We start from the raw sequence: 144,179 nt of genomic DNA, 5'->3' as shown, positions 1-144,179 counted from the left end.
GTAGTCATGCCCTTCTTCTTGCTGGTGTGACAGTCCTTGAAGATTTCCACAGCATTTGGTTCAGGTACTTTTTGGTCCTTGCGGGCTTTCCTCTGCATTTCGAACAAGTCAATATAGATATGATAATATGGTACACCGAAAAGAGTGAAATAACAGCTAATTACAAGAGCCTCACAGTGTGCAATATAGCTACGAGATCCTGTCGTCTGTTGGAATTTCACTTTCGCACGGTTGGCCTTGTTCTTTGAACAGTTCACCTACAAGAAGATATATTTGTGTGGCACATGCGTAAATAGGACTCCAACATGTGATCTGATCACATATATATAATGTACCTGATACTTCGGATCAGACCAGTGTTTAATAAGGCCCCTCCAGTCTTCATCCGATATATTTTCCACTAGACATGTTTGGGAAAGTTCACTGTTAGCCTTGCCTTCAAAGTGAGTTTTACTCAAGTTATGCTGATATTGTCACAGAGTAGACTTGAAAACATGGGTGCAAGCTTGTCTGGTTGCATCATCTTGGCTATCCAACTTGAACCTCATCTGTTGAAAATATGGGAGTCTCATTATCAGCAGCCTAGAAAGTATGGGACAGAGCAAGACGATATTACTAGTTTCCATACATAACCATACTTACATATAAATGGTCAAGGAAGGTGTTGAATAGGGTTTCGTCTTTGTCATTCATGTACTGAATCCATGCTGGGAGCATACGTACATGACACCTAACGGCAACCGCTGCCTCTGATACTAACTTGGTTGAATCTGTAGCATCACGTGGCCTTTTTAAACCTGCCTCAAAATGGATCTCCATTCTTCCTCCTCTAGATTTAGTTAACCTATCGAGCATTATCCCTGATGTTTGTTTCCTCTTGCACCTAGGTGCTAGTCCAACAACGAACATAGGAAGTGTTAGTGTACATCAAAATGTGAGACTACATATAAAGAAGCATGCAACTGTAACTTGACTCCAGCAACTACCTTCTTGCTGTTGAAGCTCACAAGGTTCATCTGATATTGCCAACTCGTCTTGTGTCAAGAGTGCTTGGGAAGTAGTGTCAGGTGTCAAGGGAGCTTGGGAACATGCTGCTAGCTCAGTTGACGCACGAGTAACTCATGTAGCTGGTAGTACCATGGTAGGTGTTGCAAGAACTAGGGTTGTCTCTGCTTGTTTGATGGCAGCTATTTGTTTCTGTTTGGCTTTTTTTGCAGCTCGTGTAGCATGGGATGCCGTGTTTGTAGAAGTTTCCGCTGGACTTTAACCTTCTATTGCACCATCAGTACCAGCAGAATCTGCAGGATTCATCCGCTTCTCATTCTCTGTCATTCTGTGTTTCTTCCTCTTTCTCTGTGCCATGTTAAGTCAAGCCGACAAGAAAAACGAATAACAATTTCGTTCTTCAGAACAAATTGATGTGTGATGCAGACGAACTGAACTTTGATGTTAGACAACCACATGATAGGAGGATGTAATATGTATGAAAAACAGGACGGAAGAGATAACCAGAACTATGATGTGTAAACTAAGAAGAAGACATTTCACCAAATTAGAAGCAATGCAATGGAAGGTAGACACCATATGAAAGATGCTACAAATATCGCTCTGCCAAGTTAACAGTGTCTCATCATAAATGGCGTTTAAACAAATGTGAAGCAGTACAAGAAATAAATCATATGCAAGATGCAAACAACATCACACTACCATGTTAGAGGTCTCTCGTCAATAGTGCCATTGCATATTCACAACATTGCATATTCACAGCATTGCATATTCATAGCTTATGATGTGTAAACTAAGGAGAGGGCATTTCAACAAAATTAGAAGTAATGAAAGCTAGACACCATATGAAAGATGCAGTGAATATCACTCTACCAAGTTAAAACAGTCTCGTCATAAGTGCCATTTCAACAAATTAGTAGTACAAGCTAGAAAAGAATGTGAGATGTAACCTATATCACACTCTGAAGTCAAACGTGTCTTATGATAGGTGATTGTTGCAGGTTACACAACAGTAGTAATTTGATGTAAGAACATGATGTGATAGACAGACATCGTATGTTCTAGAAACAAGAACACGTGTCTTATTCAAGTATAATGTGTAAAGTAAGCAGATGGAATTCAACAAAATTAGAAGCAATACAAGCTAGACATCACACATAACATGCAACCACATATAACAGTGCCAAGTTAGAGGGAGCACCGGTGATGGTGCACTAGGGGAGACATGCTCATCATAAACACAACTTTGTTGAGTGTATATGCATGTGTTGTCTTGGAAATCATCTTGGGGGTGTGGAGGAGTAGAAACTGTAGAGGCCCTTCGTTCGGAAGGAGCACCTTTATCCGCTGCCTTGCTAACTTCCTTTCGCTTTATTGATTTTGAATTGTCAAGCAAAACCGATAAGAAAAAGCAATAAAATTCTCTCTTTAGAAAACATTCATGCATGATACTGACAATCACTACTTTGATGTAAGGCAAACACATGATACCAGGATGGAATATGTACGAAAAACAGGACGACATGGCATGTTCACAACTGTTTGTGTAAACTAAGCAGAAACCATTCCAACAAATAAGAAGCAATGCAAGCTAGACACCACATGAAAGATGCAACCAATATGACTCTGCCAAGTTAAAAGTGTCCCATCATAAACGGAATTTCAACAAATTAGAAGCAGTGCATGCTATAAATCATATGAAAGATGCAACTAATATCGCAATGCATATACTAAAGGTGTCTCGTCATATTGATTGATGCGGGATACAAAAAACAATAGTTTTATGTAAGGACATGCTTAATAGATAGATGTGCTATGTCCTAAATACAGGAAGGCATGTCACATTAACAGGTATAATGTATAAGCTAAGCAGACTAGCACATGCAGTTTAACCAGATTGGAAGAATTACAATCTAGACACCATATGCAACATGCAACCACATATCATGCTGCCAAGTTAGAGCAAGCACCCGCGATGCTAGTGTAGGGGAAATGATGTAATCAACTACAGAGCTACGTTCACTATCTTCATGTAGCATTTTTTATTTCTTGAGAATCATGTCGGGAGGCTGACGCTGCATTCTTTAAATGAGGAGTAGTCCCCTTGCATGCCCGCCTCATCATAAGTGATTGATGAGGGATACACAAGAACATTAGTTTGATGTAAGAACATGGTTAATACACAGATGTACTAGTATGTACCAAAAACAGAAAGGCATGTCATATTCAAAGGTATAATGTGGAAGCTAAGCAGATGCAATTTAACCAAATTGGAAGCAATACAAGCTAGACATCCGGCTAGAGTGGTGAGCATGATCATCTAGGACCTGAGAGCCTGGTGGGAGGCATGCTGCTTCGCCACCATCGCAACTTTTTAGTTGGCTTCCAAGTGATGCCTATCTTTGCTGGGCTTGTCACTAGCTCGACCAGTGTCCCGAGTAGCTATTTGTCTTCTGGTGCTCACAGGATGGTGGTTCATGTAAAAAAATATCTTTCCTTACTTCGGCCTTTCAAATACAAGCTAGACACCATATGGAACATGCAACCACATATGACACCGCAAAGTTAAAGCAAGCACCTGGGATGGTGGTTCATTGCGAGCGAGGTCATCAACTCCAGAGCTACGTTTACAGTCTCCATCTGCTGACACTTCACCCTTGATAGCGTTGTAACATGTCGTGCCTAACCGCGAAGAAAGCTGGGTCAACTTCTCTCTTATCTTTTTTCCTTCTTTTAAGGCAGAATCTGAAATACCCTTGCATAAAAACACAATAGTGAGAGTATGGGTGAAGTGTGAGCAGAACTAGTGCACTGTAAAAGTGGCAGATAGCAGGTGGCTGAAAAATAAATGACAGGAGACATATGATAGCTCTACAACATTGCATGGCAAACAAAATTAGATTCTACTCCGTATGATTTTGTAATATATGAGCACAGGAAATGCAGGTACTCCTCCAGCACACCACCACATGTGGTCATATCTAAGATAACAGTCGACTGAAAATAAATAGGTCAGTCGATTTTTTTAATGAACCATCCGATCTATAAGGAATGGGCAGATGGCCTTCGTCTACCTCCCGCCGGTCACTGTTGATGATCTTTCTCGAACCGCCAGCGGCCACCGGCCCAGACCCCTGCCTCCGCCGCCCCACCCTCCCCTCTACCTCACACCACCGCCGTGCTTGGCAGCGCCCCAAGGCCATCCCTTTAATCCCGACCGACCTCCAGATCAGGCTCTAGTAGCTCTAGGCCACACACGCCCCTAAGATAAACACCAAGGCGCTGCTTCCCCGGCGTAATAGGCGTACTAGCGCCTGTTACGCCTGGGAATGCTTCCGTTAATTGGGAATCAACTGACCAGATATTGAAATTCAGGGGGGCGACGGACCTCTAGCTATGGTGAAATAGTATATGAGTAGAAACCTTGTGCATCGCGAGTTACTAGGAACATCTAGTATGAGGAAGAAACGTTCAACTAGTGTCTTCTGTTGGATGAATACCGTGCAAGCAGACACGTAAGATTTGCACCAATAAGGGAAGAGGAGTACTGTTATCGGTTGCCAGTGTGGTGTCGATATGTCGCTGCGATCTTCTTGTTTTTGCTGGGGGAACCAATGTTTTGGAGAGCCGTAGATCCTTGGACAAACCCATGGCTAAATTGTTGACTATGTTGTCGTGGCCGTATATCCGCGGAGGGGAAGCAGATCCGAGGCGGCGAAGGACGGCGTAGCAGGAACATCTCTGGTGCGGTGGATGGTGGCGAAGTTGGAGCGGCAGCGGTGAGGCACAGGACGGCGTGATTGAACTGGCTCGGGTATGAACGGCTCGGCCTCGGCTTCAACTACTAGCCGTGGAGGGCGTTGCGGTTGAGGTTGTGGTGGACAACGACGTTGGGGTATCGGCTCTGGTGTGATGGAGGAGGGCGGCGGTTGATGGGTGGGATGGGGTGGCGGACGGAGGACGTCGGGGTTTCGCGGCTGGTGGAGAGGTAGTTTTGGAGCCCACGGAGTACGAATGGGGAATCAGGCGGGTGGGCGGGGGGGGGGGGGAGAACCATGTTTCGGTCTGGGATGCGCTTGTTTTTGGCTTTTTTGAACAGAAGATGGGACGCGCTTGTTTGAAATTTGGGGAAAGTACAAACTTTGCCCCCCTCTTAAATTTCGGACCTACTGCGGGTCAGGGGTAGGATGGTAATCCCAAGTGTCCCAAATAGTGGGCGGGAGCAATTTCGGCCGCGCGCATGTGTGCTTAGGCGGCCATTGTGTATGAATGTTTTTCGGAGGCGGTTGCGTGGCATCTACATGAAGCTACAAACCTACCCCGGTTTAGACCTTTGGACGTCGGGCCGGTAGGTTTCACGGGTTGGAGTTATTAGAAAAGTAATTTCCTTGTACTACCAAACATTGTACTCACGCGGTTTCGGGCGAGTAGAGGCTCTTTTGGTGCTTCATTCGAAATTTAGAAACACAAGCATTCACGTTTGGAGTACTCTTGAACTATGAGGATTGACCTAAATAGACAACGTTATATTTGACCTTGTATGTTTGAAAACCTCATTAAATTATCCGATTCTTTTTGAAATTTTGACACTTGAAAATCCTATAACTACGATTATTTTGGAATGGAGTAGCTAAATTTGAATCTATTTTGTACACGACTACATATGCTGTTATGTACAAAATCAGAGCAAAGATTGGTGCCCCCATAATTTAGGTATGATTTACAAATGCCATGATATCAAATTCAAATAATTGAATGGACTTCATGTTGAATTCGATTATTTTAAACCAACTTAAGTTGAATTCAAATGTATGCTAGTTCATAGGTAGCTATTTATAATGTTCATTGTGTAACTTTCCTATGTATAATGTGCTTTACACACACAACATGAAATATACTCACGTTTATATTCGATTGCTAAAGCGATGCATTGTTTGGAGTTCAAAATACTAACTATGTGGATCAATTGTGTCGAATAATAACATAGACATGCTCAAATTCGATAGAATCTAGATGTCTGATGGACCAATGACCGCTCCTTACGCGAATTGCAAATATCATGATCCCATCCTAATATTTGGATACAATTTATATCTTTAAGCAATGTGTACAACAGTCTTTTACGTGTAGTTTCACTCTCCATCGGTGATCTCTCACACATGCTCACACACTCTCTCCCGAGGTGTCTTTCTCGCACACATGCTCTAGATATAACCCTCCTCCCTCTTGTAACCATTTACAACTGTTTTCACTAACCTTTATCACAAGCACTCTTCCTCTCGCAAGCATACATATGCACAATCCCCATCGACCCTTTCTATATACATGGACCTGCCTACGTGTCTCATGTACACACATTATCTTTAGGCCTGTCTCTCACGCATTGTCTCACACCTCTCTTCCTAATCGATGAGTATGATTCTAGCAGAGCATTTTGTAGGATGCCCCTTAAAGTTAGGTTGGATGAATAGTAATATCAGAGATAAAGGGGTTACCTTAGTCCGAGAACCTAGGGTTACAAATCGTAGCCGGCTTTGTGAGTGGACACATAGTCCTTCACAATTATGCTATCTTTTCCTTGTACGACTAGTCATCCATGGGTCTTCCTAAATGCGTCACAGGTCGACCAATGTGGCGCAGGACGGAACCGGATGAAGGGCCTCACCTTGACCCACCGGACCTCATGCGGTGACACACCCTCTGCCCCCACATCTCATTATCTTCTTACAACCACACATACCAACACAAACACCACACACACAAAAATTTCTCCTGGTGCCTTTATTCCCTCCCCCCTTGCATATACACACTCAAGGGAATGGAATATCTCGTCGTGACGTCATATTCATCTCTCTCTCTCTAGACCAATCTCATTTCTCGTGCTATCTCTCCCACGCCCCCCCCCCGTCGGCCCCTCTATCCATGCCTCTCTCGAATATGTAATACACACATATACCTCTCTAGGCCCCGCCAAGTGCATCAACTACACATTCACACATGTTACATCACGTACCCCATTGATCTAAAAAGCCCTCTCTTCACGTTTATTTCGCATACAACATTCCTTTTGAATAAAGTGTGGCCAAAAAATTATTTTAGAGTTTCTACATATATACAACATTACAAAGTTATATGGAGGAGAACGAACGCTAATTTGCATTGCATGGTGCCCACAATGATATTTATTCCGCACTGTGAATTTGTATATTTTTATACTATATACAAAGTTAGTCATAATAAAGAGAAACAAAGAGCATCTCTCTCTCCACCGCATACCCCCCCCCCCGTACGCCCCTTTCACGTATGCACACAAAACTATCTCCAGGTCCTCTAAAAGTAAGCCCCCAGAGAATTCATGCATGTTTCATCTTTATCTCGCGATATATGCAATGACGATCATTGTATTTGAAGAGAAAGCACGATACGTACATTGGACTTCAGAATCCACTCATTACGGTCACCATTTACGTTTAGTGGTTATTATACAGTCACGGGCTCACCGTACAACTCTGTATTTGCTCATGACATGACTAGTTGACCAGTTAAACGCTCCACGTGGCACGTCTAGTGTTGCATCATATTATGTCACTGCCATCATGCCCACCTGTCGGCTTGTATCTACTCTACATCTACACTCTTATAAAATACATAAAATACACTCTTATAAAAAAATAGAGTTGGTGATGATGGTGTGCCTGCCATCCTGCAATATAGGCCGTCCGATTTATATCTGACAGATAGGAAAGAAGCTATGGCAATTTTGCAAAAAGGTACCCACACACCTCTACACATTTGCAAATAAGGCCTTCTCTCATTCATCCTTTTCTCTCACAAGATAAACTAGTCATACAAATGCATCTTGATGTTACATGCAAGGCACGGGCATCTTGCTAGTACAAATGAAAACAAACGACAAAAAAATATATGGACGGTGGTTCGAAGTCATGACCGCGGGCACAGCGGACAAGGTGGCCTTGTATTGGTATGTGATACGTCTCCAACGTATCTATAATTTATGAAGCATTCATGCTATTTTATTATCTATTTTGAATGATTACAGGCTTTATTATACACTTATATATTACTTTTGGGACTAACCTATTAACCGGAGGCCCAGGCCATATTGCTGTTTTATTGCCTATTTCAGTGTTTTGAAGAAAAGGAATATCAAACGGAGTCCAAACGGAATGAAACCTTCGGAAAAGTTATTTTTGGAACATAAGCAATCCCGGGAACTTGGAGTGCAAGCCAGGGAAGCGTCGAGGAGGCCACGAGATAGGGCGCGCGATCACCCCCTTGGGCGCGCCCTCCACCCTCGTGGGCCCCTTGAGGCTCCCCCGACCGACTTCTTCCGCCTATATATTCCCATATACCCTAAAACCATCGAAGAACAAGATAGATCGGGAGTTCCGCCGCCGCAAGCCTCTGTAGCCACCAAAAACCTCTCGGGAGCCCATTCTAGCACCCTGCCGGAGGGGGATCCCTCACTGGTGGTCATATTCATCATCCCGGCGCTCTCCATGATGAGGAGGGAGTAGTTCACCCTCGGGGCTGAGGGTATGTACCAGTAGCTATGTGTTTGATCTCTCTCTCTCTCTCTCTCTCTCGTATTCTCTCTATGGCACGATCTTGATGTATCGCGAGCTTTCTATTATAGTCGGATCTTATGATGTTTCTCCCCCTCTACTCTATTGTAATGGATTGAGCTTTCCCTTTGAAGTTTTTTTTATCGGATTGAGTTTTTAAGGATTTGAGAACACTTGATATATGTCTTGTCGTGCTTATCTGTGGTGACAATGGGATATCACGTGATCCACTTGATGTATGTTTTGGTGATCAACTTGCGGGTTCCGCCCATGAACCTATGCATAGGGGTTGGCACACGTTTTCATCTTGACTCTCCGGTAGAAACTTTGGGGCACTCTTTGAAGTACTTTGTGTTGGTTGAATAGATGAATCTGAGATTGTGTGATGCATATCGTATAATCATGCCCACGGATACTTGAGGTGACAATGGAGTATCTAGGTGACATTAGGGTTTTGGTTGATTTGTATCTTAAGGTGTTATTCTAGTATGAACTCTATGATAGATTGAACGGAAAGAATAGCTTCATGTTATTTTACTACAGACTCTTGAATAGATCGAGCAGAAAGGATAACTTTGAGGTGGTTTCGTACCCTACCATAACCTCTTCGTTTGTTCTTTGCTATTAGTGGCTTTGGAGTGACTCTTTGTTGCATGTTGAGGGATAGTTATATGATCCAGTTATGTTATTATTGTTGAGAGAACTTGCACTAGTGAAAGTATGAACCCTATGCCTTGTTTCCTACCATTGCAATACCGTTTACGCTCACCTTTATCATTAGTTACCTTGATGTTTTTATAATTTCAGATTACAAATATCCATATCTACCATCCATATTGCACTTGTATCACCATCTCTTCGCCGAACTAGTGCACCTATACAATTTACCATTGTATTGGGTGTGTTGGGGACACAAGAGACTCTTTGTTATTTGGTTGCAGGGTTGTTTGAGAGAGACCATCTTCATCCTATGCCTCCCACGGATTGATAAACCTTAGGTCATCCACTTGAGGGAAATTTGCTACTGTCCTACAAACCTCTGCACTTGGAGGCCCAACAACATCTACAATAAGAAGGTTGTGTAGTAGACATCAAGCTCTTTTCTGGCGCCGCTGCCGGGGAGGTGAGTGCTTGAAGGTATATGTTTAGATCTTGCAATCGAATCTTTTTGTTTCTTGTTGTATCACTAGTTTAGTCTATAAAAGAAAACTTCAAAAAAATTGGATTTGAGTTTGTCCCATACGCTTCATCTTTTTAATATCTTTCATGAGAATGATGGAAAGGAAAATTGTGCTCGGTGCTAGAAGAAGAATGCATTAAACTGTTTGGTACTAGATCTTTGTATGATGAGCATGATTGGAATGTTGTTAGTATGAATTCCTTGAATATCCATGATGATAATGATATGCAAAACCACAAGCTTGGGGAAGCTATGTTTGATGAAGATGATATTTTTTGTCCCCCAAGTTTTGATGAGAATATTTATTATGATGAAAGCATGCCTCCTATTTATGATGATTATATTTATGAAAGTGGATTTGGAGAGGTCATGACTTTATTTAGTGATGAATCCACTATTTTGGAAGAGGTTCCAATTGATTATGAGAACAAAGTTGCTTTATATGATGATTATTGTGATGACTTGTATGCTATTAAGAATACTGATAACCATGAAACTTGTCATCTTGATTTTAGTTTTCAATTGGATTATGCTTCACATGATAATTATTTCGTTGAGTTTGCTCCCACTACTATTCATGAGTTTATAAAAGAAAACTACAAAAAAATGGAGTTAAGTTTGTCTCATACGCTTCGTCTTTTTAATATCTTTCGTGAGTTTGATGGAAATGAAAATTGTGCTCAAGTGCTAGAGGAAGAGTGCATTAGAATGTTTGATACTAAATCTTTGAATGATGAGCATGATTGCAATGTTGTTAGTATGAATTCCTTGAATATCCATGATGCTAATGATATGCAAAGCCACACGCTTGGGGAAGATATGTTTGATGAATATGATATTTTTTGTCCCCCAAGTTATGATGAGCAAATTTATTATGATGAAGGCATGCCTCCTATTTATGATGATTATATTGATGAAAGTGGGTTTGGAAGAGTGTCAACTTTAGGAAGTAGTGATCCCACTATTTTGGAGGATGTTGAATCTTATTGTGATGAATATGAAAGTGGATTTGGAAGAGTGTCAACTTTATTTAATGATTCCACTATCTTGGGAGAGGTTTCAATCGATTATGATGAGAACGAAGTTGCTATTTATGATGATTATTGTGATGAAACTTATGCTATAAAAAGTAGTGATGATTATATTTACAAATTCTGTCATTATTATGATTACCCTTTTTCTAAACATTACTCTTTTAATGTGGAAACAATTTTTAGTGTTCAAGTTTCTTATGATACTCCCACTACTATTCATGAGAAGAAATTTGCTTATGTGGAGAGTAGTAAATTTTCTATGCATGTAGATCATGAAAAGAATGCTTTAAGTGCGGGTTATATTGTTGAATTCATTCATGATGCTACTGAAAATTATTATGAGGGAGGAATATATGCTTGTAGGAATTGCAATAATATCAAGTTTCCTCTCTATGTGCTTAAAGTTTTGAAGTTATGCTTGTTTTACCTTCCTATGCTAATTGATTATTATTCCCATAAGTTGTTTGCTCACAAAATCCCTATGCATAGGAAGTGAGTTAGACTTAAATGTGCTAGTCATATGCTTCATGATGCTCCCATTATGTTTCAATTCTTATCTTTTATGTGAGCATCATTGTCATCATCATGCCTAGCTAGAAAGGCATTAAAGAAAAGCGCTTGTTGGGAGACAACCCAATATTTACCCTTACTGTTTTTGTGTGTTCACATGATTATGCTACTGTAGTAATCATGTATAGCTTTTGTTTCAATAAAGTGCCAAGTAAGACCTTTAGGATAGCTTACGGTGATAGTTGTGTTGATCCTGCTGAAAATCAGAAACTTTTGCACCCAGTAAATAAGTTTTGATAATTCACATGAACGTGCTTCTGATCTGATTCTTTTTGCTCTGGATTGGTGCACAAATTTCTTAGGACTTCCTACTTTGGTAGGATATTTGGAGTTCCATAAGTATACGTTTGATACGGATTACTACATATTGTTCTGTTTTTGACAGATTCTGTTTTCTATGTGTTGTTTGCTTATTTTGATGAATATATGAGTAGTATCGGAGGGTATGAACCATAGATAAGTTGGAGTACAGTATATATTACACAAATATGAATTTAGAATGAGTTCGTTACAGTACCTAAGTGGTGGTTTTATTTTCTTATACTAACGGAGCTTACAAGTTTTCTGTTGAGTTTTGTGTTGTGAAGTTGTCAAGTTTTGGGTAAAGATTCGATGGACTATGGAATAAGGATTGGCAAGATCCTAAGATTGGGGATGTCCAAGTCACCCCAAGGTAATATTCAAGGACAACTAAGAGCCTAAGCTTGGGGATGCCCCAGATGGCATCCCCTCTTTCGTCTTCGTTCATCGGTAACTTTACTTGGAGCTATATTTTTATTCACCACATGATATGTGTTTTGCTTGGAGTGTCATTTTCTTTTGCTAGTATTTGCTTGCTGTTATTTAGAATAATGTTTTGCATCTTTATTTTCAATAAAAATGTCAAGGATAGCCTTTGCCATGCTTATTTTGCTAGTATACATGTTGCTGTTTGAAAACAGAAAGTTCACCGCTGTTGCAAAAAATTCCCTAGAAAAGTAAGAGAATGGTATAATGTTGAAACTTTTTGCATATTGAGATCTGATAAATCTTCTACGGCGTAGTATGTTTTTCATAATTTTTGGAGTTAGGGAAGTATGATGAATCTTGCATTCTTTACAGACTATACTGTTTTTGCAGATTGCTGTTATGGTTGCATTGTTTGCATATGTTTGCTAGTTTAATGATTCTATTTGAGGATAGGAGTATTAAATATGCAGAGACATTTACTATGCAATGTTGAATAATAATTTTAGTGATTTGTTACAGTAGAAAATGATAAGGTTTTGCATTGGTTTATACTAACCTATCTCACGAGTTCTTGTTGAGTTTGGTGTGGATGAAGCTTTTGATAAAAAGAGAAACCATGATATGAGAGGAATTAAGGAGAGAGAAAAGTTCAATCTTGGGGATGCCCAAGGCATCCCAAGATAATATTTCAAGAAGTCTCAAGCATCCAAGCTTGGGGATGCCCCGGTAGGCATCCCACCTTTCTTCTTCAAGAATTATCGGTTAGTATCGATTGAACCTAAGTTTTTGCTTCTTCACATGAGTTGTGCTATCCTTGCAATGTCATTTTATTTTGTTTTGCTTGTTGTTTGAATACAATACCAAGATCTTAAATTCTTTAATGAGAGAGAGTCTTCACATAGTTACTTAATTATTTAACTACTCATTGATCTTCACTTATATCTTTTTGGAGTAGTTTGTCATTTACTCGTGTGCTTCACTTATATCCTATGAGTAAATGGTTGAATGAGTTGAATGTCATAAATCTGAAATTATATATGTTTCATTTGCTTATCCCATGGGGAGTAATGACTTCACATCTAAGAAGTAGAGGTTGTAAATTTATTGAAGGTTAGCAAGCATTGTATTGGTCATTTGAACAATTCATGAAAGAAAATTGAAGGAAGAGAGATTTCACATATAAATACATTATCTTAGACATCTTTTATAATTGTGAGCACTCATTAAGTATGACATGCTAAAGAGTTGATGTTGGATAAGGAAGACAATGTAATGGGTTGTGTTTTCTCACATCTCAGTTAAAGTATATTGTCATGGATCATTCAAACATGTTGAGCTTGCCTTTCCCCCTCATGCTAGCCAAATTCCTTGCACCAAGTAGAGATACTACTTGTGCTTCCAAATATCCTTAAATACAGTTTTGCCATGAGAGTCCACCATACCTACCTATAATTGAGTAAGATCCTTCAAGTAAGTTGTCATCGGTGCAAGCAATAAAAATTGCTCTCTAAATATGTATGATCTATTAGTGTGAAGAAAATAAGCTTTATACGATCTTGTTATTGACGCAATAAAAGCGACGGACTACATAATAAAGGTCCATATACAAGTGACAATATAAAGTGACGTTCTTTTGCATTAAGATTTTGTGCATCCAACCATAAAAGCGCATGACAACCTTTGCTTCCCTCTGCGAAGGGCTTATCTTTTACTTTATGTCTTTTACTTTATGCATGAGTCAAGGTGATCTTCACCTTTCCCTTTTTCATTTTATCCTTTGGCAAGCACCTTGTGTTGGAAAGATCCTGATATATATATATATATATATATATATATATATATATATCCAATTGGATGTAAGTTAGCATGAACTATTATTGTTGACATCACCCAAAGGTGAATACGTTGGGAGGCAACACTATAAGCCCCTATCTTTCTCAGCGTCCGATTAAAACTCCATAACCATTAGTATTGCGTGAGTGTTAGCAATCATGGAAGACTATATGATAGTTGAGTATGTGGAGTTTGCTAAATCAAAGCTCTGGCATAGACCCTTCCTGAAAATAATATGAATTGCAATTGTTTGATGACTAAGAAAGAAGTTTGCTAGTTTTCAAGAAAGTTTATGGTCTATGCTTTAACATGTGAATAGCTTGTTACTTGATCTTGAGAAGTTTCATGAGATGAACTACTGTTATGACATATAATCATGCTAGAAAAGTTGATTGAAATTATCATTGATCAAACTTATGCACCTGCTAGCATTCACACTTCATGAATTCTTTCTTTTATCATTTACCTACTCGAGGACGAGCATACATTAAGCTTGGGGATGCTGATACGTCTCCAACGTATCTATAATTTATGAAGCATTCATGCTATTTTATTATCTGTTTTGAATGATTATGGGTTTTATTATACACTTTTATATTACTTTTGGGACTAACCTATTAACCGGAGGCCTAGCCCATATTGTTGTTTTATTGCCTATTTCAGTGTTTTGCAGAAAAGGAATATCAAACGGAGTCCAAAAGGGATGAAACCTTTGGAAAAGTTATTTTGCAACAGAAGAAATCCCAGGAACTTGGAGTGCAAGCCAGGGAAACGTTGAGGAGGCCACGAGATGGGGGGCGCACCTGTTGGAAATATGCCCTAGAGGCAATAATACATTATTTATTATTATATTTCCTTGTTCATGATAACCGTTTAATATCTATGCTATAATTGTATTGAAAGGAAACTCAGATACATGTGTGGGTACATAGACAACACCATGTCCCTAGTAAGCATCTATTGACTAGCTCGTTGATCAATAGATGGTTACGGTTTCCTAACCATGGACATTGGATGTCGTTGACAATGGGATCACATCATTAGGAGAATGATGTGATGGACAAGACCCAATCCTAAGCCTAGCACAAAGATCGTAGTTCGTATGCTAAAGCTTCTCTAAATGTCAAGTATCATTTCCTTAGACCATGAGATTGTGCAACTCCCGAATATCGTAGGAATGCTTTGGGGTGTACCAAACGTCACAATGTAACTGGGTGGCTATAAAGGTGCACTACAGGTTTCTCCAAAAGTGTCTGTTGGGTTGGCACGAATCGAGACTGGGATTTGTCACTCCGTGTAAACGGAGAGGTATCTCTGGGCCCACTCGGTAGGACATCATCATAATGTGCACAATGTGACGAAGGGGTTGATCACGAGATGATGTGTTACGGAATGAGTAAAGAGACTTGCCGGTAACGAGATTGAACAAGGTATCGGCATACCAACGATCGAATCTCAGGCAAGTACAATACCGCTAGACAAAGGAAATTGTATACGGGATTGATCGAATCCTTGACATCGTGGTTCATCCGATGAGATCATTGTGGAACATGTGGGAGCCAACATGGGTATCCAGATCCCGCTGTTGGTTATTGACCGGAGAACGTCTCGGTCATGTCTACATAGGTTCCCGAACCCATAGGGTCTACACACTTAAGGTTCGATGACACTAGGGTTATAGGGAATAGATATACGTGGTTACCGAATGTTGTTCGGAGTCCCGTATGAGATCCCGGACGTCACGAGGAGTTCCGGAATGGTCCGGAGGTAAAGATTTATATATGGGAAGTCCTGTTTTGGTCACTGGAAAAGTTTTGGGTTTTATCGGTAACGTACCGGGACCACCAGGAGGGTCCCGAGGGTCCACCAAGTGGGGCCACCGGCCCCAAGGGGCTGCATGGGCCAAGTGTGGGAGGAGACCAGCCCCAGGTGGGCTGGTGCGCCCCCCCACCAAGGCCCAAGGCACCTAGGGCTTGGGGGAAACCCTAAAGGGGGGCGCCCCCTTGCCTTGGGGGGCAAGGCAACCCCCCTGGCCGCCGCCCCCTCCTCAGATTGGATCTGAGGGGGCCGGCCCCCCTCTCCCTTTCCCCTATATATATGTGGGGGTGGGAGGGCAGCCACACCCAAGTTCTGGTGCAGCCCTTCCCCTCTCCCAAGTACTCCTCCTCTCCCGCGGTGCTTGGCGAAGCCCTGCAGGATTGCCACGCTCCTCAACCACCACCACTCCGTCGTGCTGCTGCTGGACGGAGTCTTCCCCAACCTCTCCCTCTCCCCTTGCTGGATCAAGGCGTGGGAGACGTCACCGGGCTGTACGTGTGTTGAACGCGGAGGTGCCATCCGTTCGGCACTAGGATCTCCGGTGATTTGGATCACGACGAGTACGACTCATTCAACCCCGTTCTCTTGAACGCTTCCGCTTAGCGATCTACAAGGGTATGTAGATGCACTCCCCTCTCTCCCATTGCTAGTCTCTCCATAGATAGATCTTGGTGACTCGTAGGAAAATTTTGAATTTCTGCTACCTTCCCCAACAGTGGCATCATGAGCTAGGTCTATTGCGTAGATTATATGCACAAGTAGAACACAAAGTAGTTGTGGGCGTTGATTTTGTTCAATATGCTTACCGTTACTAGTCCAATCTTGTTTCGACGGTATTGTGGGATGAAGCGGCCCGAACCAACCTTACACGTACTCTTATGTGAGACAGGTTCCACCGACTGACATGCACTTGGTGCATAAGGTGGCTAGCGGGTGCCAGTGTCTCCCACTTTAGTCGGAACGGATTCGATGAAAAGGGTCCTTATGATGGGTAAATAGCAATTGGCATATCACGTTGTGGTTTTGCGTAGGTAAGAAACGTTCTTGCTAGAAACCCATAGCAGCCACGTAAAACATGCAAACAACAATTAGAGGACGTCTAACTTGTTTTTGAAGGGTATGCTATGTGATGTGATATGGCCAAGAAGAATGTGATGAATGATATGTGATGTATGAGATTGATCATGTTCTTGTAATAGGAATCACGACTTGCATGTCGATGAGTATGAAAACCGGCAGGAGCCATAGGAGTTGTCTTAATTTATTGTATGACCTGCGTGTCATTGAACAACGCCATGTAATTACTTTACTTTATTGCTAACCGGTAGCCATAGTAGTAGAAGTAATAAGTTGGCGAGACAACTTCATGGAGATACGATGATGGAGATCATGATGATGGAGATCATGGTGTCATGCCGGTGACGATGATGATCATGGAGCCCCGAAGATGGAGATCAAAAGGAGCAAAATGATATTGGCCATATCATGTCACTATTTGATTGCATGTGATGTTTATCATGTTTATACATCTTATTTGCTTAGAACGATGGTAGTAAATAAGATGATCCCTCATTAAAATTTCAAGAAAGTGTCCCCCCTAACTGTGCACCATTGCGAAAGTTCGTCGTTTCGAAGCACCACGTGATGATCGGGTGTGATAGATTCTTACGTTCACATACAACAGGTGTAAGCCAGATTTACACATGCGAAACAATTAGGTTAACTTGACGAGCCTAGCATGTACAGACATGGCCTCGGAACACAAGAGACCGAAAGGTCGAGCATGAGTCGTATGGTGGATACGATCAACATGAAGATGTTCACCGATGATGATTAGTCCGTCTCACGTGATGATCGGACACGGCCTAGTTGACTCGGATCATGTAATCACTTGGATGACTAGAGGGATGTCTATCTGAGTGGGAGTTCATTAGATGAACATAATTATCCTGAACATAGTAAAAAAAAACCTTTGCAAATTATGTCATAGCTCGTGCTTTAGTTCTACTGTTTTAGATATGTTCCTAGAGAAACTATAGTTGAAAGTTGACAGTAGCAATAATGCGGACAGTAGAAGGCTTATGTCCTTAATGCCCCGCTCGGTGTGCTGGACCTCGAACGTGGTCTGTGGATGTTGCAAACATCTGACATACACGTTTTGATGACTACATGATAGTTCGGTAATGTTAAATGGTTTAGAATTGAGGCACCGAAGACATTTTTGAAATGTCGCGGAACATATGAGATGTTCTGAGGGCTGAAATTGGGATTTCAGGCTCGTGCCCACGTCAAGAGGTATGAGACCTCTGACGAGTTTTCTAGCCTACAAACTAAGGGAGAAGATCTCAATCGTTGAGCTTGTGCTCAGATTGTCTGGGTACAACAATCACTTGAATCGAGTGGGAGTTAATCTTCCAGATGAGATAGTGATGTTTCTCCAAAGACATTGCCACCAAGCTACCAGAGCTTCATGATGAACTATAACATAATAGGGATAGATATGATGATCCTTGAGCTATTCGCAATGTTCGACACCGTGAATGTAGTAATCAAGAAGGAGCATAAATTGTTGATGGTTAGTGAAACCACTAGTTTCAAGAAGGGCAAGGGCAAGAAGGGGTACTTCATGAAACGGCAAATCAGCTGCTGCTCCAGTGAAGAAACCCAGGGTTGAACCCAAACCCGAGACTAAGTGCTTCTGTAATGAGGGAATGGACACTGGATTAGAACCACCCTAGATACTTGGTAGATAAGAAGGCAGGCAAGGTCAACAGAAGTATATTGGATATACATTATGTTAATGTGTACTTTACTAGTACTCCTAGTAGCACCAGGGTATTAGATACCGATTCGGTTGCTAAGTGTTAGTAACTCAAAATAAAAGGCTACGGAATAAACGGAGACTAGCTAAAGGTGAGTTGACGATATGTGTTGGAAGTGTTTCCAGGGTTGATGTGATCAAGCATCGCACGCTCCCTCTACCACCGAGATTGGTGCTAAACCTGAATATTGTTATTTGGTGTTTGCGTTGAGCATAGACATGATTGGATTATGTCTATTGCAATGCGGTTATTCATTTAAGGAGAATAATGGTTACTCTATTTATTTGAATAATACCTTCAACGGTCTTACACCTAAAAGAATGGTTTATTGAATCTCGATCGTAGTGATACACATTTTCATGCCAAAAGATATAATATAGTAATGATAGTACCACTTACTTGTGGCACTGCCATGTAAGTCATATTGGTATAAAACACATGAAGAAGCTCCATGTTGATGGATCTTTGGACTCACTCGTTTTTGAAAAGTTTGAGACATGCGAACCATGTCTATTGGTGTATACGCATGAAGAAACTCCATGCAGATGGATCGTTTGGACTCACTCGATTTTGAATCACTTGAGATATGCAAATCATACCACATGGGCAAGATGACTGAAAAGCCTCGTTTTCAGTAAGATGGAACAAGATACCAACTTGTTGGAAGTAACACATTTTGATGTGTACAGTCCAATGAGTGCTGAGGCATGCAGTGAATACCGTTAGGTTCTTACTTCACAGATGATTTGAGTAGATGTTGAGTATATTTACTTGATGAAACACAAGTCTGAATTATTGAATGGTTCAAGTAATTTCAGAGTGAAGTTTAAGATCATCGTGACAAGAGGATAAAATGCCTATGATATGATCATAGAGATAAGTATGTGAGTTACGAGCTTTGGCACGCAATTAAGACATTGTGGAAATGTTTCACAATTAATACCGCCTGGAACACCATAGTGTGATGGTGTGTCCGAACATCATGGTTGCACCCTATTAGATATGGTGCGTACCATGACGTCTCTTATCGAATTACCACTATCGTTCATGGGTTAGGCATTAGAGACAACTGCACTCACTTTAATAGGGCACCACGTAATTCAGTTGAGACGACACCGTTTGAACTATGGTTTGGAGAAACCTAAGTTGTCGTTTCTTAAAAGTTTGGGGCTGCGACGCTTATGTGAAAAAGTTTCATCGTGATAAGCTCGAACCCAAAACGGATAAATACATCTTCATAGGATACCCAAAATGGTTGGGTATACCTCCTATCTCAGATCCGAAAGCTAAAGTAATTGTTTCTAGAAACGGGTCCTTTCTCGAGGAAAAGTTTCTCTCGAAAGAATTGAGTGGGAGGATGGTGGAGACTTGATGAGGTTATTGAACCGTCACTTCAACTAGTGTGTAGCAGGGCACAGGAAGTTGTTCCTGTGGCGCCTACACCAATTGAAGTAGAAGCTTATGATAGTGATCATGAAGTTTCGGATCAAGTCACTACCGTACCTCATAGGGTGACAAGGATGCGTACTACTTCAGAGTGGTACGCAATCCAGTTTTAGAGGTCATGTTGCTAGACAACAATGAACCTACGATCTACGGAGAAGCGATGGTGGGCCCGGATTCCGACGAATGGCTTGAGGCCATAAAATCCAAGAAAGGATCCATGACTTTGGAAGAAATACTTGATGGTCGTAAGGCCGTTGGGTACAGATAGATTTTAAAAGGAAAACAGACAATGATGGTAAGAATCACCATTAAGAAAGCTTGACTTGTCGTTAAGATGTTTTCCGACAAGTTTAAGGAGTTGACTACGGTGAGGCTTTCTCACTCGTAGCGATGCTAAGAGTCTGTTGGAAATGGATTAGCAATTACTACATTATTTATGAAATCTTGCAGATAGAATGTCAAAACATTGTTTCCTCGACAGTTTTCTTGAGGAAAGGTTGTATGTGATACAACCAGAAGGTTTTGACAATCCTGAAGAACGCTAACAAATATGCAAAACTCCAGCAATCCTTCTAAGGACTGGAGTAAGCATCTCAGAGTTGGAATGTACTCTTTGATGAGATGATCAAAGATTTTGGGTTTATACAAAAGTTTATGAGAAACTTGTATTTCCAAAGAAGTGAGTGGGAGCGCTATAGAATTTCTGATGAGTATATGTTGTTGACATATTGTTGATCAGAAATGATGTAGAATTTCTAGAAAGCATATGGGGTTATTTGAAAAGTGTTTTTCAATGGAAAACCTGGATTAAGCTACTTGAGCATTGAGCATCAAGATCTATGAGGATAGATCAAAAAATGCTAAATGGTACTTTCAAATGAGCACATACCTTGACATGATCTTGAAGGTGTTCAAGATGGATCAGTCAAAGAAGGAGTTCTTGCCTGAGTTGTAAGGTATGAAGTTAAGAGTTAAAGCTCGACCACGGCAGAAGAGAGAGAAAGGACGAAGGTCGTCCCCTATGCTTCAGAGGTAGGCTCTATAGTATGCTATGCTGTGTACCGCACCGGAAGTGTGCCTTGCCATGAGTCAGTCAAGGGGTACAAGAATGATCCAGGAATGGATCATTGGACAACGGTCAAAATTGTCCTTGGAGTAAATAAAGGACATGTTTCTCGATTATGGAGGTGATAAAGAGTTCAGCGTAAAGGGTTACGTCGATGCAAGCTTTAACACCTATCTGAATGACTCTGAGTAGCAAATCGGATACGTATAGTGGAGCAACCATTTGGAATGGCACCAAGTGGAGCGTGGAAGCAGCATTTACAATATGACCTAGAGATTTGCAAAGTACATACGGATCTGAATGTCGCAGACCCGTTGACTAAAACCTCTCTCACAAGCAAAACATGATGAAACCCAAGAACTCATTGAGTCTTAATCACATGGTGATGTGAACTAGTTTAGTGACACTAGTAAACTCTTTGGATGTTGGTCACATGGCGATGTGACCTATCAGTGTTAATCACATGGCAATGTGAACTAGATTATTGACTCTAGTGCAAGTGGGAGACTGTTGGAAATATGCCCTAGAGGCAATAATAAATTAGTTATTATTATATTTCCTTGTTCATGATAATCGTTTATTATCCATGCTATAATTGTATTGAAAGGAAACTCAGATACATGTGTGGGTATATAGACAATACCATGTCCCTAGTAAGCCTCTATTGACTAGCTAGTTGATCAATAGATGGTTACGGTTTCCTGATCATGGACATTGGATGTCGTTGATAACGGGATCACATCATTAGGAGAATGATGTGATGGACAAGACCCAATCCTAAGCCTAGCACAAAGATCGTAGTTCGTATGCTAAAGCTTTTCTAAAAGTCAAGTATCATTTCTTTAGACCATGAGATTGTGCAACTCCCGGATACCGTAGGAATGCTTTGGGTGTACCAAACGTCACAATGTAACTGGGTGGCTATAAAGGTGCACTACAGGTATCTCCGAAAGTGTCTGTTGGGTTGGCATGAATCGAGACTGGGATTTGTCACTCCGTGTAAACGGAGAGGTATCTCTGGGCCCACTCGGTAGGACATCCTCATAATGTGCATAATGTGACCAAGGGGTTGATCACGGGATGATGTGTTACAGAACGAGTAAAGAGACTTGCTGTTAACGAGATTGAACAAGGTATCGGCATGCCGACGATCAAATCTCGGGCAAGTACAATACCGCTAGACAAAGGTAATTGTATACGGGATTGATCGAATTCTCGACATCGTGGTTCATCCGATGAGATCATCGTGGAACATGTGGGAGCCAACATGGGTATCCAGATCCCGCTGTTGGTTATTGACCGGAGAACGTCTCGGTCATGTCTGCATAGGTTCCCGAACCCGTAGGGTCTACATACATAAGGTTCGATGACGCTAGGGTTATAGGGAATAGATATACGTGGTTACTGAATGTTATTAGGAGTCCCGGATGAGATCCCAGACGTCATGAGGAGTTCCAGAATGGTCTGAAGGTAAATATTTATATATGGGAAGTCCTGTTTTGGTCACTGGAAAAGTTTCGGGTTTTATCGGTAACGTACCGGGACCACCAGGAGGGTCCTGGGGGTCCACCAAGTGGGGCCACCGGCCCCAGGGGGCTGCATGGGCTAAGTGTGGGAGGAGACCAGCCCCAGGTGGGCTGGTGCGCCCCCCCACCAAGGCCCAAGGCGCCTAGGGCTTGGGGGAAACCCTAAAGGGGGCGCCCCCTTGCCTTGGGGGGCAAGGCAACCCCCCTGGCCGCCGCCCCCTCCTCAGATTGGATCTAAGGGGGCCGTCCCCCCTCTCCCTTTCCCCTATATATATGTGGGGGGGGGGGTGGGAGGGCAGCCGCACCCAAGTTCTGGCGCAGCCCTTCCCCTCTCCCAAGTACTCCTCCTCTCCCGCGGTGCTTGGCGAAGCCCTGCAGGATTGCCACGCTCCTCCACCACCACCATGCCGTCGTGCTGCTACTGGACGGAGTCTTCCCCAACCTCTCCCTCTCCCCTTACTGGATCAAGGCGTGGGAGACATCACCGGGCTGTACGTGTGTTGAACGCGGAGGTGCCGTCCGTTCGGCACTAGGATCTCCGGTGATTTGGATCACGACGAGTACGACTCCTTCAACCCCGTTCTCTTGAACGCTTCCGCTTAGTGATCTACAAGGGTATGTAGATGCACTCCCCTCTCTCTCATTGCTAGTCTCTCCATAGATAGATCTTGGTGACTCGTAGGAAAATTTTGAATTTCTGCTACGTTCCCCAACAGCACCCACCCCCGTGGGCGCGCCCTCCACCCTCATGGGCCCCTCGAGGCTCCCCCGACCGACTTCTTTCGCCTATATATTCCCATATACCCTAAAACCATCGAAGAACAAGATAGATTGGGAGTTCCGCCGCCGCAAGCCTCTATAGCCACCAAAAACCTCTCGGGAGCCCGTTCCAGCACCCTGCCAGAGGGGGTATCCCTCACCGGTGGCCATCTTCATCATCCCCCCGCTCTCCATGACAAGGAGGGAGTAGTTCACCCTCGGTGCTGAGGGTATGTACCAGTAGCTATGTGTTTGATCTCTCTCTCTCTCTCGTGTTCTCTCTATGGCATGATCTTGATGTATCGCGAGCTATGCTATTATAGTCGGATCTTATGATGTTTCTCCCCCCTCTACTCTCTTGTAATGGATTGAGTTTTCCCTTTGAAGTTGTTTTATCGGATTGAGTTTTTAAGGATTTGAGAAGAATTGATGTATGTCTTGCCGTGCTTATCTGTGGTGACAATGGGATATCACGTGATCCACTTGATGTATGTTTTGGTGATCAACTTGCGGGTTCCGCCCATGAACCTATGCATAGGGGTTGGCACACGTTTTCATCTTGACTCTCTGGTAGAAACTTCGGGGCACTCTTTGAAGTACTTTGTGTTGGTTGAATAGATAATCTGAGATTGTGTGATGCATATCGTATAATCATGCCCACGGATACTTGAGGTCACAATGGAGTATCTAGGTGACATTAGGGTTTTGGTTGATTTGTGTCTTAAGGTGTTATTCTAGTATGAACTCTATGATAGATTGAATGGAAAGAATAGCTTCATGTTATTTTACTACGGACTCTTGAATAGATCGAGCAGAAAGGATAACTTTGAGGTGGTTTCGTACCCTACCATAATCTCTTCGTTTGTTCTCCGCTATTAGTGGCTTTGGAGTGACTCTTTGTTGCATGTTGAGGGATAGTTATATGATCCAGTTATGTTATTATTGTTTAGAGAACTTGCACTAGTGAAAGTATGAACCCTATGCCTTGTTTCCTACCATTGCAATACCGTTTACGCTCACCTTTATCATTAGTTACCTTGCTGTTTTATAATTTCAGATTGCAAATATCCATATCTACCATCCATATTGCACTTGTATCACCATCTCTTCACTGAACTAGTGCACGTATACAATTTACAATTGTATTGGGTGTGTTGGGAACACACGAGACTCTTTGTTATTTTGTTGCAGGGTTGTTTGAGAGAGACCATCTTCATCCTACGCCTCCCATGGATTGATAAACCTTAGGTCATCCACTTGAGGGAAATTTGCTACTGTCCTACAAACCTCTGCACTTGGAGGCCCAACAACGTCTACAAGAAGAAGGTTGTGTAGTAGACATCAGTATGCTGAGCCATCTATTTTTACACACAGGAGCTGGTGTGCTGATTACATACACGCACGCATGCACACGAACTGCATGCATGCAACACTCACACAAACACATGCACCCACGCACGCACGCAACACTCACACGTACACACGCAGCCACGCACGCACGCAAAACTCACACGCACACACGCACGCATGCATGCACACACCAGTACACCACATGAACAACACACACTCTCACGCTCAAGTGCTCAACCTACACGTACATGCGCACACATCAGGCCCTGACAGACACATACACAACCAGGTGATTCCCGCACACGGGTTGGAGTCTTGTCACGCCTGCGTAAATTTGTGTTTATCTAACCTTTTCCCTATGTGAACTGATAGGTGGGACCCACAAGGAACGTGGTCAATTTAACTAGTCAACATGGCGCCACGCAGACTATTTGGCTGGTCAACAGAGTGCAATATGATGCTGAACCATGAGCAAGTGACCGTATAATCACCGCAAAACGTATATAGTGATCGTAATCAGCTTATTCTGAATTTCGATGACCGTATTACGCTTTTCTCTCTGTAGGCCCTCCAAAACTACATCTCTACATGTTCTCGCATGTTACTTCTAACAACTATGCAATACAGCACTACTACTACACTCTAACACAATAAATCATATGTGTTTTTAGCTTTACTAGATATCACATTGTTACTTAGACCTCTCCCAATGCATTGGTGCTAAAGTGGGGTGCTAAGTGCATTAAAATGCTTAGCAACTAATGTCCCCAATGCATCGGTGCTTAGGTTTTGTAGCTAAGCCTTCTCTATTTAATTGTTTAGTAATAAAACTCCTTCATGTATTGGTTGGTAGTCTTTTTGTCTAGGTTAACATGCTTAGCATTGGTTCTTGTTAGGGTCACCATAATCCTCTCTCTCTCCTCTTTAATTGCTTTGCCACATCATTTTTCTGCCTATGTAGCATCCTTAGCACCTGTACACCATGGAGCACTGGGAAAGGCCTTAATTATTCAGTTTGCATACATTAAAATTGCCGTTGAAATGTATGGCCAGTATCATCTACCGCGCGGGAAAAATCCCGCCCTTTCCTGTTTAATCGGGTTTGTATCGATGGATACTACTATACAGTACAAGTGACAGTTCACTGGGCCGTCGTGTCGTGTAATCCTCCGTCGTAAGAGTGGAGCGCTCACTTTCATAAATCTTCTAGTCCCTTTCGCCGACATGTGGGACATCAAGCTACCGGGTCCATGTGCCATACCGGAATACAGTGCAGAGCAGCCGGGGTGAAGCACCCCAGTCATGGCGCCGGTGTAGTAATGAGCAATCAGGCATCAACTCACAAAGCTGCACCTTTCCCACAGTTAAGTTGGAGGGACGAAGTAATAATGCTAAAAAAAGAAGTTGGAGGGACGAAGCAACCATCATTTCACTCTTTGCTGAATCCGCTTCTCCCTCATCTTCTTCAACTTAACCACGTGTTGCTTCTGTCGTTGTTCTGCCTCATGTGGGACGTGGATCGGCTTGGTAAAGCACTGACACATGGGACCGCATGTTAGCAAACCGCCAGGACAACGTCCTCTGAAAATAAGAAACCTCCCCCGCCATCCGCGCGACAAAATCACCTCCTTTTTACTAATCTTGATTCTATAATTTTTTAGATCAACATAATTGAGATTTGTATAGATAGCACACACGAGCAAAACCAAGTGGTACGGTTAAGGGCATCCACAATGTGTGGCCAAATGTGAAAATAGCTTTTGGCATCATGGGAACCATTGTGGACGGTGTTGCCAAAGCCAAAAAGATGGAACCGAAGCTCCCTGATTGATTGATTGAAGGAATAGAAAAATGCAACGTCTCTCCTCTTTCTCCCATGCTTGGACACATGTAGTACAGCATAGAGCACAAAGTCTACTCCCCTGTCCCTTCTATCACAAATCACAAAGCAGTGCGGCGTCAAATCACAAAAGCACGGACGAAGCAACCATCATTTCACTCTTCGCTGACTCCGCTTCTCCATCGTCTTCTTCGAGAAACCATCTCACCGCACTAAGCTGGACGGATGATGCTATTGTGTACTCCTAGTAGTACTAGTCCATTGGTTCAACGGACTTCCTGGATGCAAATAAGGCGGTTGTCTCGGCTTGCAGGCAGCACTTGCGAACGACTTACCATGGTCGTTCTTCGTCGAACGCACTTCGCCAAACCACAAAAAAAAGATATCGTCGATGTCACCGTAATGGGGAAGGAAGTCAAATATAGTTACTACCTCCATTTTTTTGTACACAAGGCCAGTAATATCAAAATTACAATTTGCAAAAGGCCACTAACACTAATCGAGGCAAAATTGATGGGGTTTGCCTCCTACTAGCAACCAAGGACATTAATATCCCCTGCATGCATGCGGAAGTGAGAAGGTTGGTTTGCATGGCGCTGCATTAATCAAGCAATGAGGAGTGAGATGGTTAGCTCTTTAGTCTTTGGAGAAAAAAATATGCATTAATTGACACGTGAAACGAGGATTTGTATCGATTAAATCCCGCGAAGAAAAACCCCGCCTTTCTTTTGAAACACTAGTACTCCTAGTACGTACGTACTTATCCTGTTTGGGTCTAGGCCTTGCATTGCCAAACTTTGCCACACATTTTTGCCAAGCTTGCCTAAAGTTTTCAAAATGAGAAGGAGGTACACTTGCGCATGGCTGTCGCGGTCGCACCGCACCCTCACACGGTTGCTCCTGCACGACGCGGTCGCAGCGCACCCTCACACAGTCGCCCTTGCACGCCGCAAACCCAACCATGGGAACACACCCTCACTGACACGTGCTGTCGCGTGTGAACAAACCAAACTCAGCCATCCTATCGCTGACACATAATTTTCGTTCTAGAGTATGTTTATCCAACCGCATGTTGGGGTGTATCCGTACGGCCCGTGCGGTGGTCTGTTGGGGAAGAAGAAGAGGTGATGAAGAAGGAAAGAACGGTTAGGAGACATAGGATATTCATCCAACCGCCTGAAATGATAGACTGACCCAAGTCAGGTGACTTGCATAACAAATATATGTTTTTACATAGCAAAAGATCCATAAAAACAACAACATAAAGAAAAACTATCACTGCTCGCGGAAAGAGATGGCCTCGTCATCTTTGGCTGCCGGCGCGAACCAGCCATAGTTGCCGATGTGTGTCTCTGCACCGTGGTTGTCCTCGGCCTCCAGCTACTCATTCATGCGGAGCGTGCAGGCGCTCTTCACGGATGAGAGCACAACCCGGTTCAAGTCGAGGACATCCGATTCCGCCTGCATGAGGGCCTCGATGGCAGTAGCATCCGCGCGCTCCGCGTCAAGTCGAGCCTCCGCCGCCTGGTTCATGTCCAGGACGTCCGGTTCCGCCTGTAGGAGGGCGTCAATGAGAGCGGCATCCGCGCGCTCTGCGTCGAGTCGAGCCTCTGCCGCTCGGTTCAAGTCCAGGACGTCCGGTTCTGCCTGCAAGAGGGCCTCGATGGCAGCGGCATCCGCATGCTCCGCCTCAAGTTGAGCCTCCGCCGCCCGGTTTACATCCACGACATCCGGTTCCGCCTGCAGGAGAGCCTCGAAGGCAGCGGCATGCGCGCGCTCCGTGTCGAGTTGAGCCTCTGCCTCCCGGTCCTCCTTTAGTATCGCCATGTTGAACCGCTGGTCCGCCTGCACCACGGGGGACTCGGACGCCGGCACGAAGTCGGCGTCCATCGTCTCATACCCATCAAGGGCCTTCTGCGACACGACCTCCACCATGAACATTGGATCGGCTTCCTCCTTCTCGTAGCTTGGCTCTAGAGAACTCGGGGATTGGCCTGCCGCAAAGCGAGCTTCGCGATTTCTGCGCGGCGCTCTGGCATCAGCATCTTGTAGTAAGTGATCTTGCGGCGCACCATGGCTTTCCGGCGAACTAGGGGACACTTGATGCGGGCTAGGGGATGGAAAGGTGGGGGAATGAGCTGGAGATTAGGTGTGGTATTAGGGTAGTGGCTGGCATAGGCTGAGCAGCAAAGGTTCTGGTGTGAATAGTGGTTCCGGTGACGACCGGTCAATCGGTTTTGACTGTACATCGCTCTTGTCATGTTCGCGTTGCTGCCCGGCACGCTAGACCCTCCACGTCACTCACCAAATAGAACGCGCTTCGTCTTGCGTTTTCGATCGCTTGTGGGACCGCAGTTGAGAGCAAACTGACGTCCCTCCCCCTGCCCCGCCCGCGTCATTTATTATACTACCACTCCCTCCGTTTTATGCGGAGTAAATAAAAACAGAGGGAGTATACTACGGATGAGGATCCCCTGGCGTGGCTGAACCCATTGAGTAACTGACATGAGGGGCCTAGCAAGCATGGGGTCCGCCAGTAAGTGACCGAAAGGGAGGGTAAGGCAGGGATACCTACGCCAGAGGATCCACTTCCACTACTACCCCCTCCTTCCATTTACTATACAGGGCCTAATGCGTTTTTCGAGGCTAACTTTGACCAAATGTTAGAGTAATAATATATGACATGCAACTTACACAAAGCATACAGTCAAATTCGTATGTGAAAGGAGTTTCCAATGATATAATTTTCACATTATGCATCTCATGTACTATTAATCTTGTCAATAGTCAAATGCGGTTTTAAAAATGCATTAGAGCATGGTTAATAATATATCTAGTCGATGGCTATGAGGGACCGCCATATCATCTATAACCATCATCTATTATATGCACTCATATGGTAGTGTGGGCTATAAGGTTGGCTATTTCCCGCAAAAAAAATATAAGTTTGGCTATTGTATTAGTACATTTTTTCATCTCCTCTCTATCTCTTTCTTCATATTTATTGTACTATTTAACTAGGAATGCGTATATAGCTAAGGCTCTTGCATGAGAGCTCACTCCCCTTACTTTTTCACATCTCTCTCCTCCACATAGGCCCTATATAAATGGAAGGAGGGAGTACATATGTTGTCAGTACTCCACGTGTACTATTGGACAGGGAGCTTAAAAAAGTTACTATTGGACTGGCTATACGTGGAGAAATCCTAGTAGGAAGAGCATGCGCGAGAACAAGCACATTCACATGGTTGAAAACAAATTGGAAACCATCTCGAGTACAAACCTAGGAGTACGTATGAATCTAACAATATTGATTGGGCGTTGTTGAATGTTGATACCTTTTTTATCAAGGTAGAGATACTTTGACTACACATAAAACTTATATGTAAACTAGAAAGGATAGGAGGGAGTATATTGTACGTTCAAAAACGAAACGAACATTGAAAACCTTTTATATATGATTTGTGGATGCTATGATCACCGGTTCAAAATTTTGAATCCGCCTTAGGTATCACGTGCCCCCACTCGTTCTCTCTCGATTTCATCTCGGGTCTAGAGATCGATTGAAAGAGGACTAGGGTGGGTACATGCAAATGATACTCGGCAGAATGTTCAAATGAGGCATGCGGGAGGATGGACTCGACCGGAGGGCGACATGATCGATGGAGAAGAGGGTTGGAAATGAATGAGAAATAAGCAAACTCCACATGATTATACTTGAACGGCTCAAATAAACAATAAGTTGTCTCGCTTGGCCTACATAGTGAAAGGCCTAATGCGCAACGCGGAGCACTGACGCTCGAATATGGCCGGGAAAACAGGGAAACCGACATGTGGGGCACATCCGTCGGGACGACGTAGCGCAAACTAGTCCAATGGAGGAGCTGGCCCACGACCTCCTCGCCACCGACTACCGTTCATGTGGGCCGTTGGGGCCAACAACGTGGCGCAGCTCCAGCACCGCCTCTGGACACGGCGACGCGGTGAGCGACACGCTCATATCATCGCTAGACACGGTCGGTTTCAGTGTGCCGAGGGTGGCGTTAGTGCTGTGGCACGACCAACAGTATGTTTGGTTTGTGCCCAAGGTTGCCCCATCAAAGCATTGGGTAGCCAAAATTTTGGTTGAGGTAATGGTTGCCCATGATTTGGCCGACATTGGCAAGAAAAATGAACTAGAGTTGGCTAGAGTTCGTTGGCATGCCAAAAAAATGGCAACCATCCAAACAAAGACCAATCTTTGGGTCATGACCAAAATTTTGGTAAGGTGCACTTTGGCCACAATCCAAACACACCCCAACACCCGGCTCGCCGAGTATGCACGGGGCGCCGCGACACGTACGCGGAGTGGTGTAGCATGGCCAACTGCATCCTCAGGACCTGAGACCATGCCGGGTTGTATTGCTTTTTCAATGACATGTGGGGATCGCATGTGAGCAAAGGGCATCTCCAATGTTGCCACGACCACAGCTGACTACCCTGGCACACCAAAACCCTCGTCCCTCATGCCGTCGCGTGGTGCGTTCCCAGCTGGCGCCAGCTGCCCGCATTCATGTCATCTGTCCGTATGTCATCGTTAAGAGCTCGGTGCCCGAGGAACCAACTCCGGCGACTTAATGACGCACTCGGACGCTTGGCCTCACCTGAATGCGCTACTTAAAGCGGAAACACCCAACTAACCTCCACACCATAGCGCATCGTCCTCCTACCTGGCACCACATCCGCCATGACCGCAAGTGCGAACGCTCCGCCCAGGAGAGCTTGTCTTCGGGGATGAAGCTCGAGGTCGCCGCCCTCGCTCAAGTCGCCTATCGCGATGCAATAACGGCGTAGCTGGACGCGGACGCGACCGCACAAGCGATGGCCACGCTGGCGGCCGATGACGGGAGCACTGTCAGCCATGCGTCCTACTTGTGGCCATCCAACGTCCGACACCGCCGAGGTCGGAGACTCCTCCGAGGATGAGTAGGGCATGGGAGGCGGTAGGGCATGGTGTGCCAACTGGCCGGTCCGTATCCCCTGTTCTACTCTTCCTCGCCGGAGACCGCACCTTCACTTCACGGGTCTTGAACCCCGCCCCCGTACATAGAGATCGCAGATGGAGGACGTCGGTCGCCGCTGTAGAATAGGTTTAACGTCGGGTTTCTTTTATTTTTCTTCCTATAAAAGTTCGAAATGTAATGAAAATCTGTCATGTTTGCATTAATCTTGGCCGGTGTATATGAACTTTCACAATAATATAGTATATTGTAGGAGTACTAGCAAGATGCCCATGCGTTGCACGGAAGATCAAGATCTTGTGGGAGAAAAGGATGAACGAGGGAAAGCCTTATCTGCAAATGTGGAGAGGAGTGCGGGTAAATTGTCATAGTTTCCTTCCTATCCGTTAGATATAGATCGGACGACCTATATTGCAGGATGACAAGCACACCATCATCACCAACTCTGCTTTTTATTGAACCGAGACATATCTAACATGCGAAGTAAAATAAACACATAGGGTCTATACATACAAGTACGTCCACTACACATTCACACATTTCACATCTTTCTACACCTACGGGAACCTACGAAAGGGTTAACATAAATTGCCTCTCTCTCTCCTCCCCTGATTTTCATGGTGGTGGGCCCCTCCCTCCCCTTAATCTACAATCAACAGCTCACACGTTTCACATTACATTAATTACGTAACTGGGATTACGTAGGTGTAGCATTACTCGTCCTAAAAAACCAACTAAGCCAACCTCCCAGCATATCACGCGGGAAAAGACCCGGCCGCGCCGTTTAGTAGGGATTACCGGATTACTACTAGTAGTATCAATGGATCGCGCGAAGCAACAATTTTTTTTGAGGGGGCGAAGCACCTAGTTTAAAAGGAAAAAAAGGTGGTACACTCACAGCACTCCTGCCACGGTCGCATTGCACCCCACACACGTTCGGTCCTGCACACGGCTCACGCAAACGGAACACGCTTCAGCTTGCCTCTTCACTAACACGTGGGACTGCACTTGGAGAAACCGACCATGCGCCAAACTCCCCCTGCCCACCGCGCGAAAATCCTCCCCCCTCCCCACCCAAAAATTCCCCCCAAATCCCATTCAACCGCCCTTCGGCCAACTTGCCAATAATATTCCCCAAACCCCCCTCCCCCCCCCATGTCCCCCTCCACTCCATTCGCTCCGCCAAAGCCTCCCTCCCCGCCGCACAGATACGTCGGCGCCGCGGTTCGTCGAGGGGACGCACGGTGATCCTCTCGCTCCCACAATACACTCTCGTAGACTACCGTCCTCTAGCCGCGCCGCCACCGCTGGCTACGTTCTTGTGGAGGCGCACAGCGGTCAGCGCCGCCACCGCTGGCGACGTTCGTGTGGAGATGCACAGCGGTCAGTTTCTCCCACGGTATGCGCATTCTAGACTGAGGCCCCGTTCATGTCGATGTAGCGCTGAATGTTAGCTGATAGACGCTGTTAATCTCACTGTTTGTCAAAGTAGTTTACAGTCAATATGATCTTCTTAAGAAGCTTCCTTGCCCTGTTCTTCACTCAATCTTCTTAGCTGAGATGGCATGCAAGGCCGATTAGTTGCTAAAATATCCTGCCATATATTTATTGTGATGTACATTGCCATGGTCTAGTAGCCAGTCTGTTAGGTGAAATAGCTCTACACCGTTTTATACTCAATCTTTGTTGCTGCGATGGCCTTCGATAGTTCGATGGCTGTGGGCTCGGCCTCATTGACTGCTGAAACAGCCTGCCATAATTTAGCACTCAAATCTGTTTGCTGAATTAGCTTTACATATATTTCATTACTTAGATCTGCTCGTCCAAATATCTTGCCATAGCTTTAGACATCGACCTAGGTAGTTATGACTTCATAAAAAAACATATATGTTTTTCCTGTAATATCTAGTAGAAGAACTAATTTGTATGTCTAACAGATGGACATGACTTGGATAATTTCTGCTTGAAGATTCTCCGCTGCATATGTCGAGGGGGTTGAAAACTTCATGAACTTTATCAGAGCTGAGTACGGTGGTCCGAAATCAGATGTGCTCTGCCCGTGTAGCAGTTGTATGAATTCAGTTACAAGACCCCAGTCAACTGTGCAAAATCATCTACACTTGTATGGGATGTCGGTCACATATACTAGGTGGGTTCATCATGGTGAAACTGTGAACGTCAATGTTATTGACTACGTGGAAGCAGCAGATCACCATCTTGATCTGCCTGATGCTCAGGTGGAAGAGGAGGAGGAGGTGGTGGTGGCGGAGCCAGTGAGTTTGACCAACATTGAAACAATGCTACGAAATGCTCGTGCATTCCGTGAACTTTCACCTGCAGAAGAAAAACGGTGGGCCCGCATGTTGGAACAATGCAACGTGGCTGTCACCCCAGGAAATAAGCTGTCAGTATTCTCAGCTATGGTCACCTTTCTTCAGGTGAAGACATCTGAGCGGATGACCAACAAATCATTCGATGCGATGTTGGCTGCTTTCCGCAAATCTTTCCCAGATGCGTCTGAGCTGCCACACACCTACAGTAAAATGAAGAATTTCCTTCGTGCAGTTGGAATTGGATATGATATGATCCATGTTTGTAAGAATAATTGTGTTCTGTTCCGGAAGGATTATGCCAACTTAAGTGAATGCCCGAAATGCAAATCATCAAGATGGAAAGATGGCGATGCTGTGAAGAGGATTCCTCATAATGTTCTGAGACATTTTCCAATTACACCAAGATTGCAGAGGTTGTTTCATGATGCTGAAACAAGAGAGGATGTACTGTGGCATTCTAGGAACCAGGAGTACAGAGATCAGAATGTAATGAGCCATCCATCTCATGGTAGTGAGTGGAAAAGCTTCAATGATAAACACAAAAAGTTTGCTGCTGACCCGAGAAACATTAGACTTGGCTTAGCTTCAGATGGATTTAACCCATTTGGCCACCAGAGCGCCACATATAGCATGTGGCCAGTGCTTGTTATCCCTTACAACATGCCTCCAAATGTCTGCACCAAAGAATCAAACTACATGATGGCCTTGCTCATCCCAGGTCCAAAAAGTCCTGGAAAGGATTTTGATTTGTTCATGGAGCCTCTTGTGGAGGAACTTCAACAGCTATGGAGGGGTGTTCTCACTCGAGACCTATATAGCAGCCCACCAGCTGATTTCTTTCTGCGTGCTGTTATAATTTGGTGCATCCATGATTATCCGGCTTTGGGCACTATGTCAGGGCGAACGACACATGGTTACAATGCATGTGTTCGCTGTGACAGGAATCCGCTGTCATACGCAATACTTAGCAAGATCTGTTACATTGGACACCGCCGTTTCCTTGCCAAGGACAAGCCGCATCCTAGAAAATACCGAAGACATGTGTTCAATGCAAAGCATGAAAACCGTGATGCGCCAAAGAGGCTCACCGCCGATGAGTTGCAAGTGGAATTAGAGAAGGTCAGGCATATTACACCAGGAAACCATCCTGGTAATGGTAGCGGGAAAAGGAAGCGTGGCAGGGCAGAAGAGAGATTATTGTTTACCCGCAGGTCCACTTTGTGGGACTTGGAGTATTGGAAAGATTTGGATCTGCGGCATAATCTTGATGTGATGCACATCGAGAAAAATATATGTGACAGCATTATCGGCACACTTCTTAATATTGAAGGCAAGACGAAAGATACCTTAAAATCTAGGATTGATTTGACACACCTGGGTATCAGAAAGGATTTGCAGGTGCAAGATGAAGGTAAACCACGGGATATGGCACCAGCTGTGTACGTCTTGGACAAGGTAAAAAGAAAAGAATTCTGCGAGGTCCTGTCACGTGTGAGATTCCCACATGGATTTGCTTCCAACCCTGAAAGGAGAGTCAGTGCAGATGGAAACAAGGTACAAGGGTTGAAAACTCATGACTGCCACGTCCTACTTCAAAGGGTTTTACCTGTTATCCTTAGAGGATTGGGCCGCCCTGACTTATACAGAGCAGTTGCAGAGTTGGGACAATTCTTCAGGGAACTCTGCAGTAGAAATATCAGGATAGATGCTTTGGAGCGTCTTAGAGACAAGATACCAACTATCCTATGCGACCTTGAGAAGATATATCCTCCAGCCTTCTTTGATGTGATGGTGCATTTGGCTGTTCATCTACCTGATGAGGCACTACTTAGAGGTCCAGTACAGTATGGCTGGATGTACCCTATTGAAAGGCGGCTAGGCACTTTCAAGGGCTATGTTAGGAACAGAGCTAGACCCGAGGGTTCCATTGCAGAGGCCTACATTGCTACAGAAGCGTTGACATTCTGCTCAAAATACATTGAAACAGCTGATCAGCTTAGCAAAGAGGTGGGTGAAGACAATCCCGGGCTCAATGTTTTCGATTATTCTGTTCGAGTTACAGGGAAGAGTCGACAAGAGGACAAACCTAAAGATTTGGACAAAATGGTTTGGTATGTGTTGAATAACTGTCCTGAGATACTACCTTATATCAAGTAAGTGCAGTACTGCAGCTTATACATCGTAATCTACTAAACTTGCAGCACATTCTTATATATTTAGATGTTTGACGCGATCACTATGTTGTGCAGCATCTACAAAAAGGAGTTACTGCCGCAAAATCCAAGAAACATTGACAAACTGGTTATGGCAGGATTTGCGAAATGGTTCAAGAGCCATGTAAGCTTTTGAATTGCACTGTCAGTTTTTTTAATATATTGAGTACATAAGATGATCAGCTTGTCTATTTTCTAACCATAGGTTAAGAAGATGCGGGAGGATGGGCAGGCAGTTGATGATGCCCTTTACTCACTAGCAATGGGTCCTGATACTCGGGTAAGACATTATGAATCTTGCGTTGTTGGAGATGTGCGCTACAACACCCTTGCACGAGACGAAGGCAGGAAGACACAAAACAGTGCCATCATGAGCACGGATACGTATGACAAAGAGACAACTGAAATGTATGCTAACATAACAGACATTGTTCAGTTGCAGTATATCTCCAGTTTCGAGGATCATCGGTGTGTGGTTCTGTTGTGCTGTCGTTGGTATAACCTGTTTTCCAGGATCGCAAAACCCAGAGCTGATGATTATTTCAAATCCATCAATGTCAAGGCGGCGTACCAGACCAACGAGCCTTTTATTTTGGCAAATCAAGCAACACAGATATTTTTCTTGGAAGACACATTTGCACGTAGCGATGACTGGAGAGTATTGCAAAGGTTTGAGCAGAGGAATTCGTTTAATGAAGTTGCACAACAAGATGATGCTTACACTGCTCCTGATGTACAAGATAACACAGATGTTCCTAATATCTTTGAGAACCATCACGTCAATGACGCCGGCGAAAAGATTGCCTGTCGTGTTGTGGACATACAAGAGTTGATCAAGAAGAAGCCAACGTTCGAGGACGTTGAGGACGAAGAAGAAGATGACACCGTGGGGAATTACGATTCAGACTGATACACATGGCGAAGATGTTGACGCTGCTGCTGCGGATGATGATTACATTGCTTTTGTCGTATTTGCCTGTCAGAAGACGTTTTTTATCTACTATGTGAAATTGTGTTTGCTATGACAACTGAAACCTGATGAACATGTTGTTTAGTATTTTGCTGTGAGAACATCACTTGTTATGTATGCTGATTTGTGTTTGGTGATTGTATGACAACTAAAACATGATGACATTGTTGTTTAGTTGTACTCATATTTGGCTGTGAAACTTGAATTTGATGACATAGTTTGCTGTTGGACTGCAATTTGCTCGACGTCTTCGAATGAGAACAAAGCTGACCCGACAGGGCCTCTGCTATTTATTTATTTATGAGCAAAAGGGGATACCCCCTGATTTCCGTTAATAGAAATCATTAGATGTTCACAACACTACGCCCAGCCTGCTACACAGGTTTCATTCATTACTAGTTTCAGCAAAGTGCTCATGTCATAGCCACTGAATACATCACGAGTGCTACATACACTGCAAATAAAGAGACAATCATCCTACAGAGCACATCGATTTTGCCCATTATCTTCACAAGCTCTTTCATCTCCTCATTGCTGTCAAGGCCGTTCAGCAGCTGTTGCTTGGCCATGATCAGAGGAACTGCATCTTTAACCTTCTGCTCTGCATCTTCCTCTTCTGTCGTTCCTTCAGTTACTTGTCCAACACCCCAACCTGCTGGTATTGGGATTCCTCGGCTAACCAAATAATCAGCGTAGTTGCATTCCCCCACATCAGCAACTTCCCAGAAATACAAATCACACGAATCTTCCCTTTTCTGCACGAATCAAATTGGAAGATCATCAACCAAACTATTAAAAAAATCAGCAACTGAAAGCAGCAGAACAACACTTAAACATATTATTACCCCATGATTCGGGCATTTGTAGAAGACTCGGCCAGGGTTGAGGATTGTGGTTGAGACGCGACGGATGACTCTGCGTGATTTGCAGCAGTGGCACCACACCAACGGCAGCGGGTTGCGATGAGCAATCGGCTGCGGTGCGCGTGCCGGCGGGGGTGTGATGAGACCCACAGGCGATGGTACGGGTGGCGACTTGGCGCATATCTGGTTGTTGCCTGCTGAAGAGCAGGTGGACGAGCAGCCAGCGGACATGGTTGCTGCGGCCAGAGCTTCTGATGCTAGGCAGAGTAAGTAGAGAAGAGGAGAAGCGAACGTTGGATATGTCAGTTTCATTACTTGCAGAGTAGCATAGCACCATATATAGTCATAGTCTAGGTTTGGATTCGAACCAGCTACAGGAGCATGTCTCTCTTTTTTCTAAAACTCGGCAACGTCTCTTTACTGGTACACTAGCTTGTTCTGTACGCCTTCCCAAGTCTTTGATTTTCTTTCCCTTTTTTGCGAGGAAGGAAGGAGGACAAAATTGAGAGTTCCTGGGACTCGAACCCAAGACCTCTCGGTTGAAAACCAAGGGTGCTAGTCACTTATGTGGCGAACGTTCCCTATGAGGAGGGCGGCAAACGAACGCATTTTCCTCGCAGTTTTAGTTGCGACACAAGATTGAACGATAGCAGTTTCGGGAATGTTATCAGGCCAACGAGCCCAGTTTTTCTTTTCTTCCTATATATAAAAAAAGTATGCTACTTGGTGTCCGCTTAGTCAACAAATGATTGTGCCAACCTTGACCATTGGATTGACATTCAACGTCTGTCGTGTTTCTTCAGTCTCTTCTTCCTCAAGCCGCCAAAGCCAAACTAGTGCCGACGGGACCGCCTGCTCCCGCCTCCCACGGCTGGCTGTGCTGCCGCGCACGCATCATGGCCACATCACACCCTAAAACTCTGCGTATCTTCCCAGGCTCCTGTTCGTTCCCGTCCGAGGCCTCACCATCGTCCTCCGCCTTGGTTCGCTCGCCGCGGCGCCGCCCTCCGGTGTTGTCAACATGGTCAACAACCGAGAGGAATAAGGAGATGACTGTACATGGTGAGGATGACAGTAGGGACCCAGCAGCGCGCGCAGTAATTTTGTTTTTTCGGGACGGAGAAGGGTATCAACTGGGTTGTGCGGGACCCGTGGCCCGTCTAGCCCAGGCTTTTATTTCATATGTTTAGCACATGACCAGCCCAGTTTGTTTTTTTCCTTTCTGAAAATGGCTAGCCAGCTATTTTGTTTTTTGCAGAATAACCAACGTAGGCCTACTTGCTTTTCTACGCCCTGCTGGGCCGGAAATCTTTCAAGACGAGGAGGGATGCATTTTGCCCAGAAAATGGGCTATAAGTAATAAGAAATGGGCTATAAGTAATAATAAATGGGCTGTAAAATGAAAAAATACAGCAAACAGGCAATTAGTTCCAAAATACTGTTTTCTTTCGGATTTTGATATTTTAAATTTCATTGTTTTTGTGCGGGTAAAATTTCATTGAATTTAAATTAAGGTATATTTAGATTTAAAATTAATTTGAATCTGGCTAGAAATTTCGGGTTGTATGCTGTTTGGGACAGATTTGGAGGCTGACTTGTGGGTCTACTAGGTTGACGTGTACTTTGGCTTTGTCAACTTAGTCCACAAACGATTCTAGCAGCAGTGACCGTTGGATGTTAATCCAACGGCCGTGCTGCTTCTTCAATATCTGATCTTCTTGCTCCAGCCGCCCAAACCAGCTCCAGTGGGACTGCCTGCTCCCGCCTCCCGTGGCCGGCTGTGCTGCCGCACAGGCCGCACCGCCCCACCCTACTTCATTGCTGGCCAGGCCATTCCTCTACTCACCCACACCTCCTGTTATTTTCCGGCGACGGCAGCCGGACCAGTAAACCCTCGTACTCCCCACCGCGTGGGCAACCATTGTCGAGTCTTCCCCGGCTCCGTGTCGTTCCCTTCCTAGGCCTCGCCGTCGTCCACCGCCATGGTGCTCTCGGCGCGGCCTGGTCAACGTGGTCAACGAACGACATCCATCGGACGTGGACTGTACGTGGAGAGGCTGACAGCTGGGTCCACGGCCGCACACAAGGAAATGCCTCCTTATTACGCGCAAAATAATGATTCCTCCACCTGACAGCTGGGACCCACCGGAAGGGCCTCTGTATTTCGCGAAAAAAACGTTCCCCCGCTGACATGTCGGACCCACCAGCTATATCTTCGCACGCAAGGAAGTGCCTCCTTATTACGCACAAAAAATGAATACCCCCTGCTAGCTGGGACCCACCATAGTGGGAGGATGACTTGTGGGCCAACTAAGTTGACGGGGACGGAGGGCTTTGTCAACTTAGTCAATATGAACGATTCTAGCTCCAGTGACCGTACGATGTCCATCCAACGGCCGTAGTGCTTCTTCAACCTCTGGTCTTCTTGCTCCAGCCGCCCAAACCAGCGCCGGTCGTGCCGCGTGCTCCTGCCTCCCGTGGCCGGCTGTGCTGCCGCGGAGGCCTCACCGCCCCCTACTACTCCCACGCTGGCCAGGCCTGCGGCGATGGCAGCCTCACACCAGCCGAACCAGTGAACCCTCGTACTCCTCTCCGCGGGGCTTCCACTGCGTCTTCCCCGGCTCCGCGTCGTCCCCTTCCTAGGCCTCGCTGTCGTCCACCGCCTGGTGCTCTCGGCACGCGTGGTCAACGTGGTCAAGGAACGACTTCCATCGGACGTGGACTGTACGTGGAGAGGCTGACAGCTGGGTCCAGGCCGCAGCAAGGAAGTGCTCCTTATTACGCGGGAAATAATGATACCTCCACCTGACAGCAGGGACCCACCGGACGGGCCACCGTATTTCGCGAAAAAAAGTTTCCCCCTGACTGCTGGGACCCACCAACTACATCTTCGCATGCAAGGAAGTGCGTCCGGGCAAAAACAAATGATTCGCCCCCCTGACTGGTGGGACCCACCAGCTACATCTTCGCACGCAAGGAAGTGCGTCCAAAAAAAATGATTCGCCCCCTGACTGGGACCCACCAGCTACTTCTTCACACGCAAGGAAGTTCCTGACAGTCGGGACCCACCGGGTCGAAGCGTACGTAGAGTTTTCATTCTGGTCGCGACCGTGTACGTACATACTGGTGGATGTAGAGGCGCGCACGTGTCGTAGTAGAGGCACGCATGTGTCGTAGTAGAGGCGCGCACGTAGCATGTACACGTACGTACATCGACCAGTGTGCAAGAAAGAAAATACGGCCACGTATGTGTACATACGGGCGGGGTTTCGAATGCCTACTGGCGCAACCGTACGGCCAGGGCTGTGTACATGGCTGGGTCAGAACGGAGAAACAACATCATCGTCGTGTTCATGGGAAGCCAACCGGCTGGGTCGGAACAGAATGTGTCGTCGTGTTCATCGGGAGGGCTTGGACGGGACATGCGATGGAAACGAGGCTTGGCATACCACAGAACGTAGGGAACAACCTTGTGTTCAACCGGCCACGTTCGAAACGGGATCCTGTTCATCGGGAGGGGTCTGGCGTACCGCAAAACAGAGGAAATAGACCTCCTACGGTCGAAACGGGGGTCCTATTGATCGGGAGGGGTGTGGCATACCGCAAAATGGATGAAACGGACTTGTGTTGGAGCACTACGGTCGAAATGGGGGTCCTGTTCATCGTGAGGGGTGTGGCATACCGCAAAACGGGACTCCACGTGATATTGTTCATCTCCACCGTCGACCTCCTCCAGCCTCCACGGGCTACCGTCGACCTCCTCCAGCCTCCACGGGCTCCTGTTCACCCAGCCTCCACTGCGCGCTACTCCACCGGCTACTGTTCAACCACCCCTCCACGAGCACCCCTCCATCGTCTACTGTTAATCCAGCCCTCCACGGGGTCGTCCTGCTCATCCAGCCCTCCACGGGGTCCTATTCATCCAGCCCCAACCAGCTCGATCGAGGCAACACCATGGGGTCCTCTTCATCCACCCACATTGCTCATTGTTCATCCCCCCCCCCCCCCCGCAACGCTCACTGTTCATCCAGAGAGGCAGCATCAATCGACTTCAGTTAGCAGCAATAGCGAAGGAATCGCTCGATCGGGTTCAGTTAACAGCCATCGATCGGTCGCTCGGGTTCAGTAACGCGTAGCCTGCAGTGCAATCGCTCGGGTTCAGTTAGAGCCCAACGCCTCTCTCGGGTTCAGTTAGAGCCAACGCCTCGCACACACGCGCGTACATGTATGAGGGAAACATGCATCACTCGGCCCCCGACCACCGACCGTAACCGGGAACTCCCCGAAATTTTCCTCGCCCTCGCTTCTACCACGGTTTTTTCCATCATGGACGGCCCTAAGAATGTCATGCAGCTGCGTCTCCGGCCCGCCCAGGACGAAAAGCCCATTTTCTGTCATGATTTTTTGTCATAGAAGTAGGAGCCCACCACATCTATGATGATACCGGGTTTTGTCACAATTATCATCATAGAAGTGTCATATGTATGATAGAAAAAACATTCGTTCGGCCCAGAATGTCACGGGTGTGTCTTCTTTTTGTAGTGGTAGTACCAACTGCAAGAAGAACAGTAGTAAGACATAATACTAGTACTACTGTACATACTAAAGAGTTCCAATAACGAGAAAGAACATAAACATAGTTCTGGTGGGGCCTCAACACAACACACCCTTTAAAATAAACTAAGCAACTAGTCTGCTTGACACGACAGTAGAACCAGCATGAGCGACGACACTGCCACCTACTCGGAGTCCGAGTCCACGTCCTCGACTTCGTCCTCGTCCCTCTTCCTCTTCCTCTTCGCCGACACTTCTTTGCTTGAACCGGACACTGGGCTCTGCTTCTTCATCTAACCTTTGTAGATATTTAAACAAAGGTAGGCATCCATTGCTGCGTACAGGATGTGATCTTCATCTAATGTCTTCGACTCCCATGCATGATGAAACTCGTGATGAGGTTTCTTCAGTTTAGCGTACAAAGGATCAATCATGGATGCTGCCAGGGTCAGCATTGAAGGCTGAGAAGAGGACACCAGGCTTGCCTTCTGGAGATCGAAGTGCTGGCCTACAATGATGCCTATCCGACGCAGGACATCCCTGTCGTTCCTAAAGTCTACAGTAACGAATTTCACTCTTTCGTCCTTGAGGAAGTTCTTAAAATCCCGGCACTCAACATCGGCATGGCATATGTGGTAGACCAAGCACACATTATGTACGCAAACCTGGATCACGGCGGGCTTCTTCCTCTTAGCCTCCTTAAGAATCTTCTCACTTTCCAGGACTGTGGTGTACTCAACATCTAGCCCAGCGACCCACTCATCCGTTGAACTGTTGAACATGCGTAGGAAGTGAGCAAGGCATGCTTACACCGTCGTGGATCCACGTGTGTAGATGACGATGAACTCATCGCCGGCGATGGCTCTAACCTGGTACTCAGCGGCGACCATGGAGATTTGGGAGGCCATGGATTTTGGAGGAGGGTTAGGAGAAGTTGAACTGGTGTACCCCGCAAAAACAAAAGTTGAACTGGTGTAATGTGAAAGGACGGGACGACTGGGAGCGAACTGTTGTAAGGTAGAAGACGAGGATGAGTAGGGCGTGCGAACAGCGTGGGGTTGCTGGCTTCCCCGGTGGATAAATGGCTGCAAGCCCCCAAAGAGTTCTCTAGAACTATGCAGGACCCACTAGATGTCATGTCTACTAGACCCATACCGTAGGCCTGACGGTATAGCTTCTGCCTATTCGCACGACATGCCGGCGCGTGGATGTAACTTCACTTAATTATTTCAACCGTCGTGCCTCCCACGACCTTCGCCTCCCTCGCGCGGTCGCACCCTTTGAGACTTTGACCGGCTATAAATGAGCAAAAAAAATTGCCTACTCCACATGCATGATACTCCCTCTGGTCCTTTTTACTTTCGTCAACCGTTTGCAAAGTGTTTGACCAAATTTATACTAAAAATATCAATATCTACAATACTAATTATAATGAGTATAAGAACTACGTTTTATAGTGAGTATTAAAATATTGATTTGACATTATGAATGTTGATACATTTTTCCATAAGTTTGGTCAAAGTAGAGGTACATTGACTTCAGACAAAACTTAAATGCACAATGCAAACTAGTTCCTCCGTCCAGGTGCGTTCCATATCCTATCTTGTCATCACAACAAGGTTAGCTATTAGAGTACTACTACCTCCCTTCTAGTTTAAAGGGCTCGATTCAAAAATTTCACCTACTCTTAGCAAGATAGAGGCGGTGTAATAGTTTTTGTAGTATGCAAAATTACTCAACTAATGCTGTCGTTCTTCACACAAAAATGTGTTTACCAATGCATGCATGAACACTAGTTACTCTAACCCCCCTCTCTTCTTTAATTCTTTGCCACATCAGCATGTTTGCTATTCCCGTGTGCATGATACCAGCTAAGATACCACCATTATGGCCAGCCTTAATCATCGCATGCAACAATTTAGTGCACCTTGAAATATGAACATGTGTGGGGCGTGTATGTTTTTAATGACTTGAGACTATACCTAGCCCGGCATGCAAGATGACTTATTATGCACCGTTCCCCATACCTGCAGGAAGGCTGTTCGTCTCCAAATCTTTTCCGCTCCATGTGTGGAAACAATATGCCTGCCAGACTCTCCTTCTCCCTCCGGCGGTCCCACCACTCCACCCCGTGTGGAAAAATCTACATGCATGACTCTCCTCCCACCACGCTCGTCCAATCCGTTGTGACCAGCAATATTTCCACCCCTTCCCTCCCTCGTAATTTACTCCAACAAATATGCCCACATAGTTGTTACATTAATCACGCAACATATCTTCCGGGATGATGCTTCGGTAATTAACTGCAGGTGCATTGGGTCACTGACATATGGGCCCAACAGGGGTCATGCCCACATGTTAGTGATGCAACTAGACCTGTAGTAAAGTCAGTGCAGCTCAGTACATATCTTATGTAGGTGTGCCATTGCTCTCTATAAATACTGCACCTCCCATGGCATTCGGAAGAACGCTCACGTTCATCACTATCTCCTCCCCCTCCCTCTCACATCGACCACCATGGCATCGCCCCTCCCAAGCCCTAGGCGCCCCTCGCTGCACCGCCCGGAAGGTCACGTGTCGCCGTTCCGTTCCTCGCCGCCACTAGTCGAGGAGGACGCGTCGGTGTTCCACTCCTCGCCGTGACGCGTCAAGGTGGACGCGTCGGTGTTCCCAATCTCACCAGCATGTGCGTTGGAGGACGCGTCAGCTCCCCGCTATGAGGAGAACACCGCGCCGCCCGCCGAGCCCCCCCCCCCATAGCCTTGAGGAGCTTTGGAAAGAAATGGATGTCGCCACGTGGGAGGCTTTGCCGCCGGCAAAGCACGCCAAAATAGAGACAGAGAAGAAGGCCGAGGAAGAGAAGCGCGCCGCGGGGCAAGCTGCCTGGCAGGTCTATGTCGCGTCCGAGAGAGTCACGCAATTGGCTCTTTGGCAGAAGGCTCGTGCAAGGGCCGTGAGGGTGGCGGAGGACGCCCGCGCCAAAGCCCTGAGTGTAGTCAGGCCCAAGCGCCTCATCTATACTTGGCGGTACGTGGACCGGGTGCACGCTTCCAGCGAGGAGGAGTACCTACTAGTGCTGGATCACCACACCGATGAGATCGCGCTCGCCCGTCGGCAAGCCGCCAATCAGCACCTCGCGAGTTGCGAGGCTGGGGAAGAGGTGTTGTGTCGGTGCACTGGGAAACAGTCATGCACCAGGGCACTCGTGGCGCACCGCAAGCGCTCCTGCGAGCGCCGTGGCTTTTAGTAGGAGTATAATTTAGTTTCGTAAGGTGATCTCATTAGTTTTGGGATGCAAATGATAAATACCGAACGTTCAGGAATTATTAGCGTCCTTAATTAAGTATGTAAGAGGGAAAGTTTGGAAACCTTGTGTATCCGTACGCATTTTGTAAGTAGGTGCATATAGCACAAACTTTACTACTATATACTATCGCACTACACGTCTCTCTCTATATATGCTTGCAGACTGTGCTACTCCCTCCGTCCAGGTGAATAAGTCATCTTTGGTTGTGCACCGTGACAAAGAAGGAGGGAAGACTTTATACACCTATACGGAGGGAGTACTACTATTACTTATGTACGTGCAAATGCACGTTTTAACATTATCATGCGGTTTTTGTAAAAGTAGAAAAATAGCACAAGTCAAGCTTGTGAAACGATTCAATGCAAAACAAATGCAAAAAATGCTCATTTGATTGTTTACTTTTAGCTTCCTTCTCCGTGATTATTTCTCTGTCGTACTTTGTATGGAGTATCTCACTGGTCGGAAAGGCATGCAAATTCCCAAACCTCTTCCTACACCCTGTATCGAATTTTTTGCCTAACAAGTTGTGCCGTGCAATTGGAATTCCAACTTGAGTACTAGTACTACTAGTAGGAGTACCAGAGGCCAGTTCGTTTAGGCTTCTAGATTAGTAGTAATTTTACTACTACTAGCTCTGTCCTGGTTTATTGGTCCCCATTGTAAGTTGTGTCAAATTTTGATCATAAATTTAACTAATGAAATTTTTGTGCATGTCACATGCACTAACATTTTATCAGTTCAATCTTTGGTCAAAATTTAACACAAATTACAATGGTGACGAATAAACCAGGATGGAGGTACTAGTAGTAGTTTAGAAGCCGAAATAAATGAGTGAGGCACCTTAATGTTACTCTCCATTGTGACTAGTCTTATGGGAAAAGCTGGGGAAGAGATGGCTTATTTTTTAAGCCGCCAAAAGAACTGGCCCTAGGAGTAGTAGCTAGGGATAATAGGAGTAGTAGCTAGGGATCGAGTGTGCGAGATGAACCGGAGAAAGTAAATGCAGAGAGATGAAATGCAAAAAAGATGGAGGGATGTGATGGTTGCTTGTCCGTTTATTTTACCAGGCCACTTATTACTGAGAGTGGTTGGGTTTTGTGATAGGGCGACTTTACTGCCGCGCCACGAGCAGGGTGAGACTCCCGTGCAGCGTCGCCCTCTACACTTGTACTACATCGGTCGTGGTTTATTTGTCCCCCATTGAATTTGACTGAAGATTTAACTGACAAAATGTTAGTGCGTGTCAACAAAAACTATATCATTGGATTCGTATTTGAACATAGTTTACAATGATATAATTTTAGGTGACATGCATCAGCATTTATCATACTATATATAATGTTAGTTCAATTTTTGGTCATACTAATCTATAGTAGTAAGGTGCCCGTGCGTTGCACGGAAGAGTGAAATGCATTGATCAGGGAGTTGTTTATTTTGACAAAGGATGTGGGGGTTATCTCATGTGTAATGGGTATCGATAGGTTTCTTCGGATATTATTTCATCTCTAGAGCTCACAAACATCCGGGTGAAATAGATAAAAAGGTATCTTTTGCAAACTAAAGCGTTCAACTGTTCAACCTGCATCCAAAACTTGTGAACAAATAACACTTATTGTGCTTTGCAAGAAATGATCTTTAATAATTAGTTTTTGAGTATCGATTGTTATACATGTTGGCTACAGATGACATGGCATTTTCTTATAGTCAACAGTTGCCTATACTATTAAGTATCAACCATGCCCTTATACACCTAGATGGAGGGATTAAATCAGGATGACCTGGAAGGGGCAGAGGAGATGTAAGAAATGGTTCATAGTAAGTCTTTCACCAGTACTGTAGTAAAAGTTCATACATGGAAGATTCTAGACTAAACCATAAACGGATACACTTTTATTCATGCGCGATACTCCAATAGAGCAAGATCATGCATGGAAGTCTCCACATGCTTAAACAACGAATTACATTGAGCGAAGACTAATGATCAACATTTAACTTGATAATGCTCATGTCCAGGTGAACCTCCTTGGAGTCCCCATGCACCGCGTTGGGGGGTAAATAAGACCATGGGTTTTCCATGTCCACATCAGCGGGAAGGTCCCAGCTTGGCAGAGTCCAAGTTAGTTTGATGTAGCCGGTGTCACCGCCCACGTAACTCGGAGGGGTAGTAACAGTGAGCACGCACCCATACATCGGCCTCGTGTCAGTGTCAGCGTCAGCAGCGTCGCCCCTGACGCACACTATTGAGATGAGGCGGCAGCCTGTGCAGGCCTCACCGATGCCCACGATCAAGAGGAAGACGTTGCCATCCTCCTCCGAGACTAGCAGGCGGCGGTGATCCTCCAGCGACTCCGGCATAGTGAACGGGTAGCACGTCTCGTACTTGATGTTCTCCGCTAAGGGCCAGTAGTGACCACTACACACATCCGTGAGGTGATGCACGATGTCCGCCAGCGAGCCCCAAAACGGCATCGGGCACTCATAGTAGTAGACGAAGGGCTCCTTGGAGGCATCAACGAGGCCGTCCATGAAACGGGAGTGGCTGTAGGGGATGTTACGCCAGTTGAATATATGAGCAAGTTAATACGAGATTTAATCCGAATAAGCACAAAATAAATCATGACGGCTATAACAGAGATGAAACTAATCATGTGGACTAGCATAGTAGTAGGATACAAAGTAGAAACATGAATTCTACCACGATTTCGAATAGGAAGGACAGAAACACATACGGTGCAACGGGAGCAGCACTGTTGGCGTTGAGGTTGTCGCCCATGTCATTGAGGAAGGGGTTGCCGAGGTTGGGGAAGAAGTCGTCGTCGGTGAAGTCATGGCTGCCAGCTGTCGCGAGAGTGTGCTCCCCAAATTTCAACAGCGCCCGCCGAATGGAGCGCAGGAGGGAGTGGCTGTAGGGGCTGTTGCGGTCGTCGAATGGAGTGCAGCAGTAGCACACGAAGTAGTAGATGGTGCTCCTCCCTAAGTCTATATCTCTACTCTTATCTCTATCTCTACTACTCTTCTTTGTTTTTATAACAAATTGAATAGTACTGCGCCATCCGCTGCACGCCCGGCTGAACACGCCTCCTCGCCTCCATCATCACCAACTGAGTCTTTTATAGGAGTAGGAGTAGAGAAAAAACTGAGTTGGTGATGATGGTGTTCCGTTCAATGCACGGGCATCTTGCTAATTTTTTTGCATATAATTCCAAACACCACGTAGACACGGTATTTGACCATTTTACAACTATGTTAGTATCATTGTTAGTGGTCAGCCAGTGCAAGTTATAGCCCCAGGTGTTTTAACCTTCTTTTAGTAATGATATATGGCGATTGTTTGGCACGAGCTCAATCCTAGTGAATCCCACGTAACCGTCAGATTTCCATCCGACGGTGGCCTGTTTTTAAGCCATAGTATTTTACAAAACCGCCACAATTACACACGTACAGTAACTGCGTCGCGGGCGTTTGCAACTGCCATGTCTCCCGGTGAACATTTGCTGGGGATTGGAGTTAGCACTGATGGCGGTTCGTAGTCGTTCCACGCTCGGGCATTGAAGTTTGTAACTATTTTAGATTAGAATATACTACTCCTTCGGTGCTAGTAGTAGAGTAGAGTCCTACTCTACTACTCTACTTAAGCAAGTTAGGGCATAGTAGTAGGTACTGTAGGGACTACCAGTACTGTGATCACTCAAGCAAGTTGTCTAGCATTGATATGACCCTACGCTGCTGGTATGTGTCTCATAAGTCAAGCGGCATGTTGTAGTCATCATCACCTGTCCACTTCCTGCAACACATATTCGCTTCTCCAACTTTGCCCGCACATAATCTCGTCCAATCTTCCATCCCTGCTAAGGCGCCTCCCCCCTCGTCCGAAACCCAAGCACTAGCAATGGCAGAACCGAGCAGCATCCCCCGAAAGAGTGGATGGAATTCGCTCCCCACAGAGGTAATCAAGCTCATTGTTTCGCGTGTGGACAATCTCAGGACCATGCCGCTCGCCGCATGCTCGTTGGGGCTGTATCGTTTACTCAAAGCCCTCAGGCCGGAGCTTTTTAAGCCAGCTCCTTGCTTGCCAATGCCGCCTGATCTTCAGAAACGGTGTGTCACGCAACATAATGATCGTAGGGTGTCGAGCATCAACCCCCTTGACTGCGATCCAATCCCCGTCACCCTCAACTACATTAATGGTATGTACTGGGTCGGCATGAACATGTCTTGGATGGTGCTCGTCGACGGTCGCGGTAGCTGGATGCTCGTGGAGGTCTACACCGAGCGATTGATCCCCCTTCCTTCGATTAACACTGCACTGCTTTGGCACCACGGCCCAGAATACTCAGAATCTTACAGTAGCCAACATGATACCAAGTTTGATTTGCTCAAGGTTGTAATCTGCCAAGTGCCCACAAGATCTGCGAATTATAAAGACTCCAGGGTAATTGCAATCTTCAACCGCAGTCTCGTCTATCTAACAGGTCACTGCGGTAAGTGGATAAATCTACACGTTCATGTAGGATCATACATCCTCCATGGTTCTCTGATGCCATTGAACACAAGGGCTTCATTTACGATGTCGACTCCTTCTATGGCTGGACGTATTGCTGGCCTACTCCAGTCATCACTACAAACGGCTGTTACATCAGTATGTTACTTTCCTATGATATCATGATGGCTTGCTTATATTACTGTCAACATTTACTGAAAATATATTCATGCTCATAATATGTTGTTCTTAAGATTGACTACATCAAGAGCCCTTTTTTATTTGACTCCAACTTGATATGATGTTGTAGGCCGCCTGGTGTCCCTACCCTTCCTAATCCCCGAACCTTTCAAAGAAAAGCGGCATGGCAGTTGCAGGTGGCTCCTGGCTCGACCAGACGATGGCGAACGATGGATGATCGTTCGCACGTACCGGACGTGTTGTTTCGCAGAATACAATCATAGTCACTGCAAGGTCTTTTAGCAGGATCCCAGCTTCTCTGGGCCTTCAGGAATTTTTGACTGGAGGCTGGTAAGTAGACTTGGTACACGCTCTCTGTTTGTCGGACTGAATTATCCGATTAACTAGGAGATAGACGGCAAGAATCATGATGGCAGCGCGGTTTCATTCATCAGGAAAAACTGTGTGTACACAGCATACCATGTGTCTCTGCATGCACCATACCCTGATATGTGCCGCCATGCTCTGCAACCCAAAGTAGGAGAGAGAGTCGCAAGTATCAGACTTTGACCTGCTGGCTGGAGTTTCCGCCATCGGGCACCCATCTGGTTCAAGCCGTCAGCCAATCTCCACAGCTTAATAAATAGGAACGTCTAACTGAGCTAGTTAGTTAGATGCGTACACTTGGTGTAGTAGGATCTTTATTTAGTTTGATGCATACACTTGTTCCTTTTTGGTACCCATTTTGTAATAATGGATGATGTTTGGTTTGGAAGAGAGAGTTGCGTCTTCACTCTTCTGGCCTGCTTACTGCTTGTGTTGCACCCCCAGCCCTGGTTGCTGCTACTGCTGTTTTCAATGTACTATCAGTAGTATATTTCGTCTGTTGGTTGAATAAATGTGTTGTTAGAATGACAAACACAATGTTTTGGAAGTCGTTTCATGGTTCGATCCTTAGTACCCTGTACCGTACGTAACGCATACTATTTTTCGTACGGAACACATTTTCCACTTGTTGATAACATGCAGCCCACTGATGAAGGCCCAATAGAGGAGCCCATAATTAACTGGAAGGGAGGATCTCACATGAATCCGGCCCAGGTACAAGCTCATGGTCCCCTAAACATAAATAAGGAAATAAATAAATAAAGATAAATGCTCATGCACCAGTTCTTTAAATTCATGATTTAACAGGAGGATATTATTTCCTATGATAGTGTCGTTACATTCAGTCGATATTATTCTTAGGCAAAGATAGCGAACAGTCTTCTTTCTCCCAGCATTTTCTTCCTGCAACCAGTAGACCCATGCAAATCATAGTCAATGTCATAAATAGTTCTAGTACATTTTTATTTTTCAATAAGAATGTCCAACCCAGCCCAGCACATTGGCGACAGCACTTTATCCTCCGCCTTAGTGCGCTCGCCGCGGCGCCGCCGTCCGGCTCTGTCAACATAGTTTTTTTTTGAAACGGTCCCTGTTAACATAGTGAATCAGGAGAGAACTGTAGTTGTGAGTATGACAGTACGGACCCACCAGGTCCACTCCCGAACACAAGCAAGCGCCTCTGTTACTACTCAAATGCACCCCTCGTTTTTTACTCTAATCCACCCTGCTGATATCTGGGACCCACATAATTTTCAACGTATAGTCAATTAACGACAGAATTGCACAGCTTTTTCTTTTGAGTAGTAATTCGGAGGAGAAGGCTATAAACTGGGTTGTGCGGTCTATGTGGCCCATCTAACAACATGACCAACCCAGCAGGTTTTTCTTTGGGAAAATAGGTAGCCCAGTATTTCTTTTTGAAGAATACCCCTTACTGGGCTGCAAATCTTTCAAGACGAGGAGGGATGCATTCCGTCCTGGCCAAAGAGTATGTTCATAGTCTATTAAAAGTAATATCAAAGGGGTTGAAAATTCCAAAAAAATATAGCAAATGGCATATTAGTTTTGTTTTTGTTTTTGTTCTTCACTGATATTTTATAGTATTTTATTGGATTTAACATGACATATTACTAATTTATTTTTAAATTTATTTTAGTATTTTGTTCCCCAGCGAAAATTTGCGAATTTTCAAAATTTCGCACATATTTAGTTAATTTTTTAACCCTGGTACTGACCAGAAAATCGGTAGCAATTCTAAAAATGGAAAACGAGCTGCAATAAATTCCATATGAATTAGAAAATGAGTAAAAATAATAAAAATAATAGCAAATGGGCTGTACATGCCACAGATTTCGAGGCTGACTTGTTTACGCAAGGCTTTGTTAGTCAACACACGATTCTAGCAGCAATTACTGTTGGATGTCCATCCAACGGCCGACGTGCTTCTTCAATCTCTGATTTTCCTGCTCCAGCCGCCTAAACTAGCGCCGGCGGGACTGCCTGCTCCCTCCTCTTGTGGCCCACTATGATGCCGCGCAGGCTTCCCCGGCCCACCCTACTCCTTCCGCTGGCATGGCCGCACGCAAACAACTGCCTCCTTATTACACGAAAAAAATGATTCCTCCCACTGACATCTAGGGCGCACCGGTTGGGAGGCTGACCTGTGGGCCTACTAAGTTGACGCGTACGCAGGGCTTGTCAACTTAGTCAACAAACGATTCTAGCAGCAGTAACCGTTGGATTTGAATCGAACAGTCTTGCTGCTTCTTCAAGTGCTTCTCTTCTTGCACCAGCCGCCCAAACCAGCGCCGGTGAGACCGCCTGCTCCTGCCTCTAGTGGCCAGATGTGCTGCCATTGAGGCCTCACTACCCCCTACTAATCCCACCGCTAGCCAGGCCATGCCGCGACAGCAGCCTCACACCGCAGCTGAACTAGTGAACCCTCATACTCCTCTCCGCATGGGCATTTACTGCCGCATTTTCCTCGGCTCCGCGTCATCCCCTTCCTAGGCCTCGCCGTCGTGCACCGCCCTGGTGCTCTCGGCATGGCGTGGTCAACATGGTCATGGAACGACTTCCGTTAGACATGGACTGTACATGGAGAGGATGATAGCTGGGTCCACGACTGCACACAAGGAAATGCCTCCTTATTACGTGCAAAATAATGATTCCTCTAGCTGACATCTGGGACCCACCGGAAGGGCCTATGTATTTCGTGAACAAAAGTTCCCCCCGCTGACAGGTCAGACCCACCAGCTATATCTTCGCACACAAGGAAGTGCCTCCTTATTACACAAAAAAATGAATACCCCCCTGTTAGCTGGGACCCACCATAGTTGGTGGCTGACTTGTGGGCCTACTAAGTTGATGGGGACGAAGGTCTTTGTCAACTTAGACAATACTCCAGTGACCGTATGATGTCCATCCAACGGACATAGTGCTTCTTCAACCTCTGGTCTTCTTGCTCCAGCCGCCCAAAGCAGCGCCAGTCGTGTCGCATGCTCCTGCCTCCCGTGGCCGGCTGTGCTACCGTGGAGGCCTCACCGCTCCCTACTATTCCCACTGCTGGCCAGGCCCTGCGTGGACGGCAGCCTCACACCGTAGCCGAACTAGTGAACCCTCGTACTCCTCTTTGCGTGGGCTTCCACTGTCGCGTCTTCCCTTGCTCCGCGTCGTCCCCTTCCTAGGCCTCGCCGTCGTCCACCGCCCTGGTGCTCTCCGTGCGGCGTGGTCAACATGGTCAAGGAACGACTTCCATTGGAAGAGTACTGTACATGGAGAGGCTGACAGCTGGGTCCACGGCGGCCGCAAGGAAGTGCCTCCTTATTATGCGGAAAATAATGATTCCTCCACCTGACAGCAGGGACCCACCGGACGGGCCACCTGTATTTCACGAAAAAACGTTTCCCCCCTGACTGCTGGGACCCACCAGCTATATCTTCGCACCAAAGGAAGTGCGTCCAGGAAAAAATAATGATTCGCATCCCTGACTGCTGGGACCCACCAGCTACATCTTCGCACCCAAGGAAGTGCCTGACAGTCGGGACCCACCTTGTCGAAGTGTACATAGTGTTGTCATTCTGGTCGCGAACATGTACGTACATACTGGTCGATGTAGAGGCACCTGTCGTAGAGGCGCGCATGTAGCATGTACACGTACATACAACGACCAGTGTGCAAGAAAGAAAATACGGCCACATACGTACATACGGGCGGGGTCTCCAACACCTACTCGCGCATACGTACGGACAGGGATCGTGTACATGGCTGGGTCAGAAACGGAGAAACTGTGTAGTCGTCGTGTTCATGGGGAGGCAACGGAATGCGTCGTGTTCATGGCGAGGCAACGGAATGCTCGTGTTCATCGGGTGGCAATGAAATGTGTCGTGTTCATCGGGAGGCAACGGAACGCGTGGGAGCCAACCGGCTTGGACGGAACACGCGATGGGAACGAGGCCTGGCGTACCGCAGAATGGAGGAAACGGCCTTGTGTTCGACCGGTCATGTTCGAAACGGGGTCCTGTTCATCGGGAGGTGTCTGGTGTACTGCAAAACAGAGGAAACAGACTTGTGTTGGACCTCTACAGTCGAAACGGGGTCCTTTTGATCGGGAGGGGTGTGGCGTACCGCAAAACGGAGGAAATGGACTTGTGTTGGAGCGCTACGGTCGAAACGGGGGGTCCTGTTCATCGGGAGTGGTGTGACGTACCGCAAAACGGGACTCCACGGGATACTGTTCATCTCCATCGTCGACCTCCTCCAGCCTCCACGGGCTACTGTTCATCCATCATTGACCTCCTCCAGCCTCCACCTGCGACTGTTCATCCACGGGCTCCTGTTCATCCAGCCTCCACCGCGCGCTACTCCACCAGCTACTGTTCAACCACCCCTCTCCACGGGCTCCTGTTCAACCACCCCTCCACGGGCTACTGCTCATCCACCCCTCAACTGTCTACTGTTCATCCAACCCTCCACGGGTTCGTCCTGTTCATCCAGCCCTCCACGGGGTCCTGTTCATCTAGCCCCAACCTGCTCGATCGATCGGTGTCCTGTTCATCCAGAGGCAACACCACGGGGTCCTGTTCATCCACACCCCCCCTCCCGCAACACTCACTGTTCATCCAGAGGCAGCATCGACCGGCTTGAGTTAGCAGCAGTACCGAAGGAATCGCTCGATCGGGTTCAGTTAACAGCCATCAATCGATCGCTCGGGTTCAGTAACGCATAGCCTGCAGTGCAATCGCTCAGGTTCAGTTACAACCCAACTCCTCGCACCCACGCGCGTACGTGTACGAGAGAAACACACATCGCTTGGCCCCCGACCACCCACCGTAACGGGGAACTCCCCGAAATTTTCCTCTCCCTCGCTTCTACCACGGTTTTTTCCGTCATGGATGGCCCAAAGAATGTCATGCAGCTGCGTCTCCGGCCTGCCCAGGATGAAAAGCCCATTTTCTGTCATGATTTTTTGTCATAGAAGTAAGAGCCCACCACATCTATGATGATACCGGGTTTTGTCACAATTATCGTCATAGAAGTGCCATAAGTATGACAGGAAAAAAAATTCGTTCGGCCCAAAATGTCAGGGATGTGTCTTTTTTTTGTAGTGGGTTTTTGTGCCGTAGGTAAGTACGGTTCATGCTAGAAGCCCGTAGCAGCCACGTAAAACTTGCAACAACAAAGTAGAGGACGTCTAACTTGTTTTTGGAGGGCATGTTGTGATGTGATATGGTCAAGGCATGATGTGATATATGTTGTTGTATGAGATGATCATGTTGGGGAACGTAGCATGCAATTTCAAAAAAATTCCTACGATCACGCAAGATCTATCTAGGAGATGCATAGCAATGAGAGGGGGAGAGTGTGTCCACGTACCATCGTAGACCAAAAGCGGAAGCATTAGGTTAATGCAATTGATGATGCTATTTAATACTCCTCTGATCTTGAGCATGATTATCATTTGTGAGTAGTTACGTTCGTTCTTGAGGTCACGGGAGAAATCATGTTGCAAGTAATCATGTGAACTTGATATGTGTTCTATATTTTGATGATATGTATGTTGCCATTCTCTTAGTGGTGTCATGTGAACGTCAACTACATGACACTTCACCATATTTGGGATTAAGGGAATGCATTGTGGAGTAGTTATTAGATGGTGGGTTGCGAGAGTGACAGAAGCTTAAACCCCAGTTTATGCGATATTCCGTAAGGGACCGATTGGATCCAAAAGTTTAATGCTATGGTTAGAATTTTTTTCTTAATACTTTTCTCATAGTTGTGGATGCTTGCGGGAGGGTTAATCATAAGTAGGAGGCTTGTTCAAGTAAGAACAGCACCTAAGCACTGGTTCACCCACATATCAGATTATCAAAGTATCGAACACGAATTAATCCAACATGATGAAAGTGACTACATGAAATTCCCGTGTACCCTCAAGAACACTTTGCTTACCATAAGAAACCATTTTGGCATGTCCTTTCCCTCAAAAGGATTGGGCTAACTTTTTGCACTTTTCTTACTACTATTGTTACTTGCTCGTTACAAATTATCTTGCTATCAAACTACTTCGCTACTTACAATTTTAGCACTTGAAGACATTACCTTTCTGAAAACCACTTGTCATTTCCTTCTGCTCCTCGTTGGGTTCGACACTCTTACTTATCGAAAAGGCTACAATTGACCCCACATACTTGTGGGTCATCATTTAACTCGAGTAGAAGAGAGATCAGAGTCCTAGGGTATAGACGAGGAATAAAAGATCCTAATGTTGGGGAACGTAGTAATTTCAAAAAATCCTACGCACACGCAAGATCATGATGATGCATAGCAACGAGAGGGGAGAGTATTGTCCATGTACCCTCGTAGACAGAAAGCGGAAGCGTTAGAACAACGCGGTTGATGTAGTCGTACGTCGTCACGGCCCGACCGATCAAGCACTGAAACTACGGCACCTCTGAGTTCTAGCACACGTTCAGCTCGATGACGTCCCTCAAACTCCTATCTAGCCGAGTGTCGAGGAAGAATTCCGTCAGCACGACGGCGTGGTGACGATCTTGATGTTCTACCGTCACAGTGTTTCGCTTAAGCACCGCTACAATATTATCAAGGAGGACTATGGTGGAGGAGGGCGTGCCAAGAGGGAGTCCTACTCCCACCAGGAGTAGGACTCCTAATTCCCTTGTTGGAGTAGGAGAGAAGGAAAGAGGGGGAGAGGAAGAAGGAAAAGGGGGCTGCACCCCTTGTCCAATTTGGACCAGAGGGGGGATGCACGCCTCCTTCCTTTTGGCCTCTCTCCTCTATTCCCGTATGGCCCAATAAGGCCCATATACTCCCCAGTGAATTCTAGTAACTCTCCGGTACTCTGAAAAATACCCGAATCACTCATAATATAATCATCATCGAACTTTAAGCGTGCGGACCCTATGGGTTCGAGAACTATGTAGACATGACCGAGATACGTCTCCGGTCAATAACCATTAGTGGAACCTGGATGCTCATATTGGCTCCTACATATTCTACAAAGATCTTTATTGGTCAAACCGCATAACAACATACGTTGTTCCTTTTGTCATCGGTATGTTACTTGCCCGAGATTCGATCGTCGGTATCTCAATACCTAGTTCAATCTCGTTACCGGCAAGTCCCTTTACTCGTTATGCAATGCATCATCCCGCAACTAACTCATTAGTCACATTGCTTGCAAGGCTTATAGTGATGTGCATTACCGAGAGGGCCCAGAGATACCTCTCCGACAATCGAAGTGACAAATCCTAATCTCAAAATACACCAACTCAACAAGTACCTTCGGAGACACCTGTAGAGCACCTTTATAATCACCCAGTTATGTTGTGATGTTTGGTATCACACAAAGTGTTCCTCCGGTAAACGGGGGTTGCATAATCTCATAGTCATAGGAACATGTATAAGTCATAAAGAAAGCAATAGCAACATACTAAACGATCAAGTGCTAAGCTAACGGAATGGGTCAAGTCAATCACATCATTCTCCTAATGATGTGATCCTGTTAATCAAATGACAACTCAAGTCTATGGCTACGAAACTTAACCATCTTTGATTCACGAGCTAGTCAAGTAGAGGCATACTAGTGACACTATGTTTGTCTATGTATTCACACATGTATTATGTTTCCGGTTAATACAATTCTAGCATGAATAATAAATATTTATCATGATATAAGGAAATAAATAATAACTTTATTATTGCCTCTAGGGCATATTTCCTTCAGTCTCCCACTTGCACTAGAGTCAATAATCTAGTTCACATCACCATGTGATTTAACACTAATATTCACATCTGCATGTGATTAACACTCATAGTTCACATCGTCATGTGATCAACACCCAAAGGGTTTACTAGAGTCAATAATCTAGTTCACGTCGTGTCGTGGAATTGTCACGTCAGATGTCCTAGTGGAAGGACTTAGTCGTGGAGCCATCGCAACTAGGAAGCTTGAAAGGGTTAATCGGGACAAGAGACATGAGAGTTTTATACTAGTTCGGCCCCTTACGATGAAGGTAAAAGCCTACGTCTAGTTGTGATTGGGATTGCTTATGTCTCGATCACCATGGAGCCAATCGCTTGACCTAGCTCTCTAGTTGTTGTTACTTGCCCTGAACCGCCACCGGGTCGTCCCTTTATATACTGAGGTCGACGCCCAGCGGCCTACAGAGTCCCGGCCGGCTTATAAACAGTATCCAGCTCGGTCTCTTGATACTTCTTGCCTTACAGTACAAGTCACATGAAATAGGCGGTTTATCACTACGGGCTTTAAGTCACCTCTGGGCCTGGGACCCTTATTAAGCCGCCGTCTTCAACCTCGACTTTTGGGCTTCAAGAATGCTTATAGGTATAACCCGGCCCCTCCTGGCGGGTCATACCTAATAGTTATATCCCCAACATTAGGCCCCAGATTGATTTGAACTGGTTCATGTCAATCATTGACACTTAAGGAAAGTATTCTGCTCCTTGCTTATAAAATTTTCTGTAACCCGCCATGACGTCATCCTTCGGATTTGCGGTAACCCGCCATGACGTCACCTGTCATAAATGCATGCTTTGTCCAATACATCTAAACGGATCTCTGTCTTAATGACCATCCAGAAATTGAGGCGCCCTTGTAGCTGGATAACTTTATTTTTCGGCATCCTTGTTTTTCGCGCCCACTTAACAGGCTTTCCTTATAAATAGACCCGACTAGGTCTCCTCTCATTCTCCGTTCGCATCTTCTTCTCTCGCCCCCATCTGCCACTGGAGCTCCGCAGTCGTCACCACTGCGCCCTTCGTCCTCGCCGAGCTTGGCCGCTGCATCAAGCTAATCTTGACCAAAGAACGGCGGCGCTCCTCCTCCGCAGATCCTCCATAGTATGTTCTCTCCCTTTCCGCGCCATAGATCTGTACTAGGGTTAGTCGAGCTCCTCTGTACGGGCACAGTTCATCCAAGTTGTTGCGCTTTTCCTTGCCATGACTTTGTTTGATCCAAAAACCCCATGGATCTGATGCGGTTTGTGTTCCGCATCCATTTTGATTATCAATGGACCTCCTTTTCTTGTAAGAAAAACTCATCAGAGCATTTGAACTTCTCTGCGCCCTGTTTTTTAGGTCTAGTAATTTTTCTTTTCTGAACCTTTGTTTGATCCAAAGTAACTGCTGCAAACTGTGAAACCTGTTTGTCCTACACTTAGGAAAAATCCATACTTTGTTAGACTTGTCAGTCATGGCGGCTCTAATTTCCAGCTTTAAGGAAGTAATGCTCAATTAATAGTCTGAACTTCCCCTGTCGGTTTAAATAGTGCTGACGTCTTATAAAACCTATGGCGGCTTAAGTAACCCAGATGTATTTATCCTTATACCATTAGGCCCTTTCATAAGTCGCCATACTGCATTTCACAGTAATACTTTTATCCTGTCCGGCATAAATTTGAACCAGCCCTATTTACTTTGTCTTTAGGCTTTCAAACATAATGGCGCCCAAGGCACCTACCTCTTGCAACTAGGTGAAATCCATTGTTACTGACAACACGTTGAATGACTTTGTGAAAACCGACTATCTGCCGAAGAAAGAAGTCATGCCTTATTGTGCTCCTAACCCGGATGAAGAAATCCCTCAACCCAAGGACGGAGAGGTTGTGGTCTTCACAGATCATATGAACCGTGGTTTTACTCCTCCTGGTTCGAAGTTTTTCAGAGATGTGCTGAAGTTTTTTTACCTTCGCCCACAAGACATTGGACCCATTCCGTGTCTAATATCTGCAATTTCCAAGTGTTTAGCGAAGTTTGTCTTGGTGAAGAGCCCAATTTACTGCTTTTCAGAGAAATGTTCTATTTGAACCGCCAGACAGAGTGTGCCAGCGGCCAGAGCTTAGAACTTGGCAGAGTTTCGATTCAGCGTCGCAAGGATGCGATTTCCCCCTATGCTAACCCGCCAAGCCATCCCAAAGACTTGAACATGACCTGGTTCTACTGCAAGGATACCTCTCCGGCTGACGAGAACCCTCTGCCCGGCTTTTGCGCCCTTCGTCTTGACACCAATCATCCTCTGCCTGACAAGATTACTGCCGCAGAGTGCAGATCCCTTGCTCCTACCCTAGCCATTATCAAGGCTCTGCTAGGGAATGAGTTGACGGGCATTGACCTAGTTCGGGTTTGGCTTGCCTGGCGAGTTATTCCATTGAGCCGTCGCACCGTCTTAATGTGCGAATATACCGGCGCCAAGAATGACCCCCTGCGCCATAGCCCTGACGACTTTCCTGCTCATGTTGTTGATGATATGACCAAATCTCTTCTCAACGAGAGTCTGGCGGATTGCGGCAAAGTGGGTCTAGCCCCTTTCTGCAAAGATAACCCGGCTCCAAAGGTAAACCGCCCATATAACATGCTTATCTTATTCTCTTAATGCTTCACCCATACTCATAATATGCTTAATCCTTGCAGGCGGGTGATAAATTTTGGAAAGTTAAATATGTTCATGAAGCGGCCAAGAGAGCCAGGAAAGAAAAGAAAGCCGCCAGGAAAGAAGTTGTGGAAAAGAAGGGCAAGAAAGCTACTGCTTCTGACTTGCTTCGGCTGGCGGACTCTTCTGAGTCGGAGGTAGCCCTTGACTCCCTTGGCTTATTTTTTAATCATCTTATTGACACTGATCATCAGCAGGAGGACACCGGGACAAGCCGTAGCAAGGCTGATGAGGTAACTATCCTTTCCTCCGTCTCCGAGCCTTTGCCAAGATGGAAAATATGCAGAGTAACCCGGAAAGTAAGATTTTCTCATCCTCTAGCTCATCACGATCCTCAATTTCTTTTGAAGCGGCAAATTCATGAGAGCCAGAGGCAGACCTGGACCAGCAAGGACGCGGAGCTCTCCTCCAGCTTACCAAATACTCCAAGGAAACACAGAAATGAGGTTACCTCTATTTTAACTAAGTTTTACCCCTTGGCGGGTCTCTTTCGTCAACCACTCAATCCATCTAACTCGGATTATCAGGATACTTCCCCTTCCTCCGGCGAGTCATTGCAGTCCAATCTGTCAACTTTTAAGACTGCAGCAGGGTATAATAAGCCGTTCACTTTGTAGTTATTGTAATCTTCTTGCTTCTGTATTAATCCTTTTATTTGAATGCAACGGTCAAGACAAGCCCAGCAAGAGGGTTAGGAAGAATAAACCAGCTGAAGAGAGAGTCGCAACTGAGCCGGCTCTTGAAACAACTATGCCGGACTTAAGCACTCATGAACCGCCACCTGAACCAGCGCAAGATGTGTCACCTCCTACTGACCTGCCCACTGACCAAGGTGCTAACGACTCAGAAAATCCCAAGCCTCCAAGCCCAACCCGGACAGATGATCCTTCCAATGTTGACGTCGAGATCACCAGAACCGGCTATGCTGAGCCGGGGAGGCCAACTATGCTGGCCAAATGCCCCGCCAAGGAAGAACTTCTGAACCAGCGCCGAGTCAAGATGGATGTCACTAATTATGCTCATATGAGCATTGGAGATGTCTTCTCTGGCTATATGAGCCAAGTGCACAGCAGCCGGAACCTCGAGATTGACATGGTGAAGCAAATGCACCATAAATTCGAGGTATAACCCGTTCTCTCTTGTTCATTATCCTTTAGTATGTTAGCCCCCAAGTCTGCTGCTTACGATGCATATGTTGTAGACTTAGAAACAAACTTAACAACATAAAGAAAGGAAAAATTTCCAGCTTACCATGTAGTCCCCAAGGGGCGGCTTAACCAATATGGTTGAGCCGGTTCTTTATAGAGAAATTCTTATGGGTCGTTGAACAACAGTATGCATTAGCCCCCAAGTGCCAAGTATTATTGCTTGCAAAATGCTTGGGACTTACTCATATAAATCACCATATGATGAACCGCCATAGAAAAGAAAAACTCTGTAAGACATTAACCCCCAAGTGCCAAGTATTATTGCTGGCAAAATGCTTTGGACTTTAATACTACATAAACAACTTACTTGATTTGAATTTTGCACTTGTATAGGCTACCACGAGTCAACTCGAGTCTGAGGTGACCAATCTTAAGAGTTGCCTTGAATCCCAAGAGTTGAAACTTGAGAAGGACAACAGCAAGTTCGAATTCAGTGTTTCTGAATAGGAGAAACTGAAGAAAGAACTTGAAACTGAAAAGAAAACCTGGGCAGATGAAAAGACCGCACTGATAAGCCGAGCTGAAAAATTAGAAATGGCTTTGGAAGAAGTCACTGGTGAATTGTCCGGGTTAAAGCGCCATATTTCTCAAATGGTCGCAACCATCTTTGGTAAGTCACCTTGCCATTCTGTACATAACTTAAGCCGTAAAATAGAGTATACGCCAGAAATTAACTCTTCTGATTATGCCTTATACAGGCCCAAGAAGCTCAAATTTAAACCACAACATGCTGATGAAACTGAAAGCCATGTACACCTTGGTGGAACAATTGTACACCGGGTCACAATGGACAATTGCTTCGGTGGCCTTGTCCAATGAAATGCCAACTCTCCTAACACGGGTCTTGAGGAAGCTTTCAGTCCTTCCACAATGGATCAATGAACTGAGACGGTCAGCTGCAAGAGCCGGAGCGATAAATGCTCTAAGACGGGCTAAGGCCTGGCTACCTGAAATAGACCCGGAGGATATCGCCATTGGTTACCCAAGCCTGAAGGAAGATGGCACATCGTTTGAGGACGTGGATTTTCTCGCCTGTGTCAAAGAGATATGCCCCATGGCGACTCTGATAGCCACTGAAGTAGATCTTACCAAATACCAGGTGTGTTACGATGAAGAGAACCGAGAATTCCAACACCGCAATATGACGTGACGAGTCTGATTCCCCCACTTTGTAAGCGTACCTTTGCTCCTGAAGTTGACCCGACCAATCTTGCTGATGATGAAGCTGAATTTGAAGCCTTAAAAAACATTGACTGGTCATCATCAACCTTCCAGGAAAAGGAGAAGAGCGCAAGCGCGGAGAGGGCTAACCCGGACGCTTTTGGCCAATCCTGAAGGTGAACCTGCCATGGCGGCTCATTACCTGGGGTGTAAAAAACAATGCAAACTATTGGGACTTAATGAGTCCTCTAATAGGATAGAGATAACTTTGTTGTGGTCGTGCCATCGTGCACGTTTTGATGTTTAATGTCATTAAGCCGCCTTGCTGTATCCATCCATATTACTTGTCATCTGCTGTCCATATGCTTGATCAGATTGAAAAACTGTCCTTCAATAGACTGCCAAGCAGGTCAAAAGGTTGTAAAAATAATCATAGATTAGCTTGTTTACAAAAAACACAACTACGATCTTTATGCTTAAAACGTTGCAACTTGCACCAACGGTTTATATGACCCGTTCAGTAAGGGTAAAAACCCAATTTTTGGATACCCGAAAAGTACGATGATGCTTATGGATCGGCGACTCATCAGTCAATATTGAACCAGGCTATAACAATCATACTTAAAGTTGTAAGCCTCAAAAAAATCTCAAGTCAAACAATGGAGTTTCCAAAGACACCTTAAATCAAAAGAGAAGTAAAAATGGCAAGGCTATTGATTCAAATACGATCAGTGAACCGTTCTAGACGGGATTAAGCTAGGATTCAAATACGATCATGTAGCCCCCAATGGCTTTGGCATTGCGCTGATCAAGAGGGTACCGACAGCTGTGTTCTCTTTGGTTCGAATACGACCTATGTTTGAACAGGAAGCCCCCTAATGACCTTGAGGTTTTTTAATGACTCTGATTCGAATACGATCAAAGTCGGTTCCCAAAGGGGTTAAGCTATGATTCGAATACGATCAAGAAGCCCCCAAGTGAGCTCGGTAGTGTGCCAATCAAAAGGGTATCGACAGCTATGTTCTCTATGGTTAGAATACAACCTATGTTTGAACAGGAAGCCCCCTAGTGATCATACTTTTTAACGGCTAGTTTCGAATACGATCGTAAGCCGGATTAGAACGGGTTAAGCTGGATCAAATGTGACCAGCCCCCGAGTGATCATGTGAGAAAATAATGACAATGATAATGACAAATTTACCTTATGTAGAGGAAAAAAGGACAGAGGTCATGCTTTATTATTTATCATAATATATACATTGGCAAAATATATACATCAGTGGAGCCTATGGCTCAAGTGTAGTAGGGCCAAAGATGAGCAATATTCCACGGCCTCCGGGTCTCTTCCTCCGACTTACGTGAGTCTTTGTGCTCTCGAACGTCAATAAGGTAATATGACCCGTTGTTCAACTTCTTGTTGACCACAAATAGCCCTTCCCAAGGTGGGGATAACTTGTGAGCATCAGTTTGATCCTGGATGAGCCGGAGCACTAAATCACCTTCCTAAAAGGATCTGGATTTAAATCGTCGGCTGTGATAACGGTGCAAGTCCTGTTGGTAAATCGCCGAACGAGCTGCTGCCAAGTCCCGTTGTTCATCTAACAGGTCAAGAGCATCCTGGCGCGCATGTTCATTGTCTGCCTCGACATAAGCCGCCACACGAGGCGAATCATGACGGATGTCACTAGGGAGAACCGCCTCAGCTCCGTAGACCATGAAGAAAGGCGTATAACCCGTAGATCTGTTAGGAGTAGTGTTGATTCTCCATAACATAGAGGGTAACTCCTCAACCCAACAACCCGGCGTCCATTGCAGGGGGACCAAAAGCCGGGGCTTGATGCCTTTCAAGATCTCCTGATTGGCTCTCTCGGCTTGACCATTGGACTGAGGCTGAGCTACTGATGAAACATCAAGCCGGATATGCTCACGTTGACAGAATTCCTCCATGGCGCCTTTAGACAGATTAGTGCCATTGTCAGTTATAATGCTGTGTGGAAAGACAAAGCGAAATATCACCTTCTTCATGAATTGAACCGTTGTGGTTGCATCACACTTACTGATCGGCTCTGCCTCAACCCACTTTGTGAACTTATCAACCGCCACCAAGAGGTGAGTCTTTTTATCTTTGGACCTTTTGAAAGGCCCAACCATGTCAAGCCCCCAGACTGCAAACGGCCAAGTAATTAGAATCATCCTCAATTCTTGAGCTGGCACATGAGCCCGTCTTGAAAACTTCTGACAACCGTCACATTTACTGACCAGATCCTCCGCATCAGCATGAGCCATCAGCCAATAAAACCCATGACGAAAAGCCTTAGCCACGAGGGATTTTGACCCGGCGTGGTGACTGCAATCTCCTTCATGAATCTCACAGAGAAATTCTTGGCCTTCTTCAGGAGAGATGCAGCGCTGAAACACCCCTGTAACACTGCAATGATGCAACTCGCTGTTGACAATCGTCGTGGACTTAGAACACCGGGTTATCTGCCTGGCCAAGGTTTCATCCTCAGGCAACTCACCCCGTGTCATATAAGCCAGGTACGGCACCGTCCAATCTAGAATCACATGAAGAGACGCCACCAACTGTGCTTCTGGGTCAGGAACAGCCAAATCTTCCTCTGTAGGTAGGTTGACAGAATGGTTATGTAAAATATCCAAGAAAGTATTAGGCGGCACCAGCTTACGCTGAGATCCCAGTCGGCTTAAGGTGTCAGCCGCCTCATTCTTTCTACGGTCAATGTGCTCCACCTGATAACCCTTGAAGTGTCCCGCAATTGCATCAACCTCACGGCGATAAGCCGCCATGAGAGGATCCTTTGAATCCCACTTGCCTGATACCTGCTGAGCCACTAGATCTGAGTCGCCGAAGCACCTTACCCGGCTTAATTTCATCTCTTTAGCCATCCGGAGAACATGGAGCAAGGCTTCATACTCAGTTGCATTGTTCGTACAAGGAAACATCAACCGGAGCACATAACAAAATTTATCACCTTGAGGGGAAGCCAAAATAACTCTAGCCCGCGAGCCCTCCAATTGCCTAGACCCGTCAAAATGAATTGTCCAATATGTATTGTCCGGCTTTTCCTCAGGCATCTGCAGCTCCGTCCAATTGTTGATGAAGTCCACTAGCGCTTGAGATTTGATAGCTGTGTGTGGCACATATTTTAAACCATGAGGACCAAGATCGATGGCCCATTTGGCGATTCGCCCTGTGGCCTCTCTGTTCTGAATGATATCCCCCAAAGGGGCAGAACTAACCACAGTGATGGGGTGGCCCAAGAAATATTGCTTAAGCTTCCGGCTTGCCATGAACACCCCATAGACGAGCTTCTGCCAATGCGGACATCGCTGCTTGGACTCAATCAGTACCTCATTGATGTAGTAAACCGGCCGTTGAACCGGGTGCTCCTTGCCAGCCTCCTTGCGTTCCACCATGATGGCCACGCTGACAGCACGCGTGTTAGCAGCCACGTACAGTAACAAGGGTTCCTTGTCAATGGGAGCAGCAAGAACCGGTGGCTCAGCCAACTGTCTCTTTAGATCTTCAAAAGCAGCATTGGCAGCGTCACTCCAAGTAAAACTATCCATCTTCTTCATCATTTGATACAGCGGTTTAGCCTTCTCCGCTAACTGGCTTATGAACCGGCTTAAAGCGGCGATACGACCTGCCAAACGCTGAACATCATTGATACACGCTGGTTTGGCCAGAGAAGTGATGGCCTTGATCTTCTCCGGGTTAACCTCGATGCCCCTGTTAGAAACCATAAAGCCCAAAAGCTTGCCTACAGGCACACCAAAAACACACTTGGCCGGTGTCGGTGTCAAAACCGGCGGATCTCGGGTAGGGGGTCCCGAACTGTGCGTCTAGGCAGATGGTAACAGGAGACAAGGGACACGATGTTTTTACCCAGGTTCGGGCCCTCTCGATGGAGGTAAAACCCTACTCCTGCTTGATTAATATTGATGATATGGGTAGTACAAGAGTTGATCTACCACGAGATCAGAGAGGCTAAACCCTAGAAGCTAGCCTATGGTATGATTGTTGTTCGTCCTACGGACTAAAACTCTCCGGTTTATATAGACACCGAAGAGGGCTAGGCTTACATAGAGTCGGTTACAATGGGAGGAGATCTTCATATCATATCGCCAAGCTTGCCTTCCACGCCATGGAAAGTCCTATCCGGACACGGGACGAAGTCTTCAATCTTGTATCTTCATAGTCCAGGAGTCTGGCCAAAGGTCATAGTCCGGCCATCCGGACACCCCCTAATCCAGGACTCCCTCAGTAGCCCCTGAACCAGGCTTCAATGACGACGAGTCCGGCACGCAAATTGTCTTCGGCATTGCAAGGCGGGTTCCTCCTCCGAATACTTCATAGAAGATGTTGAACACAAGGATAGTGTCCGTCTCTGCAAAATAAGTTCCACATACCACCGTAGAGAGAATAATATCTGAACAAATATAATCTGCTGACGTATTTCGCGGCGTGACATCACGCCACGGCCAAGCCTTTATTCGAATCATTTTACTGTTCCACCTCAGCGCGTTTAGCGAGGCGGTTTCCTTGGCACGTCTTGTCAAAGCAGAGATCGTGTCCCCTTACTCCGGGATTCTCATCAATACGGCGTGGGTAACCCAACCGCGCGATTAACTGTGGCGCTTGGGAGACAAGCGAGTTTCATTAGGCTGGTGGGGGCTTATAGTTTCGGCCGCCCATATAAGGGGATAAGGATCCACCCTTTCCATTTACGCCTTCTTCCTCCTTTGCTTATCCATCCCTGCGCACTCGAGCTCCAGCGCCCAAGTCCGCACTTCCCACCTCAACCTTCTCCAATCATGTCCGGAGCGGGAGGTACATGGATGGCCTCCTCCGTCACGGAGGGGCAAATCAAAAAGTTAAGGAAGGCTGGATACTTGTCTGATGACATCGCGCACCAGCTTCCAGATGAGGGGCAACTCATCCCCACCCCTGGGCCCCATGAGACGGTCGTATTTCTCCCCCATTTCCTCTGCGGACTGGGCTTTCCTCTTCACCCGTTCGTCCGTGGGCTCATGTTCTACTATGGCCTGGATTTCCACGATCTGGCCTCGAACTTCATCCTCAACATCTCGGCGTTTATCGTCGTGTGCGAGGCCTTCCTCCGCATCCAGCCTCACTTTGGCCTATGGCTGAAGATCTTCAGTGTCAAGCCGAAGGTCGTGAGCGGACGTCAAGCGGAGTGCGGAGGCGCCATGGTGGGCAAGATAGCCAACGTTACATGGCTTGAGGGCGCCTTCGTAGAGACCATAAAAGGGTGGCAGTCGGCGTGGTTCTATATCACCGAGCCGCGTGACCCTGAATGGGCAGCGGCCCCTGAATTCTGATCTGGCATCCCCACATGGCTCACATCTTGGAAAGAGACGGGCCTGTCATGGGGTAGTTCGGCAGAGGTGACCGGACTTCAAACCTGCGTCAAAGATCTGATAGACAGGAAGGTCAAACTCGTCACCGTAGCCCAGGTCATGCTTTTCTGCCGGATCCTCCCGTGTCAACGACGGGCCTTTAATCTGTGGGAATTCGACCCGGCTCAGCACCAAACTTTGTCCAGGCTCTTCGATACAACGCACGAAGATGCCTGGAAGGTGCTTTTCAAGAGCTCCGAGGTCCACCCTACCATCACCGAGGATCGCGGATTCTGCACGAAGCGCCAAGCCAGTGCGCTCAGCTTAATTTTCCCATTACGTGGTATTTGTTTTCCATAGTTTGACTCTACGCGGGATCTAAACTCCCATCCCTTTAACAGGACTGGCAGAAGAAGGCCGGACAGATCAACTGTCCGGCTCCTTTACCCGAAGACCCAGCGGATGCTCGTTTGACAAAGCTGCTGGTTCCGGCACCCCAGGTGGTGCCGGAGAAGAAGGCCAAGAAGAAGGCCACGGGGACTTGAAAGAGTTCCCGGTGCCTGGTGGTGTCGGATTCATCACTTGACAACCCCGAAGCACCCTCCGCCTCTGAGGACGAGGGGAAGGAAGAAGAAGAAGCCTCTCCCCCTCCAACGGGGGGAGGAAAGAAAAGGAAGGCCGCCCCAACTGGGAGGCCGGAGGGTGCAAGAAGGGGAAGACCCTTCTGCCGGACTACGCCTCCGATGCCGAAGACGGCGGGGAGGAATGGCCATCCAGGGTCAAGCCCCTGGCAAAATCGTAAGTATCCGGATACCCGAATAACTTATGGTGCTCCTCTATTATACGGTACCTTCTGATGCTGAACTCAATCATGCAGTCCGCCCAAGGCTCAGCTCGGCGATTCGTCGAGCAGCTCCCTGGAATCGTCGGATGTGAATAGTTCTTCACTTCCGACAGCCTCCTCCCCGCTCCCTGCGGACGACGCCGAGGTGGATTCCCAAAAGGGACTAAACCAGGAGGAGGTGGTCCTGGAGGCACTGCAGGGTGACCTCCCGGATTCCATGCCCAAAGGGGGTAAAGCCCCAGAGGTGTCTAAGTCCGGCCTTGGGCCGGACACTGCTCCGGAACCTTCAGTGGTTCCGGACTCCGGCAGGCGGCGCCTTCGTAAGAAGGGCAAGCCTACGACGCCGGCGACCTCCGTCCAACTGGAGGCGCCGGACAATTTGCTGGAGGTGCTTAACAGCGCCTCCATCAATGAGGAACACCGCACTGTTATGAGTGCGGTGATTCAAAAGGTTCAGTCCGCCAAGAGCGGGCTGACAGAAGCCTGTACGAGCCAGTTAACAGGCTTTGAGGTATGTATTCAAAACATATAAAAATGTTACCGCATAGACAGTAGCCCCTGATGCTCAGTGCGGTGTTCGAAAGAAAAGTCGGAGTGAGGATCTAAAAAAAAGATATACGCAGGAGTCTAACATAAATATGTCAATATGGGAATGCAGGCTGCGCTGCTGACCTCTACCGCACTGACTGCGGAGGTCGATGCATTGAAGCAGAACCTCGAGCGGTCCGAGAACGAGCTCGGTCGTGCCAAGAAGCAGCTCGAGGACAAGAATGGTATGTAATACCGTATGTAAATGTATATAGAAATAGCTGGTTGCAAATAATGACAGGACCAACGTGAATGTTGCAGGGGCCACAACTCAGGTGGCGACCCTGAAGGAAGCGGTGTCCAAGGCCGAAAACAGTGCGGCCTTGGAGCGCACCGAGCGAGAGAAGCAGGAGGCGCGGGTGGCGGAGGTGCGGCAAGAGCTCCAGGCTCTCGTGGAGAAACACGAGAGTTTGGAGCGTGACTCGAAGACTCGAGAGTCCGAGCTCGCCTTGGCTCTTGAGAGTGCCAAAACCGCTAAGGCCGAAGCCCAGAAGGCCCTCCAGGAGATCGAGGCGATAAAGAAGATAGCGGCGGGTAAGGCATTCTTTATGCAAAGCAAGCATATAAAAGTGAATTATCTGTTACTTACCCGAATCCGGAGCTCTCCAGGAGCGTTCGCCGATCTGCCCCGTAGTGTGTCTGATGCTGCCGCGTTCTACCGAGCCGAGGAGGGGAGCTCGACAGAAAACGTGTTCTGGTCTCAATATGCTGAGGCCGGACATCCGGTGCCCCTGAGCGACCAGCTGAAGCAGCTGGTCGAGCTCCACAAGGTGGCCGAACAGGCCATGAAGGGCCTCATAGTTCGGCTGTGGCCTAGAGAAGCCATGCCTGGGAGCTACTTCGGTCTGGTGCGGCGGCTGGTGGACGCTTGTCCATGGATTGAAGTCATCAAGCGCTCCGTCTGTATTGAAGGTGCCCGTCGGGCCCTTGCCCGTGCTAAAGTGCACTGGGGCAAGATGGACGCCGAGAAGCTTGTGACGGACGCGCCACCGCCGGGCAAGGAGTATCGCAAGCCCGAGATGTATTATAAGGGCGTCCTGAAGGGTGCCCGCCTTATAGCGGGTGAATGCTCCAAAGATGTAATTTTTGAGTAGACTCGCATCTGTTATCCTGTACGCTGAAAACTTTGTTCATATGCGCTAAGCAACGCTTGTTAATTTAAAATATTACCTTCTGTGCGGCCGTTTATCAAATCTGAGAGATGCAAGTCGTCGGCTTCTACCCCCATGCCACGAGTGCTGGGGTGTTCGGGATAAACCTGAGCGCTCTTGTTCCCATTCTTGGGTCCATCTAGGGAGGCGCTCAGCACAACGAACAAGGCCATCGGACTTATAATGCTTTATCACTCTCACTTAGCCATAGAATTCTATAATTTTAAATTTCGGCGAAGCCCCTAGTATTCGGAAGACCGAGTTCGGGGCGCTATCCACGCCTAGGCCAGATAAATCCGGCTCCTCGCTCTAAGCGGCATAAGTCTTTAGGGACTCGAAAAACCTCGCGAACAGCGACCGGTCTCTCGCACTATCATGACGGTCAGTTTTAGCTTTCTCTACTGAGGTGTTAACCCAGCTCAACTGGGGCACAATCGCAGTAGTTCTCCCAGCGCTACCTTAGCCAACATTGCGGAACGTAAGGTACCAAAACATGGGAGCCGGGCAAACCCAACTATTGACCCAAGACATGATTCGGAGCCGATGCATATAGTGCTATAAGTTCGGGGTGCCGCACTCATGAGAGTGTTCGGTCTTCTCACACCGTGTTATGGGGTGCTTAAGCCCCTGGTGTATTGGCCGTACCAAAGTGTACGGTTGCATAATGTCATGACTGAACATATTTGTATAAAAATAGATGAATACAATAATAGATAAGAGCTATGTATTGTTTATTAAAAAGGGCTGCTATGAAAGCAGAACGATACAAATAGTGCGATAAGCAAGAGATGGGATTATTTGACATGTCCCCCTCCAGGGGCAAGCTGCGAGACTTTAAGTAAAACAGGTATTTAGCTCGTTATAGAGACCACCTGGACATTTGACGTGGCTTGTTCTCTCCCTGGCTGTTGCATCGTGTGTTCGGCGAGTGTATTGCCGGACAGGCCTTCCGGATAGTTGGGTCCTGAAAGTATATAAAAAAGGAAACGGCAGAATAGGGAGCCCCTAGTGCGGTTGAGCCGCATTCTGGGCGTGCCGTGGTTGTGCCCCTCCCCTTATGCCCATGGTATTTCCAAAGCGTAATTATGTACGCGTGGTACCGCTATCGCCATCTGGCGAGGGCTGGGGTTGGGGCCGCACTGCTATGCTTGCTCGGAACGTGCCAGCCGGTTTTGTTGTAGGTTACTTCGGGCGCGCTTGACGTTGTCCGGACGTTTAACACCCGGATTGGAGAATTGCCTTGAGAGGCTACTTTGTACTTCCGCCGCCAGGGCCGCCGTGTGCTCCTCCGTTCGGAGAGAGCGTTCGGTGTTTCCATTTACCGTAATGACTCCGCGAGGGCCTGGCATCTTGAGCTTGAGATATGCGTAGTGCGGCACCGCATTGAATTTTGCGAATGCGGTTCGTCCGAGCAGGGCGTGATAGCCACTGCGGAATGGGACTATGTCGAAGATTAACTCTTCGCTTCGGAAATTATCCGGGGATCCGAAGACCACTTCGAGTGTAACCGAGCCTGTACAGCTGGCTTCTACACCTGGTATGACGCCTTTAAAGGTTGTCTTTGTGGGTTTAATCCTTGAGGGATCTATACCCATTTTTCGCACTGTATCCTGATAAAGCAGGTTCAGGCTGCTGCCGCCGTCCATGAGGACTCTAGTGAGGTGAAATCCGTCAATGATTGGGTCTAGGACCAATGCGGCGAATCCGCCGTGACGGATGCTAGTGGGGTGGTCCCTTCGATCAAAAGTGATCGGGCAGGAGGACCATGGGTTGAACTTTGGGGCGACTGGCTCCAACGCATAGACGTCCTTGAGAGCACGCTTCCGCTCCCTTTTGGGGATATGGGTTGCGTATATCATGTTCACCGTCCGCACTTGCGGGGGGAAGCCCTTCTGTCCTCTGTTGTTCGGCGGCCGGGGCTCCTCCTCGTCATCGCTATGCAGCCCCTTGTCTCTGGTTTCGGCACTTAACTTGCCTGCCTGCTTGAACACCCAACAATCCCTGTTGGTGTGGTTGGCTGGTTGTTCGGGGGTGCCGTGTATCTGGCACGAGCGATCGAGTATCCGGTCTAAACTGGATGGGCCCGGAGGGTTTCTTTTGAATGGCTTCTTCCGCTGACCGGGTTTAGAGCCTCTGAATCCGGCATTAACTGCCGTATCCTCAGTATTGTCGCCGTTAATGCGGCGCTTGTGCTTGTTGCGACGTGACCTGCCATTGTTGTCCTTGGTATCCGAATTGCCAGGGCTCTTGGTTATGTTATTGCTACGAGCTAGCCAGCTGTCTTCTCCCGCGCAAAAGCGGGTCATGAGTGTCGTGAGGGCTGCCATAGATTTCGGCTTTTCCTGTCCTAGGTGCCGGGCAAGCCATTCGTCTCGGATGTTGTGCCTGAAGGCTGCAAGGGCCTCGGCGTCCGGACAGTCGACTATTTGATTTTTCTTGGTTAGGAACCGTGTCCAGAATTGTCTGGCCGATTCCTCTGGCTGCTGGATTATGTGGCTTAGGTCATCGGCGTCTGGTGGTCGCACATAAGTGCCCTGGAAGTTGTCAAGGAACGCGGATTCCAGGTCCTCCCAGCAACTAATTGACTCTGCTGGCAGGCTGTTAAGCCAATGCCGAGCTGGTCCTTTAAGCTTGAGCGGGAGGTATTTGATGGCGTGTAGATCATCACCACGGGCCATGTGGATATGAAGGAGATAATCCTCGATCCATGCCGCGGGATCTGTTGTGCCATCGTATGATTCGATGTTTACGGGTTTAAAACACTCGAGGATTTGATGATCCATTACTTCGTCTGTGAAGCATAGTGGGTGTGCGGCGCCCCTGTACTGGGCTATATCGCGACGTAGCTCGGATGAGCTTTGTCTGTTGTGTTCGGCCTGGCCGTATTTATCATATCTGGTGTGAAGGTTATCGTCACGTGACGTGGGGCGCCCACACGATCCGTAGATCGATCTTGTTTTCCTTGCTTTATCCTCCAATATGTCTCGTAGGTCCGTTGCGTTTCCCTGTGCTCTGGTATTCTTGGAGCGGCGCCGGGGTGCGGCTTGGGTTGAGGGCCGAAAGGCCTCTCTATCACGGCCACGGGGTGGCCGATTGGGCGCATCGTACGCTGATGATGTACGTTTAGTTGCTTCCTCCTCTAGTTGGGGTAGCAGCCTGCGCTTTGGGTAGCTCTTGGAGGGGCGTTCGAGTTTATACTCTTTGGCCGCCAGGACTTCAGTCCATCTGTCGGCTAGCAAGTCTTGGTCAGCTCTAAGCTGCTGCTGTTTTTTCTTGAGGCTGCTTGCCGTGGCCATAAGCCTGCGTTTGAAACACTCTTGTTCGACGGGATCCTCTGGCATAACGAATTCATCATCGTCGAGGCTTGCCTCGTCTTCGGAGGGAGGCATATAATTGTCGTCCTCGACCTCCCTGTCTGCCGCTCTCTCATGAGGGCTGGCTCCTCCGTCCTCCTGCGCTGAATCCTGCTGGAGGGGGTTGTCTTCGGCACTGTCCGGGGTGTTGTTGTCTCCAGTGCCGGACTCGCCGTTTTTGCTTTGGCGGGATTTAGAGCGGCGCCGCTGACGTCGGCGCTTGGGTTGCTTCTTGGAGGGGTCGTCCTCCGTTTTTTCATCGACGTCCCCTGCTTTGGGGGTGTCCACCACGTATATGTCATATGACGAGGTGGCTTTCCAGTGCCCTATAGGTGCTGGTTCTTGGTCGTCTCCTTCATCGGCGTCCATACCGTCGATGTCTTCGGAGTCGAAGTCGAGCATGTCGGTTAGATCGTCGACAGTGGCTACAAAGTGGGTGGTGGGTGGGTTTCGAATTTCTTCGTCGTCCGCATCCCAACCATGCTGACCATAGTCCGGCCAGGGCTCTCCTGACAAAGAGAGAGACTTTAGTGAATTCAGGATATCGCCAAAGGGCGAGTGCTGAAAGACGTCCGCGGCGGTGAACTCCATGATCGGAGCCCAATCGGGTTCGATCGGAAGGGGTGCGGAAGATTCGGAGTCCGGAACGGAGTCCGGCACCTTGGAGTCACAGGCCTCGCAAAGGACTAGGCTGGTATTCGGCTCTATCGCCGTAGAGATTGCGGCTCCTGGGGCGGCGTCCAACCGTCCGTCCCCGACTGGCGCAGTCGGCTCCGAGCTAATGGTCGGAGCGGACACCTGAGCGGCGCTCTGGGCGCTGTCCGGCGGCAGAGCTAGATCATGCCCATCGTGACAGTGCGGCGCGCTCGGCCGTGGCTCGAATCCGTCGAAGATCAAGTCCCCGCGGATGTCGGCCGTGTAGTTTAAGCTTCCAAACCTGACCTGATGGCCAGGGGCGTAGCTTTCGATCTGCTCCAGATGGCCAAGCGAATTGGCCCGCAGTGCGAAGCCGCCGAATACGAAGATCTGTCCGGGGAGAAAAGTCTCACCCTGGACCGCGTCGTGGTTGATGATCGAAGAAGCCATCGGGCCTAAAGGTGACGACACAGAGGAACTCTCAATGAAAGCACCAATGTCGGTGTCAAAACCGGCGGATCTCGGGTAGGGGGTCCCGAACTGTGCGTCTAGGCGGATGGTAACAGGAGACAAGGGACACGATGTTTTTACCCAGGTTCGGGCCCTCTCGATGGAGGTAAAACCCTACTCCTGCTTGATTAATATTGATGATATGGGTAGTACAAGGGTTGATCTACCACGAGATTAGAGAGGCTAAACCCTAGAAGCTAGCCTATGGTATGATTGTTGTTCGTCCTACGGACTAAAACTCTCCGGTTTATATAGACACTGGAGAGGGCTAGGGTTACACAGGGTCGGTTACAATGGGAGGAGATCTTCATATCATATCCCCAAGCTTGCCTTCCACGCCAAGGAAAGTCCTATCCGGACACGGGACGAAGTCTTCAATCTTGTATCTTCATAGTCCGGGAGTCCGGCCAAAGGTCATAGTCCGGCCATCCGGACACCCCCTAATCCAGGACTCCCTCAGCCAGGTTAAGCATCATCTTATAAACCCGGAGATTTTCAAAGGTTTCCTTAAGATCATCAATCATGGTCTCTTTATCTCTGGATTTAACCACTATGTCATCCACATAAGCATGAATATTGCGCCCAATTTGATTATGAAGACAATTCTGCACACATCGTTGATTAGTTGCCTGGGCACTCTTGAGCCCAAAAGGCATTGAAACATAGCAGAAGGCTCGAAACAGAGTAATGAATGTTGTCTTCTCTTGGTCCTTAACCGCCATCTTGATCTGATGATAACCAGAGTAAGCATCCAAAAAACTCAAACGCTCACAACCCATCGTAGCATCAATGATTTGATCAATACGAGGGAGAGCAAAAGGATCAGTTGGACAAGCTTTGTTTAAGTCAGTGTAATCCACACACATACGCCAAGTGTTGTTTTTTAAGAACGAGCACCGGGTTAGCCAGCCACTCTGGATGAAATACTGCGATGATGAACCCAGCTGCCAAGAGCCGGGCTACTTCCTCACCAATGGCCTTCCGTCTCTCCTCATTAAACCGCCGAAGAAACTGCTTGACCGGCTTAAACGTCGGATCAATATTAAGAGTGTGCTCAGCGAGTTCTCTCGGTACACCCGGCATGTCAGATGGTTTCCATGCAAAAATGTCCCGATTCTCACGGATGAACTTGATGAGCGTGCTTTCCTATTTGGGATCCAAATTAGCACTGATACTGAACTGCTTGGATGAGTCGCCTGGAACAAAATCGACAAGCTTAGTCTCATCAGCCGACTTAAACTTCATGACCGACTCATGCTCTGTGGTTGGCTTCTTTAAGGATGTCATGTCCGCCGGGTCAACGTTGTCCTTGTAGAATTTTAATTCTTCCGTCGCACAGACCGACTCGGCATAAGCTGCATCACCCTCTTCACATTTCAGGGCCACCTTGCGGCTCCCGTGCACCGTGATGGTTCCCTTATGACCCGACATTTTGAGCTGCAAGTACACATAACACGGCCGTGCCATGAACTTGGTGTAAGCCGGCCGCCCAAATAGAGCATGATACGGGCTCTTGATCTGGACTACTTCAAATGTCAATTTCTCGGCTCTGGAGTCATATTCATCCCCAAAGGCTACCTCCAATTCGATCTTGCTGACAGGATACGCCGACTTACCAGGTACAACTCCATGGAAAACAGTGTTGGACTGCTTAAGGTTCTTATCAGTTAGCCCCATGCGATGGAAGGTCTCATAATAGAGGATATTGATGCTGCTGCCTCCATCCATGAGCACATTGGTGAATTTGTATCCACCCACTTGAGGGGCCACCACCAGGGCTAAGTGACCCGGATTGTCAACCCGAGGAGGGTGATCCTCTCTACTCCATATGATAGGCTGCTCAGACCATCTCAAATAATGTGGAATCGCCGGCTCAACCGCGTTCACGGCCCCCTTATGAAGCTTCTGGTCCCGTTTACATAAACTAGTTGTAAACACATGGTATTGCCCACTTTTTAGCTGCTTTGGATTGCTCTGGTATCCACCTTGCTGCTGCTGTTGACTGCCCTGGCCAGACTATTGGTTATACCCACCATGGTTTCCCTGGGAATTCTGAAAATTGGGATTTGACCCACCGCCCTAGCCATAAAAACCGCCACCATCTGAGCCGCCCTGGCCATTATTACCGTCAAACATGTTGGAATTTTTGAAAGCCTTCATGATCATGCAGTCCTTCCACAAATGTGTAGCCGGCTTCTCCTTAGTACCGTGTCTCGGACAAGGCTCATTCAACAATTGCTCAAGTGTGGGTCTTGACCCGCCGGATCGGGGAGGTGGACTCCCCTTGCGCCGCTGGTTATTACCCTGTGCACTGGTGTTAGCCACGAAATCCAAACTACCGTCAGCCTTATGTTTATTACCTCCTTGATTCGCCAGGTTGTGCTGAGAGCCCTTGCCGTTGCCGTTCTTCTTTCCCTTCCCTGCCTTGTCATCATCAGACTCGGGATCCTTGCTACTATCAGAATCAGCGTACTTGACCAGAGCCGCCATCAGTATGCCCATATCATTACACTCACGCTTGAGCCACCCCAGCTTTTGTTTCAAAGGCAAGAAACGGCAATTTTTCTCCAACATTAAGACTGCAGAGCCAGCGTCCATCTTATCAGATGAATGTATTATGGCTTTAACCCGGCGCACCCAATGGTTTGTATACTCGCCCTCTTCTTGCTTGCAATTTGTCATATCCATGATTGACATGGGCTGCTTGCACATGTCTTTGAAGTTCTGGATGAACCGGGCCTTTAACTCCGCCCATGAACTGATTGAATTAGGTGGCAGGCCTTTCAACCAGGTGCGGGCGGTTCCATCCAACATCATGGTGAAGTACTTAGCCATTGCATCGTTAGTAACCTCCAACAGCTCCATAGCCATCTTGTAGCTCTCAATCCATGCCCCGGGCTATAAGTCGGCTGTGTAATTCGGCACCTTCCTAGGTCCCTTAAAATCTTTGGGCAACCGCTCGTTACGTAGAGCCGGAACTAGACATGGGACTCCTCCTGTCCGAGTGGCTACACCTGCCTTGATAGAAGTCGTCGGATAAACCGGATACGGCTGGTAAGCCGTCAACTGAGCCACCTGCTCAACCACCTGTTGAGCCGCCCGTTCGGCCTCTTGCCGTTGTCTCTCTTGATCTACCAAGTTAACGGCCTCATGACGCGCCGGGTTAAGCCCACCTGGCTGGTCACGGCGTCTAACATTGCTTGACACGGCCGCTGAATCCATGTGCCTGCTATAACTCAGGCTTCGGGTTGGACGAGGGGTCGAGTGGATCATGTCTCGGCTGTATGAGTACGCCTCCTGCTGTGCTAAGGCCGTCTGAAGAAGTTCCCTGACCCAACGGGTTTCAACCACTACCAGAGAGTCGCCATCAATTGGGAGAGCCGCCAATCGTGTCGCTGCCGCTATCATGTTCTCCAATGGGTTAGAGTAGTGACCCAGGGGTGTCGGTACGTACTGAGGTGGCGCCATGTTCATGCAGGGAGGTCCCATCACCGGTGGTTAAAACGGTGCGCCGCCCCCGGGTGTCGCAACATGGTCTGTTCCCATGCGCGGAGGGAGCCACGGCGGGTTGCCTGTCTGTGGGGAAAGCCACGACGGGTTACTAGGCCCTGCTCCTGGCGTGTTAAAAAGATTCCGAGGATCATAAACCGGGGGAAGTCGAGACTGAGTCTTCTGATGCCTTCTCCTCATGACCTCATTAGCCGCGTTATGGTCTTGCGTGAGCCAGAAAGCGTGTGCCTGGATCTGCTGAGCCTGAACATCCAGAGTCGCCTGCTCTGCGGCTATCCTGACATCTTCTGCTGCCAGGTCTTCCTTAGCTTGCGCCATATCCAATTTCAACTGTGCCACCTCTGCATCATGACGGGCTTGATTCGCCGGGTTGACTACAGCGGTTAACAGGGTGGTCAGCTTGTCTATCAGATCCATTAACACCTGGGTCGGTGAATGCACAGGGCCTCCCGCCCTGGCTGCTGCTGACCGGGAAGTTACGGCTGCGGCAGTTGTGGAGTCTTGGATGGGTTGTGTGCCGGCCATGAAGATCCCGACCCTGCTCTGCGGCTCGAGACAATCCGGAATACTGCTGCCATCAGAACAACCCTCAAGCCCGCCATCCTGCAGTGGATACAACGAATCCGTCTCACCTGTGGACGACTCACCATCGGAGAAGATGGCCGTCTCACCACCAGAGATAGATCCTTCAGAGAGTCCTCCATGGATGCATCCCACGAAGGCACGTTTCACCGTCTGTGGAGCCCGGGCGGGTCTCGCACGCTGAGTCGTTTCGATGAGGTCGGTGCAGATGTCCGGCTCAGGGCCTGGCTCGCCGATCTTGCCGATGAAGACGTGGATTCTGCCGAAGGGGACCCGGTACCCGTACTCAATCGAGCCGGTGTTGGGGCCCCAGCCTGCGTTGTTGATGTCGAGCTTGTCGTGACGACTCTTGGTCATTCGGCCCACGGTGTATCCCTTGAGCCCTTCGAAGCTGCCCTTCAAGAACTGAAATCCACTGTGCACTGGCCCCACGGTGGGTGCCAACTGTCGTGGAATTGTCACGTTAGATGTCCTAGTGGAAGGACTTAGTCGTGGAGCCATCGCAACTAGGAAGCTTGAAGGGGTTAATCGGGACAAGAGACACGAGAGTTTTATACTAGTTCGGCCCCTTACGATGAAGGTAAAAGCCTACGTCTAGTTGTGATTGGGATTACTTATGTCTCGATCACCAGGGAGCCAATCGCTTGACCTAGCTCTCGAGTTGTTGTTACTTGCCTTGAACCGCTGTTGGGTCGTCCCTTTATATACTGAGGTCGATGCCCAGCGGCTCTACAGAGTCTCGGTCGGCTTATAAACAGTATCTGGCTCGGTCTCTTAATACTTCTTGCCTTACAGTACAAGTCACATGAAATAGGCGGTTTATCACTACGGGCTTTAAGTCACCTCTGGGCCTTGGGCCCTTACTAAGCCGCCATCTTCAACCTTGACTTTTGGGCTTCAAGAATGCTTATAGGTATAACCCGACCCCTCCTGGCGGGTTATACCTAATAGTTATATCCCCAACACATCGGTATGTGATTAACACCCAAAGAGTACTAATGGTGTGATCATGTTTTGCTCGTGAGAGAAGTTTAGTCAATGGGTCTGTCACATTCAGAGCCGTGTGTATTTTGCAAATATTCTATGTCTACAATGCTCTGCACAGAGCTACTTTAGCTAATTTCTCCCACTTCCAATATGTATCCAGATTGAGACTTAGAGTCATCTAGATCAACGTTAAAACTTGCATCGACGTAACCTTTTACGACGAACCTCTTTTATCACCTCCATAATCGAGAAATATTTCCTTAGTCCTCACTAAGGATATTCTTGACTGTTGTCCAGTGATCTACTCCTAGATCAAAATTGTACTCCCTTGCCAAACTCAGAGCAAGGTATACAATAGGTCTGGTACACAGCATAGTATACTTTATAGAACCTATGACTGAGTCATAGGGAATGACTTTTCATTCTCTTTCTATTTTCTGCCATGGTCGGGTTTTGAGTCTTACTCAACTTCACACCTTGCAACACAGGTAAGAACTCCTTCTTTGACTGTTCCATTTTGAACTATTTCAAAACTTGCCAAGGTATATACTCATTGAAAAATCTTATCAAGCGTCATGATCTATCTTATAGATGTTGATGCCCAATATGTAAGCAGCTTCACCGAGGTATTTCATTGAAAACTTTTATTCAACTATCCTTTTATGCTATCCGGAAATTCTATATCATTTCCAATCAACAATATGTCATCCACATATAATATCAGAAATGCTACAGAGCTGCCACTCACTTTGTTGTAAATACAGGCTTCTCCAAAAGTCTGTATAAAACCATATGCTTTGATCAACTCATCAAAGCATATATTCCAACTCCGAGATGCTTGCACCAGTCCATTGATGGATCGCTGGAGCTTGCACATTTTGTTAGCACCTTTCGGATTGACAAAACCTTCTGGTTGCATCATATACAACTCTTCTTTAATAAATCTATTGAGGTATGCAGTTTTGACATCCATTTTCCAGATTTCATAAAATGTGGCAATTACTAACATGATTCGGACAGACTTAAGCATCGATACGAGTGAGAAAATCTCATCGTATTTAACATCTTGAACTTGTCGAAAAACCTTTTTGCAACAAGTCGAGCTTTGTAGATAGTAACACTATTATCAGCATTTGTCTTCCTCTTGAAGATCCATTTATTTCTATGGCTTGCCGATCATCGGGCAAGTCCACCAAAGTCCACACTTTGTTCTCATACATGGATCCTATCTCAGATTTCATGGCCTCCAGCCATTTCGCGGAATCTGGGCTCACCATCGCTTCCTCATAGTTCGTAGGTTTATTATGGTCTAGTAACATGACTTCCAGAATAGGATTACCGTACCACACTGGTGCAGACTATACTCTGGAAAACCTACGAGGTTCTGTAGTAACTTGATTTGAAGTTTCATGATCATCATCATTAGCTTCCTCACTAGTTGGTGTAGGAATCACAGGAACTAATTTCTGTGATGAACTACTTTCCAATAAGGGAGTAGGTACACTTACCTCATCAAGTTCTACTTTCCTCCCACTCACTTCTTTCGAGAGAAACTCCTTCTCTAGAAAGGATCCATCTTAGCAACGAATATTTTGCCTTCAGATCTGTGATAGAAGGTGTACCCAACAGTTTCCTTTGGGAATTCTATGAAGACACACTTCTTCGATTTGGGTTTGAGCTTATCAGGTTGAACCTATTTCACATAAGCATCGCAGCCCCAAACTTTAAGATATGACAACTTTGGTTTCTTGCCAAACCATAGTTCATAAGGCGTCATCTCAACGGATTTTGATGGTGCCCTATTTAAAGTGAATGCAGCTGTCTCTAATGCATAACCCATAAATGATAGTGGTAAATCAGTAAGATACATTATAGATCGCACCATATCCAATAAAGTGCGGTTATGATGTTCGGACACACCATTACGATGTGGTGTTCCAGGTGGCATAAGTTTGTGATATTATTCCACATTGTTTTAATTGAAGACCAAACTCATAACTAAAATATTTGTCTCCGCGATCAAATCGTAGAAACTTTAATTTCTTGTTATGATGATTCTCCACTTCACTCTGAAATTCTTTGAACTTTTCAAATGTTTCAGACTTGTGCTTCATTAAGTAGATATACTCATATCTGCTCAAATCATCTGTGAAGGTCAGAAAATAACGATACCCGCCACGAGCATCAACACTAATTGGACCGCATACATTGGTATGTATTATTTCCAACAAGTCAGTAGCTCGTTCCATTGTTCCTGAGAACGGAGTTTTAGACATCTTGCCCAAAAAGCACGGTTCGCAAACATCAAATGATTCATAACCAAGTGATTCCAAAAATCCATCTTTATGGAGTTTCTTCATGCACTTTACACCGATATGACCCAAACGGCAATGCCACAAATAAGTTGCACTATCATTATCAACTTTGCATCTTTTGGCATCAATATTATGAATATGTGTATCACTACGATCGAGATCCAACAAACTATTTTCATTGGGTGTATGACCATCGAAGGCTTTATTCATGTAAACAGAATAACAATTATTCTCTGACTTTAAATGAATAACTGTATTGCACTAAACATGATCAAATCATATTCATGCTGAACGCAAACGCCAAATAACATTTATTTAGGTTTAACACTAATCCCGAAAGTATAGGGAGTGTGCGATGATGATCATATCAATCTTGGAACCACTTCCAACATACATCGTCACTTCACCATCAACAAGTCTCCGTCTATTCTGTATCTCCTGTTTCGAGTTACTAATTTTTAGCAACTGGACAAGTATCAAATACCCAGGGGCTACTATAAACACTAGTAAGGTACACATCAATAACCTATATATCAAATATACCCTTGTTCACTTTGCCATCCTACTTATCCACCAAATATCCAGGGTATTTCCGCTTCCAGTGACTATTTCCTTTGCAGTAGAAGCACTCAGTTTCAGGCTTTGGGCCAGCTTTAGGCTTCTTCACGGGAGTGACAACTTGCCTGCCATTCTACTTGAAGTTCCCTTTCTTTTCTTTTGCCCTTTTCTTGAAACTAGTGATCTTGTTTAATCATCAACACGTGATGCTTTTTCTTGATTTCTACCTTCATTGATTTCAGCATCACAAAGAGCTCGGGAATCATTTTCGTCATCCCTTGCATATTATAGTTCATCACGAAGTTCTAGTAACTTAGTGATGGTGACTAGAGAACTCTGTCAATCACTATCTTATCTGGAAGATTAACTCCCACTTGATTCAAGTGATTGTAGTACTCAGACAATCTAAGCACTTGCTCACTAGTTGAGCAATTCTCCTCCATCTTTTAGGCGAAGTATTTGTCAGAGGTCTCATACCTCTTGACACGGGCATGAGTCTAAAATATCAATTTCATCTCATGGAACATCTCATATGTTCCGTGATGTTTCAAAAACGTTTTTGTAGTCCCGGTTCTAAGCCATAAAGCATGGTGCACAAAACTATCAAGTAGTCATCATATTGATCTAGCCAAATGTTCATAACGTCTGCATCTGCTCCTGCAATAGGGTTTTCACCTAGTAGTGCATCAAGGACATAATTCTTCTGTGCAGCAATGAGGATAAACCTCAGATCACGGACCAAGTCCGCATCATTCCTACTAACATCTTTCAACTTAGTTTTCTCTAGGAACACATATAAAACATAGGGAAGCAACAACGCGAGCTATTAATCTACAACATAATTTGCAAAATACTACTAGGACTAAGTTCATGATAAATTAAAGTTCAATTAATCATATTACTTAAGAACTCCCACTTAGATAGACATCCCTCTAATCATCTAAGTGATCACGTGATCCAAATCAACTAAACCATGTCTGATCATCACGTGAGATGGAGTAGTTTTCAATGGTGAACATCACTATGTTGATCAGATCTACTATATGATTCACGCTCGACCTTTCGGTCTCAGTGTTCCGAGGCCATATCTATATATGCTAGGCTCGTCAAGTTTAACCTGAGTATTCCGCGTGTGCAACTATTTTGCACCTGTTGTATTTGAACATAGAGCCTATCACAGCCGATCATCACGTGGTGTCTCAGCATGAAGAACTTTTGCAATGGTGCATACTCAGGGAGAACACTTCTTGATAATTAGTGAGAGATCATCTTAAAATGCTACCGTCAATCAAAGCAAGATAAGATGCATAAAGGATAAACATCACATGCAATCAATATAAGTGATATGATATGGCCATCATCATCTTGTGCTTGTGATCTCCATCTCCAAAGCACCGTCGTGATCACCATCGTCACCGGCGCGACATCTTGATCTCCATCATAGCATCATTGTCGTTACGCCATCTATTGCTTCTACGACTATCGCTACCGCTTAGTGATAAAGTAAAGCAATTACAGGGCGCTTGCATTTCATACAATAAAGCGACAACCATATGGCTCCTGCCAGTTGCCGATAACTCGGTTACAAAACATGATCATCTCATTCAATAAAATATAGCATCACGTCTTGACCATATCATATCACAACATGCCCTGCAAAAACAAGTTAGATGTCCTCTACTTTGTTGTTGCAAATTTTACGTGGCTGCTACGGGCTGAGCAAGAACCGTTCTTACCTACGCATCAAAACCACAACGATAGTTCGTCAAGTTAGTGTTGTTTTAACCTTCGCAAGGACCGGGCGTAGCCACACTCGGTTCAACTAAAGTTGGAGAAACTGACACCCGCCAGCCACCTGTGTGCAAAGCACATCGGTAGAACCAGTCTCACGTAAGCATACGCGTAATGTCAGTCTGGGCCGCTTCATCCTACAATACCGTTGAACCAATGTATGACATGCTGGTAAGCAGTATGACTTGTATTGCCCACAACTCACTTGTGTTCTACTCGTGCATATAACATCTATGCATAAAACCTGCCTCGGATGCCACTGTTGGGGAATGTAGTAATTTCAAAAAATTCCTACGCACACGCAAGATCATGGTGATGCATAGCAACGAGAGGGGAGAGTATTGTCCACGTACCCTCGTAGACCGAAAGCGGAAGCATTAGAACAACGCGGTTGATGTAGTCGTACGTCTTCACGGCCCGACCGATCAAGCACCGAAACTACGGCACCTCCGAGTTCTAGCACACGTTCAGCTCGATGACGTCCCTCGAACTCCGATCCAGCTGAGTGTCGAGGAAGAGATCCGTCAGCATGATGGCATGGTGACGATCTTGATGTTCTACCATCGTAGGGCTTCGCCTAAGCACCGCTACAATATTATCGAGGAGGACTATGGTGGAAGGCGGCACCACACACGGCTAAGAGATCAAGAGATCAATTGTTGTGTCTATGGGGTGCCCCCTGCCCCCGTATATAAAGGAGCAAGGGGGAAGGTGACCGACCTAAGAGGAGGGCGCGCCAAGGGGGGAGTCCTACTCCCACCGGGAGTAGGAGTCCTCCTTCCCTTGTTGGAGTAGGAGAGAAGGAAAGAGGGGGAGAGGAAGAAGGAAAAGGGGGCTGCACCCCTTGTCCAATTTGGAGCAGAGGGGGGTTGCGTGCCTCCTTCCTTTTGGCCTCTCTCCTCTATTCCCGTATGGCCCAATAAGGCCCATATACTCCCCGGCGAATTCCAGTAACACTCCGGTACTCCGAGAAATACCCGAATCACTCGGAACCTTTCCGAAGTCTGAATATAGTCGTCCAATATATTGATCTTTATGTTTCGACCATTTCGAGACTCCTCGCAATGTCCCCGATCTCATCCGGGACTCCGAACTACCTTTGCTACATCAAAATACATAAACTCATAATATAACCGTCATCGAACTTTAAGCGTGCGGACCCTACGGGTTCGAGAACTATGTAGACATGACCGAGGCACGTCTCCGGTCAATAACCAATAGCGGAACCTGGATGCTTATATTGGCTCCTACATATTCTACGAAGATCTTTATCGGTCAAACCGCATAACAACATACGTTGTTCCTTTTGTCATCGGTATGTTACTTGCCCGAGATTCGATCGTCGGTATCTCAATACCTAGTTCAATCTCATTACCGGCAAGTCTCTTTACTCGTTATGCAATGCATCATCCCGCAACTAACTCATTAGTCACATTGCTTGCAAGGCTTATAGTGATGTGCATTACCGACAGGGCCCAGAGATACCTCTCCGATAATCAGAGTGACAAATCCTAATCTCGAAATACGCCAACTCAACAAGTACCTTCGGAGACACTTGCAGAGCACCTTTATAATCACCCAGTTACGTTGTGACGTTTGGTAGCACCCAAAGTGTTCCTCCGGTAAACGGGAGTTGCATAATCTCATAGTCATAGGAACATGTATAAGTCATGAAGAAAGCAATAGCAACATACTAAATGATCAAGTGCTAAGCTAACGGAATGGGTCAAGTCAATCACATCATTCTCCTAATGATGTGATCCCCTTAATCAAATGACAACTCATGTCTATGGCTAGGAAACTTAACCATCTTTGATTCACGAGCTAGTCAAGTAGAGGCATACTAGTGACACTATGTTTGTCTATGTATTCACACATGTATTATGTTTCCGGTTAATACAATTCTAGCATGAATAATAAACATTTATCATGATATAAGGAAATAAATAATAACTTTATTATTGCCTCTAGGGCATATTTCCTTCACCTAATACCACCCAATGGCGACATGGGCCAGTAAGACACACAACCATGCTAATAGAAGTTTTGCAATGACTGGACTCAACTTCGGCCAAGGAGTTGCAAAGGGGGTTCCAATAGGCAGTCGGCTATGATACCAACTTGTGACGCCCCGGGTTAAATTGTACAATAATCATACATGCAAACGTGTATGATCAAGATTAGGGACTCATGGGAATATATCACAACACAACTCTAAACACAAATTAAGTCATACAAGCTTCATATTACAAGCCAGGAGCGTCAAGGGTTCGAATACAAATGCTCGATCATAAACAAGTCAGCGGAAGTAACAATATCTGAGTATAGACATTAAGTTAAACAAGGTGTCATAATATGGCTCGCACAAACATGTATACAGATCGAAGAGGCACATGCCTCCTACCTGGGATCCTCCTGAACTACTCCTGATCGTCAGCGGCCTGCACGTAGTAGTAGGCACTCTCGAGGTAGTAGCAGTCATTGTCGACATTGGCTTCTGGCTCCTGGGCTCCACCATCTGGTTGCGACATCCGAGAAGAATGTAAAGGGGGGAAAGATGGAGCAAAGCAACTGTGAGTACTCATCCAAAGTACTCGCAAGCAAGGATCTACACTACATATGCATCGGTATCAATGAAATGGATAGTATCTGTGGATTGAACTACAGAATGCCAGAATAAGAGGGATAGCTAGTCCTATCGAAGAATACACTTCCGACAGCCTCCATCTTGAAGAATATAAAAGAGAGTAGCAAGTATAGCATCAAGTAACATCTTATAGCATAATCCTACCCAGCGATCCTCCCCTCGTCGCCCTATGAAAGAGCGATCACCGGGTTGTCTGTGGCACTTATCTGGGTGTGTTTTATTAAGAATCTGTCTCTAGTTGTCATGAGGTCGAAATACAACTCCAAGTCGTCATGTTACCGTGGACACATCTATTCGAATAGATCAACCTCCCTGCAGGGGTGCATCACATTGCCCAACACACTTGATCCCTCTGGTCGGGCACACTTTCTTGGGTCATGTCCAGCCTCGAAAGATCAACACGTCGTAGACCTACCTAGGCCCAATAGAGAGGTCAACACCTCGGTCTAAATCCTAAGCGCGCAGGGGTCTTGGGCCCATCGCCCGTTGCACTCTGCACGTTGCGAACATGGCCGGTGAGCAGACCTGACAACCCACACTACAAGGTGGTTGCTCTATGCGGTCCAACCCAGCGTGCGCCGCTCAGTTGTTGATGTCGAGTAAGCTTTGGCTAATACTACGATGTCGGTTACACATATCTTGTCCCACGTGGCAGTTGGTGCGTATAAGGCCAATGACCCAACTCAGATCAAATATCCAAATCTGCTTAAGTGTGTTGTTAAGAAACAACCGTGGACAACAACCAGGGACCAGGCCCACCTCTCTCCTGGGTGGTCACAACCCACCCTGTTGCTCCGCCACAAAGATTCACTCAGAGGGCCGTCGGGAAACAAGACCTTTCATCCCCCAGTTCATGAATCACTCGCGGGCACTCTACGAGCTGACCTGACTTTATTCACAACATGTATCACGTATAATGTGTATGTATGTATATACCCGTGATCAACACCCAACGTGATCACGGCCAGATAGTAGCATGGTAGACGGACAAGAATGTAGGGCCACTGATGGAATACCTGCAATCCTAAATGATTAGTATAGGATGCTAGTGGTCCTATAGTAGCATGGCAGACGGACAAGAATGTAACATGGCAGAAGCATCCATGACAACCTCATTGTCCTCACAGTCTGGCCTCGGGGGAACATGCTCTCTGTCAAGTAGATATGTCCCAGTTCCCATCTTGGAGTTGATCAAAGTCTGAATGTGAGGGGCATATCCACAAGACCTCTTCTGGTCTGCAGTTGTTCTCTTCAAAGTCTCTACTATCAAGCTCATGACTTTGAATTTCTATGGAACATCAAACAAGTGAAGCAAATTGATGGAGTGACCACGAATCATCCTATGATCTCTTGACTCGGGCAATAGAGTGTGCCTCGAGATAGTATTTATGGTGGTCAAACCAGCAAGCAGATAGTATATGGAACCAAACTTTTGAGTCTCCAAGGCTTCATCATGAATTGGCTTGTACATGTTAGCCATGGAGTTGTGATCCTCATCTTGTTCATCAGAAGAATGCTTTTCAAACTCAGCCATTGGATCTACAAGTTTGTACTATCTTCCTCTTTTCATCTCTTTCCTTTCCTTTCCAACACCACTTGATGGTTGTGCTTGCTCTTGAGCAACAGTGCATTGTCTGACTTTGGACATTGGAGCTCTCTTTGCAGGAGCTTTTTGCTTAAGACCTAGTTTTGTGGTGGCAGCAGCACCATATTCTTTCCTCATTACTTTCTTATTGGAGGTCACTTCCTCCGCAACAACAGAATCTTCTTCCTCAGATTCAGATGTTCTTTTCTTCCTTTGCATAGTAGTTGCCTTAATCAAATTGCTTGGAGTGCTTCTGCTTCCATCATCATAGCTGCTAGAGGGACTAGTGCCCTCACTGAGGTTGAGCTGCTCTTCAAACCTGTTCTGACTATCACTGCGCTCTAACATAGCTGCAACTGACCTTGTGAATAGTACGGAGTGGATAGAGTAGATGAGCATCACAAAGTACAACTTGTTTTGCAACATATTGAGACAAAAACTTAACTTTAGTTTTTTGCAGAAAGCATTTCGGAGCGACCGATTTGACAAACTCGGTGACACCAAAGCACTAACAGAGTCTAAACATGTGGTTTGGGTCAGACCGAGACATAGTTCGGTGACTCTAAGATGCTAGGGTTTCACAGAGAAAGTGATTTCGGTCTCACCGATCAATACACTTCGGTCATACCGAGTTGTATTTTTGCAATGGCTAATGCTAATTGGTGTAACCGAAACTTTCAGATCGGTCGGTACGAGATGGGTTTGGTGGAAACCTAACCCTAAGTTTTTGCATCAAATCTATTCTAAGGAATTTGTTTGGTAGATATATTGATCTCATACATGGGAAGAACAAAGGAATTATACTTTGTGCAAGAATTGGAGCAATGGCAACCACAAAGGGTCAAATCCGTACCCTAACTTGGAGATGTATTTGCTACGGTGGCAAAGGCGGTGAGGATTCCGTTGACGACGGTGGAAACCAGTGGCGGAGGGTCACTAGCAACAATGGTGATGATCCGGGGACCAAAGGGCGGCAGTGCTGGAGCGCGAGCTCGTGCGGTTTGAAGTGATTTTCAACCATACGGGTACGCGAGGAATATATACCCAGTCGGTGTGACTGAGTGGAATGGCTCGGTGGCACCGAGATGCAAAACTGCTTGTAGTTGCTACAACTCGGTGTGACCGAATCGTTCTAATCGGTTGCACCGAGATAAATACCTAGATCAACTTACTGATCTTGGTAAGACTGAATTGGATAAGTCGGTCGGACCAAAAATCATTAAGAGGTTTTGGAAGTTAAGGCCTTGACGGATCGGTGGCTCTGAGTGCTCCTCACCCGGAGGGTCCAAAAGTGACTTCTTCAAACTTTGTGATGTAGCATGAATAGAGTTTGAGACGAGAAAAAGAGATAGCTAGAGGGAGTACTTAGGCATTCTTGTCCATCCATTTAGCAAGAAGAAAGACCAAACAAACAAAGCAACAAATGGATGTCCTCGAATGGGGAAAATTATGCAACCAACATGCTCCCACAATAAGATGGCAAGTAAAACATGTGCAAAGCATGCACATACACTCTAGCATCTATCAAGCAATTGGCGATGGCTAGTTCATCTATATATGAGTATATTGACTTTGGAGGCAAATGATAACATTTGATCATAGGTCATACCCATCGTTTAAGCATAAGTGGGGTTACCACTTTTACATAAAGCATTGTTGTGTTCACATCATTAGAGTTGCTTTTGCTCAGTTTTTAGAGCAAAGCTCCCCCTAGATGTGATATACCCCCTTAGAGGGATGAACTAACCTTGGGTTTTGTCTATGATGACTTCATGTAGGTGTTGAAGATGTGGATGCTCAATGTTGATGTAGAATGTTTGGAGCAATCCATTGGAGTGTTGCACTTTCAATACCTACACGGGTTACTCCCACAAGGAACATACAAGGATATCCATAGACAAAGAGTGAAACACACATGTGATGATGTCCATGAAAGCATTAGGTTACCTTGTCCCTTGTCTTACAAACAAGAGGGTTTGTGACTCCATGAACTAGTGCAAGATATGAAAGTTGATTGCACTTGTCCTTGCCAAAATGAATATGAGTGAAGTATGTTGGCGGAGTCACCTTCAAGAACTCTCTAGTTCTTCTTCTTTGGGATCCACATCAACTTGATGGGAATCCTTAGAGTTGTAGTCGTACTTGATGAAGTAGAACTTGACGTAGTCTTGGGAACCCACTTGACCATGGCCTTAGGAGCTTCTTCAAATGAATCAATCTCTTCTTGAAGCTTGTCCTTGCCTTTTAGGTTGTGGTCTTGTGGTGGAAGATCATCTGGAGCTTGCGTTCCCTCAAAAGAAGTGGGGTCATACTTCTCTTGTTGAGGAACAAACTTCATCTTGTGGTATTGATCTTCTTCCCACTCAACTCCATTGGCATTGAACTTTTGTTCAAAACCAAAACCTTTATTCTTCTGGTGCCTTCCTTGCTTGCGCACAATTTCCTCAAATTGCTTACTTCCGGCAAGGCTCTTGTAAACACCTTTCTCTATAATTCCCTTCAATAAGTTGTTTTCTTGCTCAAGTGTAACTTGGCTAAGAGAATCGTTAGTGGAATCAACAAAACTACTAGAAGCAACAATATTGGGTTTAACATGATTATTGTTACTACTAGAGGAAGAATCCTTCGTGTTCTTATTGCCAGATTTTACTTGTGGCATATAACTAGACAATAGTAAACGCTTGGCAATGTAAGAAGAACTCTTCTTTCGAAGATCATCATTGATTGCTTTTAGGAACCCATGCTCTTGCTCTAAATTTAGCTTCTCGAAGCGTAGCTTCTCATGAGTTCCTAGGAGCTCTCTATGATCCTCTAGAGTTGTTTCATGAGCTAACTTAAGAGTGTTTAGTTCTTTAGTTAGACGCTCAATCTCCTTCTTATCATTGTCATTCGTTTCATCTTGATTAGCATGATTAATAGCAATTTCATCATGGTTTTCATCACTAGTGTTGTCAACAAGTAAATCATCATCACCTAGCAAATCATATTCATCACTATTGAAATCAACATACTCGGGGTGTGATACCTTGGGGCCTTTAGTCATGAAGCATCTTGCAATTCCTTCATTTGGTGAGTCAAATATGTTGTAGGAGTTGGATGACACAAGTGCAAGACCGGCAACACCTTCATCTATAATATATTCGGGGTTGGAGTGATAGCTTCTCTCAGAGTAGTTGTCAGAGTTGGAATTGGATACCCATTCACCAACGTGAGCTTGATATCTTCATCTTGTGTGGCTCTTTTATGACTTGTCATTCCTTTCTGAATCCTTGCTTCTACGAGAGGGTCTTCATTCATAATGATCATCTCTACTCCTTCTCTCTCTTGGTGGTGATTCATCTCTTTTACTTCTCCTATTGGGTGAATCTTCTCTTTTCTTGTAGGGAGTCGTACACTCATTGGAGTACTGTTGGGGTCTTCCATAATTCTAGCAATTATGATCACGACTAGAAGATCTTTTATCATTGTAGGATCCTGACTTGGAACTTCTCTCTTTGCTTCTATTCTTGTAGAACTTGTTGAAGTTCTTCACCATTAAGCTCAATTCTTCATTGAAGACTTGTTTCTCACTTGATGTTGTAGGAGCATCACTTGAAGCTTTGTAAGCACCACTTGACTTGTTGTGGAGCTCTTCCTTATCCTTGAGTGACATCTCATGGGCAAAAATTCTACCAATGACTTCCGTGGGTTTGAGATCTTTGTAATTGGGCATCATTTGGATCAAGGTGCACATGGTATCATATTTTCCATCCAAGGCTCTTAGGATCTTCTTGATGATGAATTTTTTGGTCATCTCTGCGCTTCCTAAACCGGCAATCTCATTAGTGATAAGAGCAAGCCTAGAGTACATTTCGGCGACTCCTTCACCATCCTTCATTTTGAACTTGTCAAGTTGACTTTTAAGCACATTCAATTTGGATTCCTTGATGGACTCGGTACATTCGTGCATATCAACCAAAGTATCCCAAATTGCCTTTGCATTCTCAAGGCAGCTGATTTGTTGAATTCTCCGGGGCACAATCCGTTGCAAAAGAATATCGCAAGCTTGAGCATTGTATTGCAACATCTTCATTTCTTCCACTATCGCTTCACAATCCGGTTCTCTTCCATCCTCGAAGAAATCACCTTGCAAGCCAATATGCACAACAACCCAAACGGAGGGGTTATGACCAAGAATATGCATTTTCATCTTATGCTTCCAAGTAGCAAAATTAGTACCATCAAAGTAAGGACCTCTACGGTGGTAATTTCCCTCGCTAGACTCCATACTCTCCTAGGTTGTGAAACCAAGGCTATGATCACCAAAGCTATGGAAACCAAGGCTACGATCACCAAAGCTATGGAATACCTGCAATCCTAAATGCTTGGTATAGGATGCTAGTATTCCATCAGTGGCCCTACATTCTTGTCCGTTGTAGGACCTTGAAGTAAGTCTAGAGGGGGTGATTAGACTACTTGACCAATTAAAAACTTAACCTTTTCCCAATTTTAGTCTTTGGCAGATTTAGCTATCTTAGCACAAGTCAAGCAATCTTCACACAATTCAAGAAAGCATGCAAAGAGTATATGAGCAGCGGAAAGTAAAGCATGCAACTTGCAAGAATGTAAAGGGAAGGGTTTGGAGAATTTAAACGCAATTGGAGACACGGATGTTTTTGTCATGGTTCCGATAGGTGGTGCTATCGTACATCCACATTGATGGAGACTTCAACCCACGAAGGGTAATGGTTGCATGAGTCCACGGAGGGCTCCACCCAAGAAGGGTCCACGAAGAAGCAACCTTGTCTATCCCACCATGGCTGTCGCCCACAAAGGGCTTGCCTCACTAGCGGTAGATCTTCACGAAGTAGGCGATCTCCTTGCCCTTACAAACTCCTTGGTTCAACTCCACAATCTTGTCGGAGGCTCCCAAGTGACACCTAGCCAATCTAGGAGACACCACTCTCCAAGATGTAACAAATGGTGTGTTGATGATGAACTCCTTGCTCTTGTGTTTCAAGTGATAGTCTCCCCAACACTCAACTCTCTCTCACAGGATTTGGATCTGGTGGAAAGAAGATTTGAGTGGAAAGCAACTTGGGGAAGGCTAGAGATCAAGATTCATATGGTAGGAATGGAATATCTTGGCATCAACACATGAGTAGGTGATTCTCTCTCAAAAAATGTAAGTTGGAAGTGTAGGTTCGTTTGATGGCTCTCTCCAGGAATGAAGAGGAGGCGGAGGGGTATATATAGCCTCCACACAAAATCTAACCGTTACACACAATTTACCAATCTCGGTGGGACCGAATCAACAAACTCGGTCAGACCGATTCAGTAAACCTAGTGACCGTTAGGGTTTTCGGTGGGACCGACATACAACTCGGTAGGACCGATATGGTTAGGGTTAGGGCATAATGTAATCTCGGTGAGACCGATTACACAAACTCGGTGAGACCAATTTTGGTAATAAGCTTAACCAGAGAGTTGGTCAGGTAAACTCGGTGGGACCGATTCGCTCATTTCGGTGAGACCGAAATGTTACAAAAAGGAAACAGAGAGTTTACATTGCAATCTCGGTGGGACCGATTGCTCACTTTGGTTAGACCGAAACGTTACGAAGGGAAATAGAGAGATTACAATCCCATCTCGGTGAGACCGAGATCCCTATCGGTGAGACCGATTTGCCTAGGGTTTGTGGCAGTGGCTATGACATCTAAACTCGGTGGCGCCGGATAGAAAGAATCGGTGGGGCCGAGTTTGACTTTAGGTTTTGGTCATATGTGGATACGAGAAAGTAGTTGAGGGTTTTTGGAGCATATCACTAAGCAACTTGAAGCAAGAAACTCATCAAGCAACACCTTATCCCTCCTTGATAGTATTCGCTTTTCCTATAGACTCAATGTGATCTTGGATCACTAAAATATAAAATGTAGAGTCTTGAGCTTTTGAGCTTGAGCCAATCCTTTTATCCTTAGTATTTTGAGGGATCCACTTTCCTCATCCATGCCATGCCATTCATTGAGCTTTCCTGAAATATTTGTCTCGGAATAGTATTAGCTCAATGAGCTATATGTTGTTAGGAATTACCAAAACCACCTAGGGATAGTTGCACTTTCATCCGTCTGCCATGCTACTACCGGGCCGTGATCATGTCGGGTGTTGATCATGGGTATATACATACATACACATTATATGTGATACATGTTGTGACTAAAGTCGGGTCGGCTCGTAGAGTACCCGCGAGAGATTCACGGACTAGTGGCTGAAAGGTCATGTTTCCCGATGGCCCTCTAAGTGGATCTTTGTGGCGGAGCGACTGGGTGGGTTATGACCACCCAGGAGAGAGGTGGGCCTGGTCCCTAGTCGTTGTTCATGGTTGTTTCTTAATAAAATGCCTAACGAGATTTGGATATTTGATCTGAGTTGGGTCATTGGCCTTTACGCACTGACCGCCACGTGGGACAATATATGGGCAACCGGCGTCGTAGTATCAACCGAAGCTTACCAGACGTCAGTTGACTAAGCGACATGCGCTGATTTGGACCGCGTAAAGCAACCGCCTTGTAGTGTGGGTTGCCAGGTCTGCACATCGGTCACGTTTGCAACAAGCAAGAGTGCAATGGGTGATGGGCCCAAGACCCCTACGTGCTTAGAATTTAGACCGGCGTGTTGACCTCTCTGTTGGGCCTAGGTAGGGCTGCGATGTGTTGAGGGATCAAGCGTGTTGGGCAATGTGGTGCACCCCTACAGGGAAGTTGATCTATTCTAATAGTCGTGTCCATGGTAACAAGACGACTTGGAGTTGTATTCCGGCCTCATAACAACTAGAACCGGATAGTTAATAAAACATACCCAGATAAGTGCCAGAGACAACCAGGTGATTGCTCTCTCACATGGCGATGAGGGGAGGATCGCCGGGTAGGATTATGCTATAAGATGTTACTTGATGCTATACTTGCTACTCTCTTCTATATGCTTCAAGATGGAGGCTGCCGGAAGCATAGTCTTCGATAGGACTAGCTATGCCCCTCTTATTCTAGCATTCTGCATTTCAGTCCACAGATACTACCCATTTCATTGATACCGATTGTTGGGAAACGTAGCATGATATTTCAAAAAAAATCCTACGATCACGCAAGATCTATCTAGGAGATGCATAGCGACGAGACGGGAGAGTGTCTACATGTACCATCGTAGACCGAAAGTGGAAGTGTTAACTTAACGCGGTTGATGTAGTCAAACGTCTTCTCGAATCGACCGATCAAGTACCGGACGTACGGCACCTCTGAGTTCTGCACACGTTCAGCTCGATGACATCCCTCAAACTCTTGATCCAGTAGAGTGTCGATGGATTCGATGAGTTCCGTCAGCACGACGGCGTGATGACGGTGTTGGTGAAGTGATCCACGCAGGGCTTCGCGTAAGCACTACAACATATGACCGGAGGAGTAAACAGTGGAGGGGGGCACCGCACACGGCTAAACAATTGGTGTGCCTTTGGGGTGCCCCCCGCCCCTGTATACAAAGGAGGAGGGGAGGAGGCCAGCCACAAGGGGCGCGCCAAGGGGGGAGGAGTCCTACTAGGACTCCACTCCTAGTAGGATTCAGCCCCTCCCTTTTTTTTCTTACGGAGGTGGAAAGGGGGAAGGACAGGGAGTACGAGAAGGAAAGGGGGGTGGCGCCCCTTTCCCTAGTCCAATTCGGCCTCCTCCCTTGTGGGGTCTGCACCAGCCCCTTGTGGGATGGTTATCCTCCATCCCATGGCCCATATGGCTCATATCTTCCAGCAGGGGGTTCCGGCAACCCCTCCGGTACTCCGGTTTGTACTTGATACACTCTGGAACCCTCTCCGGTGTCTGAATACCACATTCCAATATATCAATCTTTACCTCTCGACCATTTCGGGACTCCTCGTCATGTCCATGATCTCATCCGGGACTCTGAACAACCTTCAGTCACAAAAACACATAACTCATATAATACATATCGTCCTCGAACGTTAAGCATGCAGACCCTACGGGTTCGAGAACTATGTAGACATGACTGAGACACCTCTCCGGTTAATAACCAATAGCGGGACCTAGATGCTCATATTGGTTCCCACATATTCTACGAAGATCTTTATCGGTCGAATCGTAATGTCAACATACGTTATTCCCTTTGTCATTGATATGTTACTTGCCCGAGATTCGGTCGTTGGTGTCTTCATACCTAGTTCAATCTCGTTACCGGCAAGTCTCTTTACTCGTTCCATAATGCATCATCCCGCAACTAACTCATTAGTCACATTGCTTGTAAGGCTTCATATGATGTGCATTACCGAGAGGGCCCAGAGATACCTCTCCGATACTTGGAGTGACAAATCCTACTCTCGATCTAAGCCAACCCAACAAACACCTTCGGAGATACCTGTAGAGCATCTTTATAATCACCCAGTTATGTTGTGATGTTTTATAGAACACAAGGCATTCCTTAGGTGTCCGGGAGTTGCATAATCTCATAGTCGTAGGAATATATATTTGACACGAAGAAAGAAGTAGCAATAAAACTGAACGATCATTATGCTAAGCTAACGGATGGGTCCTGCCCATCATGTCATTCCACTAATGATGTGATCCCATTATCAAATGACATCTCATGTCCATGGCTAGGAAACTTAGCCATTTTTATCAACGAGCTAGTCTAGTAGAGGCATACTAGGGACACATTGTTTTGTCTATGTATTCACACATGTATCAAGTTTCCGGTTAATACAATTCTAGCATGAATAATAAACATTTATCATGATATAAGGAAATATAAAATAACAACTTTATTATTTCCTCTGGGGCATATTTCCTTCAGTCTCCCACTTGCACTAGAGTCAATAATCTAGTTCACATCGCCATGTGATTTAACACCAATAGTTCACATTTGTATGTAACAACCATAGTTCACATCACCATGTGAACAACACCCAAAGGGTTTACTAGAGTCAATAATCTAGTTCACATCGATATGTGATTATCACCCAAAGAGTACTAAGGTGTTGATCATGTTTTGCTCATGAGAGAAGTTTAGTCAACGGGTCTGATACATTCAGAGCCGTATGTATTTTGCAAATTTTCTTTCTCTACAATGCTCTGCATGGAGCTACTTGATACGTCTCCAACGTATCTATAATTTTTTATTGTTCCATGCTATTATATTACCCTTTTTGGATGTTTATGGGCTTTATTTTACACATTTATATCATTTTTGGGACTAACCTACTAGCCGGAGGCCCAGCCCGTATTGCTGTTTTTTTGCCTATTTCAGTATTTCGAAGAAAAGGAATATCAAACGGAGTCCAAATGGAATTAAGCCTTCGGGAGCGTGATTTTTGGAATGAACGTGATCCAGAGGACTTGGAGTGCAAGCCAAGAACCAACCAAGGCGGCCACGAGGGTGGAGGGCGCGCCCACCCCCCCTGGGCGCGCCCCCTATCTCGTGGGCCCCTCGGGCGGCCACCGACCTACTTCTTCCTCCTATATATACCCACGTACCCCAAAAACATCCAGGGAGCCAACGAAAAACAATTTCCACCGCCGTAACCTTCTGTATCCGCGAGATCCCATCTTGGAGTCTACGCCAGCACTCCACCGGAGGGGGAATCGACCATGGAGGGCTTCTACATCAACACCATAGCCCCTCCGACGAGTTGTGAGTAGTTTACCACAGACCTTCGGGTCCATAGTTATTACCTAGATGGCTTCTTCTCTCTTTTTGGATCTCAATACCATGTTCTCCCCCTCTCTTGTGGAGATCTATTTGATGTAACTCTTTTTGCGGTGTGTTTGTCGAGATCCGATGAATTGTGGGTTTATGATCAAGTTTATCTATGAGAAATATTTGAATCTCCTCTGAATTCTTTTATGTATGATTGAGTTATTTTTGCAAGTCTCTTCGAATTATCAGTTTGGTTTGGCCTACTAGATTGATCTTTCTTGCAATTGGAGAAGTGCTTAGCTTTGGGTTCAATCTTGCGGTGTCCTTACCCAGTGACAATAGGGGTTACAAGGCACATATTGTATTGTTGCCATCGAGGATAAAAAGGTGGGGTTTATATCATATTGCATGAGTTTATCCCTCTACATCATGTCATCTTTCTTAATGTGTTACTCTGTTCTTATGAACTTAATACTCTAGATGCATGCTGGATAGCGGTCGATGTGTGGAGTAATAGTAGTAGATGCATGCAGGAGTAGGTCTACTTGTCACGGACATGATGCCTATATACATCATCATGCCTAGATAATCTCATAATTATTCGCTTTTCCATCAATTGCTCGACAGTAATTTGTCCACCCACCATAATACTTATGCTATCTTGAGAGAAGCCACTAGTGAAACCTATGGCCGCCGGGTCTATATTTTATAATATAAGCTTTCAGTCTACTTTTATTTGCATCTTTACTTTTCCTAGCTATATTATAAAATACCAAAAAAATATTTATTTTATCATACTATCTCTATCAGATCTCACTTTCGCAAGTGGCCGTGAAGGGATTGACAACCCCTTTATTGCGTTGGTTGCTAGTTCTTTGTTTGTTTGTGCAGGTGCGTGGGACTTTTGAGGAACATCCTACTGGATTGATACCTTGGTTCTCAAAAACTGAGGGAAATACTTACGCTACTATTGCTGCATCACTGTCGGTGTCAAAACCGGCAGATCTTGGGTAGTGGGTCCCGAACTGTGCGTCTAGGCAGATGGTAACAGGAGACAAGGGACATGATGTTTTTACCCAGGTTCGGGCCCTCTCGATGGAGGTAAAACCCTACTCCTGCTTGATTATATTGATGATATGGGTAGTACAAGAGTGGATCTACCACGAGATCAGAGAGGCTAAACCCTAGAAGCTAGCCTATGGTATGATTGTTGTTCGTCCTACGGACTAAAACTCTCTAGTTTATATAGACACCGGAGAGGGCTAGGGTTACACAGGGCCGGTTACAATGGGAGGAGATTTTCATATCGTATCGCCAAGATTGCCTTCCACGCCAAGGAAAGTTCCATCCGGACACGGGACGGAGTCTTCAATCTTGTATCTTCATAGTCCGAGAGTCCGGCCAAAGGTCATAGTCCGGCCATGCGGACACCCCCTAATCCAGGACTCCCTCATTAGCCCCCGAACTAGGCTTCAATGACGACGAGTCCGGCACGCAAGTTGTCTTCGGCATTGCAAGGCGGGTTCTTCTCCAAATTCCTTGTACCCGTTGAATTGTGTCCGGCTTCTAGTGCGTGTTGCTCTCCTCGGCTTCTGTGCCCCATAATGGCCATCTTCCACGTGTCAAACAAATGCGAAAAGCTAGGGGGTTTTTCATTTACCCCCCCCCCCCAGTTGCGTTAATGATCCGCCCATAAAAGAGACGGGGATTTAGATCCAATTCACACCATCTTCCCTCCGCGAGTCTTCATCAGAGTGCCTTCGACAGGGATCCATTCCACCATGGCCGGTCGGTGTAGCTCCTCCTCTCGCCTCTCCAGCCCTCGGCCCGGAGATTGGGGGCGGTGTTCCGTCCCGCATAGCGAGCTAGTAGTGCTTCAGTCCAAGGGGCTCCTCCCCCCAGCATATATGGTCCAAGTTCGAGCCGGGATTGCCACCTATAGCGGCGGAGAGCAGGCGGAGAGCGTCCCCAATCCTTCTCAAGGAGAGCGGGTATGCCTAGTCCCTTATTTAATAAGAGGACTCGGATTTCCAATTCATCCGTTTCTCCGAGGGCTACTGGAGTTCTACGGCCTCCAGCTACACAACCTCACACCTGCCTCCATACTGCATATCGCAGGCTTCATGGCCCTCTGCGAGCTGTTCTTGGGTGTTGAGGCCCATTTCGCGTTGTGGAAGAGGTTGTTTTGCCTCGTGCCCCGTTCTTAGGAGGGGTCTATTTATCAAGTGGGCGGGGCCGAACTATGGCGCATCGTTGGGACCGGATATCTATCCGGTACCCCAAAGAGGACGTCCGAGGACTGGCCCTCAGAGTGTATATAGATGACGTCCCCCTGCCGGACCCTGTACGGATCGGCCTCCCTGAGTTCAATAATGCTCCATTGAAGAAGCGCCTGAGCTGGCGCCCGTAGAACCCTCAGAGGGAAATTAACAGGGACGTCCTTTACCTGATGAGCCGGATAAGGTTGTTGGCTCATTCCAGACTGACCATGATCAAGGTCATGGCCATATGCATTACGCGAGGGGTGCAGTCGCTTCAATACAGAGGCCACCCCATGTGGGATTTTAACAGGGAGGACGACGCCACCCGGTGCGGTCGTAAGGGGCCAGATTCAGCCGCCACTTTAACGAGAATCTTATCCTCTTTGTACAAGGGAGAAGAAGAGGAATTCCTTCGTGCCAACCCAAAGGGCAGATTCTCCATGTACAATCCTCCAAGTTGGGTGAGCGAACATTTTCACTTGCCTACCCACTTTCAAAATTCCCATAGTTGAGTACTTAGTCTAGCAATGTTAAATGCAGGAGTTGCGCCAGACTGTGAAGGAGATAAACAGCCCTCCTCCACAACCCGAGGACCCGGAACGGTCCCTCGATCCGGACTCCCAAGAGGACCCGGACTTATGTGTGGAGTTAATCGATGGGGTGTTTCATCAATTGAGTAAGGACAACACCTTAGTGGCCATTACGGCCGACTATCCCGGACTACTTCCAGCCTCAAAGGTAACCGTGACCGAAGTCCCAGTATTTTCAAGGAGATCCATCCATGCTTTATCTTGAATGCCGTGAACTAATAGTGTTTCGTTTCGCAGGGTAAATCCTTGAGGCGGAAGGCCGAGCCCGCGGTGGGCAGCCAACAAGGGCCGCTAAAGCCAGGCGGGCCAAAAAGAAGTGCGGACCAGATCGAGATTCCGGTGCAACGGTACGGCATGCGAATTTAACGCCTAGGGTTTATGCCCTCGGGTCATACTAACGCTCATGCTTTTCTTAGAAAGAAGAGAGCCCGCCGGACTATATCCACTAGCCAGGGTTCAAGGCCGGGTCCGAAAGCGGAGGCGGGCATGGGGCGCGCCTCAGGTGTTCCTCCGACAGAGGATGCAGGCGGGCTATCTGCCACCAATTCAGAGGTGGAGAGTGCCATGAACCACAGACGTCGCCGGACTATTCATCGTGACGCATGTTTTCCCCAGAGGCGTTGGACGCCTTTAATGCAGGAGATGCGTCTCCCCGTGCCGCTCAAAATGGTCTAGCCAGAGCCACAGAGCAGTATGGAAAAGACATACAAGTGAGTAAAATTGAAGGTTATATATGTCAGTAGCCCCCGAGACTTGAAACAGTGAAGATAACTGTTTTAAGGATCATGTGCTATGCAGTGTCTTACAAAGAAGAACACGCAACTATCCCAGGAGCTTGAAGAGTGCAAGGCCCAACTCGAGGCCGCACTGGCCACTTCAGAAAATGCCAAGGGGACGCCCTCATGTAATATATGCTTCGAAAGATAATTCCGTTGTGAAGTGCGGCAGGTGTGCAACTCTGACGATAATAGTGTAGATGGGGCCGGAGTAAATCCGGACAAGCAACTACTCCTACGCCAACTAAAGGCTGGCGAGAGCGTGCTGATGAGGGTGAGGCAAGAGAAGGACAAACTTCAAGACGCCAATACCCAGCTGGGCGAGGAACTAAAGGATGTTCGTATTCAGCTGTCTGCTTCCGTAAAGGAGAATCGGCGACTTCGACGCGGCATTTTTAGTAAGTGCTTGAACGAATCTTCGAAAAAAGAATTCGGCAAGGAAGTCGATTGACAGAGCTATGTCTGTAGGTCTGCTGACAGGTCGTCCTGCGGAGGAAATGCCCGGTTCAACGGGAGACCTTCTTCCCGAGCTGTTGCAACTGCATGAACGAGTTCGGCAGGCAATGCAGGGCGTCATCCAGGCTATGTGGCCATCCCTCTCCATGCTTGAAGGCCTTGGGGAGCTTCCAAAGAAGCTGGAGGGAGTGCGGCACCGCTTCCGGTTGTGGAAGATATCGGCCTGCCATCAAGGTGCCAGGGAGGCCTGGGCCATGGTGAAGACTCGGTACACGAAGGCTGACCCGAACCACATGGCCGAGGTCGGCCCTATGGGTCCTGGCGGAAAGGAGATCCCTGTCAGCTTAGTTTATGGCCAGGTAGAGCTGGTTGCAAAGTATTCTCAACAGGACTGTAAATTAGACCACTTGTTGGATGGTATTGAAGAAGAATATACCGAGTCGGATTGACTCTGTAATTTAAAATGATATGAAAAATGCCTTCTAGCCGGATTGTAGATTGTTTGTCATTGCGGACCTTTTCGCTTCGACCTCTGGACCCTATAGTCCGGAGTGTGTCCAAATACCCTCTCGATTATGTAAGAACCGGGGCATGCATGGAGATAAGGCGTAGGGGTCATAATTGCTTTAGCAAACAAGTGCCCAACTAGTTATGTTATATTACATGGTTAGTAAGAAACATCTTCCAGGGAGAATAGTTCCGTTAGGGGTTCCTTTCCCTGGGAGCCATGCCCTAAAGTGCATGTCTGAACTGCTAAAAAGAGCAGAAAAGCATCTGGAGGCAGATAAATAAACAAGAAAAATCATCTTTTGGTTCACCGACCGAATATTCCCTTAAGAACGCTAGCTTTCGGCTTCACCCAGTCTGAGGTACACATCCGGCTGACCCGGCAGTAACAATCGCAGAGGTGCTCCCTTTACCACCTAGCCGAACGAACGGGAACATAGGGGTAAGCACAGGAGCCAGGCAACCCAGCTTGGCCAAAACTTAAGTCATATCGATGCATATAATGGTGTATAAAAGGTTCATGCGGAAGTGTCACACGTGTTTTGGGCATGAGGCCCGTTTTATATAAACTTCTGATAAAGAAGCCCCCAAGTATGATGAGCGCGGGTGGCGCGTCAAGTATGTGCGAACAATGCACATGCAAGCCCCTAAGGGCTTGGGAGAAAAAGGGTAGGGAGAAGGAGAGAAATTCCAGACAGCTAATGTGAAAAATAAAAATAAAAAAGGGGACAGAGGAAGGAGACGAACACGGAGTCCGGCGCTAGGCGTAGAATCATCGTAGGCGTGCTGCGTTCCATGGGTTCGGCTCGAGTCGGTTATCCGATGCGTTTCACAGATGGTACGCTCCACCAGTCAGTACTTGGTCGATTATGAATGGACCCTCCCATTTGGGCTTTAGTTTGTCCTTTTTCTTGTCCGACAGGCGTAGAACTAGTTCGCCAATGTTATAAGTTTTGGCCCGTACTTCTCTGCTTTGATATCTTGGAGCCTGCTGTTGATAGAATGCGGAACGAGCTTTTGCCACGTCGCGCTCCTCCTCTAATGCGTCCAAGTTGTCCTGCCGATCGAGCTCGGCTTCTCTTTCTTCGTACATGCGCACTCGAGGTGAGTCATGAATTATGTCGCATGGCAGTACTGCCTCTGCGTCGTATACCATAAAAAATGGTGTGAATCCGGTAGTGCGATTCGGCGTGGTCCGCAGCCCCCAGAGTACGGAGTCAAGCTCCTCTACCCAGTTTGTGTTAGATTCCCGGAGGGATCGCACTAGTCTGGGTTTGATGCCGCTCATAATGAGACCGTTGGCTCGCTCGACTTGACCGTTGGTTTGAGGGTGATAGACTGAAGCGTAGTCGAGCTTAATGCCCATGTTTTTGCACCAGAGTTTAACTTCATCGGCCATGAAGTTTGTGTCGTTGTCAGTTATGATGCTGTGGGGGACGCCGTAATGGTGTATGACCCCGTATATGAAGTCTATCACCGGTCCTCGAACCTATGGCGTTGAAGATTCCGATGTCCGCCTAGAGGAGCCCGATGTCCGTTAGGATTCCGATGTCCGCCTAGAATTCTATATGCCATGAACACCGCGTATGCTATCTTTTGATAATGCGGGTACCGTGACTTGCATGGAGTTAGGACAGTGGACACGTAATAAACTGGTTTTTGGAGGGGGGGACTTGTGTCCGTCCGTTTCTCGTTCGATAAACGAGCACCGGGCTTACAACTTGATGGGTTGCCGCGATGTATAATACCATTGGTTCTCCCGTGTTGGGCGCGTCCAGGACCGGATTTGTTGCCAGTATGGCTTTGATTTCTTCGAGTCCGGCCGCGGCGGCATCCGTCCACTCGAAGTGTTCGGTGCGCTGCAGGAGGCGGTAAAGGGGTAATGCCTTTTCTCCTAAGAGGGAGATAAAGCGGCTTAGAGCCGCCACGCATCTTGTCAATTTTTGTATTTGTTTGAGGTCTTTTGGGGTATCCAATTGTGACAGAGCTCGGATCTTGGCTGGGTTTGCTTCAATTCCTCTATCGGATACGATGAAGCCCAAGAGCTTTCCGGCTGGTACGCCGAAAACGCATTTTTCCGGGTTGAGCTTAATGTCATATGTTCGGAGATTGTCGAACGTGAGCCTCAAGTCGTCTACTAGAGTATCGACATGTTTGGTTTTGACGACCACTTCATCTACGTACGCATCAACTGTTTTGCCGATCTGGTTGGCCAGACATGTCTGAATCATGCGCTGATATGTTGCGCCGACGTTTTTGAGCCCGAAGGGCATCGTGTTGAAGCAGAATGGGCCGTATGGGGTTATAAATGCCGTTGCGGCTTGGTCTGACTCTGCCATCTTGATTTCGTGGTAGCCAGAGTATGCATCGAGGAAACACAATGACTCGTGTCCTGCAGTGGCGTCGATGATTTGATCAATTCGGGGGAGGGAAAAGGGATCCTTTGGGCATGCCTTATTTAGGTCTTTGAAATCGACGCATAGGCGCCAGGATTTGTCCTTCTTTGGTACCATCACCAGGTTTGCTAGCCAGTCCAGATGTTTTATATCTCTGATGAATCCGGCTTCCAGCAGTTTTGCTAGCTCCTCTCCCATGGCTTGTCTCTTGGGTTCGGAGAAACGCCGTAGAGTCTGCTTAACGGGCTTAAACCCTTTTAGGATGTTCAGGCTGTGCTCGGCCAGCCTGCGTGGGATTCCTGGCATGTCTGAAGGGTGCCAGGCGAAAATGTCCCAATTTTCTCGCAGGAATTCTCTGAGTGCGGCGTCTACATCGGGTTTTAGTTGTGCCCCGATGGAGGCCGTTTTTGTGGGGTCCGTTGGGTGGACTTGGAATTTGACTATTTCGTCCGCTGGTTTAAAAGAGGTGGACTTGGATCTCTTATCTAGTATCACATCGTCCCTGTCCACCATGGAGAGCAACGCAGTTAGTTCCTCGGCCGCTAGGGCTTCGGATAATTCCTCCAGGGCCAGTGTGGTTGTCTTGTTTTCGGCGCGGAGCGCTGTGTCCGGATCACTAGCAAGAGTGATGATTCCGTTGGGTCCGGGCATTTTGAGCTTCATGTACCCGTAATGGGGTATGGCTTGAAAAATTCTAAATGCTTCTCGCCCTAACAGAGCGTGGTATCCGCTGCTGAACGGGGCCACTTGAAATGTGACCTCCTCGGATCTGTAATTATCCGGCGTGCCGAACACCACATCCAGTGTGATTTTCCCTGAACAGCACGCTTCCCGGCTTGGTATTATTCCTCTAAAGGTTGTGTTGCTTCGCTCAATGCGGCTCCAGTCTATTTCCATTTTTCGCAGGGTTACCTCGTAGATGAGGTTAAGTCCGCTGCCGCCGTCCATGAGTACCTTTGTAAGTCGGAAACCGTCCACTATCAGACTGAGGACCAATGCGGCTGGTGCTCAGGCTGTCCGGAATTTAGGTTCGTCACTGGCATTAAAGGTAATAACCGTGTCACTCCATGGGTTTATTGTTGCTACTTGGTAGACATCGATAAGGCCGCGGAGTGTTCGTTTCCTCGCATTGTTTGATGCGAAGGTCTTGAAGACTGTCGACACCGTACTGGCGTTTCTGGGGTGGTGCTCTACGGATTCTGGAGTTAGAAGCTCCTCGCCACTTCTGGCCACCTGCCGGAGTATCCAACATGCTCTAAGGTTGTGAGTTGGTGTGACTTCCCCTGAACTATGAATTTTATAGGGTCCATTGAGCCATCCCTCCAGTACGGTCCCATACCCTGTAGAGGGTTTTTGTTTTTTGCTGTTTGGCTCAGATGCCTGGCGATAATGCGCCCTTTTATTTCGGACTCGTGTTGTATTCCGGGCCGGATTGTCCCAGAATTTATCTTCGGTTTTCCGAACACTTTCTGTCGCACGGTACTTTCGTACTATGCATGTCAAGTCGGCGAAGCGTGTAATTTCGCGGCGACTTATGGCGTTGAGGATTCCGATGTCCGTGCAGTTGTTACAGAAGAATGAAATTGCTTCTTTCTCACGGCAGTCCTTTATCATGTTCATAACCAGGAGGAATCTGGCCCAATAGTGGTGTACTGTTTCCCCGGGCTCTTGCCGTATTTGGGATAAATCCCTTATAGTTGGGTGGGCAGGTGGATTTAAATCTGGAACCTTGCCCGATATAAGATTCAGGGGCCAAGAAGTTTCCGAATTCGGAAGCTTGCTTTCTTGGACATTATTCAATGAATCAGGCCTGTTACCTGACTTTAGGTTCAGGGCTTGGGCAGCATCCTCCCCTCCGCGGGTGTCCGGCTTGGAGGGGTCGAGAATCCGGACACATCTGGTCCTTAAAGCGGGCGAAGATTCACCGCATTGTTCTTCCACCACTTCAACGTGGTGGGTGACCTGGGGAGAGTCGATCTCTCTCTGATCGGGTTTAAGCCCAATCTAGCCGTAATCTGTAGCGACTCCCAGGGCGGCAATGCAATCCAAGAGCTCGTTCAGGGAAGAGAGCTCCGTCCGATCTAACTGCTCGGCGAGTTCCGAGTTGATGTGAAGATTGCTTTCGATGGCCCGAGAGGTCATCGTCAGCGCGGCGGCCGAACAGGCGGTCATCAAAAAACTGCCTAGCCGGAGAGTTTGGCCGACAGCCAAAGCTCCTTTAGCAACAGCGTCGTCTTTAAAGACGGGGTGTGGCATCCTTCCTGACGGTGACGACACAGAGGAACTCTCAATGAAAGCACCAATGTCAGTGTCAAAACCGGCGGATCTCGGGTAGGGGGTGCCGAACTGTGTGTCTAGGCGGATGGTAACAGGAGACAAGCGACACGATGTTTTTACCCAGGTTCGGGCCCTCTCGATGGAGGTAAAACCCTACTCCTGCTTGATTAATATTGATGATATGGGTAGTACAAGAGTGGATCTACCACGAGATCAGAGAGGCTAAACCCTAGAAGCTAGCCTATGGTATGATTGTTGTTCGTCCTACGGACTAAAACTCTCCGGTTTATATAGAAACCGGAGAGGGCTAGGGTTACACAGGGTCGGTTACAATGGGAGGAGATCTTCATATCGTATCGCCAAGATTGCCTTCCACGCCAAGGAAAGTTCCATCCGGACACGGGACAGAGTCTTCAATCTTGTATCTTCATAGTCCGGGAGTCCGGCCAAAGGTCATAGTCCGGGCATCGGGACACCCCCTAATCCAGGACTCCCTCAATAACCCTTTCATCTTCAAGGAAAACCAACGCAAGCTCAAGACATAGCAAGAAGGATTTCTGGCACCGTTTCCAGGGAGGTCTTCGCTGAAGTCAAGACATACCAAGTACCCATCACAAACGCATCTCCCTCGCATTTACATTATTTTCCATTTGCCTCTCGTTTTCCTCTCCGCCACTTCACCCTTGCCGTTTTATTCGCCCTCTCTTTCCCAATCTTCTCCTCTCTCTCTTCCGCTTGTCTTTTGTTTGTCGTTATGTCTGAAATTGGGGAGATTATCATCGATATGGACAATAATGATAACATTGAAAATTCTGAGGCTCCGGCTGAAGAACCGCCTATCTTGCATACTAAAAAGTTTCGAATCGGTAGTGGTAACATTATTGGAAAGGGTGTTATTCAAGATTTCTTTACTTGTGCCAGTGCTTTACCTTCAATGGGTGGTTCTATTCTTCATAGAACTAGTAGTCTTGCGGATGCTATTGCTATGCTTGTAGTTGAACTTGAAAGACAATTTATGCATATGCATCCTTGCATACAAAGAATTTTCCTAGAATTTTCTAATATTGAGCATTCTTCTGTTAAGCGCGCTGTTACTATCTTTTTGGCTCATGAGTTTAGATTTATAATAAGAGAGGCCAAAGAAATCTTTGCGCACTATAGGGTGGACGCCAGTCGTCCTCCCATAGAGGCGATCCTCTTCGATCAAGAGGAAATTAGGCGTTTCCAATCTTCGGACTATGTTGCTTTCAATTAAAACCTTAGAAAAAAGGTTCCTACCAATGTCCTAGTTGATAGAATTTCTGAACTTAATAATGATTTTGCTCTTCGAAATAATGAGCTAGGATACTCTATTGAGTATAGGCTCACGAAATTTTGCCAAAAGAATGCTTATAGTGATGAATTAGTTGTGCATTATGAAGGGCCAAAGGAGGAACCCGTTCCCCCTGTGATTGATCTTGGGGACTTTTGTCCCGCTAAATTAAGCCCTTTTGATTACTTTTGCTTGCCTCAAAGAAAACTTGCTGCTGAACTTAGAGAATATGATATGACTTTTCAAGGTCTATCTTATTATTATGGCACTACTTAGATCTATCTTCGCTTTTATGCCTAGCTAGGGGCGTTAAACGATAGCGCTAGTTGGGAGGCAACCCAATTTTATTTGTGTTTTTTGTTTTTGTTTCTGTTTAGTAATAAATTTTGCATCTACCTTCTGTTTAGATGTGTTTTATGTTTTAATTAATGTTTGTGCCAAATAGAACCTATAGGATAACCTATGGTGATAGTTAATTTGATTCTGCTGAAAAACAGAAACTTTGCACGCAAGAAATTAGTTTTGTTAAATCACAGAAACATACTTTTTCATTGACTCTTTTTAATGTTGATCAATAGACAAATTTTCCAGGACTTCCTATTTTGGTAGGATTTTTAGAGTTCCAGAAGTTTGCGTTAGTTACAGATTGCTATAGACTGTTCTGTTTTTGACAGATTCTGTTTTTCGTGTGTTGTTTGCTTATTTTGATGCATCTATGGCTAGTATTAAGTGGTATGAACCATAGAGAACTTGGAATACAGTAGGTTTAACACCAATATAAATAAAGAATGAGTTCATTACAGTACCTTATGTGGTGGTTTTGTTTTCTTTCACTAACGGAGCTTATGAGATTTCCTGTTGAGTTTTGTGTTGTGAAGTTTTCAAGTTTTGGGTAAAGATTTGATGGACTATGGAATAAGGAGTGGCAAAATCCTAAGCTTGGGGATGCCCAAGGCACCCCTAGATATTCAAGAGTATCCAAAAGCCTAAGCTTGGGGATGCCCCGGGAAAGCATCCCCTCTTTCGTCTTCGTTCATTGGTAACTTTACTTGGAGCTATATTATTATTCGCCACATGATATGTGTTTTGCTTGGAGTGTCGTGTATGATATTATTATTTGCTTTTTAGTTTTCCACAATCATCCTTTCTGTACACACCTTTTGGGAGAAGCCTACTTTCTTAGAATTTATTAGAATACTCTATGTGCTTCACTTATATCTTTTGAGCTAGATAGTTTTTGCTCTAGTGCTTCACTTATATCTTTTAGAGCACGGCGGTGGCTTAATTTTGTAGAAATTGCTAGTATCTCATGCTTCACTTATATTATTTTGAGAGTCTCTTAGAACAGCATGGTATTTGCTATGGTTATAATATTGGTCCTAGAATGGTAGGCATCCAAGTTGGGTATAATAAAAACTATCATAGGAAGTGAATTGGATGCTATGATCAATTTGATACTTGATAATTGTTTTGAGATATGGAGGTAGTGATATTAAAGTCATGCTAGTTGGGTGATTATGAATTTAAAGAATGCTTGTGTTGAAGTTAGCAAGTCCCGTAGCATGCACGTATGGTTAAAGTTGTGTAACAAATTTGAAACATGAAGTGTCCTTGGATTGTGCATCCTTATGAGTGGCGGTCGGGGACGAGCGATGGTCTTTTCCTAACAATCTATCCCTCTAGGAGCATGCGTGTAGTGCTTGGTTTTTGATGACTTCTAAATTTTTTCAATAAGTATATGAGTTCTTTTGACTAATGTTGAGTCCATGGATTATACGCACTTGTACCTTTCCATCATTGCTAGCCTCTTCGGTACCGTGCATTGCCCTTTCTCACCTTGAGAGTTGGTGCAAACTTCGCTGGTGCATCCAAACCCCGTGATATGATATGCTCTATCACACATAAACCTCCTTATATCTTCCTCAAAACAGCCACCATACCTACCTACTATGGCATTTCCATAGCCATTCCGAGATATATTGCCATGCAACTTTCCACCGTTCCGTTTATCATCATGACACGCATTACTTTTGTCATATTGCCATTGCATGATCATGTAGTTGACATCGTATTTGTGGCAAAGCCACCATGCATAATTTTTCATACATGTCACTCTTGATTCATTGCACCATCTCGGTACACCGCCGGAGGCATTCATATAGAGTCATATCTTGTTCTAGTTTTGAGTTGTAATTCATATGTTGTAAATCAATAAAAGTGTGATGATCATCATTATTAGAGCATTGTCCCCAAAAAGGAAAAAAAGGCCAAAGAAAAAAAAGAAAAAAAAGAAAAAGAAAAAAAAGAAAACAAAAAGGGCAATGTTACTATCTCTTTTTCCACACTTGTGCTTCAAAGTAGCACCATGTCCTTCATATAGCGAGTCTCATATATTGTGCTTCAAAGTAGCACCATGTTTTTTATATAGAGAGTCTCATATGTTGTCACTTTCATATACTAGTGCAAATTTTTCATTATAGAACTTGGCTTGTATATTCCTACGATGGGCTTCCTCAAATGCCCTAGGTCTTCGTGAGCAAGCAAGTTGGATGCACACCCACTAGTTTTATTTTGTTGATCTTTCATTCATTTATAGCTCTAGTGCATCCATTGCATGGCAATCCCTACTCCTCATGTTGACATCAATTGATGGGCATCTCCATAGCCCGTTGATTATCCTCGTCAATGTGAGACTTTCTCCTTTTTTGTCTTCTCCACACAATCCCCATCATCATATTCTATTCCACCCATAGTGCTATATCCATGGTTCACGCTCATGTATTGCGTGAAAGTTGAAAAAGTTTGAGATTATTTAAGTACGAAACAATTGCTTGGCTTGTCATCGGGGGTGTAGAATTTGGGAACATTTTTGTGTGACGAATATGAAGCATAGCCTAACTATATGATTTTGTAGGGATGAACTTTCTTTAGCCATGTTATTTTGAGAAGACATGATTGCTTTTATTAGTATGCTTGAAGTATTAATATTTCTTTTGTCAATATGAACTTTTATTTTGAATCATTTGGATCTGAACAATCATGCCACAATAAAGGAAATTACATTGAGAAATATGCTAGGTAGAATTCCACATCAAAAATTCTGTTTTTATCATTTACCTACTCGAGGACGAGCAGGAATTAAGCTTGGGGATGCTTGATACGTCTCCAACCTATCTATAATTTTTGATTGTTCCATGCTATTATATTACCCTTTTTGGATGTTTATGGGCTTTATTTTACACATTTATATCATTTTTGGGACTAACCTACTAACCGGAGGCCCAGCCCGTATTGCTATTTTTTTTTGCATATTTCAGTATTTCAAGGAAAAGGAATATCAAACGGAGTCCAAACGGAATGAAACCTTCGGGAGCGCGATTTTTGGAACGAACGTGTTCCAGAGGACTTGGAGTGCAAGCCAAGAAGCAGCCGAGGTGGACACGAGGGTGGAGGGTGCACCCACCCCCCTGGGCGCACCCCCCTATCTCGTGGGCCCCTCGGGCGGCCACCGACCTACTTCTTCCTCCTATATATACCCACGTACCCCGAAAACATCCAGGTTGCCAACGAAAAACAATTTCCATCGCCGTAACCTTCTGTATCCGCGAGATCCCAAAGCCTTCGTCGGTGCTCCGCCGGAGGGGGAATCGACCATGGAGGGCTTCTACATCAACACCATAGCCCCTCCGATGAGTTGTGAGTAGTTTACCACAGACCTTCAGGTCCATAGTTATTAGCTAGATGGCTTCTTCTCTCTTTTTGGATCTCAATACCATGTTCTCCCCCTCTCTTGTGGAGATCTATTTGATGTAACTCTTTTTGCGGTGTGTTTGTCGAGATCCGATGAATTGTGGGTTTATGATCAAGTTTATCTATGAGAAATATTTGAATATCCTCTGAATTCTTTTATGTATGATTGAGTTATCTTTGCAAGTCTCTTCGAATTATCAGTTTGGTTTGGCCTACTAGATTGATCTTTCTTGCAATGGGAGAAGTGCTTAGCTTTGGGTTCAATCTTGCGGTGTCCTTACCTAGTGACAATAGGGGTTGCAAGGCACGTATTGTATTATTGCCATCGAGGATAAAAAGGTGGGGTTTCTATCATATTGCATGAGTTTATCCCTCTACATCATGTCATCTTTCTTAATGTGTTACTCTGTTTTTATGAACTTAATACTCTAGATACATGCTGGATAGCGGTTGATGTGTGGAGTAACTGTAGTAGATGTAGGCAGGAGTCGGTCTAGTTGTCACGGACGTGATGCCTATATACATGATCATGCCTAGATAATCTCATAATTATTCGCTTTTCCATCAATTGCTCGACAGTAATTTGTTCACCTACCATAATGCTTATGCTATCTTGAGAGAAGCCACTAGTGAAACCTATGGCCCCCGGGTCTATCTTTTATCATATAAGCTTTCAATCTACTTTTATTTTCATCTTTACTTTTCCTATCTATATTATAAGATACCAAAAATATATTTATCTTATCATACTATCTCTATCAGATCTCACTTTCGCAAGTGGCCGTGAAGGGATTGACAACCCCTTTATTGCGTTGGTTGCCAGTTCTTTGTTTGTTTGTGCAGGTGCGTGGGACTTTTGAGGAACATCCTACTGGATTGATACCTTGGTTCTCAAAAACTGAGGGAAATACTTATGCTACTATTGCTGCATCACCCTTTCCTCTTCAAGTAAAACCAATGCAAGCTCAAGACATAGCACTACTCTAGCTAATTGCTCCCACTTTTAATATGTATCCATATTGAGACTCAGAGTCATCTGGAACGGTGTAAAATCTTGCATTGACGTAACTCTTTATGACGAACTCTTTATCACCTCCATAACCGAGAAATATTTCCTTAGTCCTCTAAGGATAATATCGACCGCTGTCTAGTGATCTACTCCTAGATCACTATTGTACCCCCTTGCCAAACTCATTGGCAAGGCGCACAAAAGGTCTGGTACACAGCATGGCATACTTCATAGAACCTATGACTAAGGCATAGCGATTGACTTTCATTCTCTCTCTATCTTTTGCCATGGTCGGGCTTTGAGTCTTACTCAATTTTACACCTTGTAATTCAGGCAAGAACTCATTATTTGACTGATCCATTTTGAACTCTTTCAAAATCTTGTCAAGGTATGTACCCATTGAAAAATCTTATCAAGCATTTTGATCTATTTCTATAGATCTTGATGCCCAATATGTAAGGAGCTTCACCAAAGTCTTTCTTTGAAAAACTCCTTTCAAACACTCCTTTATGCTTTCCAGAATTCTACATCATTTCCGATCAACAATATGTCATTCACATATACTTATCAGAAATGTTGTAGTGCTCCCACTCACTTTCTTGTAAATATAGGCTTCTCTGAAAGTCTGTACAAAACTATATGCTTTGATCAACTCATCAAAATGTATATTCCAACTCTCAGATGCTTGCACCAGTCCACAAACGGATCGCTGGAGCTCGCACACATTGTTAGCACCTTTAGGATTGACAAAACCTTCTGGTTGCATCATATACAACACTTCTTTAATAAATCCATTAAGGAATGTTGTTTTTGACATCCATTTGCCAGATTTCATAAAATATGGCAATTGCTAACAAGATTCGAACGGACTTAAGCATCGCTATGGTTGAGAAAATCTCATTGTAGTCAACACCTTGAACTTGTCGAAAACCTTTTTGCGACTAGTCGAGCTTTGTAGATAGTAACACTTACCACCAGCGTATGTCTTACTCTTGAAGATCCATTTATTCTCAATCGGTCGCCGATCATCGGGCAGATCCACCAAAGTCCACACTTTGTTCTCATACATTGATCCTATCTCAGATTTCATGGCCTCAAGCCATTTATCGGAATTTGGGTTCATCATAGCTTCTTCATAGTTCGTAGGTTCATCATGGTCAAGTAACATGACTTCCAAAAGATGATTACCATACCACTCTGGTGCGGATCATGCTCTGCCAGACCTATGAGGTTCTGTAGCAACTTGATCTGTTGTTTCATGATCTTTATCATTAACTTCCTCTCTAGTTGATGTAGGCACCATGGGAACAGATTTCTCAGATGAGCTACTTTCCAAATTGAGAGCTGGTACAATTACCTCATCAAGTTCTACTTTCCTCCCACTCACTTCTTTCGAGAGAAACTCCTTCTGTAGAAGGTTCCGTTCTTAGCAACAAAAATCTTGCCTTCGGACTTGTGGTAGAAGGTGTACCCAATTGTTTCCTTAGGGTATCCTATGAATACGCACCTTTACTATTTGGGTTCGAGCTTATCAGGTTGAAGCCTTTTGACATAAGCATCGCATCCCCAAACTTTAAGAAACGACAGCTTAGGTTTGTTGCAAAACCGCAGTTCATACTGTGTCATCTCAACGGATTTTGGCGGTGCCCTGTTTAATGTGAATGCAGCTGTCTCTAATGCATAACCCCAAAATGATAGTGGTAAATCGGTAAGAGATGTCACAGATTGCACCATATCTAATAAAGTGCGGTTACGACATTCGGACACACCATTATGCTGTGGTGTTCCAGGTGGCGTGAGTTGTGAAACTATTCCACATTGTTTTAAATGAAGGCCAACCTCGTAACTCAAATATTCACTTCCACGATCAGATCGTAGAAGTTTTATTTTCTTGTTACGATGATTCTCCACTTCACTCTGAAATTCTTTGAACTTTTCAAATGTTTCAGACTTGTGTTTCATTAAGTAAATATACCCATATCTACTTAAATCATCTGTGAAGGTCAAAAAATAATGATACCCGCCACGAGCCTCAACACTCATCGGACCGCATACATCGGTATGTATTATTTCCAATAAGTCATTAGCTCGTTCCATTGTTTTGGAGAATGGAGTTTTAGTCATCTCGCCCATGAGGCACGGTTCGCAAGTATCAAATGATTCATAATCAAGTGATTCCAGAAGTCCATCTGCATGGAGTTCATAACATCTGCATCTGCTCCTGCAATAGGTCTTTCACCTAGCGGTGCATCAAGGACATAATTCTTCTGTGCAACAATGAGGATAAACCTCAGATCACGGAACTAGTCCGCATCATTGCTACTATCATCTTTCAACTTAGTTTTCTCTAGGAACATATCAAAAACATAGGGAAGCTACAACGCGAGCTATTGATCTACAACATAATTTTCAAATACTATCAGGACTAAGTTCATGATAAATGAAGTTCAATTAATCATATTACTTAAGAACTCCCACTTAGATAGACATCCATCTAGTCATCTAAATGTTACATGATCCAAATAAACTAAACCATGTCCGATCATCACGTGAGATGGAGTAGTCTTCAATGGTGAACATCACTATGTTGATCATATCTACTATATGATTCACTTCGACCTTTCGGTCTCCAGTGTTCCAAGGCCATATCTGTATATGCTAGGCTCGTAAAGTTTAACCTGAGTATTCTGCGTGTGTAAATATGGCTTGCACCCATTGTATTTGAATGTAGAGCCTATCACACCCGATCATCACGTGGTGTCTCAGCACGAAGAACTTTCGCAACAGTGCATACTCGGGGAGAACACTTATACCTTGAAATTTTAGTGAGGGATCATCTTATAATGCTACCACCATACTAAGCAAAATAAGATGCATAAAAGATAAACATCACATGCAATCAAATATGTGACATGATATGGCCATCATCATCTTGTGCTTTTGATCTCCATCATCGAAGCAACATCATGATCTCCATCGTCACCGGCTTGACACATTGATCTCCATCGTAGCTTCGTGGTCGTCTCGCCAACCATTGCTTCTACGACTATCGCTACCGCTTAGTGATAAAGTAAAGCTATTACATAGCTCTTGTATTTCATACAATAAAGCAACAACAATATGGCTCGTGCCAGTTGCCAATAACTTTTACAAAACATGATCATCTCATACAACAACATATATCACCTCATGCCTTGACCATATTGAAGGAAATATGCCCTAGAGGCAATAATAAAGTTATTATTTATTTCCTTATTTCATGATAAATGTTTATTATTCATGCTAGAATTCTGTTAACCAGAAACTTAGTACATGTGTGAATACATAGACAAAACATATTGTCCCTAGTATGCCTCTACTTGACTAGCTCGTTAATCAAAGATGGTTATGTTTCCTAACCATTGACATGTGTTGTCATTTGATAAACAGGATCACATCATTAGGAGAATGATGTGATGGACATGACCCATCCGTTAGCTTAGCATTGTGATTGTTACAGTTTCATTGCTACTGCTTTCTTCATGACTTATACAAGTTCCTCAGACTATGAGATTATGCAACTCTCGAATACCGAAGGAACACTTTGTGTGCTACCAAACGTCACAATGTAAATGGGTGATTATAAAGGTGCTCTACAGGTGTCTCCGAAGGTGTTTGTTGGGTTGGCCTAGATCAAGATTAGGATTTGTCACTCTGTGTTTCGGAGAGGTATCTCTGGGCCCTCTTAGTAATACTCATCACTATAAGCCTTGCAAGCATTGTAAGTAATGAGTTAGTTACGAGATGAAGTATTACGGAATAAGTAAAGAGACTTGCCGGTAATGAGATTGAGCTAGGTATGATGATACTGAGGATCGAATCTCAAGCAAGTAACATACCGATGACAAAGGGAACAAGGTATGTTGTTATGCGGTTTGACCGATAAGATCTTCGTAGAATATGTAGGAACCAATATGAGCATCCAGGTTCCACTATTTCTTATTGACCGGAGACGTGTCTCGGACATTTCTACATAGTTCTCGAACCCGTAGGGTCCGCACGCTTAACGTTCGATGACGATTGGTATTATGAGTTTATGTGATTTGATGTACAAAAGCTTGGTTGGAGTCCTAGATGAGATCACGGACATGACGAGGAGTCTAGAAATGGTCGATGCATAAACATTGATATATTGGACAGCTATATTCGGACACTGGAAGCATTCCATAGAAGTTTTGGATAAAACCAGAGTACCAGAGGGTTACCAGAACCCTCGGGGGAGTTAATGGGCCTCATGGGCCAAGTGGTTGAAGAGAGGAGGTGGGCCAAGGTGTGGCGCGCGCCCCCTAGCCCAAACCAAATTGGACTAGGGGGGCGGCGCCCCTTTCCTTCTCTCCTCCCCCTCCTTCCTTCTCCTCCTAGTTGGACTAGGAAAGGGGGGAACCTACTCCTACTTAGAGTAGGACTCCCCCCCTTGGGCGCGCCCCTTGAGGCCGGCCGGCCCCTCCTCTTCTCCTTTATATACGGGGGAGGGGGCACCCCATGGACACACAAGTTGATCTTTAGCCGTGTGCGGTGCCCCCTCCACAGTTTTCCACCTCGGTCATATCGTCGTAGTGCTTAGGTGAAGCCCTGCTGTCGTGGAATAGTCACGTCAGATGTCCTCGTGAAAGGACTTAGTTGTGGAGCCATCGCAACTAGGAAGCTTGAAGGGGTTAATTGGGACAAAGGACACAAGAGGGTTTATACTAGTTCGGCCCCTTACGGTGAAGGTAAGGCCTACGTCTAGTTGGGTTGGTATTGATGTTTCAATGACCAGGGAGCGAGATACGCTATGCCCGGTTCTCGATGAGTTGTTTCTTGCCCTCAGCCGCCAGCAGGTCCTCCCCTTATATACACAGGTTGAAGCCCTGCGGCTTACAAAGTCCAGGCCGGCTTATAAACAGTGTCCGGCTTGGTGACTAGTTAAGTCTACCTTATGATACAAGTCATATTACTATGGCGGTTTATTACAATGGGCCTTAAGTCGCCTGCGGGCCTTAAGCCCTCTATGAACCGCCATCTTCACCTTTGGTCTTGGGCTTCTCTCTGGTAAGTCTTCTTTGCGTAACCCGGCCCCTCCTGGGCGGCTTACACAAATAGTTATATCCCCAACATTAGGGCCCAGATTGATTTGAACCTATTCATGTCAATCTTAAAATACCTTATGGAACTGCCCTTCAGTCTTTTGTCTTGCGCGAAGATTTTAACCCGCCGTGACGTCATCATCTGGATCCGAGTTAAATCACTATGACGTCATCTTCAATAAAAATTATTTTTACTCCATCATATCTTCCAATGGATCTTTGCCTTTACTAACTATCCCGAGAATCGAGGCGTCAGGGCCGCTGGATAATAAATTTTATCTCCTCATTTCTTGTGCCACCTCAGCTATCCTTCTCTTATAAATAGACGCGACCCTGGTCTTCCCATTCTCCCTCTTCTAGTCGTCTCCTTACTCTTGTTGCTTCTCTGTCGCCGCCGCCATCGCAGATCTCGTCTTCACCAACTCCGGCCGCTGCATCAACCTGGTTTGACCAGAGAAACACAACGAGCCTCCGCTGCAACCCTGCATCCATAAGTCTCCTTTTTTCCTGCCTCTTAGATCCACATTAAGACCTTTGAGTTCATCGGAGTTCATCACCATTAGAACCAAACCCTGGTTAGTTCTTCTCTTAGATGCCTCTTCTGATCTGAGAATGATAAAAAATGGCCGCGATAGTTGTTTTCGCACTTGTTTTGGATATAAACAGATCCCTTTCTCTGCCTAAGAGCCTCATTTGAGCCTATGAACACGTCTGCATCAGCTTCTTAGGTCTAGAAATTTTCCTTATCAGAACAGATCTTTGATCTTCAACAACAGTAGCAGATTATGAAACATGTTTGTATCACCCGGAAAACTGCTTCTGCTGAATACGTTTAAACTCAACTGCCTATGTAGCCGGTTCAAATAGATAACACTGATCTGTTAACCTTACTTTCTTCTTATGACCTTAAGAGGTTTGAACTGCTTTTGATACCTGTGGTGTCTTAGACACTGTTGCACAACTATCCTTATATCATTAGGCCCCTTATTAAGCCGCCACCTTGAATAATTAAGATATTTCTTCTGGGTTAAAATTAACTGGATCTTCTTATTTTGTCATAGGCCAATTTGTTGTCATGGCTCCTAAGGCTTCCAAGGCCCCTGTGACCTGCAATTGGGTCCCATCCATAGTTACCAAGAGTAAACTGGCTGAGTTCGTGAAATCTGGCCACCTGCCAAAAAAGGAGGTCATGTCTTATCGTGTCCCTGACCCGTCTGAAGAGAGGCCTCAACCCAAAGAAGGGGAAGTAATAATTTTTACGGATCATATGAGTCGGGGATTTGCTCCTCCCGTCTCAAAATTCTTCAGGGCGGTTTTGAATTTCTTTGACCTTAGACCTCAAGACATCGGACCCAATTCTGTGTCAAATATTTGCAATTTCCAAGTCTTCTGCGAGGTGTACCTGGGAGAGGAGCCAAGTCTGCTATTGTTCAGGGAACTTTTCTACATGAACCGACAAAATGAACGTGCCAACGGGCCCAGTCTTGAGCTTGGCAGCATCTCGATCCAGCGACGGAGAGACTGCCTTTTTCCTTATGTTGAGCTGCCGAGTCACCCAAAATCTTGGAACCAAACGTGGTTCTACTGTCAGGACACTTCTCCGGCAGATGAGAAGCCTCTGCCCGGCTTTCACGCCCTGTGCCTTGAGTCCAACCATCCGCTACCAGACAAACTGACGGTCGTTGAACGTCTGCCTCTCAATCCCACCATCAAGAAGATCAAAGCTCTCTTGGGAAATGGTTTAAACGGCATCGATCTGGTTCGAGTCTGGGTCACTTGGTGAGTACTTACATTAAGCCACTGTTCCAGCTTAATGTGTACTTATACAGGCGAAAAGGATGATCCGTTACGCCATAGTCCTGACGACTTACCAGATGATGTGGTGGATGCTACGACCGAGTCGCTGCTGAAGGAGGGCACTGTGACAAGTAACAGCTTCGGCTTACTTCCCTTTTGCAAGAAGAACCCGGCCCCTGCTGTAAGTTATCAATCATAATAAATACTCTTTGCTATATTATACCTTTTTTGGTACTCATAATTCCTTATCCTTTTCCACAGTCCAATGATAACTTCTGGAAGGTCAAATATGACCATGAGGCTGCCAAACAAGCCAGGACAACCAAGAAAGCCTAAAGGAAAGCCGCCAAGACGGGAACCTCAAAGAAGAAGAAACCCAGCGCCTCCGAATTACTCAAATTGGATGATAGTTCTTTGGATGATGAAGAGGTAATCTTTAAATTTTCTTAATTCCCTTGTCATTATCTGTCTGACATTCTATCCCTTCAGGAGGATATGGGGAACAGTCAAGCAGCCAATGAAGAGGTAACTATAATCTCTTCCGACCCAGAGCCTTTGCCAAAGCAAAAGATCCGAAGGGTGACCCGGAAAGTAAGATTTTCACATGCTCTTGCTTATCAAGATCCTCAATTTCTTTTGAAGCAACAACAACTTGAGAACCGGAGGCAGACCTGGAACAACAAAGATGCGGAACTCTCCTCCAGCTTACCTGATGTAACCAGGAAGCGTCGGACTGAGGTTATCTCCGATTTATGTTGTGTTTTACCTTTAGCGGGATTAATTCGTCATCCTCTCAATTCGTCTGACTCTAATTATCAGGATACCTCTCCTTCTTCCGGTGAATCCATGCAGTCAAACATGCCGGCTTTCAAAACTGCTCCCGGGTAATGTAACCTTATGTACCTTGAACTTTAGTTTACCCATGCTTGCGTATTCATCCTTCTGCCTTCGTTAACAGCATGCAAGTGAAACCCAGCAAGAGGGCGAAGAAGAATAAGCCGTCCCAAGAGCCGATTGTAACTGAACCTGTGATTAATGCGTCTGCTCCAGACAGCTCTACCCATCAGCCGTCGCCTGATCCGGCTTCTGATATTCCAGTGCCAACCTCTAATCCGCCCACCGAAGATACTCTCAACACAAATGACCCGGAGACTCCTAGCCCGGTCAAGACAAATGAACCGGAAGTTGAGATTGTGAGGTCTCAGTCTGTTGAACCAGGGCGGCCTACCGTCCTTGCCAAATGTACTGTCAAGGAAGAACTTGCCGAACGTCGAAAAGCCAAGCAGGACATTACTGATTATACTCACTTAAGCATTGGTGATATAGTCTCGGGCTATCTCAATCAAGTGCATAATAGTCGTGACCTGGAAATTGACATGGTAAAACAAATACAGCACAAATCTGAGGTATAACTTATATTGTTTACCTGAATCTTACATATTGTACCAGCCCCCAAGTCTATTGCTTATGAATAAATATGTTGTAGACTTAGAAATCTGCTTTACTTGTTAGTTTAGCCGGTTCAAAGAGAATATATTTAACCCGGTTATAACATGATAGTTTTAAATTTGCAATATACATTAGCCCCCAAGTGTCAAGTATCTTTACTTGTAAAGTGCTTGAGACTTAATATGTGTGACCCGGTATGATAAGTTTAAAATTCTTCAGCATACATTAGCCCCCAAGTGCCAAGTATCTTTACTTGTAAAGTGCTTGGGACTTGAATGTTACCTTACTATAATCCTTACCATAACCTGGTGTCAATGCAGGCCACCGCAAGTCAGTTTGATTCGGAGCTTGCTGTCCTGAAGAGTCGTCTGGAAACTCAAGAACTTGAAACTCAAAAGGCCAACTCCAAATTTGAATTCAGTGTCTCTGAAAATGAGAAGTTGAAGAAAAATTTTGAGTCAGAAAAGAAAGTTTGGGCTGATGAGAAGGCTTCACTGGTGACTCGGGCCGAGACAGCAGAAGCATCTCTTGCAGAGGCAACAACCGAGCTGTCCGTCTTAAAACGGCAGATATCTCAAATGGTATCAGCCATCTTTGGTAAGTTACTGTGCAAAATCTCAAACATTGTAACCTTACAATGACTATTGTAATAATTACTTTCCGGCTGACTGTTATGCTTGTGCACACACAGGCCCCAGGAGTACCAACCTTAAGCAAAACATGCTCATCAAGCTTAAAGCAGTTTACACCTTAGTGGAACAGCTATACTCCGGGTCACAACGTGCCTTAGCCGTTGTAGCCTTATCAAACACCCCTCCCCACCTCTTACAGGACGTGCTGAAGCATCTCGCTGTGCTACCTCAGCGAATTCAGGATTTAAGGCTGTCATCTACAAGAGCCGGAGCCGTAGCCGCATTGAGCCGGGCAAAAGCATGGCTTCCAGAGCTAGACCCGGCCGACCTTGCTCTTGGATACCCCAGTCGGAAGGAGGACGACACTGTATTTGATGATCATGACTTTATCGCCTGTGTCAAAGTCATACGTCTTGTGGCGACCCTCATTGGGAACGATACTGATCTCACTAAGTACTCTCCGGGCTATGACAGTGAGAACCGGAGAATCCCAAACATTCCATATGATGACGTCAGCCTGATCCCTCCTACTCGTAAGCATACTTTTGCCCCTGAAGTGGACCCAGCCAGTTTAATAGATGATGAAGCTAAATTTGAAGCTTTGAGCGGCATTGACTGGGCCTCGTCAACTTTCCAGGACAAAACAGCCGACGGAGAAGCGGAGAAGGATAACCCGGAGTCTTCAAGCCCGCTGAAGGAATGAGCCGCCAGGCGGTTTATAACTTCACAAAAACAATGCTTCACTTATTCAGACTCAGGGAGTCTTGTAATAGGATAGGAAAAACCTCTCAACGTTTGTCATGCCTTCGCGCATGTGTATGGCACTTAATACTTTCATAAGCCGCCATTGCTATATATTTCCAGCTTATGTTGATCCTTTGTCTCCCTGATGTTAAATTTGCTTGCCTTATCCTGCACATGAAACAAACAAAAGCTCCCTTGGAGGTTTATCACACCGGGGGTCACATAAAGTATTTATAACCTAGAAAACGAACCAAAGGCACCATACATAGGCCGGTTTATGACTATAAAATAGCATACCTGCAAGCCCTTTGATAACCTTTCCTGCTTACATGATGTTCATCTGGTACTTAACAACCGGGGAGGACCAAAATGTAAGCCGGAAGAGACGAGAAAATCTCATAATGCTTTCCAAAGGGTCTCAAGATATTCCAAATAGTTATACTTATGATAAATAATAAACAACATTCACAGGCTTCTGATTCGAATACGACCAGTAAACCGTTCCAAAGGGGTTAAGCTAAGATTCGGATACGATCATATAGCCCCCAATGGCTTGGCGATGCCGATCCAGTGGGTATCGACAGCTATGTTCTATTTGGTTCGAATACGACCTATGTTTGAACAGGAAGCCCCCAAGTGACCATAAGAGTTGTTTAATGACGCTGATTCGAATACGATCCATGTCAGACCCAAAGGAGTTAAGCTGTGATTCAAATATGATCAAGAAGCCCCCAAGTGGGTTTGGCAGTATGCCAATCAAGCGGGTATCGACAGCTATGTTCTCTTTGGTTCGAATACGACCTATGTTTGAACAGGAAGCTCCCAAGTGATCATGGCTAGATTCAGATATGATCATAAGCCGGACCAAAGGGAAAGCCGAATTCAGATATGATCCGCTCCCTGTTGGTAGTGTCCACCACCTGACAAAGAAGACATAAAAACATTCTTTATGGGAAAAAAAGGATAGAGGTCCTGCTTTATTGCTTTATCTAATATGTACATCGTCAAAAGTATATACGTCCTAAGAGCCAGTGGCTCAAGTATAGTAAGGCCGAAGATGAGCTATATTCCACGGTCGGCGGGTCTCCTCCTCCAACGTACGTGAGTCCTTGTGCTCTCGAATATCAATGAGGTAGTATGACCCGTTGTTCAGATTCTTGCTGACCACAAAGGGTCCTTCCCAAGGTGGAGATAGCTTGTGCATGTCAAATTGATCCTGGATGAGCCGGAGCACCAAATCACCTTCCTGAAAGGTTCTGCTCTTGACCCGGCGGCTGTGATAATGGCGCAGGTCTTGCTGGTAAATCGCCGAGCGAGCCATTGCTAAGTCTCGCTCCTCATCCAACAAGGCCAGTGCCTCCTGACAAGCCTTTTCGTTGTCCGCCTCAACATAAGCCGCCACACGGGGTGAGTCATGTCGGATGTCACTTGGTAGAACTGCCTCTACTCCATAGACCATGAAAAAAGGTGTATAACCCGTAGAACTATTAAGCGCAGTGTTGATGCTCCATAGTACAGAGGATAACTCCTCCACCCAGCAACCCGGTGTCCGTTTTAAGGGGACTAAGAGCCGGGGCTTAATACCCTTCAGTATCTCTTGATTAGCTCTTTCTGCTTGACCATTGGATTGAGGATGAGCAACGGCCGAAACATCAAGCCGGATATGTTCTCGCTGACAGAACTCTTCCTTGGCTCCCTTGGAAAGGTTAGTACCATTATCAGTTATAATGTTGTGTGGGAAACAAAAGCGAAAGATCACCTTTTTCATGAACTGAACCGCTGTGGCCGCATCACACTTACTGACTGGCTCCGCCTCAACCCACTTTGTAAACTTATCCACTGCCACCAGGAGATGTGTCTTTTTATCATTAGACCTTTTGAAAGGTCCAACCATGTCAAGCCCCCAGACTGCAAACGGCCAGGTAATTGGGATCATCCTCAATTCCTGAGCCGGCACATGAGTACGTCGTGAGAACTTCTGACAACCGTCACATTTACTGACCAGATCCTCCGCATCAGCATGAGCCATGAGCCAGTAGAAACCATGATGGAAAGCCTTGGACACAAGAGATTTTGAGCCGGCATGATGACCACAATCTCCTTCATGAATCTCACGAAGTATCTCTTGTCCCTCTCCAGGTGACACACAGCATTGAAACGCCCCTATCACACTGCAATGATGCAACTCACCATTAACAATCATCATGGATTTGGATCATTTGACAATTTGTCTTGCCAAAGTTTCATCCTCTGGTAACTCTCCCCGGGTCATATAGGCCAAATATGGCACGGTCCAATCCGGGATGACATGAAGAGCCGCCACCAGCTGTGCCTCCGGGTCTGGCACCGCTAGTTCTTCCTCGGTAGGCACCTTGACAGAAGGGTTATGCAAAACATCAAGAAAAGTGTTAGGTGGCACCAGTTTACGTTGAGATCCCAGCCGGCTTAAAGCATCAGCCGCCTCATTCTTCCTTCGATCAATGTGCTCCACTTGATAACCTTTGAAATGTCCAGCCACAGCATCTACTTCCCGACAGTAAGCCGCCATAAGGGGATCTTTAGAATCCCACTTGCTTGAGACCTGTTGAGCCACGAGATCCGAGTCGCCCAAACACCTTACCCGACTCAAATTCATCTCCTTGGCCATCCGGAGACCAGGGAGCAATGCCTCGTATTCAGCTGCATTGTTAGTACAGGGAAACATGAGCCGGAGCACATAGCAAAATTTGTCACCTCGAGGGGAAGTTAAAACAACTCCAGCCCCTGAGCCTTCTAACTGCCTAGACCCATCAAAATGAATAGTCCAATACGTATTATCCGGCTTCTCCTCAGGTGCCTGCAACTCTGTCCAATCATTGATAAAGTCGACCAAGGCTTGAGATTTGATAGCAGTACGGGGCGTATACTTCAAACCATAGGGCCCGAGCTCAATAGCCCACTTAGCGATTCGTCCGGTGGCCTCCCTGTTCTGAATGATGTCTCCCAGAGGGGCTGAACTTACCGCCGTTATAGGATGACTTTGGAAGTACTGCTTCAGCTTCCGGTTTGCCATGAACACACCATAAACAAGTTTCTGCCAGTGTGGATATCTTTGTTTAGACTCAATGAGCACCTCACTAACGTAGTAAACCGGCCGTTGAACTAGGTGCTCCTTGCCTGCCTCCTTACGCTCCACCACAATGGCAACACTGACGGTCCGCGAGTTAGCAGCCACATATAACAACAGCGGCTCTCTATCAATGGGAGTCGCAAGAACTGGTGGCTCAAACAACTGTCTCTTCAAATCTTCAAAGGCAGTGTTAGCAGCATCACTCCAGACGAAGGTGTCTGTTTTCTTCATCATCTGATATAGCGGTAAGGCCTTCTCCCCTAACCGGCTTATGAACCGGCTTAAAGCGGCAACACGACCCGCCAGGCGCTGAACATCATTGATACACGCCGGCTTAGCCAGAGAGGTAATCACCGTGATTTTCTCCGGATTAGCTTCAATGCCTCTGTTTGATACCAGAAAACCCAAGAGCTTGCCCGCAGGTACACCAAACACACACTTGGCCGGGTTAAGCATCATCTTGTAAACTTGGAGATTGTCAAAGGTCTCTCTCAAGTCAGATATCAGGGTTTCCTTTTCTCTGGACTTCACCATGATGTCATCCACATAAGCATGAACATTACGCCCAATTTGATCGTGCAAACAGTTCTGTACACATCGCTGATAAGTCGCCTGGGCACTCTTGAGTCCAAACGGCATAGATACATAACAGAAGGCCCCAAACGGAGTGATGAAAGTTGTCTTCTCCTGGTCCTTAACCGCCATCTTGATCTGATGATAACCAGAGTAAGCATCCAAGAAGCTCAAACGTTCACAACCCGCCGTAGCATCAATGATTTGATCAATACGGGGGAGAGCAAAGGGATCAGCTGGACAAGCCTTGTTTAAGTCCGTGTAATCCACACACATCCGCCAAGTGCCGTTCTTCTTGAGTACTAACACTGGGTTAGCCAACCACTCCGGGTGAAAAACTTCAACAATAAACTCGGCCGCTAAGTGCCGGGCGACCTCTTTCCCAATAGCTTTTCGTCTCTCTTCGTTGAACCGTCGGAGAAACTGCCTGACCGGCTTATACTTTGGATCAATATTGAGAGTGTGCTCAGCGAGTTCCCTCGGTACACCCGGCATGTCAGAAGGTTTCCATGCAAAGATGTCCCGGTTCTCACGGATGAACTCGATGAGCACGCTTTCCTATTTAGGATCCAAATTGGCACTGATACTGAACTGCTTTGTCTCAGCGGCCGATTTAAACTTCAACGTCGGGTCATGCTCAGTAGTTGGTTTCTTGAGGGAGGTCATATCCGCCGGGTCAACATTGTCTTGATAAAATTTAAGCTCCTCCGCGGCACAGGCAGTCTCAGTGTAAGCCGCGTCACGTTCTTCACATTCCAAGGCCACCTTTTGACTCCCATGCACAGTGATGGTGCCCTTGTAACCCGGCATCTTGAGCTGTAAGTAAACATAACACGGCCGTGCCATGAACTTAGCATAAGCCGGTCGCCCAAACAAAGCGTGATATGGACTCCTGATTTTGACCACTTCAAACGTTAATTTCTCAGCCCTGGAATCATACTCATCTCCAAAGGCCACCTCCAATTCAATCTTGCCAAATGGGTAAGCCGACTTGCCTGGGACCACCCCATGGAAAACAGTGTTGGATGTTCTTAGATTCTTCTCAGTCAACCCCATGCGCTAGAAAGTCTCATAATAGATGATATTGATGCTGCTACCTCCGTCCATGAGTACCTTAGTGAATTTATATCCACCAACCTGGGGTGCTACCACCAAGGCTAACTGACCCGGATTATTGACTCGTGGAGGGTGATCCTCTCTGCTCCATATGATGGGTTGCTCTGACCATCTCAAATAACGAGGAATTGTCGGCTCAACCGAATTTACGACCCTCTTATGAACCTTCTGGTCACGTTTGCATAAGCTAGTGGTAAACACATGGTACTATCGACCACTCAACTGTTTCGGATGGCTCTGATAACCCGACTGCTGCTGCTGTTGTCCTCCCTGACCAGATTGCTGCTGATTATTTCCACCCGGCTGTCCCTGAAAACCAGAATTTGAACCGCCGCCTGGGCCATGAAAGCCGCCAGCCCCTGAACCGCCGCCAGATCCATGACTACCATCAAAGGTACTGGAATTTTTAAATGCCTTCATGATTGCGCAATCTTTCCACAGGTGTGTAGCGGGGTGCTCCCGGGTGCCATGTTTCGGGCAGGGCTCATTGAGTAGTTGCTCAAGAGATGGGCCTGACCCGTCAGATCGAGGCCACTTACCCTTACGTCTCTGATTGTTACCCTGTGTATTAGCGTTGGCTACAAGCTCCGGGTTGCCGTCCGCCTTACGCTTATTGCCGCTTTCCCTCCCCTGTCTTCTCATCGTCAGACGCGGGATCCTTGGTACTATCAGAATCGGCATATTTGACTAAAGCCGCCATTAGCGTACCCATATCCCTGCAGTCATGCTTAAGGCGCCCCAGTTTCTACCTCAGCGGCTCAAAACTGCAATTTTTCTCCAACATGAGGACTGTAGAGCCGGCATCCATCTTATCAGATGAATGAATTATCTCCTTGACCCGGCGTACCCAATGGGTGGTGGATTCGCCCTCCCCCTGCTTACAATTCGTCAAGTCCACGGTTGAGATATATTGCTTACAGGTGTCCTTGAAGTTCTGGATAAAACGGGCTTTTAACTCCTCCCACGAACCAATGGAATTGGGCGGTAAACTTTATAACAAGACCGGGCCGTTCCATCTAACATCATGGTGAAATATTTAGCCATTGCCGCGTCAGTGACTTCCAACAGCTCCATCGCCATCTCATAACTCTCAATCCATGCTCCAGGCTGTAAGTCGGCCGTGTAATTCGGCACCTTTCGAGGTCCCTTGAAGTCCTTGGGTAGGCGCACGTTGCATAAAGCCGGTATCAAACAAGGAACACCTCCGGTTCTGGTGGCTACTCCCATCTCAATAGAAGTCGTTGGATACTCTGGAATATTCTGATGTGCCGCATGTTGAGCCGCCAGCTGAGCCGCTAGCTGAGCCGCCCGCTCGTTCTCCTGACGTACTCGGTCTTGCACCGGGTTATAGCCACCATGTTGGTCACGGCGTTGGGCGTTGCTTGACAAAGCTTCAGATTCCATGTGCCTGCTGTAACTCGGACTCCGGTTCTGACGAGGTGGTGCTAACCAAGGCAGAGGAGTTGAATGAATCCTATCCCGGCTATAAGAATAGGTCTCTTGCTGAGCCAGGGCCATCTGGACAAGTTCCCTGATTCTCCGGGTCTCCACTGCTGTTGGATCATCACCGTCCACTGGGAGAGCCGCCAGACGCACTGATGCTGCGATTAAGTTCTCCATGGGGTTGGAAAAGTGACCCGACGGTATCGGCACATAACGTGGCGGCGCCATGTTTCCATGAGGAGGTACCATCTCCCTAGGCTGAGCTGGTCCCCCCATTCCGGCTGTCATAAACTGATTTGCATCGGGCGGGTTACTTGGGCCGGCTCCGGGTGTAGCAAACAGAACCCGAGGGTCATAATTCGGAGGCAAACGGGACTGAGTTTTCTGGTGCCTTCTCCTCATAACCTCATTGGATGCGTTTAAGCTCATCGTGAGCTGGTAAGCTTTTGACTGCAACCGCTGTGCCCAGGCGTCGAGAGCCGCCCGCTTTGTAGCTAGTCTATTATCCTCAGCTACCAAGGCCTCCTTGGCCTGAGCTATCTCCTCACGCACCCGTGCCACCTCCGTGTCATGCTCATCTTTATTCGCAGGGATAACCGTGGCGGTTAACAGGGCTGTAAGTTTATCCATGAGATCTATCAGCACTTGAGCCGGCGGGCACACAGGGCCTCCTGCCCCGGCCGCTCCTATCCCGGACGTAACTGCAGCAGCGGCCATAGAGTTTTGGCCGGGTTGAGTCCCAGCCATGAAGACTCCTGCCCAATTCGGCGACTCATAGGGGTCCAGAATACTGAAGCCATCGGAACAGCCCCCGAGCATGCCATCTTGTACCTGATACAGCGAATCTGTTGAACCAGCGGACGAATCACTGTCAGAGTGGACGGTCGTCTCACCACCATCTTCAGGTCCTTCAGAAAGCTCTTCTCCCTGGACGCAGCCCACAAAGACACGCTTCATGCCAGGTTGAGCTCGGGCGGGTTTCGCATGCTGAGCCGTCTCGACGAGGTCGGTGCAGTTGTCCGGCTCAGGCCCCGGCTCGCCAATCCGGCCGATGAAGACGTGGATCCCTCCGAAGGGGACCCAGTACCCGTACTCAATTGAGCTGGCGTCGGGGCCCCAGCCTTCGTCGTTGATGTAGATCTTGCCGCGACAACTCTTGGTCATCTGGCCCACTACGTATCCCTTGAGCCCTTCAAAGTTGCCCTTCAAGAACTCAAATCCACCATGCGCTGGCCCCATGGTGGGCGCCAATTGTCGTGGAATAGTCACGTCAGATGTCCTCGTGAAAGGACTTAGTTGTGGAGCCATCGCAACTAGGAAGCTTGAAGGGGTTAATCAAGACAAAGGACATGAGAGGGTTTATACTAGTTCGTCCCTTTACGGTCAAGGTAAGGCCTACATCTAGTTGGGTTGTTATTGATGTTTCGATGACCAGGGAGCGAGATACGCTATGCCCGGTTCTCGATGAGTTGTTTCTTGCCCTTAGCCGCCAGTAGGTCATCCCCTTATATACACGGGTTGATGCCCTGCGGCTTACAAAGTCTCGGCCGGCTTATAAACAGTGTCCGGCTCGGTGATTAGTTAAGTCTACCTTATGATACAAGTCATATTACTATGGTGGTTTATTACAACGGGCCTTAAGTCGCCTGCGGGCCTTAAGCCCTCAATGAACCGCCATCTTCACCTTTGGTCTTGGGCTTCTCTCTGGTAAGTCTTCTTTACGAAACCCTACCCCTCCTGGGCGGCTTACACAAATAGTTATATCCCCAACACCTGCGCCAGTAACTTCATCATCACCATCACCATGCCATCGTGCTAACAAAACTCTCCCTCGGCCTCAGCTGGATCTAGAGTTTGAGGGACGTCACCAAGCTGAATTTGTGCAGATCGCGGAGGTGTCGTGTGTTCGGTACTTGATCGTTGGATCGCGAAGACGTTCGACTACATCAATCGTGTTAAACAAACGCTTCCGCTTTCGGTCTACGAGGGTAGGTGGACACACTCTCCCCTCTCGTTGCTATGCATCACCTAGATAAATCTTGCGTGATCGTAGGAAAATTTTGAAATTACTGTGTTCCCCAATAGTGGCATCCGAGCAAGGTCTAAGCGTAGATGTTATATGCACGAGTAGAACACAAAGAGTTGTGGGCGATAATAGTCATACTGCTTACCACCAACGTCTTAATTTGATTCGATGGTATTGTTGGATGAAGCAGCACGGACCAACATTACATGAACGCGTACATGAGACTAGTTCTACCGACGTGCTTTTGCACAAAGGTGGCTGGCGGGTGTCTATTTCTCCAACTTTAGTTGAATCGAGTTTGACTACGGCCGGTCCTTGTTGAAGCTTAAAACAACACACTTGACGAAAAATCATTGTGGTTTTGATGCGTAGGTAAGAATGGTTCTTGCTAGAAGCCCGTAGCAGCCACGTAAAACTTGCAACAACAAAGTAGAGGATGTCTAACTTTTTTTTGCAGGGCTTGCTGTGATGTGATATGGTCAAGGCATGATATGATATAAATTGTTGTATGAGATGATCATGTTTTGTAACAAAGTTATCGTCAACTGGCAGGAGCCATATGGTTGTCGCTTTATTGTATGCAATTCAATCGCCATGTAATTGTTTTACTTTGTCACTAAGCGGTAGCGATAGTCGTAGTAACAATAGTTGGCGAGACGACAATGGTGCTACGATGGAGATCAAGGTGTCGCGCTAGTGACGATGGAGATCATGACGATGCTTCGGTGATGGAGATCATGAGCACAAGATGATGATGGCCATATCATGTCACATATTTTGATTGCATGTGATGTTTATCTTTTATGCATCTTATTTTGCTTAGTACGGCGGTAGCATTATCAGATGATCCCTTACTAAATTTCAAGGTACAAGTGTTCTCCCTAAGTATGCACCATTGCTACAATTCGTCGTGCCGAGACACCACGTGATGATCGGGTGTGATAAGATCTACGTTCACATACAACGGGTGCAAGCCAGCAGTTTTGCACACATGGAATACTCAGGTTAAACTTGACGATCCTAGCATATGTAGATATGGCCTCGGAACACTGAGACCGAATGGTCGAACGTGAATCATATAGTAGATATGATCAACATAGTGATGTTCACCATTGAAAACTACTCCATCTCATGTGATGATCGGACATGGTTTAGTTGATCTGGATCACATGATCATTTAGATGACTAGAGGGATGTCTATCTATGTGGGAGTTCTTAAGTAATATGATTAATTGAACTTTAATTGAACTATAGTAATATGATTAATCATCGTAACAAGAAAATAAAGTTTCTACCATCTGATCGTGGAGGAGAATATTTGAGTTACGAGTTTGGTCTTCATTTGAAACAACATGGGATAGTTTAACAACTAACGCAACATGGAACACCACTGCATAATGGTGTGTCCGAACGTCATAACCGTACTTTATTAGATATGGTGGGAGTTCTTAAGTAACATGATTAATTGAACTTTAATTTATCATGAACTTAGTCCTGGTAGTTATTTTGCATGTCTATGTCATTGTAGATCAATGGCTCGTGCTACCGTTCCTTTGAATTTTAATGCGTTCCTAGAGAAAGCTAAGTTGAAAGATGATGGCAGCAACTACACGGACTCGGTCCGTAACTTCAGGATTATCCTCATTACTGCACAGAAGAATTATGTCCTGGAAGCACCGCTGGGTGCCAGGCCTGCTGCAGATGCTATTGATGACGTTAAGAATGTCTAGCAGAGCAAAGCTGATGACTACTCGATAGTTTAGTGTGCCATGCTTTACGGCTTAGAATCGGGACTTCAGAGACGTTTTGAATGTCATGGAGCATATGAGATGTTCCAAGAGTTGACATTAATATTTCAAGCAAATGCCCGAGTTGAGAGATATGAAGTCTCCAACAAGTTCTATAGCTGCAAAATGGAGGAGAATAGTTCTATCAGTGAACACATACTCAGACTGCATGGGTACCATAACCACTTGACTCAGCTGGGAGTTAATCTTCCTGATGATAGTGTCATTGACAGAGTTGTTCAATCACGGCCGCCAAGCTATAAAGGCTTCGTGATGAAGTATAATATGCAAGGTATGAACAAGACCATTACCGAGCTCTTCGCAATGCTAAAGGCTGCAGAGGTAGAAATCAAAAAGGAGCATCAAGTGTTGATGGTTAACAAGACCACTAGTTTCAAGAAAAAGGGCAAAGGAAGAAGGGGAACTTCAAGAAGAACAGCAAAAAGGTTGCTGCTAAAGAGAAGGAACCCAAGTCTGGACCTAAGCCTGAAACTGAGTGCTTCTACTGCAAAGGGACTGGTCACTGGAAGCGGAACTGCCCCAAGTATTTGGCGGATCAGAAGGATGGCAAAGTGAAAGGTATATTTGATATACATGTTATTGATGTGTACCTTACTAATGCTCGTAGTAGCGCCTGGGTATTTGATACTGGTTTTGTTGCTCATATTTGCAACTCGAAACAGGGGCTACGGATTAAACAAAGTTTGTCTAAGGACGAGGTGACGATGCACGTGGGAAATGGTTCCAAGGTCGATGTGATCGCCGTCGGCACGCTACCTCTACATCTACCTTTGGGATTAGTTTTAGACATGAATAATTGTTATTTGGTGCCAACGTTGAGCATGAACATTATATCTGGATCTTGTTTGATGTGAGACGGTTATTCATTTAAATCAGAGAATAATGGTTGTTCTATTTATATGAGTAATATCTTTTATGGTCATGCACCCTTGATGAGTGGTCTATTTTTGTTTAATCTCGATAGTGATGATACACATATTCATAGTATTGAAGCCAAAAGATGCAAAGTTGATAATGATAGTGCAACTTATTTGTGGCACTACCATTTGGGTCATATCAGTGTAAAGCACATGAAGAAGCTCAATGCTGATGGAGTTTTGGAATCACTTGATTATGAATCACTTGGTGCTTGTGAACCATGCCTTATGGGCAAGATGAGTAAACTCCGTTCTCCGGAACAATGGAACGAGCTACTGACTTATTGGAAATAATACATACCGATGTATGTGGTCCAATAAGTGTTGAGGCTCATGGCGGGTATCGTTATTTTCTTACCTTCACAGATGATTTGAGAAGATATGGTTATATCTACTTAATGAAGCATAAGTCTGAAACATTTGAAAAGTTCAAAGAATTTCAGAGTGAAGTGGAAAATCATCGCAACAAGAAAATAAAGTTTCTACGATCTGATCGTGGACGAGAATATTTGAGTTACGAGTTTGGTCTTCATTTGAAACAACATGGGATAGTTTAGCAACTAACGCAACATGGAACACCACTGCAAAATGGTGTGTTCGAACGTCATAACCGTACTTTATTAGATATGGTGCAATCTATGATGTCTCTTACTGATTTACTGCTATCTTTTTGGGGTTATGCTTTAGAGACGGCTGCATTCACTTTAAATAGGGCACCATCAAAATCCATTGAGACGACGCCTTATGAACTATGGTTTGGCAAGAAACCAAAGTTGTCGTTTCTTAAAGTTTGGGGCTACGATGCTTATGTGAAAAAGCTTCAACTGATAAGCTTGAACCCAAATCGGAGAAGTGCGTCTTCATAGGATACCCAAAGGAAACTGTTGGGTACACCTTCTATCACAGATCCGAAGGCAAAATCTTTGTTGCTAAGAATGGATCCTTTCTAGAGAAGGAGTTTCTCTCGAAAGAAGTGAGTGTGAGGAAAGTAGAACTTGATTAGGTAATTGTTCCTTCTCCATTATTGGAAAGTAGTTCATCACCAAAATCAGTTCCAGGGATTCCTACACCAATTAGTGAGGAAGTTAATGATGATGAACATGAAACTTCAGATCAAGTTACTACCGAACCTCGTAGGTCTTCCAGAGTAAGATCCGCACCAGAGTGGTACAGTAATCCTGTTCTGGAAGTCATGTTACTAGACCATGATGAACCTACGAACTATGAGGAAGCGATGATGAGCCGAGATTCCATGAAATGGCTTTAGCCATGAAATCTGAGATGGGATCCATGTATGAGAACAAAGTGTGGACTTTGGTGGATTTGCCCGATGATCGGCAAGCAATAGAAAATAAATGGATTTTTAAGAAGAAGACCGACGCACACGGTAATGTTACCGTTTACAAAGCTCGACTTGTTGCGAAAGGTTTTCGACAAGTTCAAGGAGTTGACTACGATGAGACTTTCTCACCCGTAGCGATGCTTAAGTTTGTCTGAATCATGTTAGCAATTGCCGCATTTTATGATTATGAAATTTGGCAGATGGATGTCAAAACTGCATTCATGAATGAATTTCTAGAAGAAGAGTTGTATATGATGCAACCAGAAGGTTTTGTCAATCCAAAGGGAGCTAACAAAGTGTGCAAGCTCCAGCGATCCATTTATGGACTGGTGCAAGCCTCTCGGAGTTGGAATGAATGCTTTGATAGTGTGATCAAAGCATATGGTTTTATACATACTTTTGGAGAAGCCTATATTTACAAGAAGTGAGTGGGAGCTCTGCAGCATTTCTAATATTATATGTGGATGACATAATGTTAATTGGGAAATGATATAGAATTTCTGGATAGCATAAAGGGATACCTGAATAAGAGTTTTTCCATGAAAGACCTCGGTAAAGCTACTTACATATTGGGCATCAAGATCTATAGAGATAGATCAAGACACTTAATTGGACTTTCACAAAGCACATACCTTGATAAAGTTTTGAAGACATTCAAAATGAATCAGTCAAAGAAAGGGTTCTTGCCTGTGTTACAAGGTGTGAAGTTGAGTCAGACTCAATGCCCGACCACTGTAGAAGATAGAGAGAAAATGAAAGTCATTCTCTATGCCTCGATCATAGGTTCTATCATGTATGCAATGTTGTGCACCAGACCTGATGTGTGCCTTGCTATAAGCATAGCAGGGAGGTACCGAAGTAATCCTAGAGTGGAGCACTGGACAATGGTTAAGAACATCCTGAAATACCTGAAAAGGACTAAGGATATGTTTCTCATTTATGAGGTGAAAAAGATCTTGTCATAAACGGTTACGTCGATGCAAGCTTAGACACTAATCCGGGTGACTCTAAGTCACAAACGTATTTTTATTGAATGGAGGAGCTGTCAGTTGGTGCAGTTCCAAGCAGAGCGTCGTGGCAGGATCTACGTGTGAAGCGGAGTACATTGCAGCTTCGGAAGCAGCAAATGAAGGAGTTTGGATGAAAGAGTTCATATCTAATCTAGGTGTCATACCTAGTGCATTGGGTCCAATGAAAATCTTTTGTGACAATACTGGTGCAATTGCCTTGGCAAAGTAATCTAGGTTGCACAAGAGAACCAAACACATCAAGAGACGCTTCAATTCCATCTGACATCAAGTGTTGGAGGGGGACATAGAGATTTGCAAGATACATACGGATCTGAATGTTGCAAACTCGTTGACTAAGCCTCTTCTGTGAGCAAAACATGATCAGCACCAAAGCTCCATGGGTGTTAGAATCATTACTATGTAATCTAGATTATTGACTCTAGTGCAAGTGGGAGACTGAAGGAAATATGCCGTAGAGGCAATAATAAAGTTAATTATTTATTTCCTTATTTCATGATAAATGTTTATTATTCATGCTAGAATTATATTAACCGGATACTTAGTACATGTGTGAATACATAGACAAAACATATTGTCCCTAGTATGCCTCTACTTGACTAGCTCGTTAATCAGATGGTTATGTTTCCTAACCATTGACATGTGTTGTCAGTTGATGAATAGGATCACATCATTAGGAGAATGATGTGATGGACATGACCCATCCGTTAGCTTAGCATTGTGATCATTACAGTTTCATTGCTACTGCTTTCTTCATGACTTATACAAGTTCCTCAGACGATGAGATTATGCAACTCCCGAATACCGGAGGAACACTTTGTGTGCTACCAAATGTCACAACGTAAATGTGTGATTATAAAGGTGCTCTACAGGTGTCTCTGAAGGTGTTTGTTGGATTGGCATAGATCAAGATTAGAATTTGTCACTCCGTGTTTCGGAGAGGTATCTCTGGGCCCTCTCGGTAATACTCATTACTATAAGCTTTGCAAGCATTGTAACTAATGAGTTAGTTACAGGATGAAGTATTACGAAACAAGTAAAGATAATTGCCGATAACGATATTGAACTAGGTATGATGATACCGACGATCGAATCTTGGGCAAGTAACATACCGATGACAAAGGGAACAACGTATGTTGTTATGCGCTTTGGCCGATAAAGATCTGCGTAGAATATGTAGGAACCAATATGAGCATCCAGGTTTCTCTATTGGTTATTGACCGGAGACGTGTCTCGGTCATGTCTACATAGTTCTCGAACCTGTAGGGTCCGCACACTTAACGTTCGATGACGATTGGTATTATGAGTTTATGTGATTTGATGTACAAAAGGTTGTCCGGAGTCCCGAATGAGATCACGGACATGACGAGGAGTTTCAAAATGGTTGGTGCATAAAGATTGATATATTGGACAGCTATATTCGTACATCGGAACTGTTCCAGAGAAGTTTCGGATAAAACCGGAGTACCGGAGGGTTACCGGAATCCCCCGGGGGGTTAATGGGCCTCATGGGCCAAGTGGTGGAAGAGAGGAGGCGGGCCAAGGTGTAGCGTGCGCCCCTAGCCCAAACCAAATTGGACTAGGGGGCGGCCCCCCTTTCCTTCTCTCCTCCCCCTCGTTCCTTCTCCTCCTAGTTGGACTAGGAAAGGGGGGAACCTACTCCTACTTGGAGTAGGACTCCCCCCCTTGGGCGCGCCCCTTGAGGCCGGCCGGCCCCTCCTCTCCTCCTTTATATATGGGGGAGGGGCACCCCATGGACATACAAGTTGATCTTTAGCCGTGTGCGGTCCCCCTCCACAGTTTTCCACCTCGGTCATATCCTTGTAGTGCTTAGGCGAAGCCCTGCGCCGGTAACTTCATCATCACTGTCACCACGCCGTCATGCTGAGGGAACTCTCCCTCGGCCTCAGCTGGATCTAGAGTTCGAGGGACATCACCGAGCTGAACGTGCGTAGATCGCGGAGGTGCCTTGTGTTCGGTACTTGATCGGTTGGATAGAGAAGACGATCGACTACATCAACTACGTTAAGTTAATGCTTCCGCTTTCGGTCTATGAGGGTACATGGACACACTCTCCCCTCTCGTTGCTAGGCATCACGTAGATAGATCTTGCGTGATCATAGGAAAAATTTGAAATTACTGCGTTCCCCAACACATATCACATCACAACATGCCCTGCAAAAACAAGTTAGATGTCCTCTACTTTGTTATTGCAAGTTTTACATGGCTGTACGGGCTTCTAGCATGAACCATACTTACCTACGGCACAAAAACCACAACGGTGATTTATCAAGTTCTATGTTTTAACCTTCACAAGGACCGACCGCAGTCAAGTTCGATTCAACTAAAGTTGGAGAAACAGACACCCGCCAGCCACCTTTATGCAAAACTAGTTGCATGTCTGTCGGTTGAACCGGTCTCATGAACGCGGTCATGTAAGGTTGGTCTGGGACGCTTCATCCAACAATACTGCCGAATGAAAATAAGATATTGGTGGTAAGCAGTATGATGATCACCGCCCACAACTCTTTGTGTTCTACTCGTGCATATCATATACGCATAGACCTGGCTCAGATGCCACTGTTGGGAAACGTAGCATGCAATTTGAAAAAAAATTCCTACGATCACGCAAGGTCTGTCTAGGAGATGCATAGCAACAAGAGGGGAGAGTGTGTCCATGTTGTTGGAAATATGCCCTAGAGGCAATAATAAAATGGTTATTATTATATTTCCTTGTTCATGATAATTGTCTATTATTCATGCTATAATTGTATTGACCGGAAACCATAATACATGTGTGAACACATACACCATAACATGTCCCTAGTGAGCCTCTAGTTGACTAGCTCGTTGATCAACAGATGGTCATGGTTTCCTGACTATGAACATTGGATGTCATTGATAACGGGATCACATCATTAGGAGAATGACGTGATGGACAAGACCGAATCCCAAGCATAGCACAAGATCGTGTAGTTCATTTGCTAAAGCTTTTCTAATGTCAAGTATCATTTCCTTAGACCATGAGATTGTGCAACTCCCGGATACCGTAGGAATGCTTTGGGTGTACCAAACGTCACAACGTAACTGGGTGGCTATAAAGGTTCACTACAGGTATCTCCAAAAGTGGCTGTTGGGTTGGCATGAATCGAGACTGGGATTTGTCATTCCGTATGATGGAGAGGTATCTCTGGGCCCACTCGGTAATGCATCATCAAAATGAGCTCAATGATACTAAGTAGTTGGTCACAGGATCATGCATTACGGAACGAGTAAAGTGGCTTGCCGGTAACAAGATTGAACGAGGTATTGGAATATCGACGATTGAATCTCGGGCAAGTAACGTACCGATTGACAAAGGGAATTGTATACGGGATTGCTTGAATCCTCGACATCGTGGTTCATCCGATGAGATCATCGTGGAACATGTGGGAGCCAACATGGGTATCCAGATCCTGCTGTTGGTTATTGGCCGGAGAGCTGTCTCGGTCATGTCTGCATGATCCCGAACCCATAGGGTCTACACACTTAAGTTTCGATGACGCTAGGGTTATAGGGAAGGTTTGTACGTGTTTACCTAATCTTGTTCGGAGTCCTAGATGAGATCCCGGATGTCACAAGGAGTTCCGGAATAGTCCGTAGGTGAAGATTTATATATGGGAAGTCATCATACGGTCACTAGAAGTATTCGGGGGTTTATCGGTATTGTACTCGGACCACCGAAGGGGTTCCGGGGGTCCACCGGGAGGGTCCACCTGCCCCAAAGGGCCCTTATGGGCTGTATGTGGAAGGGAACCAACCCCAAGTGGGCTGGGCGCCAGGGCCCATGCGCCTAGGGTCGGGGGGACCCTAAAGGGGGCGCCCCCCTTGGCTTGGGGGGAAAGCCCCCTCCCCTTGGCCATCGCCCCCCCTCTAGATCTTATCTAGAGGGTCCGGCCCCCTTCCCCCTTCACCCTATAAATAGAGGGGAGGAGGAAGGGCAGCTGCACCACATCCAAGGCGCAGCCCTCCCCCTCTCCAACACCTCTCCTCCTCCCTTTGAGCTTGGCGAAGCCCTGCTGGAGAACCGCTGCTCCACCACCACCACGCCGTCGTGCTGCTGCTGGAGCCTTCTTCCTCAACCTCTCCCTCCTCCTTGCTGGATCAAAGTGTGGGATATGTCACCGGGCTGCACGTGTGTTGCACGTGGAGGTGACATTGTTCGGCGCTTAGATCAGAATCCACCGCGATCTGAATCGCTACGAGTATGACTCCTGCATCTGCGTTCTTGTAATGCTTCTATGTCGCGATCTTCAAGGGTATGAAGATGCACTCCCTCTCTCTCGTTGCTAGTTTCTCCATAGATTGATCTTTGTGACGCGTAGATTTTTTTTAATTTCTGCAACGATCCCCAACAGTGGTATCAGAGCTAGGTCTATGCGTAGTTTCTATGCACGAGTAGAACACAAGTTGTTGTGGGTATCAATTTTGTCAATTTATTTGCCACTACTAGTCTTATCTTGATTCGGCGGCATCGTGGGATGAAGCGGCCCGGACCGACCTTACACGTACGCTTACATGAGACAGGTTCGACCGACTGACATGCACTAGTTGCATAAGGTGGCTAGCGGGTGTCTGTCTCTCCCACTTTAGTCGGATCGGATTCGATGAAAAGGGTCCTTATGAAGGGTAAATAGCAATTGGCATATCACGTTGTGGTTTTGGCGTAGGTAAGAAACGTTCTTGCTAGAAACCTATAGCAGCCACGTAAAAAACTTGCAACAACAATTAGAGGACGTCTAACTTGTTCTTGCAGCACATGCCGTGTGATATGATATGGCCAAAAGGATGTGATGAATGATATATATGTGATGTATGAGATTGATCATGTTCTTGGAATAGGAATCGGGACTTGCATGTCGATGAGTATGACAACCGGCAGGAGCCATAGGAGTTGTCTTAATTTATTGTATGACATGCATGTCATTGAATAACACCATGTAATTACTTTACTTTATTGCTAATCCATTAGCCATAGTAGTAGAAGTAATAGTTGGCGAGACAACTTCATGAAGACATGATGATGGAGATCATGATGATGAAGATCATGGTGTCATGCTAGTGACGATGATGATCATGGCGCCTCGAAGATGGAGATCAAAAGGAGCAAAATGATATTGGACATATCATGTCACTATTTGATTGCATGTGATGTTTATCATGTTTTACATCTTATTTTCTTAGAACGACGGTAGCATAAATAAGATGATCCCTCATAAAATTTCAAGAAAGTGTTCCCCCTAACTGTGCATCATTGCGAAGGTTCATTGTTTCGAAGCACCACATGATGATCGTGTGTGATAGATTCTAACGTTCGCATACAACGGGTGTAAGCCAGATTTACACATGCAAAACACTTAGGTTGACTTGACGAGCATAGCATGTACAGACATGGCCTCGGAACACAAGAGACCGAAAGGTCAAACATGAGTCGTGTAGCAGATACGATCAACATGAAGATGTTCACCGATGATGACTAGTCTGTCTCACATGATGATTGGACACGGCCTAGTTGACTCGGATCATGTATCACTTAGATGACTAGAGGGATGTCTATCTGAGTGGGAGTTCATTAAATAATTTGATTAGATGAACTTAATTATTATGAACTTAGTCTAAAATCTTTGCAATATGTCTTGTAGATCAAATGGCCCACGCTAATGTTGGCCTCAACTTCAAGGCGTTCCTAGAGAAAACCAACCTGAAAGACGATGGTAGCAACTATACGAACTGGGTACGGAACTTGAGGATCATCCTCATAGCTGCTAAGAAAGCATATGTCCTAGATGCACCGCTAGGTGAAGCACCCTTTTTGCCAGCAACTCAAGACATTATGGACGCCTGGCAGTCGCGTAGTGATGATTACTCCCTGGTTCAGTGTGGCATGCTTTACAGCTTAGAACCGGGGCTCCAAAAGC

Source organism: Triticum aestivum, chromosome 4B (genome assembly GCF_018294505.1).
Source record: "Triticum aestivum cultivar Chinese Spring chromosome 4B, IWGSC CS RefSeq v2.1, whole genome shotgun sequence".
NCBI lineage: Eukaryota > Viridiplantae > Streptophyta > Magnoliopsida > Poales > Poaceae > Triticum > Triticum aestivum.
The sequence above is the reverse complement of the archived record's forward strand: the minus strand, read 5'-3'. Positions refer to the sequence as shown.